Source organism: Oncorhynchus kisutch, unplaced genomic scaffold, assembly GCF_002021735.2.
Source record: "Oncorhynchus kisutch isolate 150728-3 unplaced genomic scaffold, Okis_V2 Okis03b-Okis08b_hom, whole genome shotgun sequence".
NCBI classification, from domain to species: Eukaryota; Metazoa; Chordata; class Actinopteri; order Salmoniformes; family Salmonidae; genus Oncorhynchus; species Oncorhynchus kisutch.
Window position 1 is genome coordinate 10,899,384 of NW_022261980.1, and position 144,179 is coordinate 11,043,562.

General features: G+C 42.8%; 6 protein-coding genes across 11 annotated transcripts; 3 read left to right on the forward strand and 3 right to left on the reverse strand.

Annotated features, from left to right (window-relative positions):
• Positions 1-2,091: 2,091 nt before the first annotated feature.
• On the forward strand, positions 2,092-41,401 carry LOC116359612 (transient receptor potential cation channel subfamily M member 5). The gene is made up of 26 exons (XM_031812560.1): positions 2,092-2,178; positions 6,513-6,580; positions 6,720-6,885; positions 9,564-9,744; positions 9,903-10,069; positions 10,259-10,436; positions 10,828-10,892; positions 11,198-11,383; positions 11,855-11,954; positions 12,253-12,371; positions 12,649-12,999; positions 13,882-14,031; positions 15,534-15,657; positions 16,061-16,206; positions 17,656-17,768; positions 18,097-18,198; positions 19,873-20,137; positions 21,318-21,436; positions 26,258-26,390; positions 26,779-26,953; positions 28,498-28,666; positions 29,761-29,939; positions 37,382-37,514; positions 37,888-37,960; positions 38,121-38,211; positions 41,102-41,401. Exons 1-26 carry the CDS (start codon positions 2,152-2,154, stop codon positions 41,257-41,259), a joined length of 3,738 nt encoding a protein of 1,245 aa, XP_031668420.1. The 5' UTR covers positions 2,092-2,151; the 3' UTR covers positions 41,260-41,401.
• A 3,251-nt stretch (positions 41,402-44,652) lies between these two features.
• LOC109877755 (TNF receptor-associated factor 6) lies at positions 44,653-62,147 on the reverse strand. The gene is made up of 8 exons (XM_020469954.2): positions 62,036-62,147; positions 60,908-61,221; positions 58,094-58,244; positions 57,824-57,982; positions 57,486-57,557; positions 50,324-50,401; positions 49,752-50,036; positions 44,653-49,637 (listed from the first exon to the last, which is right to left on the reverse strand). Exons 2-8 carry the CDS (start codon positions 61,219-61,221, stop codon positions 49,041-49,043), a joined length of 1,656 nt encoding a protein of 551 aa, XP_020325543.2. The 5' UTR covers positions 62,036-62,147; the 3' UTR covers positions 44,653-49,040.
• A 67-nt stretch (positions 62,148-62,214) lies between these two features.
• LOC109877749 (uncharacterized) lies at positions 62,215-71,993 on the reverse strand. 2 transcript variants are annotated; one of them, XM_031812298.1, is made up of 11 exons: positions 71,703-71,993; positions 69,464-69,668; positions 69,269-69,301; positions 69,090-69,145; positions 68,881-68,980; positions 68,606-68,641; positions 66,198-66,257; positions 64,151-64,384; positions 63,859-63,962; positions 62,869-63,037; positions 62,215-62,700 (listed from the first exon to the last, which is right to left on the reverse strand). In XM_031812298.1, the coding sequence occupies exons 1-11, from the start codon at positions 71,792-71,794 to the stop codon at positions 62,473-62,475; spliced, it is 1,317 nt and encodes a 438-aa protein (XP_031668158.1). In that variant the 5' UTR covers positions 71,795-71,993; the 3' UTR covers positions 62,215-62,472. The 2 variants fall into 2 exon arrangements, with proteins under 2 accessions (XP_031668158.1, XP_031668159.1); XM_031812299.1 differs by having other exon boundaries at positions 68,881-68,977; positions 71,703-71,992.
• A 4,792-nt stretch (positions 71,994-76,785) lies between these two features.
• LOC109877757 (uncharacterized) lies at positions 76,786-82,108 on the reverse strand. Of its 3 annotated transcripts, XM_031812302.1 has the most exons (10): positions 81,957-82,104; positions 81,124-81,321; positions 80,927-80,967; positions 80,080-80,196; positions 79,949-79,984; positions 79,512-79,571; positions 78,651-78,884; positions 78,008-78,111; positions 77,446-77,614; positions 76,786-77,268 (listed from the first exon to the last, which is right to left on the reverse strand). In XM_031812302.1, exons 2-10 carry the CDS (start codon positions 81,170-81,172, stop codon positions 77,041-77,043), a joined length of 1,038 nt encoding a protein of 345 aa, XP_031668162.1. In that variant the 5' UTR covers positions 81,173-81,321; positions 81,957-82,104; the 3' UTR covers positions 76,786-77,040. The 3 variants fall into 3 exon arrangements, 2 of the variants coding, with proteins under 2 accessions (XP_031668162.1, XP_031668161.1); XR_004206694.1 differs by having other exon boundaries at positions 77,446-78,111; positions 80,927-80,965; positions 81,123-81,321; positions 81,957-82,108; XM_031812301.1 differs by having other exon boundaries at positions 80,927-80,965; positions 81,123-82,100.
• A 44-nt stretch (positions 82,109-82,152) lies between these two features.
• ttc17 (tetratricopeptide repeat domain 17) lies at positions 82,153-104,067 on the forward strand. Of its 3 annotated transcripts, none has more exons than XM_031812296.1 (24): positions 82,153-82,353; positions 83,311-83,400; positions 83,727-83,893; positions 85,540-85,651; positions 85,739-85,870; positions 86,077-86,186; positions 86,436-86,583; positions 88,071-88,210; positions 88,914-89,074; positions 91,426-91,685; positions 91,808-91,923; positions 92,137-92,290; positions 92,531-92,602; positions 92,769-92,993; positions 94,890-95,076; positions 96,145-96,294; positions 96,528-96,775; positions 97,737-97,893; positions 98,169-98,289; positions 99,519-99,678; positions 99,978-100,061; positions 100,198-100,317; positions 100,472-100,615; positions 101,253-104,067. In XM_031812296.1, exons 1-24 carry the CDS (start codon positions 82,186-82,188, stop codon positions 101,382-101,384), a joined length of 3,558 nt encoding a protein of 1,185 aa, XP_031668156.1. In that variant the 5' UTR covers positions 82,153-82,185; the 3' UTR covers positions 101,385-104,067. The 3 variants fall into 3 exon arrangements, with proteins under 3 accessions (XP_031668156.1, XP_031668157.1, XP_031668155.1); XM_031812297.1 differs by having other exon boundaries at positions 83,730-83,893; XM_031812295.1 differs by having other exon boundaries at positions 82,154-82,353; positions 83,724-83,893.
• LOC116359572 (histidine-rich protein PFHRP-II-like) lies at positions 101,668-104,078 on the forward strand. The gene is made up of 3 exons (XM_031812406.1): positions 101,668-101,676; positions 102,187-102,446; positions 102,708-104,078. The coding sequence occupies exons 1-3, from the start codon at positions 101,668-101,670 to the stop codon at positions 103,366-103,368; spliced, it is 930 nt and encodes a 309-aa protein (XP_031668266.1). The 3' UTR covers positions 103,369-104,078.
• The last annotated feature ends 40,101 nt before the right edge of the window (positions 104,079-144,179 follow it).

Consider the following 144,179-nt stretch of genomic DNA (forward strand, 5'->3'; position numbering starts at 1 on the left):
TGTCAGCTCGGGGATTACGAACTTGCAACCTTTCGGTTCCTAGTCCAACGCTCTAACCACTAGGCTACCCTGCCTCTTGGACCTAGACTTGGCGATCCGGTACGCTTGCCGTGCGGTAGCAGAGAGAACAGTCTATGACTAGGGTGGCTGGAGTCTTTGACCATTTTTAGGGCCTTCCTCTGATACCGCCTGATATAGAGGTCTTAGATGGCAGGAAGCTTTGCCCCAGTGATGTACTGGGCCGTATGCACTACCCTCTGTAATGCCTTGAGGTCGGAGCCCGAGTAGTTGCCATATCCGGAAGTGATGCAACCACAATGCTCACGATTGTGCAGCTGTAAAACCTTTTTGAGGATCTGAGGACCCATGCCAAATCTTTTCAGTCTCCTAAGGGGGAAAAGGTTTTGTCGTTCCCTCTTCACAACTGTCTTGGTGTCTTTGGACCATGTTAGTTTGTTGGTGATGTGGAACTTGAAGCTCTCAACCTGTTCCACTACAACCCTGTCGGTGAGAATGGGGGCGTGCTTGGTCCTCCTTTTCCTGTAGTCCACAATCATCTCCTTTGTCTTGATCAGTTATCAGTTATTGTATTATATCAGTTATCAGTTATTGTATTATATCAGTTATTGTATTATATCAGTTATCAGTTATTGTATTATATCAGTTATCAGTTATTGTATTATATCAGTTATTGTATTATATCAGTTATCAGTTATTGTATTATATCAGTTATCAGTTATTGTATTATATCAGTTATCAGTTATTGTATTATATCAGTTATTGTATTATATCAGTTATCAGTTGCTGTATTATATCAGTTATCAGTTGTTGTATTATATCAGTTATTGTATTATATCAGTTATTGTATTATATCAGTTATTGTATTATATCAGTTATTGTATTATATCAGTTATTGTATTATATCAGTTATCAGTTGTTGTATTATATCAGTTATCAGTTGTTGTATTATATCAGTTATCAGTTGTTGTATTATATCAGTTATTCTATTATATCAGTTATCAGTTATTGTATTATATCAGTTATCAGTTATTGTATTATATCAGTTATCAGTTATTGTATCATTTCAGTTATCCGTTATTGTATTATATCAGTTATCAGTTGTTGTATTATATCAGTTATCAGTTGTTGTATTATATCAGTTATTGTATTATATCAGTTATCAGTTATTGTATTATATCAGTTATCAGTTATTGTATTATATCAGTTATTGTATTATATCAGTTATCAGTTATTGTATTATATCAGTTATTGTATTATATCAATTATTGTATTATATCAGTTATCAGTTATTGTATTATATCAGTTATCAGTTATTGTATTATATCAGTTATCAGTTATTGTATTATATCAGTTATCAGTTATTGTATTATATCAGTTATTGTATTATATCAGTTATCAATTATTGTATTATATCAGTTATCAGTTATTGTATTATATCAGTTATCAATTATTGTATTATATCAGTTATCAGTTATTGTATTATATCAGTTATCAGTTATTGTATTATATCAGTTATTGTATTATATCAGTTATCAATTATTGTATTATATCAGTTATCAGTTATTGTATTATATCAGCTATCAATTATTGTATTATATCAGTTATCAGTTATTGTATTATATCAGTTATCAGTTATTGTATTATATCAGTTATTGTATTATATCAGTTATCAATTATTGTATTATATCAGTTATCAGTTATTGTATTATATCAGCTATCAATTATTGTATTATATCAGTTATCAGTTATTGTATTATATCAGTTATCAGTTATTGTATTATATCAGTTATTGTATTATATCAGTTATCAATTATTGTATTATATCAGTTATCAGTTATTGTATTATTTCAGTTATCAGTTGCTGTATTCTAGCCCATTGAATAATTCCCTGTAGTGTAGCCATGTGTATTACATTGTTCTGATTGGACTCCTGTACAGGTGCACTGGTGGTGCAGATAATGACGCAAAGATAATGGAGCTCATTGGGGACTGTGATTGGTCAGAGGAAGGCCAGGGCGTGGCTTACCTACCTGCTGCTTCCTGGAGTCTCCAAGGGCTCACCTGGTGTCACTTTCCCCAGGACAGAGATCGCTGACTGGAGTGAAGCTGACTGCACATTAGACCACAGCGATGCCAGAGAGACAAGACACGCCTCTGGTAAGTAACTATGTTAGCGACTGTAAGGGGATCCCATTTTATGGTTGACCAATCTCTCCCACGTGTCTGTTGATTTGTCATCATTTTTGTATGTATCTTTTCCATTTGAGTGTGCAGGCACTATTCTATATGTATGTCTGTGATAAAGTGCTCATCTTTTAAGAATCACTTCCTCTGACATTTATTTGGTTCTTGGAAATATTATTTCACAACCTGTGAGAGAGATGGAAAATTATAAATGTTTACAGTTTGGATGCACAACAGCATTCTTCTTTGTGATTTGTAGACATGTAATCATATGATTCATGTAATGTGGCTCTCGTCTAGTGGAATGTCACTACGGATATTATCTGTAGTATAGAATCATAGAATATAATCAAGTGCTATATTTACTTTTGAAAAGGTCTTGAAATGCCACTTGGAATATTGTTCCTGTCAGTGGACCCAGTCTGATGGTAAACACATCTTACCGTGTGGCTTTCATTCCTGTTGGGGGGTTTAAACAGTGATACTCAAATAGCTGTGGGACAAATTCAGGTTTAATTCAACATTGCCCGTGGGCCTTAACATAAAGGACTAGTTTTAAAAGGAAAGTCAACAGTACTCTACCTTACCTTCCAAATATGTTTCATTATTAAAGTAGTAGAACACTTGAGCTCATAGAAAAATCAGCATTCATTTGTAAACATGTTATGACGTAGTGTGTATCATACTTCCTGAGACTGTAGAGTTGGTTGAAGTTACCTCGTCAAACTATTGGCCCGTGACCTCATTATTTGAGTGATAACAGCCCACTAATCTAGTGGAGCAGAAATCACAATATAGGACACAGGAAGCAGGCACACTGACTCAAGCCTGCATGCCTCTATACCGAGGAGCATACCGTACACATATACAAACAGGCACCCACGTATTCCCCCCCTCCACCTCACACACACCCTCTTCACTTGTTGTCACTTGAACTCTTCCTGACCTTGCATGCAAATGTTATGTTTGCATGGACAATGGTCCTTTCCCCTCACACAATCCCTCCTGCCCCACATTCAAATAAGAGCCGTCGAGACCAGACTCACTTTTACATAAAAAAGCGATTGTGACAAACTGCACGCCATCAGTACGTCTTAATCCTCTACTGCACATCGGTGCCCTCAGACAACACAACACAACACCGTTTGGTAGCTTACTTTGTGTTGCCTAGGGCAACGTTGTGCCATACCTCTACTTTGTTGTGTTGCCTAGGGCAACGTTGTCAGTTTGGCTACTTTTCAGGGCAATATCATGCTCAATGAAAGATTTGATGTAAAATGATGGGCTTGGTCAATATCATACATAACCTCTGATAGTGAGGACAGTGACCGAGAGGAAGACTGGACCCCAGAATCAGGTTTGAGAAGCAGTGAAATACTAGTTTGAAATATTTTTGAGGTGAAAAACCTAAATGTTTACAGTAGAGGATTAAATGAGTTGGGGGGGGTTGGATCTTTGCCCATAACCTGTACAAACTATTGGCCATGATCCAATACATTTTACTGAGTGGTCAGTGAGGCCAAATACAGTAACAAGCTGAAGCTGCTTGTTTTTGCTGTGCAGGCATGGGCCTCGAATCTCTTCCCATTTCTGATGATCATCTTTTACCAGGCATCCCAGGCAAATGAGCACCGTCAAGTAATGTTGACTCAGATGCAAATTCTTAATCGCTGCCAGTAGGAGACAAATCTTTTATGGTTCTTTTCCAGCAGTCTAGTCTCATCTGACAGCCAACCCTCAGCTCAGTCTAGGGAAGAATATAGGTTAAATGCAGCAGTCTAATCTCATTTTACAGCCAACCCTCAGCCCTGAGCTGAGTGGCATCCATCGATTGAGAAGAAAAATAAAAGCCAACTACTCCTTTCAGTTACATGGAGCAACTTTTCTGGTATCCAACATTGCACCCAATGAGGTTGTTACGTGCCTCCTAAGAGGAGGGAGGTGCAGGAGTCATGAGCAGGAGAGCAAGGAAGTCCCAGTAGCACAATCGTTTATTAGAAGTCCCAACTCAACGACAACAGGTGGAGGAACACGCCCAAACGAAGTCGCCACACACAGGGAATAAACGCAACACACGGAGGAGAAATCGCTACTCCTAATTACAGTCCAAAACGGTACAACGACCCTTAGAAAGAAAACCCCGTGGCGCAAACACGCACCTCTAACAGAGCAAACACGCACCCCTAACAGAGCAAACACGCACCCCTAACAGAGCAAACACGCACCCCTAACAGAGCAAACACGCACCCCTAACAGAGCAAACACGCACCCCTAACAGAGCAAACACGCACCCCTAACAGAGCAAACACGCACCCCTAACAGAGCAAACACGCACCCCTAACAGAGCAAACACGCACCCCTAACAGAGCAAACACGCACCCCTAACAGAGCAACAACAGCGAATAATCCCTCACAAAGACTAGCAGGCAGCGGAGGTTAATAAACCCACTGAATTAAACTAATAGGACACTGGTGTAAAGAAAAACCAGACAGACACAAACGAAAAGGAACAATGGATGGGTGGCAGCTAGTAGGCCGGCGACGACGACCGCTGAGCTCCGCCCGAACAGGGGGAGGAGCCACCTTCTAGTAGGCCGGCGACGACGACCGCTGAGCTCCGCCCGAACAGGGGGAGGAGCCACCTTCTAGTAGGCCGGCGACGACGACCGCTGAGCTCCGCCCGAACAGGGGGAGGAGCCACCTTCTAGTAGGCCGGCGACGACGACCGCTGAGCTCCGCCCGAACAGGGGGAGGAGCCACCTTCTAGTAGGCCGGCGACGACGACCGCTGAGCTCAGCCCGAACAGGGGGAGGAGCCACCTTCTAGTAGGCCGGCGACGACGACCGCTGAGCTCCGCCCGAACAGGGGGAGGAGCCACAGAGGTTAACCTCTCCTCCTCTCCCTGTCCATCTAACTCCCTCTGATAACATCCTGTCTCATTTCATTCACATCCTTATAAGAGCTGTCCTATTAAGGTACATAGTGCAGCAGATACATTTGCCTTTGATGATAGTTGGTAGTACTGTGTATTAAGGGGTGATGACAGTGTGATATAGTTGGTAGTACTGTGTATTAAGGGGTGATGACAGTGTGATATAGTTGGTAGTACTGTGTATTAAGGGGTGATGACAGTGTGATATAGTTGGTAGTACTGTGTATTAAGGGGTGATGACAGTGTGATATAGTTGGTAGTACTGTGTATTAAGGGGTGATGACAGTGTGATATAGTTGGTAGTACTGTGTATTAAGGGGTGATGACAGTGTGATATAGTTGGTAGTACTGTGTATTAAGGGGTGATGACAGTGTGATATAGTTGGTAGTACTGTGTATTAAGGGGTGATGACAGTGTGATATAGTTGGTAGTACTGTGTATTAAGGGGTGATGACAGTGTGATATAGTTGGTAGTACTGTGTATTAAGGGGTGATGACAGTGTGATATAGTTGGTAGTACTGTGTATTAAGGGGTGATGACAGTGTGATATAGTTGGTAGTACTGTGTATTAAGGGGTGATGACAGTGTGATATAGTTGGTAGTACTGTGTATTAAGGGGTGATGACAGTGTGATATAGTTGGTAGTACTGTGTATTAAGGGGTGATGACAGTGTGATATAGTTGGTAGTACTGTGTATTAAGGGGTGATGACAGTGTGATATAGTTGGTAGTACTGTATATTAAGGGGTGATGACAGTGTGATATAGTTGGTAGTACTGTGTATTAAGGGGTGATGACAGTGTGATATAGTTGGTAGTACTGTGTATTAAGGGGTGATGACAGTGTGATATAGTTGGTAGTACTGTGTATTAAGGGGTGATGACAGTGTGATTATAGTTGGTAGTACTGTGTATTAAGGGGTGATGACAGTGTGATATAGTTGGTACAAATGTAAAATAAATATATTTGGATTCGTTTAACACTTTTTTGGTTACTACATGATTCCATATGTGTTATTTCATAGTTTTGATGTCTTCACTATTATTCTACAATGTAGAAAATAGTAAAAAATAAAGAAAAACCCTTCAATGAGTAGGTGTGTCCAAACTTTTGACTGGTACTGTAGGTCTAAGCTCTTGGAGATGCCTCACACCTGTCATCAGCAGCAGAGTGACTGGTACTGTAGGTCTAAGCTCTTGGAGATGCCTCACACCTGTCATCAGCAGCAGAGTGACTGGTACTGTAGGTCTAAGCTCTTGGAGATGCCTCACACCTGTCATCAGCAGCAGAGTGACTGGTGAATGATTCTGGGTTAGATTTACCTGGATGTTGGGTAAAAGTCATGTAGTGCACTATGGGTGCTGTGTCTATAGGGGGCGCTACCGCTGCAGAGACGATGCCCACGATGCGGGGATGTACTGGAGTGGTCACGGGAGCAAAGGTAGGAGTGGTTTGTGTTTGTTTGTTTGTCATAGTGGATTGTGAATGACCGGACTGTAAATACTACTGTATGTGATGTACATTGTTTCTATGTGTATAATGTGTATTCTGTATGTATTAATGTGTCTGTGCTGTGGCAGTGCTCTGTTGGCCTGCCGTTGCTACTCTCAGCTGGACGAGGCCGTGGAGAGTGTGGCTGAAGGCCGAGGCCGGGGTGCTAGCAGAGGGGACAAGGAGAGGGGTCACTGGGCTGCAGGACGAGTGGGGGACATTGACTTCACTGGCACCAGTAGGACAAGGGGAAAGGTAACACTGCTACAACCACAAGGTAACACTGCTACAACCACAAGGTAACACTATTACAACCACAAAGTTACACTGCTACAACCACAAGGTAACACTGTTACAACCACAAGGTAACACTGCTACAACCAGAAGGTGCTACAACCACAAGGTAACACTGTTACAACCACAAGGCAACACTGCTACAACCACAAGGTGCTACAACCACAAGGTAACACTGTTACAACCACAAGGTAACACTGCTACAACCACAAGGCAACACTATTACAACCACAAGGTGCTATAACCACAAGGCAACACTGTTACAACCCCAAGGTAACACTATTACAACCACAAGGTGCTATAACCACAAGGCAACACTGTTACAACCACAAGGCAACACTATTACAACCACAAGGTAACACTGCTACAACCACAAGGCAACACTATTACAACCACAAGGTGCTATAACCACAAGGCAACACTGTTACAACCACAAGGTAACACTGTTACAACCACAAGGCAACACTGTTACAACCACAAGGTGCTATGACCAGATGGCAACACTGTTACAACCACAAGGTAACACTGTTAAAACCACAAGGCAACACTGTTACAACCACAAGGTGTTACAACCAGATGGTAACACTGTTACAACCACAAGGTAACACTGTTACAACCACAAGGCAACACTGTTACAACCACAAGGTGCTATAACCAGATGGTAACACTGTTACAACCACAAGGCAACACTGTTACAACCACAAGGTAACACTGTTACAACCACAAGGTAACACTGTTACAACCACAAGGTGCTATAACCACAAGGCAACACTGTTACAACCACAAGGTAACACTATTACAACCACAAGGTAACACTGTTACAACCACAAGGTGCTATAACCACAAGGCAACACTGTTACAACCACAAGGTAACACTATTACAACCACAAGGTAACACTGTTACAACCACAAGGTAACACTGTTACAACCACAAGGTGCTATAACCACAAGGCAACACTGTTACAACCACAAGGTAACACTATTACAACCACAAGGCAACACTGTTACAACCACAAGGTGCTATGACCAGATGGCAACACTGTTACAACCACAAGGTAACACTGTTACAACCACAATGCAACACTGTTACAACCACAAGGTGTTACAACCAGATGGTAACACTGTTACAACCACAAGGTAACACTGTTACAACCACAAGGCAACACTGTTACAACCACAAGGTGCTATGACCAGATGGCAACACTGTTACAACCACAAGGTAACAATGTTACAACCACAAGGCAACACTGTTACAACCACAAGGTAACACTGTTACAACCACAAGGTGCTATAACCAGATGGCAACACTGTTACAACCACAAGGTAACACTGTTACAACCACAAGGCAACACTGTTACAACCACAAGGTAACACTGTTACAACCACAAGGCAACACTGTTACAACCACAAGGTGCTATGACCAGATGGCAACACTGTTACAACCACAGTTGGAAATGGTTCCGTACCACCATCCATATTGGTCCTATCTAAGAGACAGTTCAGTGATCACAAACTGTGGTCCTGGAGAGATACATTTCAGTATGTGCAGGACTGTGTTCCATTTCAGTATGTGCAGGACTGTGTTCCATTTCAGTATGTGCAGGACTGTGTTCCATTTCAGTATGTGCAGGACTGTGTTCCATTTTAGTATGTGCAGGACTGTGTTCCATTTCAGTATGTGCAGGACTGTGTTCCATTTCAGTATGTGCAGGACTGTGTTCCATTTCAGTATGTGCAGGACTGTGTTCCATTTCAGTATGTGCAGGACTGTGTTCCATTTTAGTATGTGCAGGACTGTGTTCCATTTCAGTATGTGCAGGACTGTGTTCCATTTCAGTATGTGCAGGACTGTGTTCCATTTCAGTATGTGCAGGACTGTGTTCCATTTCAGTATGTGCAGGACTGTGTTACATTTCAGTATGTGCAGGACCGTGTTCCATTTCAGTATGTGCAGGACTGTGTTCCATTTCAGTATGTGCAGGACTGTGTTCCATTTCAGTATGTGCAGGACTGTGTTCCATTTCAGTATGTGCAGGACTGTGTTCCATTTTAGTATGTGCAGGACTGTGTTCCATTTCAGTATGTGCAGGACTGTGTTACATTTCAGTATGTGCAGGACTGTGTTCCATTTCAGTATGTGCAGGACTGTGTTCCATTTCAGTATGTGCAGGACTGTGTTCCATTTCAATATGTGCAGGACTGTGTTCCATTTCAGTATGTGCAGGACTGTGTTCCATTTCAATATGTGCAGGACTGTGTTCCATTTCAGTATGTGCAGGACTGTGTTCCATTTCAGTATGTGCAGGACTGTGTTCCATTTCAGTATGTGCAGGGCTGTGTTCCATTTCAGTATGTGCAGGACTGTGTTCCATTTCAGTATGTGCAGGACTGTGTTCCATTCCAGTATGTGCAGGACTGTGTTCCATTTCAGCACTAACATGGCCTGAATTATCAAAACAATGCAGATTGATAATTAATGCATATTCTCATTCAGTCATTTCAGCTTAAGTTATCCATGTTTCTCATCATTTTACAAAACTATTTCAAGTCAAGAAAGAGATTAAAGAAATATGAAAGAGGACCTGTTCCTTGACCATGTACATCTCTCAGTAAATACCACACTGTGCTTCTCTGTCCAGTTTGTGAGGGTTCACAGCTCCACAGATCCAGTGTTAATCTACCAGATGCTGACAGAGCAGTGGGGACTATCCCCTCCACACCTGGTGGTGGCTCTGGTGGGGGGAGACGAGCTGGCTCAGATGAAACCCTGGCTCAGGGACACCGTGAGGAAAGGACTGGTCAAGGCTGCTCAGAGCACAGGTGGGACACGCGCACACACGCATACACACACACACACACACACACACATTCACTTTTGTTTTTACTAAGATCACCGTGGGCAGCCAATGGGCCACGTTGAGTTCCCTGCTCTAAAGTGAGCATGTTGGACAAAGTGAGATGATGTCTCTACCTCACAGGTGCCTGGATCCTGACCAACGGGCTTCGCTTCGGCATCACCAAGCACCTGGGCCAGGCTGTCCGTGACCACTCTCTGGCCAGCACCTCCTCTAAGGTCAAGGTGGTGGCCATCGGCATCGCTCCCTGGAACATGATCCACAACAGAGACGCTCTGCTTGCTGCTCAGGTCTCCATACACATCCATGCAGAAGATCATATGAGTTCAGAGTAGATGTTGATTACATTTAACATGTGATTAGACGAGACAACGAGGTCCCAGTAAAACGTCTATATGTGTGTCTGTGTGCGAGTTGCTGAGTTGTTGTTACGCGCTCCTCTGAAATGTGTTCTCTGACCGACGTGTGTCCTCCTGCAGCCAGACCAGCCTGCCGTGGTGGAGCCCCAGGACCTGTCCCATGGGGCGGTGTACTCCCTGGACTGCAACCACTCCCACTTTGTCCTGGTTGAGGAGGACCCTCAGCGCCCCGGGGCCACCAGCGAAATGAGGGTCAAGCTGCTCAAGCATATCTCCCTGCAGCGCACCGGATATGGAGGTGAACCTACTTCAACTTAAACATACTTACTCTTTTGTAAACCTTTATCTAACTAGACAAGTCAGTTAAGAACAAATTCGTATTTACAATGACTGTCTACCAGGGAGCAGTGGGTTAACTGCCTTGTTCAGGGGCAGACATTTTTTACCTTGTCAGCTCGGGGATTAGATCCAGCAACCTTTTGGTTACTGGCCCAACGCTCCAACCACTAGGCTACCTGCCTCCCCCCCCCCCCCCCCCCCCCCAACTTATTTGAAGGTTGTTAATGTTTACTGTGCGTCATATTCGACACAGCACACTTGTATTTCTTCAGGAAGAATGCTTCTTTTTGACTTGGGAGTGGTTTTAAGGAATCAACCAGGGCCCTTGTTGACATTCTGCATCGCTACAGGTGCAGGCAGCTTTGAGATCCCAGTGCTGTGTCTCCTGGTGCATGGAGAACCTCGGATCCTACAGGTTTCTCACATTTTTGGAAAATATTAGTTTTCCATTAATTCAACTTTTCAGTATAATGTGTTATTATATTCCTTGTCATAGCATGTATGAGGCCTATTATATATTATGTTGCCATAGCAACATTTCAATTGATCCAAAGTGCCTATTTAGTCAGAATCATTTGGAGACAGTAATTAAAACATTCCAAATCTTACAGTGAATTATCAGCACATCATACTGCGTTATACTGTAGCTGTGTTACCATAGTTTCTATATTGCTGTGTGTGCTGTTTGGGTAAGCAGTCTTCCTCTGTCTCTGTGTACAGAGGATGTATAAGGGCATAGGGAACGCCATGCCCTGGCTGATACTGGCGGGGTCGGGGGGCGTGGCCCACATCCTGGTCACGCTGATGAACCGGGGCTGCTGGGACATGGACAGCGTGCAGGAGCTCCTGCTAGACACCTTTCCCAGCGTGCACCACAGCACTGACATCACTAACTGGACCAAGCTGGTAAGGAGCAGAGAGAGAGAGAGCAGAGAGAGAGAGCAGAGTGAGAGAGCAGAGAGAGAGAGCAGAGAGAGAGCAGAGAGAGCAGAGAGAGAGAGCAGAGCGAGAGAGCAGAGTGAGAGAGCAGAGAGTGAGAGCAGAGAGAGAGCAGAGTGAGAGAGCAGAGTGAGAGAGCAGAGTGAGAGAGCAGAGTGAGAGAGCAGAGAGAGAGAGCAGAGTGAGATAGCAGAGAGAGAGAGCAGAGAGAGAGAGCAGAGAGAGAGCAGAGAGTGAGAGAGTAGAGAGTGAGAGAGCAGAGAGCAGAGAGAGAGAGCAGAGAGTGAGAGAGTAGAGAGTGAGAGAGCAGAGAGTAGAGAGAGAGAGCAGAGAGAGAGAGCAGAGAGAGAGAGCAGAGAGAGAGAGCAAAGTGAGAGAGTCAGAGCAGAGAGAGAGAGCAGAGAGAGGTTGAATGACTGACTTCCTCCTGATCTTTAGATCCAGAAGATACTGGACAACGGCCACCTCCTGACAGTTCATGACCCCGAGCAGGAGAGCTCTGAGCTGGACACAGTCATCCTCAAAGCTTTGGTCAAAGGTACTGGATGGAATGCTTCTACTGCGGCTGACAGCACTTACTGTATATCAATCCTAAAAAGGGCTTGAAAAGAAGCAGATGAAAGATATCCATTATAAGATCAATACTTCTACAATTATGCTCCATATAAAGAGGTTTGGGGAGTTACTGGAAGCCATCCGTCAACATAGAAAAGAAATACGCTCATTTTGTTTTTGATGGATATGAACTTTCTTTCTGAACGGGTCATAACCTTTGACCCCTAACATCTAACCTTTGACCCCTAACATCTAACCTTTGCCCTGTGTGTGTCATGCAGCCTGTAAGAGCCAGAGTCAGGAAGCTCAGGACTTCCTGGATGAGCTGAAGTTGGCGGTGGCCTGGAACCGGGTGGACATCGCTAAGAGCCACATCTTCAATGGGGACGTGGAGTGGACGGTGAGAATGAAAGACAGCATGAGATGTCCCTCCTTCATTCATTCTCTCTCTCCTATTGGTCCTGAACGTTGTACTGCTAGTGCTGATTATTGTTTATGTAATATATTTGCTGCCACATCAAGGATCATTAAAAAACGTATCTTACCTTAGTATAATAATGGAATGTAAAAAGCCTATATGCAGGATAAATATTGCTTAGTAAAACAGAATATTGGAATTGTATTGGTAGTTTACTACAAAGTTAGTAATATATAGCACTTTCTACTGACCCTCGCAGGCAGGTGACCTGGAGGAGGTGATGATGGACGCGCTGGTCAATGATAAGCCCGACTTTGTGCGTCTATTTGTGGACAACGGCGTGTGTCTGGGTGAGTTCCTGACCTACGGCCGCCTGCAGGAGCTCTACTGCTCCGTGTCAGAGAAGAGCCTCCTTCATCTCCTCCTCCTGAAGAAGCACCAGGAGAAACAGCTCCTACTGAAGTCTACACGGACCCCTGGACCCCCCCACGACCACCACAAGGCCGAGTCCGGGGACCGGAAGGCCCGCTTCACCCTGCATGAGGTGTCCAAAGTGCTGAAAGATTTCCTGCACGACTCGTGTAAAGGCTTCTATCAGAAGCTGCCCACGGTGGGTACTGGGTAGGCTCTTCCTGAGGTAACGCAGAGTGAGTTTATCACATCATGAATCACAGATAGTTCCTCATGGACCACAGATAGTTCATCATGGACCACAGATAGTTCCTCATGAATCACAGATAGTTCCTCATGGATAGTTCCTCATGGATCACAGATAGTTCCTCATGAATCACAGATAGTTCCTCATGGATAGTTCCTCATGGATCACAGATAGTTCCTCGTGGACCACAGATAGTTCCTCATGGATCACAGATAGTTCCTCGTGGATCACAGATAGTTCCTCATGGATCACAGATAGTTCCTCATGGATCACAGATAGTTCATCATGGATCACAGATAGTTCCTCATGGATCACAGATAGTTCCTCATGGATCACAGATAGTTCATCATGGATCACAGATAGTTCCTCATGGACCACAGATAGTTCCTCATGGATCACAGATAGTTCATCATGGATCACAGATAGTTCCTCATGGATCACAGATACCACAGATAGTTCCTCATGGACCACAGATAGTTCCTCATGGACCACAGATAGTTCCTCATGGACCACAGATAGTTCCTCATGGACCACAGATAGTTCCTCGTGGACCACAGATAGTTCCTCATGGACCACAGATAGTTCCTCATGGATCACAGATAGTTCCTCATGAATCACAGATAGTTCCTCGTGGATCACAGCTGAACACAGAATTGTGGCTTGAGAAAAGAAACCCTCACAGATTCCAAGGCTTTTCTGAAGAAGAGATTGCAACCATGTCAAGATGTCCAGCAGAGACACATTTTTCTCTGCATTTCTATGTGTCTGTCAGAGTTCACTCTTCTTCATCCTTAAGTGTGTGTGTCTCACTGTGTGTGTGTGTGTTGTCTCCAGGAGAAGACAGGCAAGAAGGCAGGGCGTCTCTTTAACAACCAGAAGAGCCTTGCTGAGTTGGAGGAGCGCTGTGAGCACCCCTGGAGGGACCTGTTCCTCTGGGCTGTTCTCCAGAACCGGCAGCAGATGGCTAACTACTTCTGGGCCATGGTCAGTCCCCTCCCTCCCAGAGAGTTAGTTCTGATCTCCAGGAGGATTATTCAAATGAAGGTCAAGCCCAGTAGTTAGTGCAGGTTTTATTGCTGGCCAGTGTCAATACAGGCAGTTTAAAAGATAATGTAGATATCATCAGTATGGTGTTGAGCAGGGTGGTGGTGAGAGGGAGTTTAGTACCAAACATACACACTTACTGCACATTAAGACATTTACAGCCAGACAGACACACACACGCACACACTGACTCTCTCTCTCTCTCTCTCTCTCTCTCTCTCTCTCTCTCAATTCAAAGGGCTTTATTGGCATGGGAAACATGTTTACATTGCCAAAGCAAATGGCATAGACAATAAACAAAAGGGAAATGAACAATGGAAACATTAGTGAACATTACACTCACAAAAGGATGGTCAGTCTCTCTCTCTCTCTCTCAATTTCAATACAAATCAAAGGGCTTTATTGGGATGAGAAACATACAGTTTAAATCGGAAGTTTACATACACTTAGGTTAGAGCCATTAAAACTCGTTTTACAACCACTCCACAAATATCTTGTTTACAAACCATTGTTTTGGCAAGTCGGTTAGGTTACATCTACTGTTTTATGGCTTTAGAAGCTTCTGGTAGGCTAATTGACATAATTTGAGTCAATTGGAGGTGTACCTGTGGATGTATTTCAAGGTACAAAAGTATCTATCCACAGTAAAACCAGTCCTATATCGACATAACCTGAAAGGCTGCTCAGCAAGGAAGAAGCCACTGCTCCAAAACCGCCATAAAAAAGCCAGACTACTGTTTGCAACTGCACATGGGGACAAAGATTGTACTTTTTGGAAAATGTCCTCTAGTCTGATGAAACAAAAATAGAACTGTTTGGCCATAATGACCATCATTATGTTTGGAGGAAAAAGAGCGATTTTCTTAGGTTGTTCTTAGATTTGATAGGGAAGCTGAGCGGTCAAATATACTGTTTAGGTTTTCTACTGCCAAGTTTACACTTTCACTATTACAGCGAATTTTTTTCCCCCAGGATGTTATCTAAAAGGGATTGAATTTGTTGTTGCCTAATTGTTTTTTGGTAGGTTTCCACAATACCTTCCTTCCATCTGTAGCATTTCTTAATATTATTCAGTTCCTTTAGCTCTGATGCCTCATGATTGAGTATTGCTCTGTTCAAGTATTGCTCTCTCTCTGTTTCTCTCCCTCTCTGTCTCTCTGTCTGTCTCTCTCTCTCTCTCTCTGTCTCGCTCTCTCTCTCTCTGACTGTCTCTCTCTCTCTCTCTCTCTCTCTCTCTCTCTGTCTCTGTCTCGCTCACTCTCTCTCTGACTGTCTCGCTCTCTCTCTCTCTGACTGTCTCTCTCTCTCTCTTTCTCTCTCTCTCTCTCTCTCTCTCTGTCTCTGTGTGTGTCTCTCTCTCTGTCTCTGTCTCTCTCTCTCTCTGTCTCTCTCTCTCTCTCTCTCTCTCTCTCTCTCTCTCTCTCTCTCTCTCTGTGGTCCAGGGTCCTGAAGCTGTAGCTGCGGCTCTAGCTGGTTGTAAGATCCTGAAAGAGATGTCTGGCCTGGAGTCAGAGGCAGAGTCAGCACGCAGCATGAAGGAGGCCAAGTATGAGCAGTTTGCCCTAGGTGAGAGACACGAGGAGCGTGTAGGCACATGCACCACACATACACACACACACACACACATACAAACACACACACACACACACACACACACACACACACACACACACACACACACACACACACACACACACACACACACACACACACACACACACACACACACACACACACACACTGGATATAACATGCAGCGTCACACTCTGCGATGACATAATGCTCTGGGATCACAAACCATCACTTAGTTGAAATATACCACAAAGACAAAGATGTTCCCTGAAAATTTCCTAGGAAATTCTCCTAGGGTTAAAATTCACAGTGAGATCATCACAACAGACAAAAGCCTGATTTGAACGGTGTCTTGGTAAGTGTGTTGAGTGTGTTGTGTGTGTGTATGGGTTGCCAGATCTGTTTGGGGAATGCTACTCTAACAGTGAAGACAGGGCCTATGCTCTTCTGGTGAGAAGGACCCGCTGCTGGAATCAATCCACCGTCCTCAACCTGGCAACCGAGGCTGACGCCAAGTGCTTCTTCGCCCACAATGGAGTTCAGGTAGGCTACGGTAACACGTGCAGGCACACAGACACACTGAAACAGACATGTGGCCTCCTTACTTTTAATCTCTGTGTTCCATAAACAAATTATACATTAGATATATTTGACTGTGTACACAGACAATGTTCACAGAGTCCTCTTGGTGTGTGACTGTGTACACAGACAATATTCACAGAGTCCTCTTGGTGTGTGACTGTGTACACAGACAATATTCACAGAGTCCTCTTGGTGTGTGACTGTGTACACAGACAATATTCACAGAGTCCTCTTGGTGTGTGACTGTGTACACAGACAATATTCACAGAGTCCTTTTGGTGTGTGACTGTGTACACAGACAATATTCACAGAGTCCTCTTGGTGTGGGACTGTGTGTTGATAGGTGTGTTTTATGGGGTGATGTGCCCTCTGCTGGTTTCAGTGTTGATAGGTGTGTTTTATGGGTTGATGTGCCCTCTGCTGGTTTCAGTGTTGATTGGTGTGTTTTATGGGGTGATGTGCCCTCTGATGGTTTCAGTGATGATAGGTGTGTTTTATGGGGTGATGTGCTCTCTGATGGTTTCAGTGTTGATAGGTGTGTTTATGGGGTGATGTGCCCTCTGCTGGTTTCAGTGTTGATTGGTGTGTTTTATGGGGTGATGTGCCCTCTGATGGTTTCAGTGTTGATAGGTGTGTTTTATGGGTTGATGTGCCCTCTGCTGGTTTCAGTGTTGATTGGTGTGTTTTATGGGGTGATGTGCCCTCTGCTGGTTTCAGTGTTGATTGGTGTGTTTTATGGGTTGATGTGCCCTCTGCTGGTTTCAGTGTTGATTGGTGTGTTTTATGGGGTGATGTGCCCTCTGATGGTTTCAGTGTTGCTAGGTGTGTTTTATGGGTTGATGTGCCCTCTGCTGGTTTCAGTGTTGATTGGTGTGTTTTATGGGGTGATGTGCCCTCTGATGGTTTCTGTGTGTCCTACACTTTTACAGTAGTAAGGCCATACACATTTAATTAAATGGTTGCCCTTTAAAAACATTTTTTTTGCAGGATTATAGCAAAATAATGTCCTCAATTTTACAGTAAAACAATTCACAACATCCTCTTAGATTACGACTGAACTACCTCTTTTAACCTCCCCAAGAGACTAAACTGTGCTCGCCTCACTTGAAAAAAATATATATGTTAAACATGCAATACAATTAGTATGACCTATGTAATACAATTAGTATGACCTATGTAATACAATTAGTATGACCTATGTAATACAGTTAGTATGACCTATGTAATACAGTTAGTATGACCTAATTAATACAATTAGTATGACCTATGTAATACAATTAGTATGACCTATGTAATACAATTAGTATGACCTATGTAATACAGTTAGTATGGCCTATGTAATATAATTAGTATGGCCTAAGATAAGGTAAGGTGTGGTAGGTTGGTAACAGTGATCATGGTTTGTCCCAGGGGTTCCTCACTAAGATCTGGTGGGGGGCGATGACTACAGACACAGCCATCTCCAAACTGGTGCTGTCTTTCTTCTGTCCCCCTCTCATCTGGACCAACCTCATCAAGTTCAGGTCACCACATGAATCTAGCTTCATATTGTCAATGTTGTCACAGTCATTTCCACAGCACGGTAGGAACCGTAAAGAACGTATGTCTGTTGTTGAAGCACAGAGTTGTGGGTACTCGTTTCAGTGTCTGCATCTACGTGCTAGAGTGCTTGGGTCAAAATGTTCATGTGTATGCCACTATCACTATGTGTGTGTGCGTGTGTGTGTGTGTTTATGCGTCCGTGTGTGTGTGTGTGTGTATGTGTGTGCCCGTGTGTGTGTGTGTGTGTGCGTACATCGGCCCTGTCCTCGTGTGTGTAGTCATGTTGTCTCTATGTGTGTAATGATGCAGTGATGAGGAACTAGACAGTCGTGGTGGAGGAGAGGAGCAGTATGTGGAACTAGACAGTCTGGACACAGAAAAGGCCCTGCTACTAACAGACAATGACCCTTTGTGAGTTATAAAACCATTTATAAAACCATTTATTCTACTATACCTGCTGTTTATAAAGGGACATCAAGTGTCGTCAACTTTGTTCTAAGGGCAGAAAGAATCTGATTGGTTTAGGGCAGAACAAATCTGATTGGTTTCTAGAAGGTCAATGGGTGGAGTTTAACAGATGCACAACCTTTGAAAACATGGCAGAGGTTTGAACTGAGAATATTTTAAATAAAATGGGGATGGACAGTTATGGTAGCCTAGTGGTTAGAGGGGAGGCAGGTAGCCTAGTGGTTAGAGGGGAGGCAGGTAGCCTAGTGGTTAGAGGGGAGGCAGGTAGCCTAGTGGTTAGAGGGGAGGCAGGTAGCCTAGTGGTTAGAGGGGAGGCAGGTAGCCTAGTGGTTAGAGGGGAGGCAGGTAGCCTAGTGGTTAGAGGGGAGGCAGGTAGCCTAGTGGTTAGAGGGGAGGCAGGTAGCCTAGTGGTTAGAGGGGAGGCAGGTAGCCTAGTGGTTAGAGCGTTGGGCCAGTAACCGAGCTGACAAGGTAAAAATCTGTCGTTCTGCCTCTGAACAAGGCAGTTAACCCACTGTTCCCCTGAACAAGGCAGTTAACCCACTGTTCCCCTGAACAAGGCAGTTAACCCACTGTTTCCCTGAACAAGGCAGTTAACCCACTGTTCCCCTGAACAAGGCAGTTAACCCACTGTTCCCCTGAACAAGGCAGTTAACCCACTGTTCCCCAGGCACCGAAGACGTTGATGTTGATTAAGGCAGCCCCCCTCACCTCTCTGATTCAGAGGGGTTGAGTTAAATGCGGAAGACACATTTCAGTTGAATGCATTCAGTTGTACAACTGACTAGGTATCCCCCTTTCCCTTAATGCAGCCCTGGGGGTAGCTGTCACATGGGATGACGCCGGAGAGACGAAGCAAGTACGGGGAGTCAAACGTTTAATATGAAACGAGACAGGAACAGGAACAGGAACAGCAAATGAGTAACACAAACAAAAACAATGAAAGCAGCACCAGGGAACAGAGCTGGGGAACTGACAAATAGTGGGGAGGAAATTAACAGGTGATGAGTGAGTCCAGGTGGGTCCAATATCGCTGGGGGGGGGGAGCGGGAGCAGACGTGACAGTAGCAACGTAAAATGCTAAGCTATCCTTTAGTAATGTTGAAACATAGAATAGAGCTAGCTAGCTTGGTCTCAAATATACCAGTAAATCAGCTCCCACTTTCTTTATCAAAATATTTCGTTTTATAAGCTATATAAACTTAACAATTGGAATGGACAGTTATGTTTCCCTGGGGGCAGAAACATAAAATGTTAAACTATATGTATCTTAGCTGAGCAGTGCACTACTTCCTACTAAGGTTGAATTATATAATCGATTTAGCTAGCAAGCTAGGTCAAAAATCTGCCAATAGGTCAGTTAACATTTGTTTTTTAAAGGTTTAGTTGAATAAGCTATATAAACAATTGTTCTGCCCTAAACCAATCAGATTAGTTATGCCCTTAGAACAAAGTTGACGACACTTCATGTCAACCTGCCTTTTAGCAGCCTTGTGAGCCATCCAGTCTGGTAATACGAGGCTAGAATCTTTGTGGACTGTTGAAGAATACTGTATATATAAAACAATTATAATCAAGTACAATTCCCAATTTTCAATGTGTTGTATGGTGTTCCAGAGACTCGGGGGGTCCTCCTGGTGGCGTGGAGGGCCAGAGCAGCGCCGCCGTGTGGTGGCGTTTCCTGCTGCGTCGCTGGCGTCGCTTCTGGAGTGCCCCGGTCACTGTGTTTCTAGGCAACGTCATCATGTACTTTGCCTTCCTCATCCTGTTCACCTACGTGCTCCTGCTGGACTTTCGTCCACCGCCCCCGGCGGGCCCTGGGGCCCCGGAGATCATGCTCTACTTCTGGGTCTTCACCCTGGTGCTGGAGGAGCTGAGACAGGTATGTTGACGTCACGGGCTGGATCTGAACTCGGGTCTCCCACGAGAGAAACCAACGTCTTAATTGTTATACCGAGAGGAAATGTCCTTGTATGGGCTGAGGGTGACACCTGGTAGGGCTGAGGGTGACACCTGGTAGGGCTGAGGGTGACACCTGGTAGGGCTGAGGGTGACACCTGGTAGGGCTGAGGGAGACACCTGGTAGGGCTGAGGGAGACACCTGGTAGGGCTGAGGGTGACACCTGGTAGGGCTGAGGGAGACACTGGCAGAGCTGAGGGTGACACCTGGTAGGGCTGAGGGAGACACCTGGTAGGGCTGAGGGAGACACTGGCAGAGCTGAGGGAGACACTGGCAGAGCTACCTAGGGAGACCATGAGCCCAACTCATGTCATCATCATTGACATCACTTCCCATGGGTTTTGAGTTGTCAACTAACTTGAATTCAATGTGAAAATAAAATGTTAAAAATCCCCATGTCATTGGATTTAGGTTAAAAGTTGGGGCAAAAAAAAATTCACGTCATTTTTTGTTGTTGAAATGACGTGGCCACAACGTTAATTCAACTAGTTTTTCTCCAGTGGGCTCCCGAGTGGCGCAGCGGTCTAAGGCACTGCATCTCAGTGCAAGAGGCGTCACTACAGTCCCTGTTTTGAATCCAGGCTCTATCACATCCTGCTGTGATTGGCAGTCCCATAGGGTGGCACACAATTGTCCCAGCGTCGTCTGGGTTTAGGGTTTGGCCCGGGGGGTAGGACGTCATTGTAAAGTAGCATTTGTTCTTAACTGACTTGTCCAGTTAAATAAAGGTTCCATAACACATTATCTGTGTCTGAAATGGCACCTTATTCCCTCCATACTGAACTACTTTCGACAAGGGCCCTGTTCAAAACACTACGTAGTGGACTAAGGAATAGGGTTCCATTTCAGTGCTTCTCAACTCTGTTCCTCAGGTACTCTTATCAGCTGTTGTTAAGTTGCATCCGGTGTGCGGCTAGACAGAATATGTGCAGCGTTGAGGATACTCGAGGACTGTTGTTGAGGATAAATGTATTTTTAGCCTGGGGGGAAATTTGACATAAATTACTCAAATGACCTCGAAAATATACACAACTAGAATTATACTGCTAATTGTGATGTTCTAACAGAGTGAACTAACACTTTATTGACCTGGGTGATGCAGAGTTTCTTCACAGACGAAGACATGAGCATCCTGAAGAAATTCAAGCTGTACGTGGAGGACAACTGGAACAAGTGTGACATGGTGGCCATCTCACTCTTCGTTATCGGTGTGTCCTGCAGGTGAGCAGAGTCCTTCCTCTCTGACATCCAATTTCCTCTCTTGCCACCAACAACGTTACATCTACATGCAGATGAAACAGTTGTATATTCATGTGCTCCTTCTCTGGTTCAGGCTGTTGAAGAGCTCCACACTGCTTTTCAGTCACTGCAGGCCTCACTTTATGGTCTCAAACTGGTCTTGAATATACAATAAAAAAAACTAGATTCATGACCTTTACCAGAGCTAGAACTCTGCCAGAGAAGGTTAGCATTGTCACATCTGATGGCTTAGCCATTGAAAAAAGTGTAATCCTACAAATACCTAGGTATTTGGTTGGATGACAAGTTGTCCTTTAAAGTTCATGTGGATAATCTTGTGACAAAGATTACATTGAAATTGGGTTTTTCTTTTCGTAATAAGGCTTCCCGCTTATTGCTAGGAAGAAGCTTGTTGTTCAGGCCACTTTTTTCTCTGTAATGGATTATGGTGACTTGTTGTATTTGCATGCAGCCTCCTCTGTCTTACAGAGACTGGACTCTGTTTATCATGCAGCCTCCTCTGTCTTACAGAGACTGGACTCTGTTTATCATGCAGCCTCCTCTGTCTTACAGAGACTGGACTCTGTTTATCATGCAGCCTCCTCTGTCCTACAGAGACTGGACTCTGTTTATCATGCAGCCTCCTCTGTCCTACAGAGACTGGACTCTGTTTATCATGCAGCCTCCTCTGTCTTACAGAGACTGGACTCTGTTTATCATGCAGCCTCCTCTGTCTTACAGAGACTGGACTCTGTTTATCATGCAGCCTCCTCTGTCTTACAGAGACTGGACTCTGTTTATCATGCAGCCTCCTCTGTCCTACAGAGACTGGACTCTGTTTATCATGCAGCCTCCTCTGTCCTACAGAGACTGGACTCTGTTTATCATGCAGCCTCCTCTGTCTTACAGAGACTGGACTCTGTTTATCATGCAGCCTCCTCTGTCTTACAGAGACTGGACTCTGTTTATCATGCAGCCTCCTCTGTCTTACAGAGACTGGACTCTGTTTATCATGCAGCCTCCTCTGTCTTACAGAGACTGGACTCTGTTTATCATGCAGCCTCCTCTGTCTTACAGAGACTGGACTCTGTTTATCATGCAGACTCCTCTGTCTAACAGAGACTGGACTCTGTTTATCATGCAGCCTCCTCTGTCTTACAGAGACTGGACTCTGTTTATCATGCAGCCTCCTCTGTCTTACAGAGACTGGACTCTGTTTATCATGCAGCCTCCTCTGTCTTACAGAGACTGGACTCTGTTTATCATGCAGCCTCCTCTGTCTTACAGAGACTGGACTCTGTTTATCATGCAGCCTCCTCTGTCCTACAGAGACTGGACTCTGTTTATCATGCAGACTCCTCTGTCTAACAGAGACTGGACTCTGTTTATCATGCAGCCTCCTCTGTCTTACAGAGACTGGACTCTGTTTATCATGCAGCCGCCTCTGTCTTACAGAGACTGGACTCTGTTTATCATGCAGCCTCCTCTGTCTTACAGAGACTGGACTCTGTTTATCATGCAGCCTCCTCTGTCCTACAGAGACTGGACTCTGTTTATCATGCAGCCTCCTCTGTCCTACAGAGACTGGACTCTGTTTATCATGCAGCCTCCTCTGTCCTACAGAGACTGGACTCTGTTTATCATGCAGCCTCCTCTGTCCTACAGAGACTGGACTCTGTTTATCATGCAGCCTCCTCTGTCCTACAGAGACTGGACTCTGTTCATCATGCAGCCTCCTCTGTCCTACAGAGACTGGACTCTGTTTATCATGCAGCCTCCTCTGTCCTACAGAGACTGGACTCTGTTTATCATGCAGCCTCCTCTGTCTTACAGAGACTGGACTCTGTTTATCATGCAGTCTCCTCTGTCCTACAGAGACTGGACTGTGTTTATCATGCAGCCTCCTCTGTCTTACAGAGACTGGACTCTGTTTATCATGCATCCTCCTCTGTCTAACAGAGACTGGACTCTGTTTATCATGCAGCCTCCTCTGTCTTACAGAGACCGGACTCTGTTTATCATGCAGCCTCCTCTGTCTTACAGAGACTGGACTCTGTTTATCATGCAGCCTCCTCTGTCTTACAGAGACTGGACTCTGTTTATCATGCAGACTCCTCTGTCTAACAGAGACTGGACTCTGTTTATCATGCAGCCTCCTCTGTCTTACAGAGACTGGACTCTGTTTATCATGCAGCCGCCTCTGTCTTACAGAGACTGGACTCTGTTTATCATGCAGCCTCCTCTGTCTTACAGAGACTGGACTCTGTTTATCATGCAGCCTCCTCTGTCCTACAGAGACTGGACTCTGTTTATCATGCAGCCTCCTCTGTCCTACAGAGACTGGACTCTGTTTATCATGCAGCCTCCTCTGTCCTACAGAGACTGGACTCTGTTTATCATGCAGCCTCCTCTGTCTTACAGAGACTGGACTCTGTTTATCATGCAGCCTCCTCTGTCTTACAGAGACTGGACTCTGTTTATCATGCAGACTCCTCTGTCTAACAGAGACTGGACTCTGTTTATCATGCAGCCTCCTCTGTCTTACAGAGACTGGACTCTGTTTATCATGCAGCCGCCTCTGTCTTACAGAGACTGGACTCTGTTTATCATGCAGCCTCCTCTGTCTTACAGAGACTGGACTCTGTTTATCATGCAGCCTCCTCTGTCCTACAGAGACTGGACTCTGTTTATCATGCAGCCTCCTCTGTCCTACAGAGACTGGACTCTGTTCATCATGCAGCCTCCTCTGTCCTACAGAGACTGGACTCTGTTTATCATGCAGCCTCCTCTGTCCTACAGAGACTGGACTCTGTTTATCATGCAGCCTCCTCTGTCTTACAGAGACTGGACTCTGTTTATCATGCAGCCTCCTCTGTCTTACAGAGACTGGACTGTGTTTATCATGCAGCCTCCTCTGTCTTACAGAGACTGGACTCTGTTTATCATGCATCCTCCTCTGTCTAACAGAGACTGGACTCTGTTTATCATGCAGCCTCCTCTGTCTTACAGAGACCGGACTCTGTTTATCATGCAGCCTCCTCTGTCTTACAGAGACTGGACTCTGTTTATCATGCATCCTCCTCTGTCTAACAGAGACTGGACTCTGTTTATCATGCAGCCTCCTCTGTCTTACAGAGATTGGACTCTGTTTATCATACAGCCTCCGCTGTCTTACAGAGACTGGACTCTGTTTATCATGCAGCCTCCTCTGTCTTACAGAGACTGGACTATGTTTATCATGCAGCCTCCTCTGTCTTACAGAGACCGGACTCTGTTTATCATGCAGCCTCCTCTGTCTTACAGAGACTGGACTCTGTTTATCATGCATCCTCCTCTGTCTAACAGAGACTGGACTCTGTTTATCATGCAGCCTCCTCTGTCTTACAGAGATTGGACTCTGTTTATCATACAGCCTCCGCTGTCTTACAGAGACTGGACTCTGTTTATCATGCAGCCTCCTCTGTCTTACAGAGACTGGACTATGTTTATCATGCAGCCTCCTCTGTCTTACATAGACTGGACTCTGTTTATCATGCAGCCTCCTCTGTCTGACAGAGACTGGACTCTGTTTATCATGCAGCCTCCTCTGTCTTACAGAGACTGGACTCTGTTTATCATGCATCCTTGCGCTCTATTGCAAATGCCAAGTCACTCACCCACCATTGCACATTGTACCAAATGGTAGGTTGGACCTCACTTTATATGCGCAGAAAGATACATTTGTATGTGTTCATCTACAAAGCCCTTTTGGGTAAACTCCCTCTTTCCCTCTGTAGTCTGGTCTCCTTCACCACCAGCAGTTACCAGACCCGGTCTGCTAGGTGGTTGCTACTTAAAGTCCCCAGGACATTCACAGATTAGACAAGACTGCCTCCTCTTCTTGTGCATCAGACACATGGAATACTCTACAGTACATTCTTCATCTAGATATGTTAGTGCCACTGAATGGAATACTCTACAGTACATTCTTCATCTGGATATGTTAGTGCCACTGAATGGAATACTCTACAGTACATTCTTCATCTAGATATGTTAGTGCCACTGAATGGAATACTCTACAGTACATTCTTCATCTGGATATGTTAGTGCCACTGAATGGAATACTCTACAGTACATTCTTCATCTAGATATGTTAGTGCCACTGAATGAATTTGAAATATTGATGGGAGATTTACGGAGGAGTGTAAATGTTTTTTATTAGGCTGGATCATGTTGTTGTATTGTTGTATGTTTAAATGATGTAATGTATTGATCGTTGCTGCCTTCTTGGCCAGGTCTTCCTTGAGAAAGAGGCTCTGGGTCTCAATGGGCTTTTCCTGGTTAAATACATTTAAAAAATACAAATATACATGTGTAGGATCTTAATTTGACCGGTTTCGTCGCAAGAGTAAAATAACCCTGCAGCAGGAGGATTAGATTTTTTTTTAAGTGATGATTTCTAACAATAAATGAGTTTTGATAGGCTACAGTAGGTAGGCTATATGATAGACTACAGTAGGTTATAGTTGTGGTGTGATATCTAGTGATAGAAAGAGAACTGCTGATTTTCAGTCAATTTACTGTGTGAAGTGACATTGGTCATGACATGAACTCCGTACAGCTGGGGTATTCAAATCTGACCCTACTGACCCTACTGATAATTCATTGTATCCACCTGGTGTCCCAGGTCTTAATCAGTTCCTGATTAGGGGGAGGAGAATTTGAAACAATGTACAAAAATCAGTGGAACTGGCTTCGAGGTCCAGATTTGAATTTAAGGGCCATAGTTGAATACAGGTCTAATATAGGATGTAATTCTGACAGGATGATGAAAGACACGTATGAGGCGGGACGAACAGTTCTGGCGCTGGACTTCATGGTGTTCACACTGCGTCTCATCCACATCTTCGCCATCCACAAGCAGCTGGGGCCCAAGATCATCATTGTGGAGAGGATGGTAACGTAGAGAACTGTTTAAAAGACAAACATGTATGACAAATGTACCAGGTTTATGACCCATAAATACAACGTAGCCCCACTAAAACACATTTAGAAAACTTTGATGTATTTGTGTATCAGGGTTGAGGTCAGTTCCATTTCAATTCCAGTCAATTCAGAAAGTAAACCAAAAATAGAAAAATTAAATAAAAACATTTGTCATTGATTATAATTATTTCCATTGTATTTGTAATTCCAGTGTACTTCCTGAATTGACTGTAATTGACCCCAACCCTGTTGTGTATAAATGGAATTGTGGTTCTAAGCTTACTTTATAACCTGGTACATTTGTAGTGTATGTCAGAGGAGGATTATAGGTCATGTTTGTACTCTGTTCTTCCTGACAGATGAAGGATGTGTTCTTCTTCCTGTTCTTCCTGAGTGTGTGGCTCATAGCGTACGGCGTGGCTACTCAGGCCCTTCTCCACCCCAACGACCCGCGCCTAGACTGGGTGTTTCGCAGGGTCCTGTATCGACCCTACCTGCACATCTTCGGCCAGATCCCATTGGAGGAGATTGACGGTGAGATAGAATGTTTTCTGTTTTTCTAGCAATGCCTCTGCTCTGTTATAGTCATGTACATGTAGTTCACATGTAGTTCACATGTTGTTCACATGTTGTTCAGTTCACATGTAGTTCACATGTTGTTCAGTTTACATGTAGTTCACATGTTGTTCAGGTTACATGTAGTTTACATGTTGTTCAGTTTACATGTAGTTCACATGTTGTTCAGTTTACATGTAGTTCACATGTTGTTCAGTTTACATGTAGTTCACATGTAGGTCAGTTTACATGTAGTTTACATGTAGTTCACATGTTGTTCAGTTTACATGTAGTTCACATGTTGTTCAGTTTACATGTAGTTCACATGTAGGTCAGTTTACATGTAGTTCACATGTTGTTCAGTTTACATGTACATCACAGGAGGTTGGTAGCACCTTAATTAGGGAGGAGGAGCTCATGGTCATGTCTGGACGGAGTGGAATGGTATCAAATCCATCAAACACATGGTTTATATGGATCCATATTCTCCATTCCAGCCATTATCATGATCCATCCTCCCCTCAGCAGCCTCCACTGGTGCACATGTAGTTTACATGTAGTTCCGTTTACATGTAGATTACACTTAGTTTACATGTACTTCCGTTTACATGTAGTTTACATTTAGTTTACACTAAGTTTACATGTAGTCAGTTTATATGTAGTTTACATGTAGTCAGTTTACATGTAGTTTACACTGAGTTTACATGTAGTTTACACTTAGTTTACATGTACTTCCGTTTACACTTAGTTTACATGTAGTTTACATTTAGCCAGTTTACATGTAGTTTACATGTAGTTCAGTTTATATGTAGTTTACATGTACTTATGTTTATATGTAGTTTACATGAAGATCTGTTTTCATGTCATTTACATGTGGTTCCATTTACATGTAGTTTTCATGTTGTTCACTTTACATGTAGTTTACGAGTAGTTCAGTTTCATTGTAGTTTATGATAGGTTGTATGATGAACAGAGTCCAGTCTCTGTAAGACAGAGGAGGCTACATGATGAACAGAGTAGTCTCTGTAAGACAGAGGAGGTTGTATGATAAACAGAGTCCAGTCTCTGTAAGACAGAGGAGGCTGCATGATAAACAGAGTCCAGTCTCTGTAAGACAGAGGAGGTTGTATGATAAACAGAGTCCAGTCTCTGTAAGACAGAGGAGGCTGCATGATAAACAGAGTCCAGTCTCTGTAAGACAGAGGAGGTTGTATGATAAACAGAGTCCAGTCTCTGTAAGACAGAGGAGGCTGCATGATAAACAGAGTCCAGAGACCTGCGGGCGACCTGTGGGCGACCTCAGCGGGCGACCTCAGCGGGCGACCTGCGGGCGACCTCAGCGGGCGACCTGCGGGCGACCTGCGGGCGACCTCAGCGGGCGACCTCAGCGGGCGACCTGCGGGCGACCTGCGGGCGACCTGCGGGCGACCTGCGTCTGTGTTACGCAGTGCATTTTCTTGTTCTTAAAGGCAAATATCTGTGAACAACTGATAGTGAAGAACTATCTAATGTAATCTTTCCAGTGGCACGGATGCCCGAGACCAACTGTACCACGGTGATAGAGGAGATCATCATGGGAACTCTGCCCCCTTGTCCCAACATCTACGCCAACTGGCTGGTCATCCTACTGCTGGTCATCTTCTTACTGGTTACCAACGTTCTGCTGCTCAACCTCCTCATCGCCATGTTCAGGTCAGACTCAATGCACACGCTACTCTGCAGCTCAGTTGGTAGAACATGGGGCTTGACGACTACAGGATAGTGGGTTAAATTCTCAGGAAACCACCCGTATGTAAAATGAAAACATCTGCTAAATGGCAAATATGTACAAGGTCAGACTTAACACACACACACGTGTTTCTCAGCCCACAGTCATCACCCAGGAAAGAATAGTTTACTCTGATGAGGGAGACTCCAAAAACAAATCAAATCAAATGTATTTATATAGCCCTTCGTACATCAGCTGATATCTCAAAGTGCTGTACAGAAACCCAGCCTAAAACCCCAAACAGCAAGCAATGCAGAGCTTTTAATGGCTGACAGGAAGAGTCTGGCCTGAACTGTGACTGTCTCACACAACCATCTGATAGGATTATTATTAATAATAATAATGATTAAGGTTGTATATTTCACAGACATACACAATTCAACTGTCTCTCTACCTTTGGATTACTACAGAAAAAAGATTAATACTTACTCACATGTATCTCATTGATAGGTGAGAATTGTCTGTTAATTGAATGATTTGAATATTCCGCCCTGAAACATATAATTGTATGGAATTGATTAGAATGTATGAAATCATAGTCAATAAATGTGTAGTTCTAGTCAGGATTAGGGTAAAACAACATGCCTTTATGGTATTTTAAACACAGACTGTCTGAGCTTGGTGCCGACCTGACTAGAGATTTGGGAGAGAACGGGGAGTACGTCTCAAGGACAAGGTCACTATCTCTGTCGGCTGGGTAGTGAGACAGACAGTGTGTGCGTAGCAGGACATGTGTGTGTGTGTATGGTTGTGTGAATGTGTGTGTGTATGTGTGGGCGTGAGAAGTCAGTATAAAATGAATTGATTTGTATTCTTGACTTCAGAACGTCCCGTGAATAAACCTTTTTGACTATTTTAGCTGGCCTCCGTCTGTTTCATTCGACCAGGATCTTACACATTCTGGTTTACAGACTGAGTGATATAATTAAATTGGGTGATGTTCCTGGAGAACATAATTCTCCTAACACTCATGCAGTGTGTTCTCGCTGTGATCTTTCCTCCACCTGCGTGCCTACAGCTACACATTCCAGGTGGTGCAGGGAAACACAGACATCTTCTGGAAGTTCCAGAGGTACAACCTGATCGTGGAGTACCACAGCCGGCCAGCCTTGGCCCCGCCCTTCATCATCATCAGCCACTGTTCCCAGCTCCTCCTCAGCCTGGTCAAGAGTCCTGAGCCCAAACTGGAGCAACTAGGTAAGGCCAGAAACATACGTATTTTACATCACATTCATACGGACATGTATAGTTATGTAGGTATATAATTACACATACGCATTCACACATTCATACACAGTACATGTGTTTGTATACGCTGTCGGTTGCAGCAGCCCTACTGCACATCGTAGTGTGAACATACACAATGCAATTCAGTTTAATATGAAACATAACACACATGGACAGTATAGGTCCTTAAACCGTGGTGTTGGTGCTAGTATATAGATACTAACAGAGTGGTGTTGGTGCTAGTACATAGATACTAACAGAGTGGTGTTGGTGCTAGTATATAGATACTAACAGAGTGGTGTTGGTGCTAGTATATAGATACTAACAGAGTGGTGTTGGTGCTAGTATATAGATACTAACAGAGTGGTGTTGGTGCTAGTATATAGATACTAACAGAGTGGTGTTGGTGCTAGTATATAGATACTAACAGAGTGGTGTTGGTGATAGTACATAGATACTAACAGAGTGGTGTTGGTGCTAGTATATAGATACTAACAGAGTGGTGTTGGTGCTAGTACATAGATACTAACAGAGTGGTGTTGGTGCTAGTATATAGATACTAACAGAGTGGTGTTGGTGCTAGTATATAGATATGTACAGAGTGGTGTTGGTGCTAGTACAGTATATAGATACTAACAGAGTGGTGTTGGTGCTAGTATATAGATACTAACAGAGTGGTGTTGGTGCTAGTATATAGATACTAACAGAGTGATGTTGGTGCTAGTATATAGATACTAACAGAGTGGTGTTGGTGCTAGTATATAGATACTAACAGAGTGGTGTTGGTGCTAGTATATAGATACTAACAGAGTGGTGTTGGTGCTAGTATATAGATACTAACAGAGTGGTGTTGGTGCTAGTATATAGATACTAACAGAGTGGTGTTGGTGCTAGTATATAGATACTAACAGAGTGGTGTTGGTGATAGTACAGTATATAGATACTAACAGAGTGGTGTTGGTGCTAGTACAGTATATAGATACTAACAGAGTGGTGTTGGTGCTAGTACATAGATACTAACAGAGTGGTGTTGGTGCTAGTATATAGATACTAACAGAGTGGTGTTGGTGCTAGTATATAGATATGTACAGAGTGGTGTTGGTGCTAGTACAGTATATAGATACTAACAGAGTGGTGTTGGTGCTAGTACATAGATACTAACAGAGTGGTGTTGGTGCTAGTATATAGATACTAACAGAGTGGTGTTGGTGCTAGTATATAGATATGTACAGAGTGGTGTTGGTGCTAGTACAGTATATAGATACTAACAGAGTGGTGTTGGTGCTAGTATATAGATACTAACAGAGTGGTGTTGGTGCTAGTATATAGATACTAACAGAGTGGTGTTGGTGCTAGTATATAGATACTAACAGAGTGGTGTTGGTGCTAGTATATAGATACTAACAGAGTGGTGTTGGTGCTAGTATATAGATACTAACAGAGTGGTGTTGGTGCTAGTATATAGATACTAACAGAGTGGTGTTGGTGCTAGTATATAGATACTAACAGAGTGGTGTTGGTGCTAGTATATAGATACTAACAGAGTGGTGTTGGTGATAGTACAGTATATAGATACTAACAGAGTGGTGTTGGTGATAGTACAGTATATAGATACTAACAGAGTGGTGTTGGTGCTAGTATATAGATACTAACAGAGTGGTGTTGGTGCTAGTATACAGATACTAACAGAGTGGTGTTGGTGGTAGTTAATAGATACTAACAGAGTGGTGTTGGTGCTAGTATATAGATACTAACAGAGTGGTGTTGGTGCTAGTATATAGATACTAACAGAGTGGTGTTGGTGCTAGTATATAGATACTAACAGAGTGGTGTTGGTGCTAGTATACAGATACTAACAGAGTGGTGTTGGTGCTAGTATATAGATACTAACAGAGTGGTGTTGGTGCTAGTATACAGATACTAACAGAGTGGTGTTGGTGGTAGTTAATAGATACTAACAGAGTGGTGTTGGTGCTAGTATATAGATACTAACAGAGTGGTGTTGGTGCTAGTATATAGATACTAACAGAGTGGTGTTGGTGCTAGTATATAGATACTAACAGAGTGGTGTTGGTGCTAGTACAGTACATAGATACTAACAGAGTGGTGTTGGTGCTAGTATATAGATACTAACAGAGTGGTGTTGGTGCTAGTATATAGATACTAACAGAGTGGTGTTGGTGCTAGTACAGTACATAGATACTAACAGAGTGGTGTTGGTGATAGTATATAGATACTAACAGAGTGGTGTTGGTGCTAATACATAGATACTAACAGAGTGGTGTTGGTGATAGTACATAGATACTAACAGAGTGGTGTTGGTGATAGTACATAGATACTAACAGAGTGGTGTTGGTGATAGTACATAGATACTAACAGAGTGGTGTTGGTGATAGTACATAGATACTAACAGAGTGGTGTTGGTGATAGTATATAGATACTAACAGAGTGGTGTTGGTGCTAGTATATAGATACTAACAGAGTGGTGTTGGTGATAGTACATAGATACTAACAGAGTGGTGTTGGTGCTAGTACATAGATACTAACAGAGTGGTGTTGGTGCTAGTATATAGATACTAACAGAGTGGTGTTGGTGCTAGTACAGTACATAGATACTAACAGAGTGGTTTTGGTGCTAGTATACAGATACTAACAGAGTGGTGTTGGTGCTAGTATACAGATACTAACAGAGTGGTGTTGGTGATAGTATATAGATACTTACAGAGTGGTGTTGGTGTTAGTATACAGATACTAACAGAGTGGTGTTGGTGCTAGTATATAGATACTAACAGAGTGGTGTTAGTGATAGTACATAGATACTAACAGAGTGGTGTTGGTGATAGTACATATATACTAACAGAGTGGTGTTGGTGATAGTACATAGATACTAACAGAGTGGTGTTGGTGCTAGTATATAGATACTAACAGAGTGGTGTTGGTGCTAGTATATAGATACTAACAGAGTGGTGTTGGTGCTAGTATATAGATACTAACAGAGTGGTGTTGGTGATAGTATATAGATACTAACAGAGTGGTGTTGATACTAGTATATAGATACTAACAGAGTGGTGTTGGTGCTAGTATATAGATACTAACAGAGTGGTGTTGGTGCTAGTATATAGATACTAAGAGTGGTGTTGGTGCTAGTATATAGATACTAACAGAGTGGTGTTGGTGCTAGTATATAGATATGTACAGAGTGGTGTTGGTGCTAGTACAGTATATAGATACTAACAGAGTGGTGTTGGTGCTAGTATATAGATACTAACAGAGTGGTGTTGGTGCTAGTATATAGATACTAACAGAGTGGTGTTGGTGCTAGTATATAGATACTAACAGAGTGGTGTTGGTGCTAGTATATAGATACTAACAGAGTGGTGTTGGTGCTAGTATATAGATACTAACAGAGTGGTGTTGGTGCTAGTATATAGATACTAACAGAGTGGTGTTGGTGCTAGTATATAGATACTAACAGAGTGGTGTTGGTGCTAGTATATAGATACTAACAGAGTGGTGTTGGTGATAGTACAGTATATAGATACTAACAGAGTGGTGTTGGTGCTAGTATATAGATACTAACAGAGTGGTGTTGGTGCTAGTATATAGATACTAACAGAGTGGTGTTGGTGCTAGTATATAGATACTAACAGAGTGGTGTTGGTGCTAGTATATAGATACTAACAGAGTGGTGTTGGTGCTAGTATACAGATACTAACAGAGTGGTGTTGGTGGTAGTTAATAGATACTAACAGAGTGGTGTTGGTGCTAGTATATAGATACTAACAGAGTGGTGTTGGTGCTAGTATATAGATACTAACAGAGTGGTGTTGGTGCTAGTATATAGATACTAACAGAGTGGTGTTGGTGATAGTACAGTATATAGATACTAACAGAGTGGTGTTGGTGCTAGTACAGTATATAGATACTAACAGAGTGGTGTTGGTGCTAGTATATAGATACTAACAGAGTGGTGTTGGTGCTAGTATATAGATACTAACAGAGTGGTGTTGGTGCTAGTATATAGATACTAACAGAGTGGTGTTGGTGCTAGTATACAGATACTAACAGAGTGGTGTTGGTGGTAGTTAATAGATACTAACAGAGTGGTGTTGGTGCTAGTATATAGATACTAACAGAGTGGTGTTGGTGCTAGTATATAGATACTAACAGAGTGGTGTTGGTGCTAGTATATAGATACTAACAGAGTGGTGTTGGTGCTAGTACAGTACATAGATACTAACAGAGTGGTGTTGGTGCTAGTATATAGATACTAACAGAGTGGTGTTGGTGATAGTATATAGATACTAACAGAGTGGTGTTGGTGCTAGTACATAGATACTAACAGAGTGGTGTTGGTGATAGTACATAGATACTAACAGAGTGGTGTTGGTGATAGTACATAGATACTAACAGAGTGGTGTTGGTGATAGTACATAGATACTAACAGAGTGGTGTTGGTGATAGTACATAGATACTAACAGAGTGGTGTTGGTGATAGTATATAGATACTAACAGAGTGGTGTTGGTGATAGTATATAGATACTAACAGAGTGGTGTTGGTGATAGTACATAGATACTAACAGAGTGGTGTTGGTGCTAGTGTATAGATACTAACAGAGTGGTGTTGGTGCTAGTATATAGATACTAACAGAGTGGTGTTGGTGCTAGTATATAGATACTAACAGAGTGGTGTTGGTGATAGTACATAGATACTAACAGAGTGGTGTTGGTGCTAGTACATAGATACTAACAGAGTGGTGTTGGTGCTAGTATATAGATACTAACAGAGTGGTGTTGGTGCTAGTACAGTACATAGATACTAACAGAGTGGTTTTGGTGCTAGTATACAGATACTAACAGAGTGGTGTTGGTGCTAGTATACAGATACTAACAGAGTGGTGTTGGTGATAGTATATAGATACTTACAGAGTGGTGTTGGTGTTAGTATACAGATACTAACAGAGTGGTGTTGGTGCTAGTATATAGATACTAACAGAGTGGTGTTAGTGATAGTACATAGATACTAACAGAGTGGTGTTGGTGATAGTACATATATACTAACAGAGTGGTGTTGGTGATAGTACATAGATACTAACAGAGTGGTGTTGGTGCTAGTATATAGATACTAACAGAGTGGTGTTGGTGCTAGTATATAGATACTAACAGAGTGGTGTTGGTGCTAGTATATAGATACTAACAGAGTGGTGTTGGTGATAGTATATAGATACTAACAGAGTGGTGTTGATACTAGTATATAGATACTAACAGAGTGGTGTTGGTGATAGTATATAGATACTAACAGAGTGGTGTTGGTGCTAGTATATAGATACTAAGAGTGGTGTTGGTGCTAGTATATAGATACTAACAGAGTGGTGTTGGTGCTAGTATATAGATACTAACAGAGTGGTGTTGGTGCTAGTATATAGATACTAACAGAGTGGTGTTGGTGCTAGTATATAGATACTAACAGAGTGGTGTTGGTGATAGTATATAGATACTAACAGAGTGGTGTTGATACTAGTATATAGATACTAACAGAGTGGTGTTGGTGATAGTATATAGATACTAACAGAGTGGTGTTGGTGCTAGTATATAGATACTAAGAGTGGTGTTGGTGCTAGTATATAGATACTAACAGAGTGGTGTTGGTGATAGTACATAGATACTAACAGAGTGGTGTTGGTGATAGTACATAGATACTAACAGAGTGGTGTTGGTGCTCGTACATAGATACTAACAGAGTGGTGTTGGTGCTAGTATACAGATACTAACAGAGTGGTGTTGGTGTTAGTATACAGATACTAACAGAGTGGTGTTGGTGCTTTTACATAGATACTAACAGAGTGGTGTTGGTGATAGTACATAGATACTAACAGAGTGGTGTTGGTGATAGTACATAGATACTAACAGAGTGGTGTTGGTGATAGTATATAGATACTAACAGAGTGGTGTTGGTGATAGTACATAGATACTAACAGAGTGGTGTTGGTGATAGTATATAGATACTAACAGAGTGGTGTTGGTGCTAGTATATAGATACTAACAGAGTGGTGTTGGTGCTAGTATATAGATACTAACAGAGTGGTGTTGGTGATAGTACATAGATACTAACAGAGTGGTGTTGGTGCTAGTACATAGATACTAACAGAGTGGTGTTGGTGCTAGTATATAGATACTAACAGAGTGGTGTTAGTAATAGTACATAGATACTAACAGAGTGGTGTTGGTGATAGTACATAGATACTAGCAGAGTGGTGTTGGTGCTAGTACAGTACATAGATACTAACAGAGTGGTTTTGGTGCTAGTATACAGATACTAACAGAGTGGTGTTGGTGCTAGTATACAGATACTAACAGAGTGGTGTTGGTGATAGTATATAGATACTTACAGAGTGGTGTTGGTGTTAGTATACAGATACTAACAGAGTGGTGTTGGTGCTAGTATATAGATACTAACAGAGTGGTGTTGGTGCTAGTATATAGATACTAACAGAGTGGTGTTAGTGATAGTACATAGATACTAACAGAGTGGTGTTGGTGATAGTACATAGATACTAACAGAGTGGTGTTGGTGCTAGTATATAGATACTAACAGAGTGGTGTTGGTGCTAGTATATAGATACTAACAGAGTGGTGTTGGTGCTAGTATATAAATACTAACAGAGTGGTGTTAGTGATAGTACATAGATACTAACAGAGTGGTGTTGGTGATAGTACATAGATACTAACAGAGTGGTGTTGGTGATAGTATATAGATACTAACAGAGTGGTGTTGGTGATAGTATATAGATACTAACAGAGTGGTGTTGATACTAGTATATAGATACTAACAGAGTGGTGTTGGTGATAGTATATAGATACTAACAGAGTGGCGTTGGTGCTAGTATATAGATACTAACAGAGTGGTGTTGGTGCTAGTATATAGATACTAACAGAGTGGTGTTGGTGATAGTACATAGATACTAAGAGAATGGTGTTGGTGATAGTACATAGATACTAACAGAGTGGTGTTGGTGCTAGTACATAGATACTAACAAAGTGGTGTTGGTGCTCGTACATAGATACTAACAGAGTGGTTTTGGTGCTAGTATACAGATACTAACAGAGTGGTGTTGGTGCTAGTATACAGATACTAACAGAGTGGTGTTGGTGTTAGTATACAGATACTAACAGAGTGGTGTTGGTGCTAGTATATAGATATGTACAGAGTGGTGTTGGTGCTAGTACAGTATATAGATACTAACAGAGTGGTGTTGGTGCTAGTACATAGATACTAACAGAGTGGTGTTGGTGCTAGTACATAGATACTAACAGAGTGGTGTTGGTGCTAGTATACAGTATAGATACTTACAGAGTGGTATTGATGATAGTATATAAATGCTTACAGAGTGGTGTTGGTGTTGTGTGTTCAGAGAGGGAGCTGCCTGCAGGTCTGGACCAGAGGTTGATGACCTGGGAGACAGTACAGAAGGAGAACTATCTGGCCAAACTGGAACGGCAGCATCTGGAGAGCAGTGAGGAGAGACTGAAGAGCACCTCTTCCAAGTAACTATTTGACAATGCTTTGTTTTGTAAATGGTATTGATCCATTTCCACCACGTTGTGTGTGCTGTATATTTCTAATTCTTATGACAGGGTAGCCTAGTGGTTAGCGTGTTGGACTAGTAACCGGAAGGTTGCAAGTTCATATCCCCGAGTTGACAAAGTATAAATCTGTTGTTCTGCCCCTGAACAGGCAGTTTACCCACTGTTCCTAGGCCATCATTGAAAATAAGAATTTGTTCTTAACTGACTTGCCTAGCTAAATAAACGTTTAAAATGTTTTTTTAAATACTACCTTTAAGACAGGAGTCTGTATCCTTCAATTATGTCTTTGATATTCAATGTGTTTTTCAAATGTTTTTCTTTGTGACAAAAGGGTTCAGAGCTTATTGAAGATTGTTGGAGGATTCAAGGAGCAAGAGAAGCGAATGTCATCCATGGAAGCTCAGGTACAAAAATAGAGAGACATTGATTTATTATGCCTGGCATAATGGAAACAATAGAGTAGTCCCAAAAGTGGAAACTCGGCCGGACAACACTAGTGATGGTACATGTGTGTGTATTATCAAAGGTGTGTAAAAGGTTTGCCTCTGTCTGTCCCACCCCCAGGTGAAGTACTGTGGGGAGGTGCTGTCCTGGATCGCTGAGTGCTTTTCCCAGAGTACACTCAAGTGTGAGAGAGAGGCCCCCAGAGTTCCATGTGAGTGATGATGCTAACGATGATCATGATGATGCTAGTGATGATACTAGTGATGATGCTAGTGATGATGATAATGATGATCATGACGATACTAGTGATGATGATGATGATAATGATGATGCTAGTGAGAATACTAGTGATGATGATACTAGTGATGATTCTAGTGACGATGATCATGATGATAGTAGTGATGATACTAGTGATGATGCTAGTGATGCTGCTAATGATGATCATGATGATACTAGTGATGATGCTAGTGAGGATACTAGTGATGATGATACTACTGATGATACTAGTGATGATTCTAGTGACGATGATCATGATGATAGTAGTGATGATACTAGTGATGATGCTAGTGAGAATACTAGGGATGATGCTAGTGATGATGATCATGATAATACTAGTGATGACACTTATAATGATACTAGTGATGATGCTAGTGATTATGCTAGTGATGATACTAGTGATGATGCTAGTGATGCTGCTAATGATGATCATGATGATACTAGTGATGATGCTAGTGATGATGCTAGTGAGGATACTAGTGATGATGATACTACTGATGATACTAGTGATGATTCTAGTGACGATGATCATGATGATAGTAGTGATGATACTAGTGATGATGCTAGTGAGAATACTAGGGATGATGCTAGTGATGATGATCATGATAATACTAGTGATGACACTTATAATGATACTAGTGATGATGCTAGTGATTATGCTAGTGATGATACTAGTGATTATGCTAGTGATTATGCTAGTGATGATACTAGTGATGATGCTAGTGATGATGCTAGCGATTATGATCATGATAGTGATGATACTAGTGATGATGCTATTGATGATGCTAGTGTCGTGTCTTTGGCTATGCCGGATTAATTGCTAAGACATGCTATTCTATAAAATAATTTCTCCGTAATTAATATCACCTGATTGAGCTAATCATGTAAATGTAATTAACTAGAGAGTCGGGGCACCACGAAATAATATTTATAGAGCTGTTATCTTCCGAATAAACTCTTAAAGATCTAGTAATATCTTTCATCAATCGTCATCTTACTTCAGTCTCATAATCTGAAAGTTGTAAATTCTTGGTTATCTGCAAGAACCCTGGCTAACAATTTGAATCAGCAATACAAAATTGGGTTTAATTATTTTTTTACTAAATACCTAACCAATCACTCAGAACTACATATACAAAGAATGAATTATACCTGGATAATGATGATCGTCATAAAGGAAAACGTCCCTAGTGGGTCGGAACAGATATGACAGCTTGTTACACAAAGGAAAAGGGTCTGGGTTGAGTGAAAGAGCGGGAAGACAGGAACAAAGGCGAAGCTGTGCTATCGTACAGTATCTTATGCATTCTAAATTACTGCCCATTTGGAAAAGGAAAATGCAATAAATATTTACTCTTAGCTGCACTTCAGTAGGTTGGTGGTAGATGGAAGACCGTGTTGCCAAACCGAGTCCTTTGTCCTTTGAAGAATGTCTCTGGTGGTCACTTGGATAAGTTGTAGTAACGTCGTTGTTTGGTAGATGGGATATTCTGTCTGTTCCTTCCTAACCAGCGTTTGCAGCTGCGGTCGCTAACTCAACGGCTAGGAGGTATCACTTCTGTCGTGAATAAGAGTTCAAAGTTCATACCATTCTCAACCAAAGCTCATGCTGATGTTGGCTTCGTTCGGTAGTTTTATCTGAACCATTCTGACATAGGATCGTCATCCTACCTCATTGGAACAGGAGGTTATATTGTCGTCAAGGCTTTATATAGGAAGGAAGAGTAGGGCTTGTTTGAAAAGTTTTATAGCCCTTGTCCCTTCACAGGGGAGGGCCACTGAATGAGCAGCCCTATCTTATGAAAATCCAAATCTCACATTTTAGATGCTAAAATCACATTTCATCCCATCATAAATAATTTCATATTCAAACATTTAATTTGAACAACAATTCCATGTGAATCCGATAACTCTGATGTGTAGACTTTCCACTGTAGAGTTTATGTCATCTTATCATTGATGAGAATGTCTCAGATGACAACCGAACTGACATCATATTCATTAAGTACCACCGCATATGTTCAATTGTTCGGAACACCAGAATATAGTTCATTTCCCCCCACATTCTGACGTTCCCAGAATCTCTGTGTTAACCAAGTTTTTTTTAAATGTAACCTCAGTAGGTTAGAGAGAGGAAAAAGGGGGGAAGAGGTATTTATGACTGTCATAAACCTAACCCCCAGGCCAACGTCATGACACTAGTGCTGATACTAGTGAGGAGGCTAGTGAGGATACTAATAATGATGCTAGTGAGGATACTAGTAATGATAATAGTGATGATACTAGTGATGATGATCATGATGATACTAGTTATGGTACTAGTGATGATGATCATGATGACACTAGTGGTGATGTAGGGATGCTACTAGTGATGATACTCGTGGTGATAGTGGTGATGTAGGGATGATACTAGTGATGATACTCGTGGTGATAGTGGTGATGTAGGGATGATACTAGTGATGATACTCGTGGTGATGTAGGGATGATACTAGTGATGATACTCGTGGTGATAGTGGTGATGTAGGGATGATACTAGTGATGATACTCGTGGTGATAGTGGTGATGTAGGGATGATCATGATCATACTAGAGGTTTTTTACAACAATATACCATAGATGCTAGTGGTTACAATGACTGGTGATGAAGTCAATTCATAGTATAGAAGGTGTGAACTTGTGATTTGTTGCTGTTGTTAACCTAGTGGTTATAAGTGATTTGCAGGTATGAAGCATTGTTGACAAAGTGGGTGTGTGTTCTGGGTGGGTTGTACAGAGAGGAACTGTCTGTTTAAAACAGCATAGTCTAAATGTCAATATTTCTTATAGCTGTCAAGGCTACTGGTGTCACAGCTGTGAAGGCCGGCGCTTCCAGAGATCCCCCTCAGAATGTGTCAGACAAGGAGGTCGAGCCAGAGAGGATAGAGGCTAAACTAGGCCCCTCGGGATACGGAGCCAACAAGAGGTTTCCTTACATCGACCAATAACATCCACATCAAAAGTAGTGTTTTTGGAATGTGAATCCCAGCCTGGAAATCGAAGCACTAATTTTCTAAATGTTTTTAGTTTTCTAGTTGAGACATGACTGAATCTGAATCCCAAGTGCCTTATTAAAATGAAGAGCCTTGATCCAAATGTGTCTGACTGTGATTTGTGATGTACCCATGTTTCTACTCAAAAGTGCCACCACCAAATACATTAACAAATATCTCAGTACCAATAATAATTTACAAGTGACAAATACAAATTAATTTGATTTGGATTTATTGTTAAGACCCTTTGCAACCACTTATTTAAAAGAGACAAAGGAACGGATGCTTTTTTCTTCTCTAGAAAAACCATATATTTTTCCCCCACTAATTATTATTTTTTTTTAACGTTTTTTTTTCTTCAATTTTCTCCCCAATTTCGTGGTATCCAATTGTTTAGTAGCTATTATCTTGTCTCATCGCTACAACTCCCGTACGGGCTCGGTAGAGACGAAGGTTGAAAGTCATGAGTCCTCCGATACACAACCCAACCAAGCCGCACTGCTTCTTAACACAGCGCCATCCAACCCGGCAGCCAGCCGTACCAATGTGTCGGAAGAAACCTGGCAACCGGCAACCGTATATAGCCATGTTAGTTTCTACTTCCTGTATATAGCCATGTTAGTTTCTACTTCCTGTATATAGCCATGTTAGTTTTTACTTCCTGTATATAGCCATGTTAGTTTCTACTTCCTGTATATAGCCATGTTAGTTTCTACTCCCTGTATATAGCCATGTTAGTTTCTACTCCCTGTATATAGCCATGTTAGTTTCTACTTCCTGTATATAGCCATGTTAGTTTTTACTTCCTGTATATGGCCATGTTAGTTTCTACTTCCTGTATATAGCCATGTTAGTTTCTACTTCCTGTATATAGCCATGTTAGTTTCTACTTCCTGTATATAGCCATGTTAGTTTCTACTTCCTGTATATAGCCATGTTAGTTTCTACTCCCTGTATATAGCCATGTTAGTTTCTACTTCCTGTATATAGCCATGTTAGTTTCTACTCCCTGTATATAGCCATGTTAGTTTCTACTCCCTGTATATAGCCATGTTAGTTTCTACTCCCTGTATATAGCCCTGTTAGTTTCTACTCCCTGTATATAGCCATGTTAGTTTCTACTTCCTGTATATAGCCATGTTAGTTTCTACTTCCTGTATATAGCCATGTTAGTTTCTACTCCCTGTATATAGCCATGTTTGTTTCTACTTCCTGTATATGGCCATGTTTGTTTCTACTCCCTGTATATAGCCATGTTAGTTTCTACTCCCTGTATATGGCCATGTTAGTTTCTACTCCCTGTATATAGCCATGTTAGTTTCTACTTCCTGTATATAGCCATGTTTGTTTCTACTTCCTGTATATAGCCATGTTAGTTTCTACTCCCTGTATATAGCCATGTTAGTTTCTACTCCCTGTATATAGCCATGTTAGTTTCTACTCCCTGTATATGGCCATGTTAGTTTCTACTCCCTGTATATAGCCATGTTAGTTTCTACTTCCTGTATATAGCCATGTTAGTTTCTACTTCCTGTATATAGCCATGTTAGTTTCTACTCCCTGTATATAGCCATGTTTGTTTTTACTTCCTGTATATGGCCATGTTAGTTTCTACTCCCTGTATATAGCCATGTTAGTTTCTACTCCCTGTATATGGCCATGTTAGTTTCTACTCCCTGTATATAGCCCTGTTAGTTTCTACTCCCTGTATATAGCCATGTTAGTTTCTACTTCCTGTATATAGCCATGTTTGTTTCTACTTCCTGTATATAGCCATGTTAGTTTCTACTTCCTGTATATAGCCATGTTAGTTTCTACTCCCTGTATATAGCCATGTTTGTTTTTACTTCCTGTATATGGCCATGTTAGTTTCTACTCCCTGTATATAGCCATGTTAGTTTCTACTTCCTGTATATAGCCATGTTAGTTTCTACTTCCTGTATATAGCCATGTTAGTTTCTACTCCCTGTATATAGCCATGTTTGTTTTTACTTCCTGTATATGGCCATGTTAGTTTCTACTCCCTGTATATAGCCATGTTAGTTTCTACTCCCTGTATATGGCCATGTTAGTTTCTACTCCCTGTATATAGCCCTGTTAGTTTCTACTCCCTGTATATAGCCATGTTAGTTTCTACTTCCTGTATATAGCCATGTTTGTTTCTACTTCCTGTATATAGCCATGTTTGTTTCTACTTCCTGTATATAGCCATGTTTGTTTCTACTTCCTGTATATGGCCATGTTAGTTTCTACTCCCTGTATATAGCCATGTTTGTTTCTACTTCCTGTATATAGCCATGTTTGTTTCTACTCCCTGTATATAGCCATGTTTGTTTCTACTTCCTGTATATAGCCATGTTTGTTTCTACTTCCTGTATATAGCCATGTTTGTTTCTACTTCCTGTATATAGCCATGTTAGTTTCTACTCCCTGTATATGGCCATGTTAGTTTCTACTCCCTGTATATAGCCCTGTTAGTTTCTACTCCCTGTATATAGCCATGTTAGTTTCTACTTCCTGTATATAGCCATGTTTGTTTCTACTTCCTGTATATAGCCATGTTAGTTTCTACTTCCTGTATATAGCCATGTTTGTTTCTACTTCCTGTATACAGCCATGTTAGTTTCTACTCCCTGTATATAGCCATGTTTGTTTCTACTTCCTGTATACAGCCATGTTAGTTTCTACTCCCTGTATATAGCCATGTTTGTTTCTACTTCCTGTATATAGCCATGTTAGTTTCTACTTCCTGTATATAGCCATGTTTGTTTCTACTTCCTGTATACAGCCATGTTAGTTTCTACTCCCTGTATATAGCCATGTTTGTTTCTACTTCCTGTATATAGCCATGTTAGTTTCTACTCCCTGTATATAGCCATGTTTGTTTCTACTTCCTGTATACAGCCATGTTAGTTTCTACTCCCTGTATATAGCCATGTTTGTTTCTACTTCCTGTATATAGCCATGTTAGTTTCTACTCCCTGTATATAGCCATGTTTGTTTCTACTTCCTGTATACAGCCATGTTAGTTTCTACTCCCTGTATATAGCCATGTTTGTTTCTACTTCCTGTATACAGCCATGTTAGTTTCTACTTCCTGTATATAGCCATGTTTGTTTCTACTCCCTGTATATAGCCATGTTTGTTTCTACTTCCTGTATACAGCCATGTTATTGTTATTCACCGTGTATTTATTCCTCATGTTGCTATTTCTATTTAATCCTTTATCTTTATCTTTGCGGTGTTGGTAAAGGACCAGGCAGGAAGCATTTCACTCTTAGTCTACATCTGTTGTTTACAAAGCATGTGACAAATACACTTTTATTTGGTTAGTGCATTGCAACTCAGTATGAATCTCATTTGCTAGATTTATTTATTTAACCTTTATTTAACTTGGCAAGTCAGTTAAGAACAAATTCTTATTTACAATGACGGCCTACCAAAAGACAAAAGGCTTCCTGCGGTGACGGGTGCTGTGATTAAAAATACTAAATATAGGACAAAACAAACATCATGACAAGAGAGACAAGACTACATAAAGAGAGACCTAAGACAACAGCACGGCAGCAACACAACATAACACAGTATGGTAGCAACACAAATTGACAACATGGTAGCAACACAACATGGCACCATCACAACATGGTAGCAGCACAAAACATGGTACAAACATTATTGGGCACAGACAACAGCACAAAGGGCAAGAAGGTAGAGACAACCATACATCGCGCAAGTGTCCATGTTGTTGGACATTGGACATTGATGTTGGACATTCATTCCTTCTCAGAGAAAGGCACCCATAGATCCTGCTACAGCCTAGCATATTTCAGACAGGACAACATACAGGACCTTCAGAAAGTATTCACACCCCGTGACTTTTTCCACATTTTGTTGTGTTACAGCCTGAATTTAAAATGGATTAAAATGAGATGTTTTTGTCACTGGCCTACACACAATAATGTCAAAGTGGGATTACATACAAGATACATGCGTCGTTCCTAACTCAGCTGCTGGGGAGGAAGGAAACCACTCAGGGATTTCACCATGAGGCCAACGGTGACTTTAAAACAGTTACAGAGTTGAATGGCTGTGATAGGAGAAAACAACATTGTAGGTACGCAACAATACTAACCTAAATGACAGAGTGAAAAGAAGGAAATCTGTTCAGAATAAGAAAATATTCCAAAACTTACATCCTGTTTGCAACACGGCACTAATGTCATACTGCAACATGTGGCAAAGCAAAACAACACAGTAAGGCATATATGTCCACACAAATATATTCAACTTATTCCACAAGAAACAATCAAAAGTCCAGTGGGATTGAACGTATGAGAGTAAGTTATCCATTCTGGTGAGTGAGGATGTCTCCATAGCTCCATAGCCTCATCAAGCTATCCATCAACATGATTTAGCTTTCAGCCTTTTTGCAGATGTCTTCAATACTATTGTGGATAATCATGCTCCCTTCAAAAAAATGAAGAGTTAAAGGTAGATGGAATGCCTGGTACACTCCAGAATGATCAGAAGTCATTTATAAAAGAGACGATGCTTGGGTCAAGACCAGGAACACAGGCTCAGGCCCGGCAAGCTTTAAGCAACTGAGGAACTATTGTGCAAGACAAATCAGCAAGGCTAAATGGGATTATGCAACTGCTCTTTGGGATTGTAATGGGAACCCGGGTAAATTCTGAAAAACTGTCAAATCCTGATTTTGGGACCTGTTCTATTCACTATTTACATTAACACCATTGGTCAATCTGTTAACTTCATTTCAATGTGGATGATACTATTATGTACACTATTGCCCCGACTAGTTTTTTAAAATTTAACTAGGCCAGTCAGTTAAGAACAAATTCTTTTTTACAATGACGGCCTAGGAACAGTGGGTTAACTGCCTTGTTCAAGGGCAGAACAACAGATTTTTACCTTGTCAGCTCAGGGATTCGATCTAGAAACCTTCCAGTTACTAGTCCAACGCTCTAACCACTAGGCTACCTGCCGTCCCTATTGATCTGGCTGTGTCAAAACTAGTCCGATTTTATAGCTATGTAGGAATCCCTAGCTGATTTAAAACGTGTGCTTAATATGGACAAAACTAAATACATGTTTTTAAACTCTCGTAAGAACGTTTCAGATGAACTACATGTTCACTCATTAGATGGTTCTCTAATCGAACGTGTTCCGGCATATAAACAATAAGGCATTTGGATTGATATGGATTTGACGTTTTAAATTAACATAGATGAGCTGGTTAAGAAGCTAAGCGGTCTTTTTTTCTACAGAAAGCGATGGGGCCTTTCTCTCAGCAGTAGGAAGCAGATCATTCAGTCAACCTTTTTATCTGTTCTTGATTATGGTGATTATTTATCCAAATACAGTTGCTACTAGTCTTAAAGCTATGGATTCCATCTACCACGTTGCCCTTCGTTGTTATGGGCGACAGATTTGATACTCATCACAACACTGCATCCTGTATCAAAAGGTTGTCTGGACTTCGCTAAAGACTCGTAGGTCTCTACATCACAACCTTTTTGTTTACAAGGTCCTGCTTCATAAACTTCCGTCTTATCGAACTTTTCTTTTGAAGTATAGACACCCGAGTTGCCTAACCCGTTACTCGACGTTCCTAGGGTCTCCACCGAACTAGGTAAATCTGATTTTAGCTTAAATGCACCATATTGCCCCCAAAAATATAAATACATTTCATTTTGATGTTCTGGTGCTGTTTGAGGCAATTTAATGTATTGATTGGGGACTTGTGGAGGAATGTAACTTTTTCTGAATGATTTGTGATGTTTTAATAGTGCTTAACATGACTGCGTTTTGTATTGTAATATATTGTGTATAATGTGTATATTTATATTGTATTTTACAGGGCACATCTGGAAAAGAAACCTAGGCCTCAATTTCTTCCCAGTTAAAATAAAAGGTAAAAAAAAAAAGATAGGTGCATGATTAGCCCATATTGCTGTCCTGCCTGAGCATTTCCAAATGTAACAAGTACATTTGTGTGTCAGGGAAAATGTATGGAGTAAAATGTACATTATTTTCTTTAGAAATGTAGTGGAGTAAAAGTTGTCAAAAATATAAATAGTAAAGTACAGATACCACCAAAAGAAAAACACAAGTAGTACTTAAGTACTTTACACCACTGTGTATACCAACTCATTCATATGTCACTGCTTATTGTATGTCCTAACGCACAGCCATTGTTCAGGAAATCTCTTCTCCAGAAGACGTCTTAATGCACAGCTCTTTTGTCTGGGAAAAGGTCTTAAGACCCAGGTTAGGACGTTGCCCCATCTTGATCCTCCAACCAGAAGACCAGGTTAGGACCGTTGCCCCATCTTTCCTGTATGATCCTCCAACCAGAAGACCAGGTTAGGACGTTGCCCCATCTTCCCTGTATGATCCTCCAACCAGAAGACCAGATAGGACGTTGCCCCATCTTCCCTGTATGATCCTCCAACCAGAAGACCAGGTTAGGACGTTGCCCCATCTTCCCTGTATGATCCTCCAACCAGAAGACCAGGTTAGGACGTTGCCCCATCTTCCCTGTATGATCCTCCAACCAGAAGACCAGGTTAGGACGTTGCCCCATCTTTCCTGTATGATCCTCCAACCAGAAGACCAGGTTAGGACGTTGCCCCATCTTCCCTGTATGATCCTCCAACCAGAAGACCAGGTTAGGACGTTGCCCCATCTTCCCTGTATGATCCTCCAACCAGAAGACCAGGGAAATGCCAGTGATCCTAACTCTCGTCATCCAGGATGTACAATAAGTTGATAGGTAGTTCTGCGTGTGGTCATCTCCTGCCTACAGATGGTCCTGCCCCTGCCCTCGCTGTGTTTTGTAGAAAGCGCTAAAAGGGATTCATTTGATTGAGTATCTCTCTGTCCTACATCACTCTCTGTCCCCTTCCTAATCTCCAACAGAAATACACTTCTATTAACATCTTATTTGAATTTGCTTCTTTTATGCCAACATAAAGTTGTAATAAACATGACTTTGAGCTTGACATAAATATCATAAACTGTAATAGCATGTTATGATAATTAACGAGACTTTGTCGGTCTCCACTACAAAGCTGTCACAAAGAACGATGCACTGAAACCAAAGTCATGTTTATTACAACCTAATGTAGGCACCATAAGACATTTTGAAATCCTATCTATGTAGAGCAGTACAGTAGCCTGCGACACATTGCTGGATCAGTGATGGAACACAGAGCTTGGGACTAGAACGTTCTGTCTGCAAATAGATGATTGTGAGATCGGCTTTAAAGTTCTGAACCCTCATTGGTTTAAATGGTGTCAGCCATTTTTTTTGTTGATCTTATATTCTTTTGAACTTAACATGAATTGGGGGTATTTAGAGGAATATATAGGTAGAGAACATTGAACAGAATAAGGCTAATGTCAATAACTCAATTTTGACAAAAATGCAGATAAAACCCATACAGCCCCAAGCTCTCGACTTGTTGCAGGAAACCTTGGTGTTCATCGCCACCAACATCCAGTCCATCACTCAACAGCTACAGCAAAGAAAAGCCTTTTGGAGTTGGAGATAAAACCCACAACTGAGCCGTACACTTTCCCATGATGTTGGTCATGACTGAACCCAATGCAATGATCCTGTGTGATACAACAACTCAGGGAAATGGCAAACTGATACTTTGTACTGATAACGTTGGTGGCGATTGACCTCGTCACTTGGAACGTTAAAAGTGTCCTCACAGCGAGGCCTCGGGCCCTCTGGGCTGCAAGGCCGCTCCCTCGCGCCTTAGGGCAGTGTCGAAGCGCGGCGTCACCTCGCAGCGCACCAGCAGCGTGTCGTCGTGCACAAACCCCCGCTGTGGTAGCTCCATCAAGTGCAGAAAGGTGACGTAGCCAAAGCCCTTGGGGTTCCTCTGGATGGTGGGCCTCTGGAATGCCTGCAGGTCGGGCTTGGTCTCCATCACCTCCACATGGTGCTGGCCCTCAGGCCCCTGGTCCAGCACGGCCAGCCGGATGGTGCCTTGGAAGGGCCACGACAGCTGCCCATCAAATTCACCCTGCATGGTGTGAACGAACAGTGAGATGTAGTTGGAGCAGCGCTGTGCCGAGGGCGTTTGGAGGTGGAGGCGCAGACACAGCTTGTAGCCCGGCCGGCCCGTGTAGAAGCCCGGGCTATGCACCACAACAGGCTGTCCGGCAGCCTGGGTACGTAGGTAGCCCGAGAAGCCCTCCAAGGGCCACACGTACACACCCTGGCACTGCTTGGCCTCCAGCTCCTTTAGGTTCTCCTCCAGCGAGGTGACCTTGCGACGGAGCTCCGCCACCAGCCCCGCCTGGGGGAATAATGATAATAGAAAACAAAATGGTTGTTTAGTTGTAGACGTTTTTCATTCAAACAAGTGAATTCAACGTCACAAATGAGAGAACGAATTTGTTATCTGTTCCACCTGAATGCTCAGCTCACGTAGCTGGTGGTCCTGCCGTACTAGTCGTCCCTCCAGCTGCTGGGTGGTCTCCCGCATGGTCTGCAGTTCCCCGCAGCACTGGCAGGGGGCGCCACTGCTGCTAGCTCCTGGGTGTGCCCCCAGCTCTGCGGCGGCAGCCCCTCGGTCCTCAGAAGAAGGTGGCTGGGTGTACCCGGTAAGGCTGTGCCTGTGCAGGTACTCAGCCATGCAGCGCATGTGCATCTGAGTGAACTCCTGCATGTGCTGCGCCAGGTCATTGCGCTGCATCTGGAATAGCACATAAAGACTTGAAAAAAGAGCCACTGTGTTGAACCAAGGTGGTAAGTGGAAGCCTTGTCCGGTTTAAAAACCCTCTTTGTTAGACCTGAAAGTATCGGCTGGACGGGAGTAGATGTGGAAACTCTACCTAGTCCTGCCAGAGGCCACGAGAAGTGGATCTTTGCTATCTCGGCCTTGGGTAATGGGGTTTGTTTTTGACAAGGCAAAGTAGTCACAGAACATAGGTGGTAAATGACTCAGAAAGTGTTGAGGTTGACTCTAACTCAGTGACCTACCATCTCTCGACATCCAAAAGTGCTGAAGGTACAGGCAATCGGAGCCTTCGGACAGTCTGTGTCATAGTGAGATTCCAACTGAAACAAAAACACCACCGAGTCAGATCCTACATCGCTTGACCTGTGTAGAAGCTTGTTACAAAGAGATACTTTTTCCAGAGGAAAGGTAGGCAACCTATCTGTGTCCAAGGGCTAGCATTGCGGTCCATTGCCGCCCAGCAAAGTTTAGCAGTCCAATATCATTCATGAAAGATTGAGTTAAACATAGGTTTGTGTGGGCCGCAAGCAGATGTGAACTGGACCAAAATCTGCCCGTGAGCCACACGTTGGAGACTCCTGCTTTACACCATCATCATTTCATAGGTTTAGTAATCAGGACTACTGCTCTACACCACCATCATCTCATAGGTTTAGTAATCAGGACTATTGCTCGACACCATCATCATCTCCTAGGTTTAGTAATCAGGACTACTGCTCTACACCACCATCATCATCTCATAGGTTTAGTAATCAGGACTACTGCTCTACACCATCATCTCATAGGTTTAGTAATCAGGACTACTGCTCTACACCATCATCATCTCATAGGTTTAGTAATCAGGACTACTGCTCTACACCATCATCTCATAGGTTTAGTAATCAGGACTACTGCTCTACACCATCATCTCATAGGTTTAGTAATCAGGACTACTGCTCTACACCACCACCACCATCATCATCTCATAGGTTTAGTAATCAGGACTACTGCTCTACACCACCACCATCATCATCTCATAGGTTTAGTAATCAGGACTACTGCTCTACACCACCACCATCATCATCTCATAGGTTTAGTAATCAGGACTACTGCTCTACACCATCATCATCTCATAGGTTTAGTAATCAGGACTACTGCTCTACACCTCCATCATCATCTCATAGGTTTAGTAATCAGGACTACTGCTCTACACCTCCATCATCATCTCATAGGTTTAGTAATCAGGACTACTGCTCTACACCTCCATCATCATCTCATAGGTTTAGTAATCAGGACTACTGCTCTACACCTCCATCATCATCTCATAGGTTTAGTAATCAGGACTACTGCTCTACACCTCCATCATCATCTCATAGGTTTAGTAATCAGGACTACTGCTCTACACCTCCATCATCATCTCATAGGTTTAGTAATCAGGACTACTGCTCTACACCTCCATCATCATCTCATAGGTTTAGTAATCAGGACTACTGCTCTACACCTCCATCATCATCTCATAGGTTTAGTAATCAGGACTACTGCTCTACACCTCCATCATCATCTCATAGGTTTAGTAATCAGGACTACTGCTCTACACCTCCATCATCATCTCATAGGTTTAGTAATCAGGACTACTGCTCTACACCTCCATCATCATCTCATAGGTTTAGTAATCAGGACTACTGCTCTACACCTCCATCATCATCTCATAGGTTTAGTAATCAGGACTACTGCTCTACACCTCCATCATCATCTCATAGGTTTAGTAATCAGGACTACTGCTCTACACCTCCATCATCATCTCATAGGTTTAGTAATCAGGACTACTGCTCTACACCACCACCACCATCATCATCTCATAGGTTTAGTAATCAGGACTACTGCTCTACACCACCACCATCATCATCTCATAGGTTTAGTAATCAGGACTACTGCTCTACACCACCACCATCATCATCTCATAGGTTTAGTAATCAGGACTACTGCTCTACACCATCATCATCATCTCATAGGTTTAGTAATCAGGACTACTGCTCTACACCTCCATCATCATCTCATAGGTTTAGTAATCAGGACTACTGCTCTACACCTCCATCATCATCTCATAGGTTTAGTAATCAGGACTACTGCTCTACACCTCCATCATCATCTCATAGGTTTAGTAATCAGGACTACTGCTCTACACCATCATCATCTCATAGGTTTAGTAATCAGGACTACTGCTCTACACCTCCATCATCATCTCATAGGTTTAGTAATCAGGACTACTGCTCTACACCTCCATCATCATCTCATAGGTTTAGTAATCAGGACTACTGCTCTACACCTCCATCATCATCTCATAGGTTTAGTAATCAGGACTACTGCTCTACACCATCATCATCTCATAGGTTTAGTAATCAGGACTACTGCTCTACACCTCCATCATCATCTCATAGGTTTAGTAATCAGGACTACTGCTCTACACCTCCATCATCATCTCATAGGTTTAGTAATCAGGACTACTGCTCTACACCTCCATCATCATCTCATAGGTTTAGTAATCAGGACTACTGCTCTACACCACCATCATCATCTCATAGGTTTAGTAATCAGGACTACTGCTCTACACCATCATCTCATAGGTTTAGTAATCAGGACTACTGCTCTACACCATCATCTCATAGGTTTAGTAATCAGGACTACTGCTCTACACCATCATCTCATAGGTTTAGTAATCAGGACTACTGCTCTACACCACCATCATCATCTCATAGGTTTAGTAATCAGGACTACTGCTCTACACCTCCATCATCATCTCATAGGTTTAGTAATCAGGACTACTGCTCTACACCTCCATCATCATCTCATAGGTTTAGTAATCAGGACTACTGCTCTACACCTCCATCATCATCTCATAGGTTTAGTAATCAGGACTACTGCTCTACACCACCATCATCATCTCATAGGTTTAGTAATCAGGACTACTGCTCTACACCACCATCATCATCATCTCATAGGTTTAGTAATCAGGACTACTGCTCTACACCTCCATCATCATCTCATAGGTTTAGTAATCAGGACTACTGCTCTACACCACCATCATCATCTCATAGGTTTAGTAATCAGGACTACTGCTCTACACCTCCATCATCATCTCATAGGTTTAGTAATCAGGACTACTGCTCTACACCACCATCATCATCTCATAGGTTTAGTAATCAGGACTACTGCTCTACACCATCATCTCATAGGTTTAGTAATCAGGACTACTGCTCTACACCATCATCTCATAGGTTTAGTAATCAGGACTACTGCTCTACACCTCCATCATCATCTCATAGGTTTAGTAATCAGGACTACTGCTCTACACCATCATCTCATAGGTTTAGTAATCAGGACTACTGCTCTACACCATCATCATCTCATAGGTTTAGTAATCAGGACTACTGCTCTACACCATCATCTCATAGGTTTAGTAATCAGGACTACTGCTCTACACCATCATCTCATAGGTTTAGTAATCAGGACTACTGCTCTACACCACCACCACCATCATCATCTCATAGGTTTAGTAATCAGGACTACTGCTCTACACCACCACCATCATCATCTCATAGGTTTAGTAATCAGGACTACTGCTCTACACCACCACCATCATCATCTCATAGGTTTAGTAATCAGGACTACTGCTCTACACCATCATCATCTCATAGGTTTAGTAATCAGGACTACTGCTCTACACCTCCATCATCATCTCATAGGTTTAGTAATCAGGACTACTGCTCTACACCTCCATCATCATCTCATAGGTTTAGTAATCAGGACTACTGCTCTACACCTCCATCATCATCTCATAGGTTTAGTAATCAGGACTACTGCTCTACACCTCCATCATCATCTCATAGGTTTAGTAATCAGGACTACTGCTCTACACCTCCATCATCATCTCATAGGTTTAGTAATCAGGACTACTGCTCTACACCTCCATCATCATCTCATAGGTTTAGTAATCAGGACTACTGCTCTACACCTCCATCATCATCTCATAGGTTTAGTAATCAGGACTACTGCTCTACACCTCCATCATCATCTCATAGGTTTAGTAATCAGGACTACTGCTCTACACCTCCATCATCATCTCATAGGTTTAGTAATCAGGACTACTGCTCTACACCTCCATCATCATCTCATAGGTTTAGTAATCAGGACTACTGCTCTACACCTCCATCATCATCTCATAGGTTTAGTAATCAGGACTACTGCTCTACACCTCCATCATCATCTCATAGGTTTAGTAATCAGGACTACTGCTCTACACCACCACCACCATCATCATCTCATAGGTTTAGTAATCAGGACTACTGCTCTACACCTCCATCATCATCTCATAGGTTTAGTAATCAGGACTACTGCTCTACACCTCCATCATCATCTCATAGGTTTAGTAATCAGGACTACTGCTCTACACCACCACCACCATCATCATCTCATAGGTTTAGTAATCAGGACTACTGCTCTACACCACCACCATCATCATCTCATAGGTTTAGTAATCAGGACTACTGCTCTACACCACCACCATCATCATCTCATAGGTTTAGTAATCAGGACTACTGCTCTACACCATCATCATCATCTCATAGGTTTAGTAATCAGGACTACTGCTCTACACCTCCATCATCATCTCATAGGTTTAGTAATCAGGACTACTGCTCTACACCTCCATCATCATCTCATAGGTTTAGTAATCAGGACTACTGCTCTACACCTCCATCATCATCTCATAGGTTTAGTAATCAGGACTACTGCTCTACACCTCCATCATCATCTCATAGGTTTAGTAATCAGGACTACTGCTCTACACCTCCATCATCATCTCATAGGTTTAGTAATCAGGACTACTGCTCTACACCTCCATCATCATCTCATAGGTTTAGTAATCAGGACTACTGCTCTACACCTCCATCATCATCTCATAGGTTTAGTAATCAGGACTACTGCTCTACACCTCCATCATCATCTCATAGGTTTAGTAATCAGGACTACTGCTCTACACCTCCATCATCATCTCATAGGTTTAGTAATCAGGACTACTGCTCTACACCTCCATCATCATCTCATAGGTTTAGTAATCAGGACTACTGCTCTACACCTCCATCATCATCTCATAGGTTTAGTAATCAGGACTACTGCTCTACACCACCATCATCATCTCATAGGTTTAGTAATCAGGACTACTGCTCTACACCATCATCTCATAGGTTTAGTAATCAGGACTACTGCTCTACACCATCATCTCATAGGTTTAGTAATCAGGACTACTGCTCTACACCATCATCTCATAGGTTTAGTAATCAGGACTACTGCTCTACACCATCATCTCATAGGTTTAGTAATCAGGACTACTGCTCTACACCACCATCATCATCTCATAGGTTTAGTAATCAGGACTACTGCTCTACACCTCCATCATCATCTCATAGGTTTAGTAATCAGGACTACTGCTCTACACCTCCATCATCATCTCATAGGTTTAGTAATCAGGACTACTGCTCTACACCTCCATCATCATCTCATAGGTTTAGTAATCAGGACTACTGCTCTACACCACCATCATCATCTCATAGGTTTAGTAATCAGGACTACTGCTCTACACCACCATCATCATCATCTCATAGGTTTAGTAATCAGGACTACTGCTCTACACCTCCATCATCATCTCATAGGTTTAGTAATCAGGACTACTGCTCTACACCACCATCATCATCTCATAGGTTTAGTAATCAGGACTACTGCTCTACACCTCCATCATCATCTCATAGGTTTAGTAATCAGGACTACTGCTCTACACCACCATCATCATCTCATAGGTTTAGTAATCAGGACTACTGCTCTACACCATCATCTCATAGGTTTAGTAATCAGGACTACTGCTCTACACCATCATCTCATAGGTTTAGTAATCAGGACTACTGCTCTACACCTCCATCATCATCTCATAGGTTTAGTAATCAGGACTACTGCTCTACACCACCATCATCATCTCATAGGTTTAGTAATCAGGACTACTGCTCTACACCATCATCTCATAGGTTTAGTATTCAGGACTACTGCTCTACACCACCATCATCATCTCATAGGTTTAGTAATCAGGACTACTGCTCTACACCATCATCTCATAGGTTTAGTAATCAGGACTACTGCTCTACACCACCATCATCATCTCATAGGTTTAGTAATCAGGACTACTGCTCTACACCACCATCATCATCTCATAGGTTTAGTAATCAGGACTACTGCTCTACACCATCATCTCATAGGTTTAGTAATCAGGACTACTGCTCTACACCACCATCATCATCTCATAGGTTTAGTAATCAGGACTACTGCTCTACACCACCATCATCATCTCATAGGTTTAGTAATCAGGACTACTGCTCTACACCACCATCATCATCTCATAGGTTTAGTAATCAGGACTACTGCTCTACACCATCATCTCATAGGTTTAGTAATCAGGACTACTGCTCTACACCACCATCATCATCTCATAGGTTTAGTAATCAGGACTACTGCTCTACACCATCATCATCTCATAGGTTTAGTAATCAGGACTACTGCTCTACACCACCATCATCATCTCATAGGTTTAGTAATCAGGACTACTGCTCTACACCTCCATCATCATCTCATAGGTTTAGTAATCAGGACTACTGCTCTACACCTCCATCATCATCTCATAGGTTTAGTAATCAGGACTACTGCTCTACACCACCATCATCATCTCATAGGTTTAGTAATCAGGACTACTGCTCTACACCATCATCTCATAGGTTTAGTAATCAGGACTACTGCTCTACACCACCATCATCATCTCATAGGTTTAGTAATCAGGACTACTGCTCTACACCACCATCATCATCTCATAGGTTTAGTAATCAGGACTACTGCTCTACACCATCATCTCATAGGTTTAGTAATCAGGACTACTGCTCTACACCATCATCTCATAGGTTTAGTAATCAGGACTACTGCTCTACACCATCATCTCATAGGTTTAGTAATCAGGACTACTGCTCTACACCATCATCTCATAGGTTTAGTAATCAGGACTACTGCTCTACACCATCATCTCATAGGTTTAGTAATCAGGACTACTGCTCTACACCATCATCTCATAGGTTTAGTAATCAGGACTACTGCTCTACATCATCATCTCATAGGTTTAGTAATCAGGACTACTGCTCTACACCATCATCTCATAGGTTTAGTAATCAGGACTACTGCTCTACACCATCATCTCATAGGTTTAGTAATCAGGACTACTGCTCTACACCATCATCTCATAGGTTTAGTAATCAGGACTACTGCTCTACACCATCATCTCATAGGTTTAGTAATCAGCTAAATCTAAAACGGCAGCCATCAGGTCTCCATCCCCACCTGGTCTCTGATGAGCTCCATACCGCAGTACTGACACACCACGTTGGCAAAGGGACACAGCGACTCATGAATCTGAGGACACAACAAAAACAATGTTCAAAAGGCTGTCTGTCACATGACCAGCTTCAGAAATAACAGTCTATCCACTTTTTTCAGTGAACATTAAAGGGGAGCTCAAATGGAGAACGAACACAGTTTCTTACTGACTGAGACTTATGGTCACGTTTTCTTCTGCTGTGCTGCTAGCTAAGCTAACTGAGGCGGTGCACCCGGTAGTCAATCCAATCAATCTTTATTCAGGATAGTGCCCTCAGCATGAATAAGTTGGTGATGCTTACCTTGCTGTCCTCATAAACAAAGCTCTCTACACAGTCGGGACAGGACACAGGTCTCCGCTGGCAGTGTTGGCTTTGGTGCATCTCCAGCTGGCTCTTCCACACCGCGTCCTGGCACAGCGGACAAGGCACGGTGGCAAACTCACATTTCGTAACATGGCCCTGGCAGGGTGAGATGGCAGAGTGAGCTAATCATTTGGTTTCAACATGGCAACACGGTTGAAGTGATATGAACTAAGGTGTCAGCCATTGTCTGCGGAGAAGGATGCCTACATCCAGGCGGCGAAGCTCCATTTTGTCAGTGCAGCCTACGTTGGTGCAGCGCACCGTTAGGGAGAGGATCTCCCGCTTGGCAAAGTTATCTGGAAACAGCTGGTCTTCCCGTAGTACCTCGTTATCCACTGGACACCTCTGCCCTGTATCACTGGGGGGGAAAGAAAGAAAGAGTTCAGTATGATGCTTGGGACCAGGGTTTCATTCATTAATCAACAGGAGAAACCATTTTAAAATGGAGGTAGGCCCTACTACCTGAACTTGTCCAATGAGAAGGCTCCTTTTTGAGATCACTTACAACCATTATCTTTTGAGGACTTATTCATTTGAAAAAAACTGTCCATGTATTCATCATCATCATCTCGTGAAAAGGGACACACAAATACGTGTCATTCAGCAAATTCAGAAAAGAGCACCAATGAAAAACCCAGAATACAAACATCACAACAGTGCTGCAATAACGATGGTAGCTTGGTACTGTAATTGTGGGGAAGTGAAGGTAGTGACAGAGCAAATAGTCCAGAATATGACCAATCATTTATCCAGTAAGTCAGTAACCCAAGAGGCTGTCATTGCCCACCAAATCAGTGAATGATTGACAGTCATTGATAATCCCAACTGTTATATCATCTACAAGACCCTGCTAGGTAAAGTCCCCCCTTATCTCAGCTCGCTGGTCACCATAGCATCTCCCACCTGTAGCACACGCTCCAGCAGGTATATCTCTCTAGTCACCCCCAAAACCAATTATTTCTTTGGCCGCCTCTCCTTCCAGTTCTCTGCTGCCAATGACTGGAACGAACTACAAAAATCTCTGAAACTGGAAACACTTATCTCCCTCACTAGCTTTAAGCACCAACTGTCAGAGCAGCTCACAGATTACTGCATATGTACATAGCCCACCTATAATTAAGCCCAAACAACTACCTCTTTCCCAACTGTATTTAATTAATTTTGCTCCTTTGCACCCCATTATTTTTATTTCTACTTTGCACATTCTTCCATTGCAAAACTACCATTCCAGTATTTTACTTGCTATATTGTATTTACTTTGCCATCATGGCCTTTACCTCCCTTCTCACCTCATTTGCTCACATTGTATATAGACTTGTTTATACTGTATTATTGACTGTATGTTTGTTTTACTCCATGTGTAACTCTGTGTCGTTGTATCTGTCGAACTGCTTTGCTTTATCTTGGCCAGGTCGCAATTGTAAATGAGAACTTGTTCTCAACTTGCCTACCTGGTTAAATAAAGGTGAAATAAAATAAATAAAAATGTCACGTGGCTGTTGTAATGCACTGCTATATGATGTATAGAGATGTTCTGCAATTATTGAATCACCTGCATTGCCCATCTTATCTGGTGGCCGACAAAAATGATTATAGAGTTGAATATTTACAGGCACACGACTATGACCTCTCCAGGAGTCAAAGCAAAAACTTGAGTCCATCTCAGACTGGCGCAAAAACATCTGGCTCCAGCGCCACATGGGGATTTTGAAACTCTATGGAGGGCCACACAGATCTTTCCATGACCGATTTGATTGTCAAAATCGATACGAGGGCCAGAAAAAGGGCATTTATATGAAAATAGGTCTATTGTTATTTCTACATACTCTCTCGTTTTAGATGTTCCTGTGACCTGCAGGGTTAGTTTTTTTTAACCCAAAATAAACCTCATGCGTCATCCCTATGACAGAAATGCAGCGTGGCGACAGATAACCATTGGCTAACCCCGGCACATTGACATGGATGTTGTACCGCTGTAATAGTATGGTTGATTCATGAAATAAATGACCTTTAACCCCTGCGTCTCTCATTAGAGGAGCTGTGATTATAAAACGCCCCGTAGTTCAGTTCTCTGTCCTCAACAACTTGAATGTTGACAATAAACATGCAGAGATAATTGTGGGTGCAGGGGTAAAGGGGTATCCTTCCTGTTTGGCCCTGTCCGGGGGTGTCCTCGGATGGGGCCACAGTGTCTCCTGACCCCTCCTGTCTCAGCCTCCAGTATTTATGCTGCAGTAGTTTATGTGTCGGGGGGCTGGGGTCAGTTTGTTATATCTGGAGTACTTCTCCTGTCCTATTCGGTGTCCTGTGTGAATCTAAGTGTGCGTTCTCTAATTCTCTCCTTCTCTCTTTCTTTCTCTCTCTCGGAGGACCTGAGCCCTAGGACCATGCCCCAGGACTACCTGACATGATGACTCCTTGCTGTCCCCAGTCCACCTGGCCATGCTGCTGTTCCAGTTTCAACTGACCTGAGCCCTAGGACCATGCCCCAGGACTACCTGACATGATGACTCCTTGCTGTCCCCAGTCTACCTGGCCATGCTGCTGCTCCAGTTTCAACTTCCACCTGACTGTGCTGCTGCTCTAGTTTCAACTGTTCTGCCTTATTATTATTCGACCATGCTGGTCATTTATGAACATTGAACATCTTGACCATGTTCTGTTATAATCTCCACCCGGCACAGCCAGAAGAGGACTGGCCACCCCACATAGCCTGGTTCCTCTCTAGGTTTCTTCCTAGGTATTGGCCTTTCTAGGGAGTTTTTCCTAGCCACCGTGCTTCTCCACCTGCATTGCTTGCTGTTTGGGGTTTTAGGCTGGGTTTCTGTACAGCACTTTGAGATATCAGCTGATGTACGAAGGGCTATATAAATAAATTTGATTTGATTTGATTTAAAGGAATAAGCAAATATTGTTATTTAAATCCTGGAGGGTATTTTCCCAAAGCAGGATACAGAAAGTTAGATAACTAACATGTAAATGTATCATTATCCTGTAAGTATGGGTACCGGGGAGGCTTACCGGATGGACTTCTCAATGCAGCTACGGCAGAAGCGATGGCCGCACGGCGTCTGCACGGCTGCCCTCAGGGCCATGAGGCAGATGGGGCACTCGTACTTGCTCTCCAGCGGAGGGTCGAACTCCACGTCGTAGCCTTGCAGTGGGGCGCCGCCCTGTAGGCTGGTGGGGGTACTCTCCGTGGGGCTCAGCGCAGAGTCGCTGCTCTCTTTCTCCAGCATGGCCAGCGCACAGTTGGACAGCTGTGACGCGGCCGCCCCACCACAACACGCTTCATCATTCTCCAGGCTGCTCTTATCACTCTCAAAGCAGGACATCTACACAGTGCGGAGAGAAACGTGGAGAAAGAGAGATACGAACCATTACCCCTCCACAAGTATTCACAAAGTGTTTAATTACACTGAAAAATATGCCTTCTGTGGAAATCACTGGGCTATGTTTCTCTCTCAGACGGTTGGAATGTTTCCTTCTTGAAATGTGTGTCATCAGTTCCACTTGGACTCAACTGTCTCCTGAGCTCTGTTCTCAGATCAGCCCGAGATAAGAAACTTCATAATGACTGTACATGACTCAGGGGACCAAAGGTACGGACATGCCACAAAGGAGACAACACCTAGCGAACATCCTCAATTCAATGCCTTTTGCGTTAGCCAATTGACATGGTGGTTACAGTCTGAAACTACAGTAATTTACCTATATAGGGCTAGAAATTATCTTGCGAGCTTAGAAACCAGCAATCTGGGTTGCTAGCTTGTCAGGTCAGGGGCACAATAGGCGGGGGAATCTCAGTTCCTCATGCAAGCTAATATTTCAGATAGTATGTCAATATCTGTAAACAACAAAACCTGTCTGACCTCGTGGTAACATAAGTGGTTAGCTGTTCAATATCCGAAGCTAAAATATGAGAAGACAAGTTCAAAAGCAAGTAATAATCACAAATCATTGCACAACAAGTTAACGTTAGCTGGCTAGCGGTGTGGTAGCGATGATGCTGACACGGAACTTCGAAGTGCTTGAGATGACATTTCAACAAACTAACAAAACTAAACACTGTAATAAACACATGTATGCATGATTCGTGTATTAGTCTATGGTGTTGGAATATTTGACAATATGCGTGTTAATGCTTACCGTAGCCTTGAAAGTACATCAGTTTTCTTGACTGACTCTCCTTAGCTAATTAATTACTTCCTGCATTTTCATCATCCTTCTTCTCTGCCTCATTGGTGGTTTATGCCGGGTGGCAAAGGAATAAGTAGGACCTTACCGCCACTGACTGGACGGGGTGAAAATAAAAACAACGGTTCTAATTTTATTCAGAAACACATTCTACAGTTTTTATTTCATTAAAGAAACACAATCAAGATGTAATTTAAACACTTTATACCGTTGTTTTTAATGATAAAAGGGTCATCAGAGCAACTTTACAAATACATACACATGTACTTCTTCCCCTAGGAACCTTTTTTCACTCCTACATCAATATCTTCCTTCACCACCACTTGGTTTCCAACGTCCTTATTACATCCTCCATATTTTCAGTCCTTGTTTGAAAACATCCTTGTCTGCTAACCCCTCATGACCTCCAGGGCCACCCTACAGCTCATGGCCACTCTGCAGCTCACACAGGTGTGGGTGTAGTCCTCATCCCCAAGTTTCATCTCCTCATATCTCTTCAGCTCAGAGTCCTGAGTGACCAACAACCATTCCAAGCACTGACTGCACTGCGCACAGACTTCCTTTGTAGGTGGTTGGGCTTCTAGTATGACAAAGGTTCTTCCTTTAATCCCATTGTACTGCAATGCAAACAGAGTGATCAAAGCCCAAGTCAGTTTAAAAGCTAAAATAAAAAATATACAATATTATTCAGTCTTTAAAAATACCTATTCCTATGATATTTAATTCATTCATTGGTGATTTTAGTTGTGACCTGTGAGTCTAAACACGGTCAGTCTCCAACTTACAGGCAGCTTTCTTGGTGAGGTGGAGACAGACTGAGTCCCTCCGCAGCGCAGCAGAGACAGCGGTATTTGTCTGGTGGTGGGGTGCTCTTTGCAGCAGAAGCTGAACACACTGGCAGCCAAGTAAACATCCCAGTGATCAGGATGTTCTTTCACCAAATCTGACACCAACCTGTCCAGGTATATGATAAAACATGTGTGAAACAAAACACATGCCTATTATAACATCAGCTGGGATAGCATGTGATGTGTTTGGATTCAGTAAACTGACAAAAGACTATTGCAATCATTACCCAGTTCTATTTAGCACCGATGCGCTTCTTGAATAATTATTTAAAAGTTAAGCAATGTCTGGGTTGCAAAGTGCTGGTAACAGCACGTGTTTGTTCCAATCAAGTGTCAAATGTGTTTCCGTTGAGTAAATTCTTCCAATCTTGCGACTAACTCACTGAACTGTCTTGCAATGATAGAAGGCAATCAACCTGCCACATAGTGCTCTATCCACGCAGCCTCTTCCCAGTCAGGAGACTGAAACGATCAAGGTCAAGGTCCAAAAGGCTTGTTAACAGATTCCACCCCCCAAGCCATAAGACTCCTGAACAGCTAATCAAAGGGCTATCCAGACCCCTCTTTTACACTGCTGCTACTCTCTGTTTATAATCTATGCATAGTCACTTTAACGCTACCTACATGTACATATTACCTCAGCTAACCGGTGTCCCCGCACATTGACTCTGTACCGGTACCCCCCTGTATATAGTCTAGCTATTGTTATTTTACTGCTGCTATTTAATTATTTGTTACATTTACTTTTTTTTAACTTATCTTTTACTTAACACTTATTTTTATTAGGTAAGCATTTCACTGTAAGGTCTACAGTGTTGTCACCTGTTGTATTCAGCACGTAACAAATCAAATTTGATTTGATTTGACAAGCAACAAACTATCCATAAGATTTTCAAATCTAGTATCAAGGTACATTGGAGGACAAACCGGTCTACAAGGGACTTTGTTACTGGATCCAGTGACACTCCTAGAGGACGGTAGAATATGAGTTGGCCTGTCAGTTTCTTCAGATCCCCCAAAGCCGAGTTGATCTGTAAAATAAAAAAAATAGGAGGGGTACTTAATATTCATGAGATCATTTGGTGCAACATACACAACCAATACAAGTGATTTTGTTTTCAGGTGGTGGTACAGTAACGCTAGCATAAATACATGCTGCACATACTGTATAAGAAACTACACAATACCATCTCTATAAACTAACCACAGTATCTCTTACCTCTACAGTCAGCATTACACCCAAACAACACAGGATTCCAACAGGGAAGCCGAAGCGAGAGATGAGGTCAGAGATGATTTTGGCAATCTCTTTACTGGTGCACGTCTTCATGGGGTAGGCTTCCACCCATTTGGAGTAGTAGTCCATTACAGTTAGTACAAATCTGTGTCCAATTTGGGTCTCTGGAAATGGCCCCTTCACTTCCATTGTCAGCCATTCCCATTTCTCCTTGATCTGGTTCAAATATCATAAAATGTAAGATATAAAAATAATACAAAATGTAATAACCTTGTTCAAATCCAATTGTATTAGTCACATGAGCCATATACAACAGGTGTAATAGACCTTACAGTGAAATGCTTACTTACAAGCCCTTAACCAACAATGCAGTTTAAAAAGAGAAAGAAATAATAAGAAAATACATTCACCAGTAATCAAAGAGCAGCAGTAAAATAACAATAGCAAGACTATATACAGCAGGGTACCAGTACAGAGTCAATGTGGAGACTATATACAGCAGGGTACCAGTACAGAGTCAATGTGGAGACTATATACAGCAGGGTACCAGTACAGAGTCAATGTGGAGACTATATACAGCAGGGTACCAGTACAGAGTCAATGTGGAGACTATATACAGCAGGGTACCAGTACAGAGTCAATGTGGAGACTATATACAGCAGGGTACCAGTACAGAGTCAATGTGGAGACTATATACAGCAGGGTACCAGTACAGAGTCAATGTGGAGACTATATACAGCAGGGTACCAGTACAGAGTCAATGTGGAGACTATATACAGCAGGGTACCAGTACAGAGTCAATGTGGAGACTATATACAGCAGGGTACCAGTACAGAGTCAATGTGGAGACTATATACAGCGGGGTACCAGTACAGAGTCAATGTGGAGACTATATGCAGCAGGGGTACCAGTACAGAGTCAATGTGGAGACTATATACAGTGAAGTACCAGTACAGAGTCAATGTGGAGACTATATACAGCAGGGTATCAGTACAGAGTCAATGTGGAGACTATATACAGCAGGGTACCAGTACAGAGTCAATGTGGAGACTATATACAGCAGGGTATCAGTACAGAGTCAATGTGGAGACTATATACAGCAGGGTACCAGTACAGAGTCAATGTGGAGACTATATACAGCAGGGTACCAGTACAGAGTCAATGTGGAGACTATATACAGCAGGGTACCAGTACAGAGTCAATGTGGAGACTATATACAGCAGGGTATCAGTACAGAGTCAATGTGGAGACTATATACAGCAGGGTACCAGTACAGAGTCAATGTGGAGACTATATACAGCAGGGTACCAGTACAGAGTCAATGTGGAGACTATATACAGCGAAGTACCAGTACAGAGTCAATGTGGAGACTATATACAGCAGGGTACCAGTACAGAGTCAATGTGGAGACTATATACAGCGGGGTACCAGTACAGAGTCAATGTGGAGACTATATACAGCGGGTTACCAGTACAGAGTCAATGTGGAGACTATATACAGCGGGGTACCAGTACAGAGTCAATGTGGAGACTATATACAGCGGGGTACCAGTACAGAGTCAATGTGGAGACTATATACAGCGAAGTACCAGTACAGAGTCAATGTGCGGGGGCAACGGTTAGTCGAGGTAACTGAGGTAATATGTACATGTAGGTAAAGTTATTAAAGTGACTATGCATAGATAACAGAGAGTAGCAGTGGTGTCAAAGAGAGAGGTTGGGGGGGGTGCAAATAGTCTGGGTGGCCATTTAATTAGATGTTCAGGAGTCTTATGGCTTGGGGGTAGAGGCTGTTTAGGAGCCTCTTGGACCTAGACTTGGCGCTCCGGTACCGTTTTTCGTGCGGTAGCAGAGAGAACAGTCTATGACTAGGGTGGCTGGAGTCTGACAATTTTTAGGGCCTTCCTCTGACACTGCCTGGTATAGAGGTCCTGAATGGCAGGAAGTTTAGCCCCAGTGATGTACTGGGCCGTACGCACTACTGCCTGTTTTCTGTTTTCCAGAATAAACCCGTATGTTAGAAATCTTACCCTGATTGCGAGCTTGGGGATGAAGATCAGCCCTTGCTTTTGTAAAGCTGAAGGTGGGACCTGAAATTGTCAGGAGAGTTCAGTGATTAAAGCAGGAAATAAAGGGTTAGGGTTATATAAAGCCTTTATACAATGTGGTTGATCATACACACAACTAGCCGTATAAGCCCGTACACACTGTATACACACAACTAGCCGTATTAGCCCGTACACACTGTATACACACAACTAGCCGTATTAGCCCGTACACACTGTATACACACAACTAGCCGTATAAACCCATACACACTGTATACACACAACTAGCCGTATAAGCCCGTACACACTGTATACACACAACTAGCCGTATAAGCCCGTACACACTGTATACACACAACTAGCCGTATTAGCCCGTACACACTGTATACACACAACTAGCCGTATTAGCCCGTACACACTGTATACACACAACTAGCCGTATTAGCCCGTACACACTGTATACACACAACTAGCCGTATAAACCCATACACACTGTATACACACAACTAGCCGTATTAGCCCGTACACACTGTATCCACACAACTAGCCGTATAAGCCCGTACACACTGTATACACACAACTAGCCGTATTAGCCCGTTACACACTGTATACACACAACTAGCCGTATAAGCCCATACACACTGTATACACACTGTATACACACAACTAGCCGTATAAGCCCGTACACACTGTATACACACAACTAGCCGTATAAGCCCGTACACACTGTATACACACAACTAGCCGTATTAGCCCGTACACACTGTATACACACAACTAGCCGTATTAGCCCGTACACACTGTATACACACAACTAGCCGTATTAGCCCGTACACACTGTATACACACAACTAGCCGTATTAGCCCGTACACACTGTATACACACAACTAGCCGTATAAGCCCATACACACTGTATACACACTGTATACACACAACTAGCCGTATAAGCCCGTACACACTGTATACACACAACTAGCCGTATTAGCCCGTACACACTGTATACACACAACTAGCCGTATTAGCCCGTACACACTGTATACACACAACTAGCCGTATAAGCCCGTACACACTGTATACACACAACTAGCCGTATAAGCCCGTACACACTGTATACACACAACTAGCCGTATTAGCCCGTACACACTGTATACACACAACTAGCCGTATTAGCCCGTACACACTGTATACACACAACTAGCCGTATAAGCCCGTACACACTGTATACACACAACTAGCCGTATTAGCCCGTACACACTGTATACACACAACTAGCCGTATAAGCCCGTACACACTGTATACACACAACTAGCCGTATTAGCCCGTACACACTGTATACACACAACTAGCCGTATAAGCCCGTACACACTGTATACACACAACTAGCCGTATAAGCCCGTACACACTGTATACACACAACTAGCCGTATTAGCCCGTACACACTGTATACACACAACTAGCCGTATAAGCCCGTACACACTGTATACACACAACTAGCCGTATTAGCCCGTACACACTGTATACACACAACTAGCCGTATAAGCCCGTACACACTGTATACACACAACTAGCCGTATTAGCCCGTACACACTGTATACACACAACTAGCCGTATTAGCCCGTACACACTGTATACACACAACTAGCCGTATTAGCCCGTACACACTGTATACACACAACCAGCCGTATTAGCCCGTACACACTGTATACACACAACTAGCCGTATTAGCCCGTACACACTGTATACACACAACTAGCCGTATTAGCCCGTACACACTGTATACACACAACTAGCCGTATTAGCCCGTACACACTGTATACACACAACTAGCCGTATTAGCCCGTACACACTGTATACACACAACTAGCCGTATTAGCCCGTACACACTGTATACACACAACTAGCCGTATTAGCCCGTACACACTGTATACACACAACTAGCCGTATAAGCCCGTACACACTGTATACACACAACTAGCCGTATAAACCCATACACACAACTAGCCGTATTAGCCAATACACACTGTATACACACTGTATACACACAACTAGCCGTATTAGCCCGTACACACTGTATACACACAACTAGCCGTATAAACCCATACACACTGTATACACACAACTAGCCGTATTAGCCCGTACACACTGTATACACACAACTATCCGTATAAACCCATACACACTGTATACACACAACTAGCCGTATTAGCCCGTACACACTGTATATACACAACTAGCAGTATAAGCCCGTACACACTGTATACACACAACTAGCCGTATATGGGTTTCAACGTAGCCCTCGTTTGAGCCAATCAGGATTGTTTGGTTGCGAGATTGGCACAATCGATCGATTCTGATTGGCCCAATCAGCCTCATAAGAGCTACCACTTACTTCATTTGGTTTATCTTTCACAGCCCAGTCAATACTCTGCAAAAAAACACAAAAAAGGATACATGAAATATCACCAGAAAATCTCCAGATAAGAGCAGACCTGTGTCAAATACTCAAACACGAGGTGCGCTTCATTTAGCTTACCTGGCAGGCTGGAAACACAGTGTTCCATTGGTTATTGTACCTGGGCGAGCTAAATCAAGCACACCTCCAGTTTTTTAACATGGCATGTATTTGACGATTCAAGGTCTGGATGTGTGATATGTACTTTGTACCTGTGGTATACAGTAGTCGTCATGGAAATGACTTGGGTGCCATATACTGTGGTTTAAGTAACTGGGAGTCTTCTTCAACCGTGTTGATACTGCAGAACTAATGTTTCATTACAAGAAGAATCAAGAGAGGGAAATAATGAATTGCTTAATTTATTCACAACATTGGCTCATAACCTATAGCTCCTACAAACTGTATTGGGTTTGAGTACCACTTTGGCTCAGCTTGTATTGATGACACATCCTCAGGAACACGATCCTCAGGAAACTGAAATCACAAGTAGAGGTTAATACATTTCCTTTGTGAAAGATTGAGAATAAAGTGTGCATCCTAGCCATATCAAAAACAATACAAATGGAAAACTAGTAGGACTAGTTGTTTTTATCTCACCAAGGTTACTCTTTTCCTCGTTCCAGCTGTTTTCTAAAACAATAAGAAGTCAACAATAAAAACACGCTGCTCAAAAGTTCAAACCAACAAATAATTCAGGATTTTATCAGATGCATCAAAATAATAACCATTTTGAAAAAGACCCAGTCAAAAACCTTCAACAGAAGAATACACCTGCATCAATTCACAAATTACCTTTTTTTGGAACTGACTAGGAAAGGAAAATATAGTTGGAATGGCATCATTACGTAAACGAATACCGCGCCCAGTTGAGGGTGTTATCAGGTACTTCTCCTGGAAATGCTCGGAACACAGTCTGGAGCTTTTGGTTGGCTTCCAGGCTTTCAGTCTCGTCTGGTGGATCCACTTTTTTAGTCTTTTGGTGTCGCTCAGTGGAAATCTGATGGCATGAGACAAAGTCAAAAAGAAATAAGTAAAAAGTAACAACTTCACAACTTCACAGGGCTCCCGAGTAGCACAGTGTTTTAAAGCACTGTATCTCAGTACCAGTGGCGTCACTACAAACCCGGGTTCGACTCCAGGCTGTATCAGAGGCGGCCATGATTGGGAGTCCCATTGGGCGGCGCACAATTGGCCCAGCGTCGTCAGGTTAGGGTTTGGCTGTCATTGTAAATAAGACTGACTTGCCTACAGTTCATTCAGATAAAATAGCTAATAATGATCAACAGAGATGAGAGGTCCAATGCAGCTGTTTTTATCTCAATACCAAAATCATTTCTGGGTAACAATTAAGTATCTTACTTCAAATAAAATGGTCAAAAATAAACTAAAATAGCTCCTTAGCAAAGAGTCATTTCCCAAGCAAGAATTTAGCAAGGACTGTCTGAAAGGGGACTGAGTGGGGAGGAGACTGAGTGGGGAGGGGACTGAGTGGGGAGGGGACTGAGTGGGGAGGAGACTGAGTGGGGAGGGGACTGAGTGGGGAGGAGGGGACTGAGTGGGGAGGAGGGGACTGAGTGGGGAGGAGGGGACTGAGTGGGGAGGGGACTGAGTGGGGAGGAGACTGAGTGGGGAGGGGACTGAGTGGGGAGGGGACTGAGTGGGGAGGAGGGGACTGAGTGGGGAGGAGACTGAGTGGGGAGGGGAAAACTGAAAAATAGGTTTGGATTCTCTTTCTTATTGGTCTATCAACTAATTTAGTGCCTGGTGACATCACCAGGCAGGCCAAAACTCCATCCCAGCAAAACATTCCAGGCAGTCTTTTTAAACAGCTCTTACACTAATAGGTTAATATCATCATTTTCACAATATTATTCCAACCTTAGAGTGTGAAAATATATATATAAACACAGGAAATCACGTTTGTGATAGTGCTGGACCAATTAAAGCTAATTCAGAGAAAACAGATGTCCTTGACACTTGTTTTGGTATACAGCTTAGGGATGGGGCTATAAGGAAATGTAACCCCGTAGTGCTCTAGATGCAAGGGATGACAGTCCAGGACTCCCTAAAAACATGCTAAATTTGATACATGTGACTTTTCGTAGCAGGTTAGGAAAGCATTCTCCTAACTTGCTACATTAATTATCCTAATCTGCTAAGGAAAAAAAATCATAGCTGTATCGAAGTGGCATGTTTTTAGGTAATCTCATGACAGTCCATGACATCAGGGGTGTAATCATTAGACATGCTGTTTTACAACTACAACCACCGTTTCTCTAGTACATCTACTGGTAGGTCCCTCTCCTTTTCGTTCCGTTTAAGAACGTTTTGCAAAGGAAACCGTTTACTCCACACGGGAAACGGTTCGCAAAGGGAAAAAAGAGAGTTTCTATTGGTCAAATTCAGGTGGTCCCTCCCCGTTTCGTTTGCTTATGTTTGGTTCCTAGTGAATACACCCCACGACGGGCTGAAACATATTTTGAAGACCTGTGTTGTTTGTTTACATCATTGTTATGTAAAACAATGGAGTAATAAAACCTTATATTTTGGGTATGATATAGAAAAACAGTTATGGCTAGCCTAAATATCGACAATAGCCGAATTTTAAAAAGCATTGCATTGGGCATATTCCCAGATCTCTTCACAACAGCAGGACTTGCTTGTTTAGCTTTAAGACAAAAACGAATGTAGTAATAACGTTAGCTAGCTAACTAGTTTGTTATGATAAGTTATAATACGACATGATCTATAACCTCGAAATGACCGTGAATCTGTCAGCTAGCCTCACAAGATAACGTTAGCTGCTAACTAACTTTTTTTTAAAACTTTTTTTGTGTGAATTTTTACCCCTTTTTCTCCCCAATTTCGTGGTATCCAATTGTTGTAGTAGCTACTATCTTGTCTCATCGCTACAACTCCCGTACGGGCTCGGGAGAGACGAAGGTTGAAAGTCATGCTTGTTGGCTAACCAGTTGCTCACACTACGTTGTTAGCTAATAGCGTGTTGTTAGTCAAATGCTGCAAGCCTTACCTGTGAAGCCTAACTTTTTTAGCACGCAACTGATTATTTTTATCATATGTATCATGTCCTCTATTCTTACAGCTGTAAGCTGAACATGACATTTCTGATTTACAAATTGTTGATATTTTCCTTCTTCGTGTGAATTTCCGGCAGACCTAGACGTTGTGTTATGTATTGCTGCCTTTCGAAGGTCTGGGGGGCGTATTGCACATTTGGTCACCCAAAAATAAAAGGGAAAGGTGGAATGGGAAAATCTTAAATTGCACCAGGTCGAAACCCTGCATCAAAGCTCAACAAGACAGACAGAGCTTGATATTTTTTTCTTCCTCATTAGTGGTTTTATGACTTGTGGCAAATGAAAAGGTTGTGCAACACCGCCACCAACTGGACAGGGTGGAAAAAAGGAAAATAACACCATGTAAAATACCAAGTATGGGTAGCTGCAGCCCAATATGGTGACTAGGGTATGAGCGAGTGGGTGTGTCGAAATGCAGAGTTGCAGTTTTAAAGCCAATTTCCTGCAAATATACACATTTTATAATAGGGGGTCCTCCAGATAGCATATGATAGCAAAATGTGTAGATTTGCAGGAAATTAGCTTTAAACCTGCACATTTTATCTCAGCCTTATGGAAAAATAGGAACAAAATAATGAAATGAGCTATAAAAACAGCCCATGGCAACAAGTGTAGAATTGGTGGAAATTAGCTTTAAAACTGCAACATTTTCTCTTGGCCTCATGACAAAATCTGTAATATAGAATTATAAAACTGCAAATGTTTCCCTCTGCACCATGGCAAAATGTGTTAAAATGCAGTAAGTTAGCTGTTTTCCCGGGCCCCAAATGCAGTAGATCGAGTAGGTGTGTTTTGTATCAGGAGAAAGTTGATTGCATTCATTTTGGGACAGGGCTGCCTCCTGTTCAAATCCCACGGTGAAGTCGGCTCAAAACAAAAGTGACGTAATTAGGCACATGGAGTAATGAATAGGGTTCTGTGTTTAAACTATCTATAACGTAGGCTATTTAGCCAACACTTTTATCTACTTCATTAAGTCAGCATTTCCTCACCTCCCACCCTCTATCGTAATCGCTCCTCTTTCACACCAGCTGCCGAACTAACCCTGGTTCAGATGACCATTCTACCCATGCTAGATTACGGAGACGTAATTTATAGATCGGCAGGTAAGGGTGCTCTCGAGCGGCTAGATGTGCTTTACCATTCAGCCATCAGATTTGCCACCAATGCTTCTTATAGGACACATCACTACACTCTATACTCCTCTGTAAACTGGTCATCTCTATGTACCCGTCACAAGACCCACTGGTTGATGCTTATTTATAAAACCCTCTTAGGCCTCACTCCCCCCTATCTGAGATATCTACTGCAGCCCTCATCTTCCACATACAACACCCGTTCTGCCAGTCACATTCTGTTAAAAGTCCTCAAAGCACACACATCCCTGGGTCGCTCCTCTTTTCAGTTCGCTGGAGCTGGTGACTGGAACGAGCTGCAACAAAACACTCAAACTGGACAGTTTTATCTCCATCTCTTCATTCAAAGACTCAATCATGGACACTCTTACTGACAGTTGTGGCTGCTTTGCATTATGTATTTTTGTCTCTACCTTCTTGCCCTTTGTGCTGCTGTCTGTGCCCAATAGGGTTTTGATAAGAGAAGTATGTTCTCAAGGTACATCACCCAATGTAATTATATTACTCTGTCTGCAAACCAGAATGTGTAAGATCCTGGTCGAATGAAACAGACGGAGCCCAGCTAAATGGTCAAAAAGGTTTATTCACGGGAACGTTCTGAAGACAAGAATACAAATCAATTCATTTTATACTGACTTCTCACGCCCACACATACACACAAACAGACGCACACACTGTCTCACTACCCAGCCGACAGAGATTAGGGAAACCTTGAGCCGTACTCCTCGTTCTCTCCCAAATCTCTGGTCAGGTCGGCGCGAATTTTGCTCAGACAGTCTGTCTTTAAAATACCATAAAAACAAACATTAGCTATATTGTTTTACCCTAATTTTGACTAGAACTACACATTTATTGATTATAATTGTATACATTCTAATCAATTCCATACAATTATATGGTTTCAGGGTGGAATATTCTAATCATTCAATTAACAGATAAATCCCATTAACATGTTTGTACCATGATTTGTGCTGCTGCCATGTTGTGTTGCTACCATGTTGTGTTGTCATGTGTTGCTGCCATGCTGTCTTAGGTCTGTCTTTATGTAGTGTAGTGGTGTCTCTCTCTTGTCATGATGTGTGTTATGTCCTATATTGTTATTTTAACCCCAGGCCCCGCCCCCCGCAGGCCTTTTGTCTTTTGGTAGGCCGTCATTGTAAATAAGAATTTGTTCTTAACTGACTTGCCTAGTTAAATACAATGATCCAAAAGAAACGTAGTCATGTGTGCATATATTTAATGTATGGGTGTTCCGAGCAGGAATGGAACTCAAGCCTAGCATATATTTAATGTATGGGTGTTCCGAGCAGGAATGGAACTCAAGCCTAGCATATATTTAATGTATGGGTGTTCCGAGCAGGAATGGAACTCAAGCCTAGCATATATTTAATGTATGGGTGTTCCGAGCAGGAATGGAACTCAAGCCTAGCGTATATTTAATGTATGGGTGTTCCGAGCAGGAATGGAACTCAAGCCTAGCATATATTTAATGTATGGGTGTTCCGAGCAGGAATGGAACTCAAGCCTAGCGTATATTTAATGTATGGGTGTTCCGAGCAGGAATGGAACTCAAGCCTAGCGTATATTTAATGTATGGGTGTTCCGAGCAGGAATGGAACTCAAGCCTAGCGTATATTTAATGTATGGGTGTTCCGAGCAGGAATGGAACTCAAGCCTAGCGTATATTTAATGTATGGGTGTTCCGAGCAGGAATGGAACTCAAGCCTAGCATATATTTAATGTATGGGTGTTCCGAGCAGGAATGGAACTCAAGCCTAGCATATATTTAATGTATGGGTGTTCCGAGCAGGAATGGAACTCAAGCCTAGCATATATTTAATGTATGGGTGTTCCGAGCAGGAATGGAACTCAAGCCTAGCATATATTTAATGTATGGGTGTTCCGAGCAGGAATGGAACTCAAGCCTAGCATATATTTAATGTATGGGTGTTCCGAGCAGGAATGGAACTCAAGCCTAGCGTATATTTAATGTATGGGTGTTCCGAGCAGGAATGGAACTCAAGCCTAGCGTATATTTAATGTATGGGTGTTCCGAGCAGGAATGGAACTCAAGCCTAGCGTATATTTAATGTATGGGTGTTCCGAGCAGGAATGGAACTCAAGCCTAGCGTATATTTAATGTATGGGTGTTCCGAGCAGGAATGGAACTCAAGCCTAGCATATATTTAATGTATGGGTGTTCCGAGCAGGAATGGAACTCAAGCCTAGCATATATTTAATGTATGGGTGTTCCGAGCAGGAATGGAACTCAAGCCTAGCATATATTTAATGTATGGGTGTTCCGAGCAGGAATGGAACTCAAGCCTAGCATATATTTAATGTATGGGTGTTCCGAGCAGGAATGGAACTCAAGCCTAGCATATATTTAATGTATGGGTGTTCCGAGCAGGAATGGAACTCAAGCCTAGCATATATTTAATGTATGGGTGTTCCGAGCAGGAATGGAACTCAAGCCTAGCATATATTTAATGTATGGGTGTTCCGAGCAGGAATGGAACTCAAGCCTAGCATATATTTAATGTATGGGTGTTCCGAGCAGGAATGGAACTCAAGCCTAGCATATATTTAATGTATGGGTGTTCCGAGCAGGAATGGAACTCAAGCCTAGCGTATATTTAATGTATGGGTGTTCCGAGCAGGAATGGAACTCAAGCCTAGCATATATTTAATGTATGGGTGTTCCGAGCAGGAATGGAACTCAAGCCTAGCATATATTTAATGTATGGGTGTTCCGAGCAGGAATGGAACTCAAGCCTAGCGTATATTTAATGTATGGGTGTTCCGAGCAGGAATGGAACTCAAGCCTAGCGTATATTTAATGTATGGGTGTTCCGAGCAGGAATGGAACTCAAGCCTAGCATATATTTAATGTATGGGTGTTCCGAGCAGGAATGGAACTCAAGCCTAGCATATATTTAATGTATGGGTGTTCCGAGCAGGAATGGAACTCAAGCCTAGCATATATTTAATGTATGGGTGTTCCGAGCAGGAATGGAACTCAAGCCTAGCATATATTTAATGTATGGGTGTTCCGAGCAGGAATGGAACTCAAGCCTAGCATATATTTAATGTATGGGTGTTCCGAGCAGGAATGGAACTCAAGCCTAGCATATATTTAATGTATGGGTGTTCCGAGCAGGAATGGAACTCAAGCCTAGCATATATTTAATGTATGGGTGTTCCGAGCAGGAATGGAACTCAAGCCTAGCATATATTTAATGTATGGGTGTTCCGAGCAGGAATGGAACTCAAGCCTAGCGTATATTTAATGTATGGGTGTTCCGAGCAGGAATGGAACTCAAGCCTAGCGTTACAAGCACCATGCTCTACCAACTACAGAGGACCATATATGCCATCCCAAATGGAAACTAGTTTAATTTAAATGTGTATTTTATGAAAAAGAGATGTATGTTTCTAGACGATGCACAATGCTGCCTTGTTGACATGACCCAGCGGCACAGATTACTGTTCCATTTGAGAAGGGCGCTCCTCCCTCCCCGCTTTGGCCCTTTCAAATCACGGGCCATAGACCGTTGCCCCCCCAGTTCAGCATAATCAAATGTCTCTGTCTACTATCCCCCAACAGAGTGGGAAGTAGCTGCCTAGTAGCCAACATCAAGGTGATAGTCACAGTAAGCAACAGTCTAACTAACCTATAGCAGAGCTCCTTTCAACACGCCCACTCCTCTCCTTTCAACACACCCACTCTCCCATACTCTGGTTCCCATAATGGACTGCAACTACCCCATTCTCTAAAATACCCCAAATCAGAGAGGAATAGATGAAGCACTGAAGCAGTATATAGATGTCTGCCCAAATGCATTATTAAACAACAATCCACTGTTTGAGCACACACAACTTGAAAACAACACTATCTGTTTTTATTTCATTCCAAAAACGTGTATGACTGAGAAACGTATAAGTATATACACATTATAAACTCCTATTGTTCAAACTCCTTCCCCTAGGAACCTTAGGAACCTTTTTTCACCCCTACATCAATATCTTCCTTCACCACCACTTGGTTTCCAACGTCCTTATTATATCCTCCATCTTTTCAGTCCTTGTTTGAAAAGCTTTCTCATTTACATCCAGTTCTTCATGTCCTTGTCTCCTAACCCCTCATGACCTCCAGGGCCACCCTGCAGCTCATGGCCACCCTGCAGCTCACACAGGTGTGGGTGTAGTCCTCATCCCCAAGTTTCATCTCCTCATATCTCTTCAGCTCTGAGTCCTGGCTGACCGTGCTCCATTGACTGCACTGATTGCACTCCACACGGACTTCCCTTTGAGGTGGCTGGGCATCTAGTATGACAAAGGTCCTTCCTTTTATCCCATTATCCTTCAATGCAAACAGGTTGGTCAAAGCACAAGTCAGTATAAACGCTCAACTAAAATATCATATAATTCAAACCTATTTCTATGTGCATTTTCTTCATTCATTCAATGGGAATCAATAATATGAGTATGTTCTGTTGTAGGAGTGGGACAGTCTAAACACGGGCAGTCTCCAACTTACAGGCAGCTTTCTTGGTGAGGTGGAGACAGACTGAGTCCCTCCGCAGCGCAGCAGAGACAGCGGTATTTGTCTGGTGGTGGGGTGCTCTTTGCAGCAGAAGCTGAACACACTGGCAGCCAGGTAAATATCCCAACGATCAGGATGTTCTTTCACCAAATCTGACACCAACCTGTCCAGGTATATGATGAAAAATGTATTAAAACAAAACACATGCATATTATAACGGGGCGGCAGGGTAGCCTAGTGGTTAGAGCGTTGGACTAGTAACCGAAAGGTTGCAAGTTCATATCCCCGAGCTGACAAGGTACAATCTGTCGTTCTGCCCCTGAACAGGCAGTTAACCCACTGTTCCTAGGCCGTCATTGAAAATAAGAATGTGTTTTTAACTGACTTGCCTAGTTAAATAACAAGACAGCAAGTCAGTTGGGCTAGCATGTGTTTGGATTCAGTAAACTGCCAAAAGATGATTGCAATCATCCCAATTCTATTTAGTAGACTATTATCCATAGTATAAGCTTTTAGAATCAGGTGGCTGTGTAGCAAGGTACATTGGAGGACAAACCGGTCTACAAGGGACTTTGTTACTGGATCCAGTGACACTCCCAGAGGACGGTAGAATATGAGTTGGCATGTCAGTTTCTTCAGATCACCCAAAGCCAAGTTGATCTGTAAAATTTAAAAAGAAAAGGGGAACTTAACAGGGGTTTGAACCAGTTCAGGGAACTGGACCAGAAAACAATAACATTTTTGGAGGAACAGAATCAGAACAGGGAACAAAAGTTGTTCCGGAACAGAACCGTTGTTTGAAAACCATGGGTACCGGTTAATAAAGTAATTTTACTTTCCAGGCCCACAAAAAATTGCTACAAAGCGCCTATGCAAAGCCCTCACTCTGTCACTCAGAAACGTATTCCAGTGCCTGCCTGCTGAACATCAAATCAAATTTGATTGTCACATATGCTGAATACAACAGGTGTAGTAGACCTTACAGTGAAACTTTATTTTGCTGGTCAGAACAGTGGAATGGAACTACACAAATGATGGTTTTGTTCAGAGCGAAACAATTGGAAAATAATTTTGGTTCCACCCCCGGTACTTAATATTCATGAGATAACTTAGTGCAAAACTTAATTTCCCCCCAAAACATTTTATTTAGGGCAGTACAGTAACACTTACATCCATACATGCATGCATGCATCTCTTACCTCTAAAATGTGTGCTCGAGTCAAACAAGACAGGATTCCAACAGGGAAGCCAAAGCGAGAGATGAGGTCAGAGATGATTTTGGCAATCTCTTTACTGTTGTTGGTCTTCATGGGGTAGGCTTCCATCCATTTGGAGTAGTAGTCCATTACAGTTAGTACAAACTTGTGTCTACTTTTGGTCTCTGGAAATGGTCCCTTCACATCCATTGTCAGCCAATCCCATTTCTCCTTGATCTGGTTCAGATAAAGTAATTTGCAGTTATAATATGTAGTTATATGTGTAGTTATAATGTGTAGTTATATGTGTAGTTATAATGTGTAGTTATAATGTGTAGTTATAATGTGTAGTTATATGTGTAGTTATAATGTGTAGTTATAATGTGTAGTTATATGTGTAGTTATAATGTGTAGTTATAATGTGTAGTTATATGTGTAGTTATAATGTGTAGTTATATGTGTAGTTATATGTGTAGTTATAATGTGTAGTTATATCTGTAGTTATATGTGTAGTTATATGTGTAGTTATATGTGTAGTTATAATGTGTAGTTATATCTGTAGTTATATGTGTAGTTATATGTGTAGTTATATGTGTAGTTATAATGTGTAGTTATATCTGTAGTTATATCTGTAGTTATATGTGTAGTTATATGTGTAGTTATAATGTGTAGTTATATCTGTAGTTATATGTGTAGTTATATGTGTAGTTATATGTGTAGTTATAATGTGTAGTTATATGCACATCCATTAACATGAGGTAATGGGCTGAGGAATACACGCAACAGTAACCCTTTAAGTTGACATGGGTCAAAATAATGTTGTTGCCCGCTGTCCAGAATACAATGGTCTGTCAGAAACCTTACCTTGATTGCGTGCTTGGGGATAAAGATCAGACCTTGCTTTTCTAAAGTTGCAGATGAGATCTGAAATTATCAGGAGTTCAGTTATTAAGGCACGTGTATGGAAAGGTTTAAGGTTATAGAAGACCTTTATAGGATGCTGTAATCATACACGCAACTGGCCCTAGAAGTCTGGGCCTCATCAACATCGTTTTGGTTGGGAGTAACAGTGACACTACTTTTCAACACGCTCCTCCCTGGGATTTTTGAGCAGGTACTGTGCATTAAGCTGCTTGGATGAAAACATTTGGAATATTTGGCAAAAGATACATACATGGTTGTTCTGTAAGGTCTGTAAGGAATTAGGGGAACCCTTCCCAACCAACAATTTTGATGAGCTCAATCAGCTTCATAATGAGGAGCTCAATTAGCTTCATAATGAGGGCTAACTCACAACTTACTTCTTTAGGCATGTCTTTTACAGCCCAGTCAATACTCTGAAAAACAAATAATTACTAAATAAATAAACATGAATTAAATATTTGAATTTTTTTTTTTTTAAATCTAGATAAGAGTGATATGTACTTTGTACCTGTGGAACACAGTAGTCGTCATGGAAACGACTTGGGTGCCATATACTGTGGTTTAAGTAGGTGGGTGGAGACTTCTCCCGTTGTGTCGACTCCTCAGGAACAGGATCCTCTGGAAACTGAAATCACCAGTAGAGGCAAAATACACTTTTATTTGTGAAATCAAAAAGGGAAATACATATGTGGCATATCCTTTAGTGTAAACAGCAACACCAATGGAAAACTGGTATTACAGTTTACATATCCTTTAGTGTAAACAGCAACACCAATGGAAAACTGGTAGTACAGTTTACATATCCTTTAGTGTAAACAGCAACACCAATGGAAAACCGGTAGTACAGTTTACATATCCTTTAGTGTAAACAGCAACACCAATGGAAAACTGGTAGTACAGTTTACATATCCTTTAGTGTAAACAGCAACACCAATGGAAAACTGGTAGTACAGTTTACATATCCTTTAGTGTAAACAGCAACACCAATGGAAAACTGGTATTACAGTTTACATATCCTTTAGTGTAAACAGCAACACCAATGGAAAACTGGTAGTACAGTTTACATATCCTTTAGTGTAAACAGCAACACAAATGGAAAACCGGTATTACAGTTTACATATCCTTTAGTGTAAACAGCAACACCAATGGAAAACCGGTATTACAGTTTACATATCCTTTAGTGTAAACAGCAACACCAATGGAAAACCGGTACTACAGTTTACATATCCTTTAGTGTAAACAGCAACACAAATGGAAAACTGGTAGTACAGTTTACATATCCTTTAGTGTAAACATAAACACCAATGGAAAACCGGTAGTACAGTATTACATTTTTTAAATGTTGCATTTCTCACCAAGGTTACTCTTTTCCTCCTTCCGGCTGTTTTCTGAAACTACAAGAACTCAACAATAAAACACAAAGTTCAACTCAACCAACAAAGCCAAAGCATGTTTCAAGAATCCCTCATATGTTAAATTCACAACCGCCAGACTCAGTTAGGTCTAATAGTTTAAATGAAAACAACACACCTGCCTCAATTGACTAAATACCTTTTTTTGTAGGTGACTAGGAAAGGCAAAGATAGTTGGTATTGCATCATCACGTAAACGCACTGTCTGCCCAGTTCTATCCATGCACCTCTCCTCAAAATGCTCTGAGCACAGTAAGGAATGAGGGGTTGGCTGCCAGTCTTTCCATTTCATCTGACCCACCCACTCTTTTATTCGTTTAGGATCACGCTTTGGAAAGCTGTTAACATAGGAAAAATGTTAAAAGAACCAAATGTAAACAACAGGGCAATCTGTGATTGTAACATCAATTTTTGAACTTTTAAATGAATTATATATAACCATTGATTCTTGATTAATATAACTTATAAATGCACCATGAGCTTAGTTCAACTGTCATACCCCATCAGAACCCAACATATAAGAGTGTAATTGTAAACAAACACTTTATAGCCTCACAACATTGCTGAAACTATAATTTTGACATCATGGATGGTCACTCTTGTCAGTCCTTGCATTCATAGCTATGTCTATGAATTTGACAGTAGTAGTACATTTCTCCAGCCCCATCCCTCATCTATTTACCAAAATTAGTGGCGAGGCTTTGTTATTGTTTGAAATGCAAATGTAAAAAGACAGGGATGAAACAGCGAGCACTTAGGCCGGGGTACTAAGGGGTGTTCATTTGTTTAGAAGTTACACGTTCTTTATGACAAGGTAACTAACATTTATGTCACTTTCGTCTAAATCAAGGTATAGCCGATGTATTACTGGAAATCGTAAGTTAGCTACACAAGCTAACCAAGCACTGTAGCTAACGTAAGCTGACTAGCTAGCTGGCCAAATGTCGACGTTAATCAGATGCTGAAAGCCTACCTGTGAAATGTAACCTTGTTTGTTTTATGTTTAACATTTTTAAACGTATTCCTACAGTTGAAAGCTGAACAACGCCCTGGCATTTTTGCTCGGTAGCTAGTTTTAGCTAACAACTATTAGACCAGGGAATATTAAAAAAATAAACAAGGAAGTGACACACAGGAAGTTAACTTTTTTTAGGCTTCTTCTTCTTCTTCTGCCACAACACATCTGTAAAGAAGACAGAAAAATGGCGGACCTCAGGAAAATCAGTTCTGGGTCTCTGCCCTATGTAAACGTTTCCCGAAAAGTGTCAGTTCAAGGGAAGATTTTTATCTTACTCTGTATAATATTGGCCGAACCCGGAGGAGCTACCACCCACTGGGTTGTCACTGAAGATGGAAAAATTCAACAGCAAGTACGTTAACGGCCCGTGTTTATAACCGTATGTTGCTAGCTAGCTAACGATTTTATCACATATAGGTAGAACCCGTTTCTTTGACTTTACTGTTGCTAACATTTGCTAACACGGCTGAAGGCTCATACTAGCTTGTCAACCATCGATTGCCAATTAACTACTTATAAGTTCCTCTCTGGGACTTTTGCTAGCACAGTAATGCAGCAATGCTGACCCCCAGATAAATAACGTTAGCTAAGTTAGTTAGAGAACGGGGTCTCTGAGTAAGCCAGAATTAACTTACATATTATCTAGCTCTAACTAGCTAAAGGCATCCAATCATCCTAGAAAATCTGAAATAACGCAAACTAGTGATAGGTGATTGGTAGGTAGTAGGTTGGCAAGCTAGCTAATTAGCTACTGGACTCAAAGATAATGGGCACAACAGAGCTGACAGACTCAGACTCGGCACATCCAGCTAACTAGTAGTTTTGATGCAACCAATAGTTTTGACATCCAGCACAATGTCAAAACTCTTGGTTGCATCGAAGCTAAGTGAATTGAATGTAAAATTGTGCTTCAGGCTTGATGTAAGCCCATAAATAAAATGGGTTTAAATAAAGTAATATTTGATGTAACCTTTGTAGCTATACACAACTAATCTAATGTATCCACTTACAAGTGACGTTTAGAAGGACATTAAATGTTCAGACTATTTAGCCATTGACATTCTGTTCAGCTGTGGCCAAACTATCTAAAATGGATGGATTGGGGGAAAAAACAAAGATGACCAACTACGTAATTACGGTGTCAAATCAGCCAGGTTCCTCTGCTTCAATTCTGTTTTGGTGTTGTCTCACTTCACGTGTACTGTGGTCAGCGGACTCAGAGGTCTTTAGTCTTTGGGGTCGAGTCATAGAGTGGAAACAAGTACTATCACTGTTTATTTTAAAACTAACATTTTCAGTTTTTTTGCAGGTTGACTCTCCTTTAAATCTTAAACATCCACATGACCTTGTCATCTTCATGCGACAGGAGACCCGTGTCAACTACCTGAAGAAGTTAGAGGTGATGATCATCTTTTAATGACTACCTCACTGTGCTCATAGCCTATTGCTCTACTTCCTGGTTTTACAATGTTAGTCCAAGGCCACTGTGTTAAACATCTATACTGCTGTGCTCTCCCTTACTTGAAAGATGCAATATCTCCAATAGTCACAGCTGTTCAATAGTCATTTAATACTCATTGATTATTGAAGAATATATTGGATCACATCAGATGGGGCAACCTGTCTTCCTTTCTTCATGTCCCAGTGAGATATAGCATTGCTTCCAAATCAAGCCACACTGAAAGGTCTGAATCTCATGTCTCTGACCCCTGCTTTGTTCAGAAGCAGCTTGTCGCTCAGAAGATTCACATTGAGGAGAATGAGGACAGGGACACGGGCTTGGAGCAGAGGCACTATAAAGAGGATACCGACTGTGTCATGGCTAAAGTACCCCTGGGAGACTTGGATCTCTACGATGGTACCTACATCTCCCTGGAGAGTAAAGACATCAGGTAAGCCCAGGCTGTGCACTCTTGACCAATCATTTGGTTGTTACTAATGTGCCCTCACATAACTTATTATCATGGGGAAGCACTGATAAGGGATGTTGACATATGTCATCTGGGCCGTGTAACGAATCCATTGGTCGCGCTCCAAAACGGCTTCATCTTATCATTGACATTGACCGATGACATGTCACTTTTTGGGAGATTTTCAACAACATACAATATACACGCATTGGATGATCACGTCACGTATGTCATGACACTACAGCACAAAACAAAATCTACTTTTATACAAACAAATATATATTTGTTTTAATTTAACATTTATTTAACTACGCAAGTCAGTTAAGAACAAATTCTTATTTACAATGACGGCCTAGGAACAGTGGGTTAGCTGCCTTGTTCAGGGGCAGAACAACGTCTTTTTAGCTTGTCAGCTCGGGGATTCGATCTAGCAACATTTCGGTTACTGGCCCATCGCTCTAACCACTAGGCTACTTGCTGGTTACTGGCCCATCGCTCTAACCACTAGGCTACTTGCTGGTTACTGGGCCATCGCTCTAACCACTAGGCTACTTGCTGGTTACTGGCCCTAGTCTCTAACCACTAGGCTACTTGCTGGTTACTGGCCCATCACTCTAACCACTAGGCTACTTGCTGGTTACTGGCCCATCACTCTAACCACTAGGCTACTTGCTGGTTACTGGCCCATCGCGCTAACCACTAGGCTGGTTACTGGCCCAAGACTCTAACCACTAGGCTACTTGCTGGTTACTGGCCCATCGCTCTAACCACTAGGCTACTTGCTGGTTACTGGCCCATCGCTCTAACCACTAGGCTACTTGCTGGTTACTGGCCCATCGCTCTAACCACTAGGCTACTTGCTGGTTACTGGCCCAAGTCTCTAACCACTAGGCTACTTGCTGGTTACTGGCCCATCGCTCTAACCACTAGGCTACTTGCTGGTTACTGGCCCATCGCTCTAACCACTAGGCTACTTGCTGGTTACTGGCCCATCGCTCTAACCACTAGGCTACTTGCTGGTTACTGGCCCATCGCTCTAACCACTAGGCTACTTGCTGGTTACTGGCCCAAGTCTCTAACCACTAGGCTACTTGCTGGTTACTGGCCCATCGCTCTAACCACTAGGCTACTTGCTGGTTACTGGCCCATCGCTCTAACCACTAGGCTACTTGCTGGTTACTGGCCCATCGCTCTAACCACTAGGCTACTTGCTGGTTACTGGCCCATCGCTCTAACCACTAGGCTACCTGCTGGTTACTGGCCCATCGCTCTAACCACTAGGCTACCTGCCGCCCACAAATAAACAATGGAAGTATTTGCATACTGTCAGAAGTCATTATTAGAACACACAAAGTGATATTCGAACATTGGAGAACGTAGGTTGTTTACAAGAGAACAAGTATTCTTGATGACACCCTGGTGATGAGAAATCAACAAAGATTTCTGATAGAATAAACCATGATGGCTTGTCTTTCACATCTAGATCAACATGTCCTACATCAACAGGCATTTTAAACAGCTACATGATACAAGTCAACCACTGGTTACCTTTTCTGCTCTTGTTCCCCCTCTTCTGCTGGACACTACACTAATGCTCCCTGGACCTTGACTATGGATGTTTCTTTCAGCCCTGAGGATTACGTAGATTTTAGGTCCCCTCTACCCCCGGATCTGGAGAAGCCTGACTGTGCCAGAGTATTTGAGCTCCCATATAGTATCCACGGTTTCCAGCATCTCCGGGTGAGTTGAAGGGGAAAGTAAACCCGCTTGTTAATGCGATTGCACATACTTGTCTGGATCTGTGCCATATATGTCTATGTTTTCCAGGGCGTGCAGGAACAGGTGAACCTCACATCTCCTCTGCTCTCTAAAGAGGACCCCATTTTTGGCTCACTGTCCCACAAACTGGGCCGCAACATGGATGAGGTGGGCCATCGCATCCAGCAGGGCCTACTGAGGGTACGTTGTGCTCTATCGCCACTCTTCACACTCACCAACACTGTCTGGTCTGTTTTTATTGGTTTACATATAGCCGCATGGGATTACTTTGAACTTTTATGCATTGATTTGTTCAATGGTATAAATGGACAGTCACTTTTGTAATAGTGTTCTGGTTTGACTTTCATATAGTTCCCTTCTGATGACCTGTTTGTTGTGTTGTCCAGAACTCCTCATCCTGGGTGCTGTATAACCTGGCGTCGTTCTACTGGAGGATAAAGAATGAGCCCAGGCGGGCGGTGGACTGTGTGATCCGGGCCCTGCACTTCTCACCCAGGTACGAACAAAGGAAAACTCAGCCCCTGGCTTCAGCTTGTCAGGCATTAGGGTCATGTTCATTAGGACACACGATGTAAAGCACTTTGCAATGGAAAACTAAATGAACCTTTCTTATTGGACAAGTCCTAGTATTCCATAATGTTGTCTGCCCTTTGGTGGCCAATGAACATGTCCCAGCTATGGTTATTCAACATTCAAACAGTGAATCATATAACAGTTTTAAGTCCCATTCTCGTTGTGTATCCAGGCAGCACAAGGACCTGGCCCTGGTGAACATGGCCAACATCCTGCACAGGGCCCACTTCTCTGCTGACGCTGCCATCGTGGCTCACACTGCCCTGGATTTGACCTCTGACCTTCTCACCAGCCACTATACCCTGGGCAACATCTACGCAGTGAGTTACAGCACCACTAGTAGATGCACTGAATACAAGCCAAGAGATAACACGTTAAAGAGATTCCACTTGTTTCCAAGTTGGTTCCTGATGGAATACACACAAGACAGACAAAACCACAGAAAGCTAGCTGTACGACATCATCATCTGGTTTCATCAACAGTTGCAGCTCTTATCATTCCCATTGAGGCACCATTCTACATCATGTGTAGTGAAACGGTACTAGCATCTATCAAGAGAACAGCAGGGGTCCAAGCACTGACCCTTGAGGAACACCCAAAGTCAGTTTTTATGGATGTCTAATGACGATAAAGAAAGCAGGCATTAGGTGATTTAAACCAAACGTAGACTTAAATAGAACACGTGGTTCTGCAACATTTGTTTCCACTACGTTTTAACATTTCTGGAGGGACGTTGACATAGAGTTGTGTTGGTTTATGTTCACATACTGTCTGCTTTTAATGTTTTCACTACATCGACACATACAGTAGGATGATACACTGACAGTAGGATGATACACGAGGCTGATACACTGACACGAGGCTGATACACTGACACGAGGCTGATACACTGACACGAGGCTGATACACTGACACGAGGCTGATACACTGACACGAGGCTGATACACTGACACGAGGCTGATACACTGACACGAGGCTGATACACTGACACGAGGCTGATACACTAGGATGATACACTAGGATGATACACTGACACTAGGCTGATACACTGCCACTAGGCTGATACACTAGGCTGATACACTGACACGAGGCTGATACACTGACACTAGGAGGATACACTAGGCTGATACACTGACACTAGGCTGATACACTGACACTAGGCTGATACACTGACACTAGGCTGATACACGAGGCTGATACACTGACACTAGGATGATATCATGACACTAGGATGATACACTAGGATGATACACTGACACGAGGCTGATACACTGACACGAGGCTGATACACTGACACGAGGCTGATACACTGACACTAGGATGATACACTGACACTAGGAGGATACACTAGGCTGATACACCAGGATGATACACTGACACGAGGCTGATACACTGACACTAGGATGATACACTAGGCTGATACACTGACACGAGGCTGATACACTGACACGAGGCTGATGCACTAGGCTGATACACTGACACTAGGATGATACACTAGGCTGACACACTGACACTAGGATGATACACTAGGATGATACACTGACACTAGGATTTTTTACAAAACTGGAGTAAAGCAATAATTTATCCAACAGTTATGCAGTGAATATGGATGTAGGATGTTACTGCAGTGCTTGTTGGCATGGATTTCTCCAGGTGCTCAGGAAGTGTTTTCCTGCTGATTTATTGTCAATGTTACTGGCCCTGACCTTCAGTTCTCTCTCCATTTTATACTAGACGAGTGAATCATCTCTAATAGATTATTTATCTCTGTCTCTACCTCCTGTCCTCTATCCTCTTTGTCTTTAGATGCTGGGGGAGTATAACCACTCAGTGCTGTGCTATGAGCAGGCTCTCCAGGCCCAGCCGGGCTTTGAGCAGGCCCTGAGGAGGAAGCACGCCGTCCTCTGTCAGCAGAAACTGGAGCAGCGCCTTGAGGCCCAACACAGGTAAAGGCACAGTGCCTCACTGCTCAGGGTGTGGTTAGGTTCATAGAGAGTGAGGAACCATTTTGAAGGGGATTTGATGGGAAGGGAAGTATTGTTGTGGACACAGACTTCCTCTTTATATGGCACAGGTTACAATGCTGAAAATACCCTGAGTCGACAAAACATTATGAACACCTGCTCTTTCCATGACAGACCGACCAGGGGAATCCAGGTGAAAGCTGTGATCCCTTATTGACATCACTTGTTAAATCCACTTCAATCAGTGTAGATGAAGGAGAGGAGACGGGTTAAAAGAAGGATTTTTAAGCCTTGTGACAGTTCCGACATGGATTGTGTCTGTGTGCCATTGAGGGTAAAGACAAAAGATTGAAGTGCCTTTGTGTCAAGAACTGCAATGCTGCTGTGTTTTTCATGCCCAACAGTTTCCTGTGTGTATACAGAATGGTCCACCACCCAAAGGACATCCAGCCAACTTGACACAACTGTGGGAAGCATTGGAGTCAACATGGGTCAGCATCCCTGTGGAACGCTTTCAACACCTTGTAGAGTCCATGCCCCGACGAATTGAGTCTGTTCTGAGGGCAACGGGAGCCACTCGATATTAGGAAGGTGTTCTTAATGTTTTGTACACTCGGTGTGTAACAGCACAGTGACCTGTCAGTAGGCCTCGGGCTAGCTATATGTGATCTGTCACACCCCCCAGGTCTCTGCAGCGCACGCTGAACGAGCTGAAGGAATACCAGAAACAGCATGACCACTACCTGCGTCAGCAGGAGGCCCTGGACAAATACAAGCTGCTGCAGGAAGAGCAGATCCTCCGCAACATCATCCACGAGACCCAGATGGCCAAGGAGGCACAGCTGGGTGAGATGCTATACACACACACACAAACACTCGCACGCAATATATACACACACTCGCACGCAATATATACACACACTCGCACGCAATATATACACACACTCGCACGCAATATATACACACACTCGCACGCTATATACACACACACACTCGCACGCTATATACACACACACACACACTTGCACGCAATACACACACACACACACACACACACTCACATGCAATATACACACACAAGGGTAATACACACACACTCATACGCAATACACACTCACAGATACACACACACACACAAATACACACAGTGTATATGGATGAGCAGCCATCGTTCATCCATATACTTACATGAACATATTCTCATTCACCCCTTTAGATTGTGTGTATTAGGTAGTTGTTGGGGGGGATTGTTAGATGACCTGTTAGATATTACTGCACTGTCGGAACTAGAACCTCAAGCATTTCGCTACACTCGCAATAACATCTGCTAACCATGTGTATGTGACCAATAACATCTACTAACCATGTGTATGTGACCAATAACATCTGCTAACCATGTGTATGTGACCAATAACATCTGCTAGCCATGTGTATGTGACAATAACATCTGCTAACCATGTGTATGTGACCAATAACATCTGCTAACCATGTGTATGTGACCAATAACATCTGCTAACCATGTGTATGTGACCAATAACATCTACTAACCATGTGTATGTGACCAATAACATCTACTAACCATGTGTATGTGACCAATAACATCTACTAACCATGTGTATGTGACCAATAACATCTGCTAACCATGTGTATGTGACCAATAACATCTGCTAGCCATGTGTATGTGACAATAACATCTGCTAACCATGTGTATGTGACCAATAACATCTGCTAACCATGTGTATGTGACCAATAACATCTGCTAACCATGTGTATGTGACCAATAACATCTGCTAACCATGTGTATGTGACCAATAACATCTACTAACCATGTGTATGTGACCAATAACATCTACTAACCATGTGTATGTGACCAATAACATCTACTAACCATGTGTATGTGACCAATAACATCTGCTAACCATGTGTATGTGACCAATAACATCTGCTAGCCATGTGTATGTGACAATAACATCTGCTAACCATGTGTATGTGACCAATAACATCTGCTAACCATGTGTATGTGACCAATAACATCTGCTAACCATGTGTATGTGACCAATAACATCTGCTAACCATGTGTATGTGACCAATAACATCTGCTAACCATGTGTGTGACCAATAACATCTGCTAACCATGTGTATGTGACCAATAACATCTGCTAACCATGTGTATGTGACCAATAACATCTGCTAACCATGTGTATGTGACCAATAACATCTGCTAGCCATGTGTATGTGACAATAACATCTGCTAACCATGTGTATGTGACCAATAACATCTGCTAACCATGTGTATGTGACCAATAACATCTGCTAACCATGTGTATGTGACCAATAACATCTGCTAACCATGTGTATGTGACCAATAACATCTGCTAACCATGTGTATGTGACCAATAACATCTGTTAACCATGTGTATGTGACCAATAACATCTGCTAGCCATGTGTATGTGACCAATAACATCTGCTAACCATGTGTATGTGACCAATAACATCTGCTAACCATGTGTATGTGACCAATAACATCTGCTAACCATGTGTATGTGACCAATAACATCTGCTAACCATGTGTATGTGACCAATAACATCTGCTAACCATGTGTATGTGACCAATAACATCTGCTAGCCATGTGTATGTGACCAATAACATCTGCTAACCATGTGTATGTGACCAATAACATCTGCTAACCATGTGTATGTGACCAATAACATCTGCTAACCATGTGTATGTGACCAATAACATCTGTTAACCATGTGTATGTGACCAATAACATCTGCTAGCCATGTGTATGTGACCAATAACATCTGTTAACCATGTGTATGTGACCAATAACATCTGCTAACCATGTGTATGTGACCAATAACATCTGCTAACCATGTGTATGTGACCAATAACATCTGCTAACCATGTGTATGTGACCAATAACATCTGCTAGCCATGTGTATGTGACAATAACATCTGCTAGCCATGTGTATGTGACCAATAACATCTGCTAGCCATGTGTATGTGACCAATAACATCTGCTAGCCATGTGTATGTGACCAATAACATCTGCTAGCCATGTGTATGTGACCAATAACATCTGATTTGAGTTTTATATAAATGAATATGTCCATTTAGAGATGGTCAGTTAATTCTGTCTATTCACCTTGGTAAACATAAAATAGTGCATCAATAATGAGTTGTTTTGTTCAGGCAACCACCAGATGTGTCGTCTGGGCCAACAACAGAGCAGCCTGTTCTGCCCCTTGGACCTGCCGGTGCGTTATCACCGTGGAGACCTGTTTGAGCACGTCCACCACATCCAGTTTGGAGAGGAGGTCTCTGTGGCGGGCAGCGTTGCTCTGGTGTCGGAGCCAAGCACCAACCAGACCAACAGCTCACACCTCCACCCCTCTGTGTCCGGAGACCCTGAGCCTGCAGCCCTCTGGGGCCACCAGGCCTCCCCCACTGAAGTGAGTTCAGACTGTGTGTGTTTGGCAGGATGTATTAGTGTGTGTGGATAGTGGGCTTTGTGCTGTGTTGGCAGGACAGTCTAAAGGTTCTGTGGAACTGACTGCGTGTGTTTTGTCTGTAGGACATTCAGAGGCTGCTGTGGCCTCGGAGGACAGACTGTGCTGATGAGTTTCCTGTCATCCCCCCCGCCCACCTACTACCCACCTTCTACCTCCCACCTGAGACACAGGGCCCCAGGTTAGTGTGTTAGACACAGGGCCCCGGGTTAGCGTGTTAGACACTGGGCCCCGGGTTAGCGTGTTAGACACTGGGCCCCGGGTTAGCGTGTTAGACACTGGGCCCAGTGCGATTGTGTTGACTCCTAGAGCCTCTTCCTCAGCATGGTTTGTGTAACATGTGATGTATGATATGACATTCATGTATTTGCTGACCTCACTGATGTGTGTTCAGCCTCCAGACGGTGCTGTACGGTACCGGACCCCCTCCCTCCACCCTGGCTTCTCCAGACTGTGGCCCTGTGCTCCAGCCCCCTACAGCTGACCTGCCTGCCTCTGTGGGCTGGACCTTGGAGGACAAGGAGCTGCCAGACCCCCACGCCACCCAGGTCAGTGCGTGTGTTGGATAGGTGGTCTGTAACATCAACATATTTTAGAGACTGGGCTTTGGATTCAATACAATACCATCTTTATTAATCCATTATACAGAGACAACAGAAATGTGTTTTCTGTCACAGTACCCATCTGCACCACTGGGAGCACCACTGAGTCAGCCACAGAGCAGCCCCACTGGAGCAGGGTTGAAGTGTGTCACTGTGCTGATCCTGTGTGTGTGTGTGTGGGTGCAGGTACTGCTGTCTCGCAGCAGAGGCTGGAGTTTGGAGCAGGCTGGTGCCAGCATAGCCCGAGCCATGAAGAAGGTGAGCGCCGTAGAACAGAGAAACATCGTTTCATATCAGAAATATCCTCCACTACTGTCCTGAGAAATGCGATGGCTTTGGGCTGTTCTGTCAGAATAAACAGCCTTCCACAGTTGTAATAGGAAATGATCCGTCTTCAGACCGTGTACATCCTCCTCTCCTCCAGGATAGCGCCCCTGGCTGGTTGCTCCAGAACGAGGCGGCGTTGTTCTGGCGGGCGAAGGGTAATGGTACCAGCTCGCTGCAGTGTCTGCGCCACTCCCTGGCCTCTGCTCCGTCCACCCAGCGCCACCTGCCCCTCGTCAACGCTGCCAATCTGCTTCTGCGCCACGGCCTCAGCGCCCACGCACACACTCTGCTGGAGGACGCCCTGGCACTCAACGCCTCTGAGGTACACACACTTTTAAATACTTTATTTAAATCCACAAATCACATTACATTCGAGAAGGATTGAAACATTTCAAGGATACACTTAAGGATACAGAAAGCACCTTGTTCTCCAGACAGCCAGGCGACCCCTAACAGCTGTCAATGAGCAGTTCCTAGCCCTCTGCTTTGCTCCAGTCTTAGGCAGGCCTGCAGGCCACGCACTGTTAGGTGTTGTACCTGGCTGAGACTGCCAAATATCAGGACTACTAACCGCTTGCAGCTATATCTGAGGCTGTTCTAGTAGGATACGATGGACTGGTATTTCAGCAATGGTCTGCTCCACGTAACAATCAAATCACACACTGCTGGAGGACACCCTGGTTCTCAACACCTCTGAGGTGTACACACACACACACACACACACACACACACACACACTCCTTTTCTTACATTCATATTCCTGTTCTTGCATGACACATATCCCGAGTGGCGCAGCGGTCTAAGGCACTGCGTCTCGGCGCAAAAGGCGTCACTACAGTCCCTGGTTCGAATCCAGGCTGTATCACATCCGGCCGTGATTGGGAGTCCCATAGGGTGGCACAATTGGCCCAGCGTCTTCCGGGTTTGGTCGTGGTAGACAGTCATTGTAAATAAGAATTTGTTCTTAATTGACTTGCCTCTTTAAATAAAGGTTCAATTAAACCCGTTTTAAAGTGTCATGCAGCACCTTTAGGAGTTGTCCACAGTGTTCTCTAATGGGATGTTATGTAATGATATCCACAGTGTTCTCTAATGGGATGTTATGTAATGATATCCACAGTGTTCTCTAATGGGATGTTATGTAATGATATCCACAGTGTTCTCTAATGGGATGTTATGTAATGATATCCACAGTGTTCTCTAATGGGATGTTATGTAATGATGTCCACAGTGTTCTCTAATGGGATGTTATGTAATGATATCCACAGTGTTCTCTAATGGGATGTTATGTAATGATATCCACAGTGTTCTCTAATGGGATGTTATGTAATGATATCCACAGTGTTCTCTAATGGGATGTTATATAAGGATATCCACAGTGTTCTCTAATGGGATGTTATGTAATGATATCCACAGTGTTCTCTAATGGGATGTTATGTAATGATATCCACAGTGTTCTCTAATGGGATGTTATGTAATGATATCCACAGTGTTCTCTAATGGGATGTTATGTAATGATATCCACAGTGTTCTCTAATGGGATGTTATGTAATGATATCCACAGTGTTCTCTAATGGGATGTTATGTAATGATATCCACAGTGTTCTCTAATGGGATGTTATGTAATGATATCCACAGTGTTCTCTAATGGGATGTTATGTAATGATATCCACAGTGTTCTCTAATGGGATGTTATGTAATGATATCCACAGTGTTCTCTAATGGGATGTTATGTAATGATATCCACAGTGTTCTCTAATGGGATGTTATATAAGGATATCCACAGTGTTCTCTAATGGGATGTTATATAAGGATATCCACAGTGTTCTCTAATGGGATGTTATATAAGGATATCCACAGTGTTCTCTAATGGGATGTTATGTAATGATATCCACAGTATGGTCCTAATCCACAGTATGTTCCCAAAGGGATGTTATGTAATGATATCCACAGTATGGTCCTAATGGGATGTTATATAATGATATCCACAGTATGGTCCCAATGGGATGTTATATAATCCACAGTATGGTCCCAATGGGATGTTTATATAATGATATCCACAGTATGGTCCCAATGGGATGTTATGTAATGATATCCACAGAATGGTCCCAATGGGATATTATATAAGGATATCCACAGTATGGTCCCAATGAGATGTTATATAATGATATCCATTCTAATGACTCTGTTTCCCTGCTCTCCTCTGGTCCCCTGGCAGCCCCACACTCTCCTGAGCCTGGTGAGTGTGAATCTGGCCCAGGGCAACGTGACGGGCGCCCTGGACCTGTTCCGCCAGACCCTGGCTCTCTCTGCCAGTTGTGCCCAGTGCCGTGCCAGCCTGCCCCTTCTGCGATGCCTGCAGTTCTACCCCTTCCTGTACAACCTGCAGCGCTCGCCATGTCCGCGTGAGTGCCCCAGTTCACCTCTCATGCCATACTTTATTGTCCATTGTTGTGGAAATTAATTTGGGAGGCCTGGAATAAGTGGTACTTGGCTTATTTTATTGTCAGTACCAACCTTCCCCTTTTGACCTTTGTCTGAATTTACAACACTGTCACCCCTTACACAAGACAAACTTTGACCTCTGTCTGAATTTACAACACTGTCACCCCTTACACAAGACAAACTTTGACCTCTGTCTGAATTTACAACACTGTCACCCCTTACACAAGACAAACTTTGACCTCTGTCTGAATTTACAACACTGTCACCCCTTACACAAGACAAACTTTGACCTCTGTCTGAATTTACAACACTGTCACCCCTTACACAAGACAAACTTTGACCTCTGTCTGACTATCTTGTCTAAAGGCTTTAATATGAATCAGGTGATCAGCTGTAGTATTAGAGATAGACCTGGAATCTATCTGCAGTCCGCCCTCTGATTTTCGCTCTCTCTCTCTGTCTGTCTGTCTGTCTGTCTGTCTCTTTCTCTCTCTTTCTGTGTCTCTCTCTTTTTCTCTCTTTCTGTGTCTCTCGCTTTCTGTCTGTCTGTCTCTCTGTCTCTCTCTTTCTGTCTCTCTCTTTCTGTCTCTCTCTCTCTCTTTCTGTCTCTCTCTCTCTCTTTCTGTCTCTCTCTTTCTGTGGTGTCTCTCTCTCTCTCTCTCTCTCTCTCTCTCTCTCTTTCTGTCTCTTTCTCTCTCTCTCTCGAATGTAGAGAAAAGAGGAAAGTGTTTTAAGTGGAGAAATGTTCCTCTCAATAATTGAAGCTGTTAAAAATAGTCCAGCTGCTGCTGCTTTTTAAAAAGTCTATATTTGCCAATCAGACGCCAACCCTCTCACCATGTTTAGAACCTCCACACACACACTTTCTATGTAGAGGGTTACAAGAGAGACCCGTCTCCACTAGGAGGTCCAGTTCTGGTTTCTGTATCTGTTGCTTGAACGCCATGCACATGGTTGGAAGGCCAGTGTAGTGGAGAAAGTGTGTGTGTGTGTGCTGATGGCTTTAGTGTGTGTGTGTGTGTCAACAGAGGGTGCTTTGTGTGTCGGTGAGGAGGATGTGACTCTACATCTAGATGAATGGGAGGCTGGCAGTAGACAGAAGCAGCAGGAGGACCCCACCACCACGGCTTCCCAGGCTCTGCCTGTCTCCACAGTGGAGGAAGCCCTCCTGTTTGAGAGTAAGACCCTTGTGATTTGGACTATGACTGTATGAAATCAAATGAACAGAACTGTTCATGGAGTAATGCACACTCAGATTCTCAAACATCTGGGTCCTGTTCATTAGGGTACTGTAGCAACACGTTTTGAAACGGAAAAACTACAAATGTCATGTTAAACCCTCCCTGTTTCTGTCCGTTTTCTTCCTGTTTGGTACCTAATGAACAGGACCCTGCCTTTCTGTTTGTAACAGAGGTGGTGCTGGACAGTAACGGCTCTGGAGAGGCAAGCCAACAGCCTGGAGGAGGAGAGAGGGATGAGGAGGAGTGGCAGCTGAAGGAGGAGCTGATGGGGGCCTTCGAGGGGGCCCTGGACGTGGGGGGCAAGCGGGGCGACCTGAGGGGCATCCGCGTGCTGAAGAACGACCGTGTGATGGGAGCGGGCCGGAGCGGAGGAGGGCCCTGCTTCGGGAACTGTGAGGATGACGAGGGGGCTGAGTGGGTAGGTGTCCTGTCCTGAGTAACTACCATGATGTAATATAGAGACAGACAGGGGGCTGAGTGGTACATGTCCTGTCCTGAGTAACTACCATGATGTAATATAGAGACAGACAGGGGGCTGAGTGGTACATGTCCTGTCCTGAGTAACTACCATGATGTAATATAGAGAGAGACAGGGGGCTGAGTGGTACATGTCCTGTCCTGAGTAACTACCATGATGTAATATAGAGACAGACAGGGGGCTGAGTGGTACATGTCCTGTCCTGAGTAACTACCATGATGTAATATAGAGAGAGACAGGGGGCTGAGTGGTACATGTCCTGTCCTGAGTAACTACCATGATGTAATATAGAGACAGACAGGGGGCTGAGTGGTACATGTCCTGTCCTGAGTAACTACCATGATGTAATATAGAGACAGACAGGGGGCTGAGTGGTACATGTCCTGTCCTGAGTAACTACCATGATGTAATATAGAGACAGACAGGGGGCTGAGTGGTACATGTACTGAGTAACTACCATGATGTAATATAGAGACAGACAGGGGGCTGAGTGGTACATGTCCTGTCCTGAGTAACTACCATGATGTAATATAGAGACAGACAGGGGGCTGAGTGGTACATGTACTGAGTAACTACCATGATGTAATATAGAGACAGACAGGGGGCTGAGTGGTACATGTCCTGTCCTGAGTAACTACCATGATGTAATATAGAGACAGACAGGGGGCTGAGTGGTACATGTACTGAGTAACTACCATGATGTAATATAGAGACAGACAGGGGGCTGAGTGGTACATGTCCTGTCCTGAGTAACTACCATGCTGTAATATAGAGACAGACAGGGGGCTGAGTGGTACATGTACTGAGTAACTACCATGATGTATATAAAGTTCTGTCCAATCAGTAGCCAGGCCCCAGCCCAACATCCCCCCCCCCCATCTGTGTTCCTGGTCCTCCACAGATCACATTCCAGGTGAAGCGTGTGAGGAAGCCCAAGGCGGACAGCCCTGAGGTCTGGGGCAGTGCTGAGGGCACCCTGCAGGGGGAGACACTGCTCCCTGGAGGCCACTCTGTTCTGGAGATCAGCGGCCCCACCATCCCGTCCCCCGGGCCCTCAGGTAATAAACAGCCTGCATGCTCACAGACAAACTCACACTGACAGTCTCAATTGTATTTACTTGACTCCTCGTGTCCTCTCGCCGCCTCCTCAAAACCCATTGGAGAAGAAGGCCAGTTGGGAGGGACCTCTGACTTTAACATCCAATGGGTTCTGAGAAGGATGCGAGGAATCAAGGAAATACAATTTGAGATTCTCACATAAAGACAGTTATTTTAGATCTTCATCATTGAACCATACTAAGAACGTGTGTGTGTGTGTGTGTGTGTCGCGCAGGGCGATGGAGGGACTATACCGGTCTGGGCTGGCCGGGGCCAGAGGAGTGCCAGAGAACACGCAGGGTAGACCTCACCACCGTGGCCAGTACCTGGCTGGCCGTGTCTGCCAAGAACATCGAGTCAGTACCAATCTTCCCCTTTGACCTCTGTCTGTCTTGTGTAAGGGGTTAGGACAGTTGTAAATTCAACCTTTGAACTCTGTCTGGTTATCTCATAGATAACTATATATAGTGTGTGTGTGACAGTGGTTTCCCAACCCTCCCCTGGGGAATCTACCTCCCGGTCCACATTGTTCCAACCCTCCCCTGGGGAATCTACCTCCCGGTCTACATTGTTCCAACCCTGCCCTGGGGAATCTACCTCCCAGTCTACATTGTTCCAACCCTCCCCTGGGGAATCTACCTCCCGGTCCACATTGTTCCAACCCTCCCCTGGGGAATCTACCTCCCGGTCCACATTGTTCCAACCCTCCCCTGGGGAATCTACCTCCCGGTCCACATTGTTCCAACCCTCCCCTGGGGAATCTACCTCCCGGTCCACATTGTTCCAACCCTCCCCTGGGGAATCTACCTCCCGGTCCACATTGTTCCAACCCTCCCCTGGGGAATCTACCTCCCGGTCCACATTGTTCCAACCCTCCCCTGGGGAATCTACCTCTCGGTCCACATTGTTCCAACCCTCCCCTGGGGAATCTACCTCCCGGTCCACATTGTTCCAACCCTCCCCTGGGGAATCTACCTCCCGGTCCACATTGTTCCAACCCAGCTGATTCAACTAACTAATAAACTAGTAAAATGTTGACTGCCACTGAAGTCAGTTGGGATTCACTTTATTAAGACTTAAAGGGATAGTTGGAGATTTTAAACTCTTCAAAAATATATATATTTACACTGTTAAGATGAACTCTTGGATACCATTTGTATGTCTCTGTGCCGTATGAAGCACGGTCGTGTCCGGAGCCATTGCTCACTAGCCCAGTGACAGGAAGTCTACTGTAGCAACTAGCATAAAACTGCCTTCAACTTCCTTCAAACTGTACACATAACATTGGTAACCATGACTTCATCTGACTCTGGGGAAGGAGATAGTTCAACATTTTGGCAAAATAAATATATTCTTAACATCCAAAGCCACTTTTTAATTAGAAAAATTTCTAAAGTTCTATTCCCCCCTCCCCCGCTGTTCTCTCATTTCCCCCCCTCCCTCGCTGTTCTCTCGTTTCCCCCCCTCCCTCGCTGTTCTCTCGTTTCCCCCCCCCCCTCGCTGTTCTCTCGTTTCCCCCCTCCCTCGCTGTTCTCTCGTTTCCACCCTCCCTCGCTGTTCTCTCGTTTCCACCCTCCCTCCGCAGCATCACGGAACACATAGACTTCACCACTCCACTCCAGGAGCCTGCGGTGGAGCCATTGTGCAACGCCAACCTGGCTGCCAGCATGCACACCCTGGACCACCTGGCTGGCGTGGCCAACCGCGCCGCCATCCACTACACCGGAGAGAGTCAACTCAGAGAGGTAGGGGACAGAGAGAGTCTACTCTGAGAGGTAGGGGACAGAGAGAGTCTACTCTGAGAGGTAGGGGACAGAGAGAGTCTACTCTGAGAGGTAGGGGACAGAGAGAGTCTACTCTGAGAGGTAGGGGACAGAGAGAGTCTACTCTGAGAGGTAGGGGACAGAGGGAGTCTACTCTGAGAGGTAGGGGACAGAGGGAGTCTACTCTGAGAGGTAGGGGACAGAGTTTCTCACATCTCACCAGTCTTTATCATTTCACTGTTCTGCCATGATCCTCAACCGGATTTCCGTTTGTCATTCAGGTTCTACAGAATCTGGGCAAAGATAAGTTCTCCCCTCAGTCCTTTGAGCAGGTGGGCACGCGCATCGCCAAGGTCTTGGAGAAGGTAGGTGTTTGTGGAGGTGGCAGCTGCCCTTCAGGCTATTCTACAACCCTGTTTCACCCAAATCACAGCATCTTCCGGCAGTATAAAGATCAATAAAATCCTGCAGACTAATGAAAGTCTCTCTTCTCCTGAGCAGAACCAGACATCGTGGGTCTTGTCCAGCATGTCTGCTCTCTACTGGAGGGTGAAGGGTCAGGGCAAGAGGGCCATCGACTGCCTACGCCAAGCCCTCCACTACGCCCCACACCACATGAAGGTAACATGGACTGAGACTTGCCCAATAATAACACACACGTTTGTTTTCCTTTGCAAAACGTCTTTCTACTGTGTGAACTGCTGAACATGACCCTGTGCTTTAGGGCTGTGTGATAATTCAGTATCTCTCTCTCCTTCCCCGCCCTCCCTCTCAGGATGTACCTCTGATCAGCCTGGCCAACATCTTCCAGAACGCACGGCTGTGGGAGGACGCTCTGACCGTGGCCCGCATGGCTGTGGAGATCGCCCCGCACTTCGTTGTCAACCACTTCACCCTCGCCAACGTCTACATCGCCATGGTGAGCCCACCACCATGGGAACGGACCAGCATTGTTGTCATGGCCTGGCCATGAGTCGTCTGGTTCAGGGTCTGTCGTCTGGTTCGTGGTTCAGGGCCTGTCGTCTGGTTCGTGGTTCAGGGCCTGTCGTCTGGTTCGTGGTTCAGGGCCTGTCGTCTGGTTCGTGGTTCAGGGCCTGTCGTCTGGTTCGTGGTTCGGGGCCTGTCGTCTGGTTCGGGGCCTGTCGTCTGGTTCGGGGCCTGTCGTCTGGTTCGGGGCCTGTCGTCTGGTTCGGGGCCTGTCGTCTGGTTCGGGGCCTGTCGTCTGGTTCGGGGCCTGTCGTCTGGTTCGGGGCCTGTCGTCTGGTTCGGGGCCTGTCGTCTGGTTCGGGGCCTGTCGTCTGGTTTATGTGCTTAATTCCCTTCAAGTGTCAGTGGTTGTGAAGCAGGTTATTTATGCTGGTATTGTTAAGTGTGTGTGAAATCTTATGCTGGTTGCGTGTCAGGTGGGTGTGTTGAAGAATGCTTATGCTGCTGTGTCAAATGATGACATGAGTATGAATTGTGGTAATTTGTGTAAATACTGATCAGTTGTATTTATTATTCTTTGTTCACTGGTGTGTGTGTGTGTGTGTGTGTGTGTGTGTGTGTGTGTCCAGGAGGAGTTTGAGAAGGCCATGCGCTGGTATGAGTCCACTCTGGAGCTGCAGCCAGAGTTTGCCCCTGCCAAGGACCGCCTGAGAACCATCCAGTGTTACCTGCTAACCAAGAAGGAGCGCCGTCTACCCTGAGACAACTCCACAGAAGCCCTCGGCACACACACACACCATACACACATACAAAAACATAACTTACAGTAGTTACTCACAACAAATCGGTTTTTGGTTGTTTTTGTTTTTTTAAGTCATTGCCATATAATTTATGTCCAAAGGAATTCGGGGGTTCCATTCACTGTGACCTCAGACTCTGGTCGTAGGGGGTAAAACCAACCACTTCCATTCGCTGTGACCTCAGACTGGTCGTAGGGGGTAAAACCAACCACTTCCATTCGAAATTCTATTAGGAAGCTTTGGGATGTATCCCGTCATTCAGCCTCCCTGTCCCATAGACTACAGTATATAGAGCCCAGCATAGTCTCATCATTCAGCCTCAATGTCCCATAGATTACAGTATAGAGTCCCATCACTCAGCCTCCCTGTCCCGTAGACTACAGTATATAGAGCCCAGCATAGTCTCATCATTCAGCCTCCCTGTCCCATAGACTACAGTATATAGAGCCCAGCATAGTCTCATCATTCAGCCTCAATGTCCCATAGATTACAGTATAGAGTCCCATCACTCAGCCTCCCTGTCCCGTAGACTACAGTATATAGAGCCCAGCATAGTCTCATCATTCAGCCTCCCTGTCCCATAGACTACAGTATATAGAGCCCAGCATAGTCTCATCATTCAGCCTCAATGTCCCATAGATTACAGTATAGAGTCCCATCACTCAGCCTCCCTGTCCCGTAGACTACAGTATAAAGAGCCCAGCATAGTCTCATCATTCAGCCTCCCTGTCCCATAGACTACAGTATATAGAGCCCAGCATAGTCTCATCATTCAGCCTCCCTGTCCCATAGACTACAGTATATAGAGTCCCATCACTCAGCCTCCCTGTCCCGTAGACTACAGTATATAGAGTCCCATCACTCAGCCTCCCTGTCCCGTAGACTACAGTATATAGAGTCCCATAGGCTACAGTATATAGAGTCCCATAGGCTACACTATATAGAGTCCCATAGGCTACAGTATATAGAGTCCCATCACTCAGCCTCCCTGTCCCATAGGCTACAGTATATAGAGTCCCATAGGCTACAGTATATAGAGTCCCATAGGCTACAGTATATAGAGTCCCATAGGCTACAGTATATAGAGTCCCATAGGCTACAGTATATAGAGTCCCATAGGCTACAGTATATAGAGTCCCATAGGCTACAGTATATAGAGTCCCATAGGCTACAGTATATAGAGTCCCATAGGCTACAGTATATAGAGTCCCATAGGCTACAGTATATAGAGTCCCATAGACTACAGTATATAGAGTCCCATCATTCAGCCTCCCTGTCCCATAGACTACAGTATATAGAGTCCCATCACTCAGCCTCCCTGTCCCATAGGCTACAGTATATAGAGTCCCATAGACTACAGTATATAGAGTCCCATCACTCAGCCTCCCTGTCCCATAGACTACAGTATATAGAGTCCCATCACTCAGCCTCCCTGTCCCGTAGACTACAGTATATAGAGTCCCATCACTCAGCCTCCCTGTCCCGTAGACTACAGTATATAGAGTCCCATCACTCAGCCTCCCTGTCCCGTAGACTACAGTATATAGAGTCCCATCACTCAGCCTCCCTGTCCCGTAGACTACAGTATATAGAGTCCCATCACTCAGCCTCCCTGTCCCGTAGACTACAGTATATAGAGTCCCATCACTCAGCCTCCCTGTCCCGTAGACTACAGTATATAGAGTCCCATCACTCAGCCTCCCTGTCCCGTAGACTACAGTATAAAGAGCCAGAAGGCTGCTGTTCTTTGTTCTGTCTTCAGTGGAGTTGGACTAGGAAGTACAGACAGGACATTGTTTTATTTCATGAATTCATACACATCCTTCCCTCTGTCCTTCATTCCTCAAGGTGTTCACTGAAGAAACTATATGATGTAACTGGAAACCTGCCCAATTCAGTCACAGTATTGAAGGAAGGAAATCTGCTTTTATTTTATGTGTTGTAAGTGGGGCCCCTACGATTCATCTTTTCGTTAAGGGCTGAGAGTCGTTTAGTTTTTCTGGGGGTGGTGAAACACACCGAAGGGAAGAGTTTATTTGGTTAGGAATCGATCAAGAAGGACAATGCAGTAGTTGATTTACCAGACAGATATAATCCCATAGATGGTGCTGTTTTTTACATTTCTTTTAATTGGTGGTTTTAATTGGAAGAACAGTTGTCATCACACAGTCATTTCTTATGATTAAGAAAAGGTTTGGTAAAGAGACAGAAATGGCTGCTGGTTTGTAACTTGCTAACTAAACGCAGGTTTACCGGGTCGTGGATCTCAAAACCTTTTACAATTCTGGCTGCTTAACAAAATAATATTGATTATCTTGTTTTGCCCTTTTTTTTTATCATTCCTATTTATGTGGGGACCTACAATGAATAAATGAACATGTATTTTTCTGAAAGGAACGTTAATGCATAGCAACAACAACAAAAAGTTAACTGTAATGTGTTTACGTTTTGCTCTTTTATTTATAGAAATGATTTGTCAGGGCCAAGAGAACTTTTTCAAACTGTAAATCTAACTGTTGTGTACAGTATTAAGGCAGTGGGACATAGAAGTTGATCGGCTCATCGTTTGAATGTATCCATTGTCTTCTGACGAACTTCAGACCTCTCTGGGAAATAAAAAGCGAGACGTTTTGATGCCTTGAAACTTAAGTTGAATGGAGGTGGGTTTTGGATTCAGTTTTCTGGGGTCTACTTCAGAGTGCATTTAAACAGAGGTAGTGGTGTGACTGAACCCCATGTGACTGAAACCCCTGTCTGAGGGTGTGGTGGGGAGACTGAAACCCCTGTCTGAGGGTGTGGTGGGGAGACTGAAACCCATGCCCGAGGCAGCCGTGTGGCGGGGTGACTGAAACCCATGCCCGAGGCAGCCGTGTGGTGGGGTGACTGAAACCCATGTGACTGAAACCCATGCCCGAGGCAGCCGTGTGGTGGGGTGATTGAAACCCATGCCCGAGGCAGCTGTGTTGTGGGGAGACTGAAACCCATGCCTGAGGCAGCCGTGTGGTGGGGAGAAATAATTATGTAAATGGTAGACGGAGAGGTCTTTGCAACTCCTCTGACTGACAGCACAGCCCTAGGCCCTCCCCCAACCCACTGCTCCCATTAAAAAACATTTGAGTTGCTGTGTTATAAAGCATAGCTCAGTTAGGGTCCTGAGTGGATGAAGACCTACGTAACACTACACTTCTGGTTTTGTCATATTCCTAGAATTGCCCTTTTTAAAATGCACCCCTTGTGGCTCTGTGATCATATTCCAAATGAATGGCAGTATTTCACCTTGCTTTTGGCCTGAGGAAAATGATATGGTTTCCTCAGTACTATACTAGGTGCAGATTGATGCTGTCCAGGTGTCGTCCCCCTCCCCAACCAGGACATGTTGCTCAAATCCAAAAGTGCCAGTGACAATGAGTGTGTTTGCAGAAGTAACAAGATGACTTGCAGGACTGTCCCCTTCCTGATACAATGGATCTTATATGACAGGATCTGTAGCCTCAAGCATCACCCCATGTTTTCATGTTACCTTTATTTAACCAGGCAAAATCTTATTTTCAATGACGGCCTAGGAACAGTGGGTTAACTGCCTGTTCAGGGGCAGAATGACAAATATTTACCTTGTCAGCTCGGGGATTCAATCTTGTAACCATTCGGATACTAGTCCAACACTCTAACCACTAGGCTACCTGCCGCCCCACTAGGCTACCTGGCAACCCAGAAGGCACTGCCAAATCAAGGGTAGAAGATGGTGGAACTATATCAGGTTGGGAACTAACACACTCAGAGGCGTTGTTTAACCCACTCATATACAGTTCAGTCATTATCAATGACCCGTTAGTCTACATGGGCTATGACTTGCCCGTAGCCAGAGCCGCAAGTTCTGCAGAGACCATGTTGTTTTGTCTGCAAGTGCTGGAAATAGTGCAAGCACAGTGCGGCCTGCTATTTTTAGCAGCCTGTGAGGGAACATGTCAGTTGCAGAGAGGCTGGCACACATGCACAGACTGCTATAAATATGAAGTAAACACTGGAGGATTCATATTGCACAGCACCTTGGAGAGCAACCTCATCACTAATGGTTGTTTAGTCTATTATTGTCCTCAGCACCGACCCCTTTTTAGAATGTTTCTCAGTTCATATTTAACTCGGGTGGTATTTCTGAACCCACACGTCTTGGGTACAGTGTATAAATAACTTGTGTGCAACAAAGTGTGTGAATTTGTCAGTGGGGTGAGAGGAGGACTGGGTGCTCAGTTATGTAATAGACATGTGATGTGAGTGACCAGCACACACACGAACTCACACACACACACACACACACTGCTTTGAATGGAGCTGTGTGACGCTCTGCACCCATTGAGGCTGTAAGAGTGAGATCAGCCAATGGGATGGGGTAGCAGGCAGGCAGGCCTATGGCTCAGCTGAGAATGTATTGGCTCGCTGTGTTTTGGTGTGTAAGACATCAGATTATATAACTTTGTTTATAGTCCTTGTTGAAAAAGTAAGTATACAAATAGACTGAGCCTACAAATAGAAACCGCAAAAAAACATCTCGGGACATTTGAACACATGATTAGCAGAGGTTAGGCAGCCTAGTGGTTTGAGTGTTGGGCCAGTAACCGGAAGGTTGCTGGATCGAATCCCCTAGCTGACGAGGTAAAAATCTGTTCTGCCCCTGAGCAAGGCAGGGCACTGAAGACATCGATTAAGGCTGCCCCCCGCACCTCTCTGATTCAGAGGGGTTGGGTAAAATGCTGAAGACACATTTCAGTTAAATACATTCAGCTGGACAAGTGAGTAGGTATCCCCTTTTCTCTTTAAAATGTCTATAGATTCACAGAGGATCTGGTAGGTAACCTGTGGTGTCTATATATCTATTTAGATAAGAGCACAGCACTATCACCATAGTCTGTTCTATTGTCCTGGTCTGTTCTATCGTCCTGGTCTGTTCTATCGTCCTGGTCTGTTCTATTGTCCTGGTCTGTTCTATTGTCCTGGTCTGTTCTATCACCATGGTCTGTTATATCGTCCTGGTCTGTTCTATCGTCCTGGTCTGTTCTATCATCCTGGTCTGTTCTATTGCATGTTAAGCGGATTGAGAACCATGGACAGCGACAAAGCGAGACCTGGGCTACGTTATGTTGCCTAATGTCACAGCCCTGTAGCAGACCATTTTCACCCTGGAAATAACGTCCAAATATTTTACAATTCACATGGTCCAATGCATTGTCTTTTGTGGTGACCAAGAGACGCAGGCATTTTCAGCAGCCCGTATTCTTTCCAACCGCCCCGCCCTCCTTTCTCGCAAGTTGAATTCATTTGATCCTATTTTTGAAGCTCTGTGTTTCTAAGGGATACCTAATGACGCAATGACGTCAATGCGGGTCAGTAGCACACTGGCATTCTGGGGGTTGAGACGGTAGAGACGGTAGTGTTCAGGAAACGAGCTTTATCAATGAGAGCCTATAAAGCCATGCTCGTTGTAATTAAAGCAAAGAAGTATAGTTCAATTGTAAAAATACGACATTATTTGGTTGCATATGAAAATAATGTATTAATATTGTGAACTTTAACACACCAAGAGGGTAGCAGCGATCTTTTACATATTTGTCTGGTGCGTAATCTTTAACCACAAATGCGCACCCTGACACGGACAGCCTCATGTGTGTCCTCCTAAAACCCCACTCAACAAACACGCACACACACACACAGTGAACGTCTTCGTCTAGATGCGAGGTGATCTATATAGCTATAGGCTAATGTAGGCTACATTCCTCCTTTGATCAACTCTTCCCACAAGGAACTTACCATAGTCACGGAGCCACTGGTTGCGCAGTGAATTAGAGTTGTGCCATTTGAGAAGGTATGTGATTTCTCCGTTAAAAGGTGGGACGTTCTCTTTGTTGTGATACTTCAAACCACAGTTTAAATTAGTACATTAATGGTGCCTTTTCCAAAAATATATTATCCTTCATGTGTGGGAGATATGTACCGGTGAGGAGATACGAGGAATACGGTGATTTGTGAACGCAAACAGACAAGGTATCGGACACAGAAAACAGAGAACCGTGCAGGCTGGACTATTTGTGAAGACGCTGGAATTCCTATATTTTCAGTTTCAGTGTCTGCTCCGTTTCACTGATAGCTGCAGGGCTTCATACGGGTAAAAGCAATGCATAGGTAACCTGCATCTAATAAACAGTAAACTGCTGTGCACATAATATGGAAGTTTACTGTTTTCACTTTTAGTCAACTTCCCCTCATTGCCATTCAATCATTCATTTGTTCTATATGATTCGGCCCAGTTGCCGCCCTTCTCAGTCACGACCGTCACACACGTAGCTGTGTATAGCTTGTATTTTAGTTTTATGGGCATGTTGTATTGTATGCTTTAAACGAGGTATTTTGGCCTGTAACTATCTACACATTCGCTATGCCCAATGGACAATAAGCAGAGACATTTCTACATTTAAACTGTCACATGTGCGGTAATAGCTGATCTGGAGAATAAGGGATAGTGTTGAATTATTATTATTTTTTCGATGTCTTTTTCATGTGGCAACAGGACAGAGACATTTTGTATGGTGTGTTGTCCTAGGTTATCCTTACAGTTTGGTACGTTTTACCTATGAAGTCAAATTTTGAGGTCCACGGTGCTGCTGGTGTGGTCCTTTTTTCACCTATATTGATGTCATTGATTGACCGTGGAATCACGTGGTATCCCAGATGAAGGATGAAAAACATGCCTTGTGGTCCACGAGGCCCGGATTTACTCAGTTCTATTGCATGGGAAGCAGTTCAGAACCAGACCGTTCCTGTTGCACAGGAAGGAGTTTCAGAACCATGGGCAGCGCCCGTTATACACCAAGATGGTTCAGAACCATGGACAGCTCATGTTGTACACAAAGTTGTTTCAGAACCATGGATAGTGCCTGCTGTACACGAATGATTATCAGAACCATGGACAGTGCCTACTGTACACGAATGATTTTCAGAACCATGGACAATGCCTGCTGTACACGAATGATTATCAGAACGATGGACAGTACCTGCTGTACACGAATGATTTTCAGAACCATGGACAGTACCTGCTGTACACGGAAGTGTTTTCAGAAACTATTGGCTGTATTTACACAGGCAGCCCAATTATGATATTTTTCCACTAATTGGTATTTTGACCAATCAAAACTGCTTTTTTGACAATAATTGGTATAAGCCTGTGTAAAGGCAGCCTTAGACAGCAACAAGACAACGCCATTTACCGTTTAGATATAGCGATCAACGTTGACATAGAAATGTATAATCAACATTCTAGAACCTCTCTGATCATTCAGTTCTATACATTACATGTATATCTGTCGACCTCTACAAGAGTCAACATTGTTTCTAGCCTTATCATTAGAGAAAGGCAGTGGCACCAAGGTATAGACCTCTCTGATCAGAACTATTGCTTTTACACCTGCATCACGTTTCTCTTACAATTCCACATATATGCATATAAATCTGACCTACGACCGTACCAGACCTTAAATGTAAGTTGCAGCTAGGACATTACCGGATGTTGGACATTACAGCACACAATCAATATTAACCCAAAATATACAGTGCCTTGCGAAAGTATTCGGCCCCCTTGAACTTTGAGACCTTTTGCCACATTTCAGGCTTCAAACATAAAGATATAAAACTGTATTTTTTTGTGAAGAATCAACAACAAGTGGGACACAATCATGAAGTGGAACGACATTTATTGGATATTTCAAACTTTTTTAACAAATCAAAAACTGAAAAATTGGTCGTGCAAAATTATTCAGCCCCTTTACTTTCAGTGCAGCAAACTCTCCAGAAGTTCAGTGAGGATCTCTGAATGATCCAATGTTGACCTAAATGACTAATGATGATAAATACAATCCACCTGTGTGTAATCAAGTCTCCGTATAAATGCACCTGCACTGTGATAGTCTCAGAGGTCCGTTAAAAGCGCAGAGAGCCTCATGAAGAACAAGGAACACACCAGGCAGGTCCGAGATACTGTTGTGAAGAAGTTTAAAGCCGGATTTGGATACAAAAAGATTTCCCAAGCTTTAAACATCCCAAGGAGCACTGTGCAAGCGATAATATTGAAATGGAAGGAGTATCAGACCACTGCAAATCGACCAAGACCTGGCCGTCCCTCTAAACTTTCAGCTCATACAAGGAGAAGACTGATCAGAGATGCAGCCAAGAGGCCCATGATCACTCTGGATAAACTGCAGAGATCTACAGCTGAGGTGGGAGACTCTGTCCATAGGACAACAATCAGTCGTATATTGCACAAATCTGGCCTTTATGGAAGAGTGGCAAGAAGAAAGCCATTTCTTAAAGATATCCATAAAAAGTGTCGTTTAAAGTTTGCCACAAGCCACCTGGGAGACACACCAAACATGTGGAAGAAGGTGCTCTGGTCAGATGAAACCAAAATTGAACTTTTTGGCAACAATGCAAAACGTTATGTTTGGCGTAAAAGCAACACAGCTCATCACCCTCCTCACTGTCAAACATGGTGGTGGCAGCATCATGGTTTGGGCCTGCTTTTCTTCAGCAGGGACAGGGAAGATGGTTAAAATTGATGGGAAGATGGATGGAGCCAAATACAGGACCATTCTGGAAGAAAACCTGATGGAGTCTGCAAAAGACCTGAGACTGGGACGGAGATTTGTCTTCCAACAAGACAATGATCCAAAACATAAAGCAAAATCTACAATGGAATGGTTCAAAAATAAACATATCCAGGTGTTAGAATGGCCAAGTCAAAGTCCAGACCTGAATCCAATCGAGAATCTGTGGAAAGAACTGAAAACTGCTGTTCACAAATGCTCTCCATCCAACCTTACTGAGCTCGAGCTGTTTTGCAAGGAGGAATGGGAAAACATTTCAGTCTCTCGATGTGCTAAACTGATAGAGACATACCCCAAGCGACTTACAGCTGCAATCGCAGCTATAAGTATTAACTTAAGGGGGCTGAATAATTTTGCACGCCCAATTTTTCAGTTTTTGATTTGTTAAAAAAGTTTGAAATATCCAATAAATGTCGTTCCACTTCATGATTGTGTCCCACTTGTTGTTGATTCTTCACAAAAAAATACAGTTTTATATCTTTATGTTTGAAGCCTAAAATGTGGCAAAAGGTCGCAAAGTTCAAGGGGGCCGAATACTTTCGCAAGGCACTGTATATTGCACTGCATACAGGCTATATGTTCATTCCAAATCGACCCCAGGTCTCCATACGGACGTCATGTAGCCCTCAGATGTGGAAAGGTCAGGTAGGCCTTTACGTGGTGGCAATTGTTCGATTAACTCCGCAAGCCATCATCCATGAATAAGCAAAAACAAAACTAAACAGTAGGCTATAGAATGCCCATACCACAGTAGGCTGAGAATGCCCATACCACAGTAGGCTGTAGAATGATCATACCACAGTAGGCTGTAGAATGCCCATACCACAGTAGACTGTCGAATGCCCATACCACAGTAGACTGTAGAATGCCCATACCACAGTAGACTGTAGAATGCACACACCACAGTAGACTGTAGAATGCCCATACCACAGTAGGCTGTAGAATGCCCACACCACAGTAGGCTGTAGAATGCCCACACCACAGTAGGCTGTAGAATGCCCACACCACAGTAGGCTGTAGAATGCCCACACCACAGTAGTCTGTAGAATTCCCATACCACAGTAGGCTGTAGAATTCCCATACCACAGTAGGCTGTAGAATGCCCATACCACAGTAGGCTGTAGAATGCCCATACCACAGTAGGCTGTAGAATGCCCATACCACAGTAGGCTGTAGAATGCCCATACCACAGTAGGCTGTAGAATGCCCATACCACAGTAGGCTGTAGAATGCCCATACCACAGTAGGCTGTAGAATGCCCATACCACAGTAGGCTGTAGAATGCCCATACCACAGTAGGCTGTAGAATGCCCATACCACAGTAGGCTGTAGAATGCCCATACCACAGTAGGCTGTAGAATGCCCATACCACAGTAGGCTGTAGAATGCCCACACCACAGTAGGCTGTAGAATGCCCACACCACAGTAGGCTGTAGAATGCCCATACCACAGTATTGATGTTAGTGCAGCCTAAGAATGGGAGACGCTGGTTTCTCTGTAAGGATGCATATCTGTGTTACTGGCAGCAATCAATGCGATCATAACTGACAATTCAAGGCAATGTATAGGCTTATATGCTTCAATAAACAAATGTCAGTTTTTGTCCGTTATGGTTCCTCAGGCTTAGTCTCCCATGAAGTGCAGTCCACAAGGCAGAGGTCCCTGTTCTTTTCAGCTCCAGCAGCTTTCCATCATGTACAATTGTGGCCTCCTCTCCTCCGGGATTTAAAACTGGTTAGCTAATATACTGTAAATGAGGGATGCCTGGTTGATCTGGCTTCTGGATGTCTTGAGTGTCAGTGCAGGAAACCAGGACAGGACACTGCATTAGACAATTGAGATGGCTACCTACTGATAAACAAACCTAAGTATCAAGCAGGTAAAAAGCTTAGCTGGACAGTATGCATCATTTCCTAAATGTGGGGCATGACCTAAAATATATATATAGAACAACATTTCGAGAGCTTGGGACTATAACGTTCTATCTGCAAAAAGATGATTCTGAGATAATTGCCGTTAAAGTTCCCGAACACTCATTGGTTTGAAAGGTGTCAGCAATTTTTTTACTTGTATTCTTTCTTTGGAACAAGTATACCGGTAGAACCTAGTAATCCCAACCTCTCGACTTGGCTGTGTATTTACACTTATTTTTGTCTCGTTTTTCGAACATCGAGAAGCAATTATTCCACTAATAAGTGAAAGGACTTTACAAGTTTCCACCATATTTCGTTTTGCTCATTTCCTGCCAAATCTGAGCAAAGGACAGAAACAAAGGAAGCTGTCGGACTATTGAGACACATCGATTCATTCAATTATACAGTCAGCCTATGAACCATTGTAATAATGAACCAACCACACAATTACACCTTTAATATTGAACCATGTAAAAAATAATGAGCAAACAAACCTACATTTCATAGAATTATTATTTTGTGCATATTTTTTAGTCTATAGGCATAACTGTAACATTCTTCACGTATACCTTGGTCTCGCATGACTGTCTATAATCTATGCTGTATTTATGTTTTGGAGCGTACATCAGAAAGAGAGAAACCCGCAGCGCCAAGCATATTGAGCATGTGAGCTAAAAATAGCATCATCGGACGGCCCCGCGCCGCTCCGTTACCACGGCGTTTCAGTATTCTGCTCCGTTAAAAGAAGAAAAGGGAAACATCTCGCAAGCTATATTAAGACGGTAATATAGGCTACCATTGTTGTCACTGAGGAATATATTTGGAAAGCTATCTACCATCAGAGAAAGTGGGCGTTTGTTTTGTGCTTGTGTGTATTCGTGTCCAGTGTCTGTGTGAGTGCGCGTGTTTGTGTAGGCGCGCGTGCGTGCGTGAGAATCTGTTGCGTGGGCTGTAGCTTCCACTAACATGAAAGGAAGAAGGGGAGACTAAACGAATAGAGAGAAAGGTAAAGAGAACTGTGGAGAGAGTTGAGTTAGAGAGGAGAGAGTTGAGTTAGAGAGGAGAGAGTTGAGTTAGAGAGGAGAGAGTTGAGTTAGAGAGGAGGGGGGGGGGCATTTTGAAATGCTTGGAGACATGATTTCGCATACCGTACATTTATAGTCACTGAACAAAGCGACAATTTTAACCCCAATATTGTGTATTTTACATTCACTTGCATGTGGTCAATTCTGAACCAGCGGTTCAACAGCAAATTCAACGGCTGTGTCTTTCTATCAGCAGCCATGGGCTGCCAAGTGGGAGAATCTTAACGTGACGTCAATGCCTAGTAACTGACGCAGCTCTCACGAGGAAAAATATATGCATTTATTTATTTTCTCCCTCTATAGCGTTAATTTAGTTTGATCTGAAATTCACATAGAGGAGAAATTATACAACATTGAATGAATTTAGCTGTATACCATTCTACTAAGAGAGAGAGAGAGAGAGGGCGCATGAAAAGTAAAACAAAAAAAGTGTTGGATAAATTAGACTACATTGGCAAGAATCTCTGCATTGTCATGCAATGAACGCAATAATGCAATGAACGCAATAAGGCCGTCGTGTCACGTGCACCACTTTATTATAGTGGTTTAAAACGACACGGGAACGCGCACGTATCCAGTGTGTGCTGGGCGAAGGGAAATATGAACGCGCATGTTTCAGCCCTACGCTTGAAATTCCTCCGAGGAACCTCTGTGAGGTTTTCTTTTTTTTTTCTCTCAATGCGAGCTAAAAATAGCAACGGGGTTGGCTCGTGATCCAGAAATAGATAGGGGGCATCACTCGTATAAAAGGCATACCATTCAAGAGTACAGTGTGAACACTTAGTGTAGGAATCAAGAACAGCAGCTGATCTTGCGCTGTTATAAATATATTTTTCTGTTGTTTTGTGACACTTGAAAAATAATGTTAGTGAAACGCATTTCCCCTTTCAGCGAGGGGCTCGCGCATTGGTGAGTGATCGGTGCATGTATTTGTTCAGTTAAAAGAGCCTTTAATACGCTCGACTGTTGGTTAGCGTTGTCATGCAAAAGGTCCGTAGGTTATGTATAGGCTACCTGGTGTGTTGTAAGCAATGATGCCTTTGGAATAATGGTCAGAGGTATTTGGTGTGAAATGTGAGCGCTAGATATATGCTTGATGAAAATCAAACCAGCCTTTCTTTTCAGTCGGAGAATCATGCAGTGTGTAAATCGGCGCTGTTGAGCTCACACATATGGTTGAAATGTCTCTTTCCGCGAGGACTTCTGAATGTATGTCAACCTCTGGGACGAAGGAAATGTATCCCAATTAGGATACTTAATTATTTTTGGGGGACCAGAATAGGAAAGAGTCAAATGCGTTTCAGCTGCACATAACTAAAGTGAAGGCTGTCGGGTGCAGTCCACTCCGGGTGCTGCTGAAATGTTCAGAACTCAAAGCGCGACCAATCGCATACAGAAATTCTACTCAGTTTGAAAGAAGAAAGTTTCCAGGCTGACATTATGGGTGTGGAGTTAGACCACATTTAATAGAACAATATTCAGTTCTTGTTTGGAATTCTGTTGCTCTCACGTCTGGTCTGTATAGCGCCATCCTCTTAGATTCAGATAGCAGTTGGCGTAAGTCTGCTATGTCCCGGTCACATTATAGGCTACATTCATTTGTGGTTTAGGCTACACCTTAAATGAATTACGTCCATGTCTCCAATGACAAATTTATTCGGATTCTTGTTACATAAATAATTTGATTTGTGTGGTTGAACCATCGTTAAGTAGGCATAGGCTATAGCCTAAAGCTATGCATGCAACCGCTGACTGATGATGTCATTAGGCCATGTTTGAATTATGCTTAGAATGGATATGGGTCCAACACTGAGGGTTCATCTTGAAATGTTCAATTGTTTTCAAATCTGCGGCTGACAGTTCAGTGTAACATTCCTATGCTATAGTGGGGAATGAAGACATTGTGCCCCACGAATGTTATCGTCATTTTGTGTTTTGACTGTGGAACAAAAACACAGGCATGGCTCTACGTTACATCAACGTTAGCTCTGTGGACCATTTTGGCCAAAGATGGGCAGAGCTGAGGTGTACCGCCCTCCGTAATTACATTCTGGCGTTTGGTTTTCAGTGGAAAGAGCGACCCTTCTCGAGTCGTGACTGCTAAAGTGAGTAGCGCGCGTACTGCGTCAGAGGCGGCAGCCACCCGGTGCTCGAGACAGAAAGAAGGAATCGTGACCGATTGGAGGCGGCCACAAATTAAAGTCCCGGCCAATCAAATCGGCGCAAGAGCGGGCCTGAAGAGTTCGGGAACTTTTGGGGTTCCAATGGATCTAATTTATTGAATTTTTTCTTTTCGTGCCACCGACTGTCGACCTTCTCCTACTTGCATAGGCTACTGCAGGCTATACAGGATGTATATTTGGGTGCGGTATAAAAAGGGGGTAGCCAATGGGTTATCCTAATGTCGTGCCCTGTTGTCTCCCTAGTCCACCAGTGTAGATATTGGCACCTTCAGGATTCAATCCCATCGCGCTTTGTAGACAACGCAGCTTTTTAAAGGCAATATTAGCGCGGTCGTTGAGATCGCATTCAAGGTAAACACTGCAGATGCCGGCTCCTTTAAAATGTCAAGCGCGCTATGAAGTGGATACCGCGGATCAGGATGAATCCCAGCCTTGGTCTAAATATGGATGATCATTGGAATCTGTAATGTTAGACCTATAAGTAAGTGTTGGTTCCATCACTGCGGGCTGTCCAGTGATGGTTCATGTTGTTGATGGTTGAGTAAATGTTTGGTTAGGGGAAGTTTACGTGCGGCATTGTGGGGTGAATAGTAGGCTTTGCTGTCAGATGTCATCATCTATTATCAACATTAGGGATATGTTTCCCACCATCAAACATTTGGTTGGATCAGATTAATTTTGATTGTACTTGTTTGTTTCAGAAGCTCCCCATTTTCGCACACATTTATTTGGGCTTTGGCAAGGCGTAAAGGCTACTGTGTGGACAATGGTTTGTCCCGTTACTTTTTTCACAGCGGGGAAACCAGTTTGTTTTCCTTCTCGTCTTTTTTTTTTGGATAATGGGGGTCCCTATAAAGATTGATTGCGATTGGTAGATGACGAGTTCTGTACTCTCAAATGAAAGCCTTCGCTGCTCTCTATTTACGGTATGGAGCAGAGCAGCGTTCTTCCTCGTGCACAGCTATCGGCAGACAACTGGAGATCAGCTCTCCATCAGGCGACATTGCGAATAAGAGGATGTACGCACACACACCGCGATTACTGCTGGTATAGAAATAAGACAGTGTTTTCTGTAGCCTAACGTGAATTGATATGTTTAGACGAATGTGGTTACAATGTCGGATTCCACATGCAAGAACCTTGCGCGCAAGGATAGATTGTGAGTCTTGTACCAATTGCTGGACTGATGCACTTTGTGTGGATGAGAGACAGTGGAAGACTCTTTTTACGGCAGTAGTTCGTGGAGTGATGTGGATCTGGACCCATAGATTGTCCGTCACGAATCTTTTTGCGGTCTGGGCTTGCTGTTCATAAATATCAGTCTGGGAAGCCCTTACCCCAAAAAGCATTTGTGGAGGACTCAGTCGCCGAATTGAATGTATTGTATTTATTGACGAGTGATATTATTATTGTCATATTATTGCAGATTTTAATTGTTGTTGTTGTCGTCAAATATCTCCCGACTCGGGGATTCAAAATCTGCATGCATTGTTGTGATTTCATAACCATGTGTGGTATAGGCCTATAGTTCAGGACAATAGGAAATACACCTGTTAGTCCTTTTTAGAGGACACACGGGAGTTGGATGACTTTCCTACCATTGTGGATGCTTATCTTGAACTGTCTATATGAAATCTATAGAAGACTGAACTGTGTGTGTTTGTAAGATCACAGGTTACAGGTATATTATCGATTGGGTTGGAAGCAGAAGTAGGGAATGTATGTAGTGTACACAACAGCAAAGTAGGAAACTGTGTAGCAGTGACACGTACAGGTTACCTGGGAGGAGAAACTCCACAACAACCACCTTTTTAATAGTGTTATTTCCACTTCAGACAACTGGTTTCTTCCAGGCATTTGTCACATTATAAACATTAATGGCTTTCAATATGACATTCATTTTACTGGACATGTTACGCATGTTATCTTTTAATACCTTTTATTTTGACAGGGAGTCATGCTGAGCCCAAGGTGTGTTTTACAGAAGAGCCCTGTCATTACAGACACATACACATCCATACAATACAGAACACAGAGAGACTCGTGTGTTTAATGTTGTAATATTTGATTGCGGTTCAATTTTATCTGTCACCTTTTGTACATGAGTTCCGTATTTCTCAAAACACAATTATGTTGGATAATTGTATGCGTTTGCTGTTTGAATAAAATGTTGATTTATGAAATGGGTGTTTTCTGGTCTATTCTTTGTGTTTTGTAATATAGGAACTGTGTAGAAATAGAAAGAGGCTAGCGCTCCCTTGGTTAGTTAATACCTGACTTAGATGGAGCAGATCATTTAGATGTTGGTTAAATATCCTAACAGCTCACACCTAGGACATGTATTCCACAAGGTAGGACACGTCACTCTGGTCCTGGGTGTGCAGGCTTTTGTTTCACCACAGCACTAACACACCTGTTTCCACTAATCAATTGATTACAGTCATCCGAGTTGGAGACAGTTACGTTTTTATTTAATTACATTGTTTATTAGTAGTGGTTGTGGTTAGTGTTTGTGCAGGGTAAGATGACTGCTACATTGTTTATTAGTAGTGGTAGTGGTTAGTGTTTGTGCAGGGTAAGATGGCTGCTACATTGTTTATTAGTAGTGGTAGTGGTTAGTGTTTGTGCAGGGTAAGATGGTTGCTACATTGTTTATTAGTAGTGGTAGTGGTTAGTGTTTGTGCAGGGTAAGATGGTTGCTACATTGTTTATTAGTAGTGGTAGTGGTTAGTGTTTGTGCAGGGTAAGATGGCTGCTACATTGTTTATTAGTAGTGGTAGTGGTTAGTGTTTGTGCAGGGTAAGATGGCTGCTACATTGTTTATTAGTAGTGGTAGTGGTTAGTGTTTGTGCAGGGTAAGATGGCTGCTACATTGTTTATTAGTAGTGGTTAGTGTTTGTGCAGGGTAAGATGGCTGCTACATTGTTTATTAGTAGTGGTAGTGGTTAGTGTTTGTGCAGGGTAAGATGGCTGCTACATTGTTTATTAGTAGTGGTAGTGGTTAGTGTTTGTGCAGGGTAAGATGGTTGCTACATTGTTTATTAGTAGTGGTAGTGGTTAGTGTTTGTGCAGGGTAAGATGGTTGCTACATTGTTTATTAGTAGTGGTAGTGGTTAGTGTTTGTGCAGGGTAAGATGACTGCTACATTGTTTATTAGTAGTGGTAGTGGTTAGTGTTTGTGCAGGGTAAGATGGCTGCTACATTGTTTATTAGTAGTGGTAGTGGTTAGTGTTTGTGCAGGGTAAGATGGCTGCTACATTGTTTATTAGTAGTGGTAGTGGTTAGTGTTTGTGCAGGGTAAGATGGCTGCTACATTGTTTATTAGTAGTGGTAGTGGTTAGTGTTTGTGCAGGGTAAGATGGCTGCTACATTGTTTATTAGTAGTGGTAGTGGTTAGTGTTTGTGCAGGGTAAGATGGTTGCTACATTGTTTATTAGTAGGGGTAGTGGTTAGTGTTTGTGCAGGGTAAGATGACTGCTACATTGTTTATTAGTAGTGGTAGTGGTTAGTGTTTGTGCAGGGTAAGATGGCTGCTACATTGTTTATTAGTAGTGGTAGTGGTTAGTGTTTGTGCAGGGTAAGATGGCTGCTACATTGTTTATTAGTAGTGGTAGTGGTTAGTGTTTGTGCAGGGTAAGATGACTGCTACATTGTTTATTAGTAGTGGTAGTGGTTAGTGTTTGTGCAGGGTAAGATGGTTGCTACATTGTTTATTAGTAGTGGTAGTGGTTAGTGTTTGTGCAGGGTAAGATGGTTGCTACATTGTTTATTAGTAGTGGTAGTGGTTAGTGTTTGTGCAGGGTAAGATGGCTGCTACATTGTTTATTAGTAGTGGTAGTGGTTAGTGTTTGTGCAGGGTAAGATGGTTGCTACATTGTTTATTAGTAGTGGTAGTGGTTAGTGTTTGTGCAGGGTAAGATGGCTGCTACATTGTTTATTAGTAGTGGTAGTGGTTAGTGTTTGTGCAGGGTAAGATGACTGCTACATTGTTTATTAGTAGTGGTAGTGGTTAGTGTTTGTGCAGGGTAAGATGGTTGCTACATTGTTTATTAGTAGTGGTAGTGGTTAGTGTTTGTGCAGGGTAAGATGACTGCTACATTGTTTATTAGTAGTGGTAGTGGTTAGTGTTTGTGCAGGGTAAGATGGTTGCTACATTGTTTATTAGTAGTGGTAGTGGTTAGTGTTTGTGCAGGGTAAGATGGTTGCTACATTGTTTATTAGTAGTGGTAGTGGTTAGTGTTTGTGCAGGGTAAGATGGCTGCTACATTGTTTATTAGTAGTGGTAGTGGTTAGTGTTTGTGCAGGGTAAGATGGTTGCTACATTGTTTATTAGTAGTGGTTGTGGTTAGTGTTTGTGCAGGGTAAGATGGTTGCTACATTGTTTATTAGTAGTGGTAGTGGTTAGTGTTTGTGCAGGGTAAGATGACTGCTACATTGTTTATTAGTAGTGGTAGTGGTTAGTGTTTGTGCAGGGTAAGATGGTTGCTACATTGTTTATTAGTAGGGGTAGTGGTAGTGGTTAGTGTTTGTGCAGGGTAAGATGGTTGCTACATTGTTTATTAGTAGTGGTAGTGGTTAGTGTTTGTGCAGGGTAAGATGACTGCTACATTGTTTATTAGTAGTGGTAGTGGTTAGTGTTTGTGCAGGGTAAGATGGTTGCTACATTGTTTATTAGTAGTGGTTAGTGTTTGTGCAGGGTAAGATGGCTGCTACATTGTTTATTAGTAGTGGTAGTGGTTAGTGTTTGTGCAGGGTAAGATGGCTGCTACATTGTTTATTAGTAGTGGTTGTGGTTAGTGTTTGTGCAGGGTAAGATGACTGCTACATTGTTTATTAGTAGTGGTAGTGGTTAGTGTTTGTGCAGGGTAAGATGGTTGCTACATTGTTTATTAGTAGTGGTAGTGGTTAGTGTTTGTGCAGGGTAAGATGACTGCTACATTGTTTATTAGTAGTGGTAGTGGTTAGTGTTTGTGCAGGGTAAGATGGCTGCTACATTGTTTATTAGTAGTGGTTAGTGTTTGTGCAGGGTAAGATGACTGCTACATTGTTTATTAGTAGTGGTAGTGGTTAGTGTTTGTGCAGGGTAAGATGGCTGCTACATTGTTTATTAGTAGTGGTAGTGGTTAGTGTTTGTGCAGGGTAAGATGGCTGCTACATTGTTTATTAGTAGTGGTAGTGGTTAGTGTTTGTGCAGGGTAAGATGACTGCTACATTGTTTATTAGTAGTGGTAGTGGTTAGTGTTTGTGCAGGGTAAGATGACTGCTACATTGTTTATTAGTAGTGGTAGTGGTTAGTGTTTGTGCAGGGTAAGATGGCTGCTACATTGTTTATTAGTAGTGGTAGTGGTTAGTGTTTGTGCAGGGTAAGATGGCTGCTACATTGTTTATTAGTAGTGGTAGTGGTTAGTGTTTGTGCAGGGTAAGATGGCTGCTACATTGTTTATTAGTAGGGGTAGTGGTTAGTGTTTGTGCAGGGTAAGATGACTGCTACATTGTTTATTAGTAGTGGTAGTGGTTAGTGTTTGTGCAGGGTAAGATGGTTGCTACATTGTTTATTAGTAGTGGTAGTGGTTAGTGTTTGTGCAGGGTAAGATGACTGCTACATTGTTTATTAGTAGTGGTAGTGGTTAGTGTTTGTGCAGGGTAAGATGGTTGCTACATTGTTTATTAGTAGTGGTAGTGGTTAGTGTTTGTGCAGGGTAAGATGGTTGCTACATTGTTTATTAGTAGTGGTAGTGGTTAGTGTTTGTGCAGGGTAAGATGACTGCTACATTGTTTATTAGTAGTGGTAGTGGTTAGTGTTTGTGCAGGGTAAGATGGTTGCTACATTGTTTATTAGTAGTGGTAGTGGTTAGTGTTTGTGCAGGGTAAGATGGTTGCTACATTGTTTATTAGTAGTGGTAGTGGTTAGTGTTTGTGCAGGGTAAGATGGCTGCTACATTGTTTATTAGTAGTGGTAGTGGTTAGTGTTTGTGCAGGGTAAGATGGTTGCTACATTGTTTATTAGTAGTGGTTGTGGTTAGTGTTTGTGCAGGGTAAGATGGTTGCTACATTGTTTATTAGTAGTGGTAGTGGTTAGTGTTTGTGCAGGGTAAGATGACTGCTACATTGTTTATTAGTAGTGGTAGTGGTTAGTGTTTGTGCAGGGTAAGATGGTTGCTACATTGTTTATTAGTAGGGGTAGTGGTAGTGGTTAGTGTTTGTGCAGGGTAAGATGGTTGCTACATTGTTTATTAGTAGTGGTAGTGGTTAGTGTTTGTGCAGGGTAAGATGACTGCTACATTGTTTATTAGTAGTGGTAGTGGTTAGTGTTTGTGCAGGGTAAGATGGTTGCTACATTGTTTATTAGTAGTGGTTAGTGTTTGTGCAGGGTAAGATGGCTGCTACATTGTTTATTAGTAGTGGTAGTGGTTAGTGTTTGTGCAGGGTAAGATGGCTGCTACATTGTTTATTAGTAGTGGTAGTGGTTAGTGTTTGTGCAGGGTAAGATGGTTGCTACATTGTTTATTAGTAGTGGTAGTGGTTAGTGTTTGTGCAGGGTAAGATGGCTGCTACATTGTTTATTAGTAGTGGTTGTGGTTAGTGTTTGTGCAGGGTAAGATGACTGCTACATTGTTTATTAGTAGTGGTAGTGGTTAGTGTTTGTGCAGGGTAAGATGGTTGCTACATTGTTTATTAGTAGTGGTAGTGGTTAGTGTTTGTGCAGGGTAAGATGACTGCTACATTGTTTATTAGTAGTGGTAGTGGTTAGTGTTTGTGCAGGGTAAGATGGCTGCTACATTGTTTATTAGTAGTGGTTAGTGTTTGTGCAGGGTAAGATGACTGCTACATTGTTTATTAGTAGTGGTAGTGGTTAGTGTTTGTGCAGGGTAAGATGGCTGCTACATTGTTTATTAGTAGTGGTAGTGGTTAGTGTTTGTGCAGGGTAAGATGGCTGCTACATTGTTTATTAGTAGTGGTAGTGGTTAGTGTTTGTGCAGGGTAAGATGACTGCTACATTGTTTATTAGTAGTGGTAGTGGTTAGTGTTTGTGCAGGGTAAGATGACTGCTACATTGTTTATTAGTAGTGGTAGTGGTTAGTGTTTGTGCAGGGTAAGATGGCTGCTACATTGTTTATTAGTAGTGGTAGTGGTTAGTGTTTGTGCAGGGTAAGATGGCTGCTACATTGTTTATTAGTAGTGGTAGTGGTTAGTGTTTGTGCAGGGTAAGATGGCTGCTACATTGTTTATTAGTAGGGGTAGTGGTTAGTGTTTGTGCAGGGTAAGATGACTGCTACATTGTTTATTAGTAGTGGTAGTGGTTAGTGTTTGTGCAGGGTAAGATGACTGCTACATTGTTTATTAGTAGTGGTAGTGGTTAGTGTTTGTGCAGGGTAAGATGACTGCTACATTGTTTATTAGTAGTGGTTGTGGTTAGTGTTTGTGCAGGGTAAGATGGCTGCTACATTGTTTATTAGTAGTGGTAGTGGTTAGTGTTTGTGCAGGGTAAGATGGCTGCTACATTGTTTATTAGTAGTGGTAGTGGTTAGTGTTTGTGCAGGGTAAGATGACTGCTACATTGTTTATTAGTAGTGGTAGTGGTTAGTGTTTGTGCAGGGTAAGATGGCTGCTACATTGTTTATTAGTAGTGGTAGTGGTTAGTGTTTGTGCAGGGTAAGATGACTGCTACATTGTTTATTAGTAGGGGTAGTGGTTAGTGTTTGTGCAGGGTAAGATGACTGCTACATTGTTTATTAGTAGGGGTAGTGGTTAGTGTTTGTGCAGGGTAAGATGGCTGCTACATTGTTTATTAGTAGTGGTAGTGGTTAGTGTTTGTGCAGGGTAAGATGACTGCTACATTGTTTATTAGTAGTGGTAGTGGTTAGTGTTTGTGCAGGGTAAGATGGTTGCTACATTGTTTATTAGTAGTGGTAGTGGTTAGTGTTTGTGCAGGGTAAGATGGTTGCTACATTGTTTATTAGTAGTGGTAGTGGTTAGTGTTTGTGCAGGGTAAGATGACTGCTACATTGTTTATTAGTAGTGGTAGTGGTTAGTGTTTGTGCAGGGTAAGATGGTTGCTACATTGTTTATTAGTAGTGGTTGTGGTTAGTGTTTGTGCAGGGTAAGATGGCTGCTACATTGTTTTAACGGTTTCCTCAAGTCCTGAGCAAATGAACCCCTTCTCAATCTATAAGGAATCATATGCATGCCACAAGGTATTGTGGGATCTTTTGAGACCCCCGTCACACCCCTACTGAACCGCCTCTTCACCCCTCCCTATCTAACCTGGTCCTATATGAATGTGCTGCAACCCACTGGGAGTCTTTGACTTGCATATCACTTGTCTTTATGATCTTCTGTCAGGTGTCCTGAGCGTCACCAATGTGTTCTATGAAGAGTGTATGACCACGATGAAAATGCTCTCATGAGTCTTGCTCCACTTAAAGTGGAATTGACAGCGTTTTAACTTACTCTGCAGATATGAAACAAACAGACAATCATAATATCAGTCAAAGAATATAGAATTCCCAGTTTATGCTACAAAGCCAACTGTATAAGAGGTTTTTAAAAAATAGGTTCTATTTGACTCAGAATTCCATGACGTACAGTAAGGCATTACTGGCAGAAAAGCTCAAGTTCAATGCATGATTCATATAATTCACCAATACATTTCTTGGTTGTCCAAAACATATTGCTATCAGGTTGTATATCAGAGCTGGGCTGGTACATTGTTTACTGCCTCCACCCTTTCAGGGAGTTTCAATCACTCAATATTTGGAACAAGAAAGGAGGAATGTAACTAAGGCATGTACATACAACCAAACTAGCAAGGACAATGATCACAAGTCAGTCATAAAGTGGCTAATAGACTAGCGTATCCTATTTATGTATCTATTTATTTAGCAAGCTAAAAACACAGAGCCTAACGTTAGCTAGCTAGCTTCTGGGAAGTGCTGGGAGGATGTCATGGCTTCACTTGACCGCAGTCATGCTATTGGAGGAGTGGCTGAGTGGCCAAATCTTTCCCCTCCTATCGTTTATGCGTGGCTACAGAGATGCAGGAGTCATTTGGTTAGCTAGTAAGACATGTGAATCACTTTGCTAGCTAGCTATACTGAACTTGAACAACTGTTATCCAGTTAGCATATCTCTTGCGCTTGTAAATTCACTCTGGCTATCTACTCTGATTTCAGAGCACTCTCGTCTGAGCGTACCAGAGTGCAGAATAATTGATGAATTTACTAACGCGCAACACCTGCTGAATATGACCGGGCAGTAAAGTACTTAAAATCTTGCCAGCAGCACAGTCAGTCACTAACACTCTAGATAACATTTATTTTTTATTTTTTATTTTTTTATTTCACCTTTATTTAACCAGGTAGGCTAGTTGAGAACACCTTTATTTAACCAGGTAGGCTAGTTGAGAACACCTTTATTGAACCAGGTAGGCTAGTTGAGAACAAGTTCTCATTTGCAACTGCGACCTGGCCAAGATAAAGCATAGCAGTGTGAGCAGACAACAAAGAGTTACACATGGAGTAAACAATTAACAAGTCAATAACACAGTAGAAACCAAAGGGGGAGTCTATATACAATGTGTGCAAAAGGCATGAGGAGGTAGGCAAATAATTACAATTTTGCAGATTAACACTGGAGTGATGAATGATCAGATGGTCATGTACAGGTAGAGATATTGGTGTGCAAAAGAGCAGAAAAGTAAATAAATAAAAACAGTATGGGGATGAGGTAGGTGAAAAAGGGTGGGCTATTTACCAATAGACTATGTACAGCTGCAGCGATCGGTTAGCTGCTCAGATAGCTGATGTTTGAAGTTGGTGAGGGAGATAAAAGTCTCCAACTTCAGCGATTTTTGCAATTCGTTCCAGTCACAGGTAGCAGAGTACTGGAACGAAAGGCGGCCAAATGAGGTGTTGGCTTTAGGGATGATCAGTGAGATACACCTGCTGCAGCTTTGCTAAGGTGAGGAAAACTGTCACAGTGAGGTGTGGTCAGAATGTTCTCTCATTTGTGTCTGGAAGTAGCTAGCAAGCTATCCAACTTTAGCCAGTTAGCTTGGATGCTTGACTGCCATTGTGAGGAATGCTAGGATCAACCCTACTCCTCGGCCAGAGCATCCAGACCAGTGTCAATAGTGCAGTGTGTGTTCTGAACACCCGGAAAGCGAAACACACTGAATTTACAGGCAATCTGAATTTATGAACATTCTGAATTTATGAACATTCTGAATTTACGAACATTCTGAATTTACGAACATTCTGAATTTACGAACGAACATTCTGAATTTACGAACATTCTGAATTTACGAACGAACATTCTGAATTTACGAACGAACATTCTGAATTTATGAACATTCTGAATTTACGAACATTCTGAATTTACGAACATTCTGAATTTATGAACATTCTGAATTTACGAACGAACATTCTGAATTTACGAACATTCTGAATTTACGAACATTCTGAATTTACGAACATTCTGAATTTACGAACGAACATTCTGAATTTACGAACGAACATTCTGAATTTACGAACGAACATTCTGAATTTACGAACGAACATTCTGAATTTACGAACGAACATTCTGAATTTACGAACGAACATTCTGAATTTACGAACGAACATTCTGAATTTACGGACGAACATTCTGAATTTACGAACGAACATTCTGAATTTACGAACGAACATTCTGAATTTACGAACGAACATTCTGAATTTACGAACGAACATTCTGAATTTACGAACGAACATTCTGAATTTACGAACGAACATTCTGAATTTACGAACATTCTGAATTTACGAACATTCTGAATATACGAACATTCTGAATTTATGAACATTCTGAATTTATGAACATTCTGAATTTACGAACGAACATTCTGAATTTACGAACGAACATTCTGAATTTACGAACGAACATTCTGAATTTACGAACGAACATTCTGAATTTACGAACGAACATTCTGAATTTACGAACAGACATTCTGAATTTACGGACAGACATTCTGAATTTACGAACAGACATTCTGAATTTACGAACAGACATTCTGAATTTACGAACAGACATTCTGAATTTACGAACAGACATTCTGAATTTACGAACAGACATTCTGAATTTACGAACAGACATTCTGAATTTACGAACAGACATTCTGAATTTACGAACAGACATTCTGAATTTACGAACAGACATTCTGAATTTACGAACAGACAATCTGAATTTACGAACAGACAATCTGAATTTACGAACAGACAATCTGAACAGACGAACAACTCAGACCCTACTCTGACACACTGAAGGCAATTTAACAACTCACCCTTAGTTGTAAATCAAATGTATTTGGCATCGATTAAATGGTTTAAGTTCCCATTCAGTTGTCAAAACCTGGGTTGGGACAAGCATGCATTGGCAGGCAGGCTGCAGAACAGTGAGCAGGCTACTATTCCCCATTGTTTCTCAGTGCAATTTTTCAAAGATTTTAGGCCATCCCCTTTGGCTATCAATAGTTGTTGATCTTGTTGTTGTTGATGTGCATATGCAACTGAGGGAGAGAGAGCCTACCTTTTTCATGGTTGTTTGATCAAAAGGATTGTAAAGATCCCAAATGTAAGAGGACTCCCGTGGTATTTACATATTTGCAGAAATCCTTTCAGGTGTATTTTGTGGCTTTTGGCGAATGCGTTCTGATGAGCTAAAGTCACGCTGTTACTACTGCCTGTAAACACACAGTCCAGTTCAAAGTGAATGATGACAGGCCCTACTGCCTGTAAACACACAGTCCAGTTCAAAGTGAATGATGACAGGCCCAACTGCCTGTAAACACACAGTCCAGTTCAAAGTGAATGATGGCAGGCCCTACTGCCTGTAAACACACAGTCCAGTTCATAGTGAATGATGTCAGGCCCTACTGCCTGTAAACACACAGTCCAGTTCAAAGTGAATGATGGCAGGCCCTACTGCCTGTAAACACACAGTCCAGTTCAAAGTGAATGATGGCAGGCCCTACTGCCTGTAAACACACAGTCCAGTTCAAAGTGAATGATGGCAGGCCCTACTGCCTGTAAACACACAGTCCAGTTCAAAGTGAATGATGGCAGGCCCTACTGCCTGTAAACACACAGTCCAGTTCAAAGTGAATGATGGCAGGCCCTACTGCCTGTAAACACACAGTCCAGTTCAAAGTGAATGATGACAGGCCCATGTGGAAAATGGCTTATTTGCATAAAGGCCTACTGTAGCTCTGATTGGTTATCGCGCACCGGTCCTGGACGAGACAGATGTTTTTATTAGGTTTTATTTACTTCTGTTGTCCAAACGCACAGAAGCTTTCCTACTCTATTTTGCTATAGAACTTTCACATATGCCTTACTCTACATAATTCACAAACATTATATGAATTTGTGAAAATGGTCATATCTAAGTGCTCGCTTGTCAGAAAATGTACAAAAAAGGTGTCATATTCGCCCTGGGGGCCTATATGAACAGATTTGAATAAGATTTCAAAATGCTGTCAGTTCCACTTGAAGGTTTCTGCCCTCTTTGTGTCTTGCCATTATCATCACGTGTTTACCGTTCACACAGTCTTAGGATAACAGTTTGAACTGGGTTCTGTTTACTTGAACATTCATGCCCCCATATCATGTTGTATCCTGTTTTTCTGCAAAGGGACCAGGACGACTGATCCGTGTAAAGGAAAGAATGAATGGGGCCGTGTATCGTGAGATTTTGAGTGAAAACCTCCGTCCATCAGCAAGGGCATTGAGGATGAAACGTGGCTGGGTCTTTCAGCATGACAATGATCCCAAACACACTGTCCGGGCAACGAAGGAGTGGCTTCGTAAGAAGCATTTCAAGGTCCTGGAGTGGCCTAGCCAGTCTCCAGATCTCAACCCCATAGAAAATCTTTGTAGGGAGATGAAAGTCCGTGTTGCCCAGCAACAGCCCCAAAACATCACTGCTCTAGAGGAGATCTGCATGGGGGAATGGGCCAAAATACCAGCAACAGTGTGTGAAAAACTTGTGAAGACTTACAGAAAACGTTTGACCTCTGTCATTGCCAACAAAGGGTATATAACAAAGTATTGAGATAAACTTTTGTTATTGACCAAATACTTATTTTCCACCATAATTTGCAAATAAATTCATTACAAATACTACAATGTGATTTTCTGGATTTTTTTCTTCTCATTTTGTCTGTCATAGTTGAAGTGTACCTATAATGAAAATTACAGGCCTCTCATCTTTTTAAGTGGGAGAACTTGCACAATTGGTGGCTGACTAAATACTTTTTTGCCCCACTATATGTGCATTAAAGTAGTAAAAAGGCAAGTATTTGGTCCCATATTCATAGTGCGCAATGGCTACATCCAGCCTGTGACTCCACAAATGTGTTGGAGGCATTTTCTGTTTGTTTTGGAGAGGTGAGAGGTGAGAGGTGAGCATGTCTTTGGTGTATGATATTTCTGCATCTGTAACTCTTTCACTCATTGAGGATGATCTGTAACCATGGTAACATCCACATTAATGTAGAAGTGTTTAGAATCATATCCTATTCTTATTTATAATAAAAGTGACTCCAAAATGACACAATACATTATTTACCATTCATTTCTCTTGGGCACAACATCATCTGAAACACAACCAAAACTAACAGCAAATTACATCCAACAAATGTGTAGAGTCACACACTTGATGTAGTCATTGTGTGCTATGAATATGGGACCAAATCCTTTTTACTACTTGAATACACATAAATGAATTTGTCCCAATACTTTTGGTCTCCTAAAATGGGCCGACTATGTACTGAAAGGGCTGTAATTTCTAAACGCTTCACCCAAATATATATGAAATAGCCTCAAATTAAAGCTGCCAGTCTGCACTTTAAACTCCAAAGTCATCCAACTTTCCCACATCGTTCTGGGAATGGTGCAGGATAGTTGTGTGGCTTTGGAACATTCTCAGCACATTTAAGAAATTCTTCTGTGGGAATTTCAGTTATTCAGCTAAAATGTTTTCTGCAGGTTTCCTCATGGTTCTATTTCAAGTCCTGTTCTCAGAACATTAAGAAAATGTTCCATTAAAAACCCCAAGAAAACATTCATAAGGTTCTAAGAATTTTATTTAACAACATATACATTCTGTTCTCCGGGTCAACAAAACTCTCTCTCCTCGATCTTGTTAAGTGTGTTCAGGTGTGTTGGCCGCACCCACTAATTGGCCACAGCTGATCTTAATGAGTGCTTGTTTCCATTGAAATGAGAGCTGGTTGAGTAAACTACAATGAACAGCTTTGTATGAGTTTTTTAAAAACATGGGTTTGTAGCTCCATCCTGGTGGGCAATGGACTAAGTCCATGGATAGACAACTAGTAGATCATAGGTTCAAATCTCACTGACGCTGTGCTACAATAAAAAGAGATGTGTTTGCATGATTAATACCTAAGCAAAGGTATCTCCAATGTATCCTATCTGTACTGAGAGTTCAGAACAGTTGACCTAAGCTGGCAGTGTTATTAAAAGTCTTGATGCAATATTCAGTGAGTTTTTAGGAAGATACTTAAAAAATCTCCAAATAACCTTTACATTTATTCAAAACATTCACAACATTTAGAGAATGTTCTCAGAACGTACATATATATATACATACAGAGAGAGAGAGAGAGGGAGGACAGAAAGAGAGAGGGAGGGAGGACAGAGAGAGAGAGGACAGAAAGAGAGGGTGAGAGGTGGGGAGGACAGAGAGAGAGAGGTAGAGAGGAGAGAGAGGACAGAGAGCGAGTGTTCATTTTTATTGTTTATTTAACTTTTGTATATTATCTACTTCACTTGCTTTTCCAATGTTAACATGTGTTTACCATGCCAATAAAGCCCATTGAATTGAATTGAGAGAGGACAGAGAGAGAGAGCGGACAGAGAGAAGGAGAGAGGGAGAGAGAGAGAGGGAGACAGACACACACTGACATCTGCTCAACAGATCTCTACTCCCAATCTCAAAACACAAAACAAGGATGTGTCCTATTTTTAGGTCCAGACAGGTAAATTGAGTCTGTAAACAATTTTAATGGACCGAGTGTGGTTAGCCCTGTGTTTGTGTGTGTATCTCTCTCTCTCTCTGTGTGTGTGTGTGTGTGTGTGTGTGTGTGTGTGCCATCCACAGTAAACAAGTCTGGAATCAGACTGTGCTTGTGCCATTTGGTGTATTTGGCGCTATAATTATGGGCTCAGAGGGTTTAGTGCCATTGGACCTCATAGTGCACAGCCAAATAAATGAGAGAGAGAGAGTATAGTAATCTGCCCCATACCTGCTCAAACTGTCTGTCTGTGGAGTAGTATTGTTTTGACTGGAAAGAATACTAAGTGTTTGTTATTTAGTCATCAGGGCCATAACCAGGTTTGTTATTTAGTCATCAGGGCCATAACCAGGTTTGTTATTTAGTCATCAGGGCCATAACCAGGTTTGTTATTTAGTCATCAAGCCCATAACCAGGTTTGTTATTTAGTCAGCAGGGCCATAACCAGGTTTGTTATTTAGTCAGCAGGGCCATAACCATGTTATGGGAAGATAGGTCCTGTGGAGATGTTCACATAGAAACATACAGGGGTTGTATTTTAATGTCGGCCTCCATGGAAGATTGGTCCTGTGGAGATGTTCACATAGAAACATACAGGGGTTGTATTTTAATGTCGGCCTCCATGGAAGATTGGTCCTGTGGAGATGTTGACATAGAAACATACAGGGGTTGTATTTTAATGTCGGCCTCCATGGAAGATTGGTCCTGTGGAGATGTTCACATAGAAACATACAGGGGTTGTATTTTAATGTCGGCCTCCATGGAAGATTGGTCCTGTGGAGATGTTCACATAGAAACATACAGGGGTTGTATTTTAATGTCTGCCTCCACGGAACAGGGGTTGTATTTTAATGTCGGCCTCCACGGAAGATAGGTCCTGTGGAGTTGTTCAAATAGAAACATACAGGGGTTGTATTTTAATGTCGGCCTCCAGGGAAGATTGGTCCTGTGGAGATGTTCACATAGAAACATACAGGGGTTGTATTTTAATGTTGGCCTCCAGGGAAGATAGGTCCTGTGGATATGTTCAAAATTAAAACATACAGGGGTTGTATTTTAATGTTTGCCTCCAGGGAAGATAGGTCCTGTGGAGATCACATTGAAACATACAGGGGTTGTATTTTAATGTCGTCCTCCAGGGAAGATAGGTACTGTGGAGATGTTTAAAATTAAAACATACAGGGGTTGTATTTTAATGTTGGCCTCCAGGGAAGATAGGTCCTGTGGAGATGTTCACATAGAAACATACAGGGGTTGTATTTTAATGTCGGCCTCCAGGGAAGATAGGTCCTGTGGAGATGTTCAAAATTAAAACATACAGGGGTTGTATTTTAATGTCGGCCTCCAGGGAAGATAGGTCCTGTGGAGATGTTCAAAATTAAAACATACAGGGGTTGTATTTTAATGTCGCCCTCCAGGGAAGATAGGTCCTGTGGAGATGTTCAAAATTAAAACATACAGGGGTTGTATTTTAATGTTGGCCTCCAGGGAAGATAGGTCCTGTGGAGATGTTCAAAATTAAAACATACAGGGGTTGTATTTTAATGTTGGCCTCCAGGGAAGATAGGTCCTGTGGAGATGCTCACATAGAAACATACAGGGGTTGTATTTTAATGTCGTCCTCCAGGGAAGATAGGTCCTGTGGAGATGTTCACATAGAAACATACAGGGGTTGTATTTTAATGTCGTCCTCCAGGGAAGATAGGTCCTGTGGAGATGTTCACATTGAAACATACAGGGGTTGTATTTTAATGTTGGTCTCCCCGGGGAAGATGGGTCCTGTGGAGATGTTCACATAGAAACATACAGGGGTTGTATTTTAATGTCGGCCTCCAGGGAAGATAGGTCCTGTGGAGATCATATTGAAACATATCTTCTTTTTTAGTTCCTAAATTGTTTGATAAGATTAGTTCAGATTTTCTCAGGGGACCCCACATGGGGCCCCTACCCCAAGTTTCCTCGCTCTCTCTGTCTCCTCTGCTTCCTCCTGTATGCATTGCAGCCTGCCTCAGCCTCACCACTGAGTGCCACACCACTGTCTGTCTCAGTAGCTTGCTCTCTGTAAAGCAAAGTTACAATGATAACTTAGTAGAGTATTTTTTTATCCTGCTGAGGTAGGCTCCTTTTAACATTCTCACTTCATCCTTCTAGCTGGCTAAGTAACACTAGCCAGAGCCCTTCAACCACACTGCAATATAACTATACCCACCTGACTGACATACCTATAAGCAAATACTTAGCAGTTGTGCACTTCAGTTTTTGTTTGTTTGGGGGATGTCTGTAGACAAGGCGGGACTGTTATAATTAGCTTTTTGTCCGGCTTCTCCTAAACCCACTGTCAGCAGAGCCTACTGCGAACTGGGGTAGTTCGTTGTGCGGCAAGAGGGCGGGGGTTAGCGGTTTGGAAGAGCGGTGAATGTGCTGCTAAAAAGGCAAATCCGGGTGACGCAGACGAACAAAACAAAATATCAATGTTCATGATTCCACGCCTTCGCAAAAAGGACGGTGCGAATATAACTCAGTCAGATCAAGACTATAATCGTTCGACGCTGGGAGCAATATTTAAATGACCTGTAGGCTAATTGATTTTATTTGTGTACAAAATACATATTTTTTTATTATTATTTTTCTTAAAATTAGAAGAAACGATCGACCTCCGGACCTCAGTGTCCTCATATGTAGTTACAGTTATGTTTGTCAGTACAGACAAAACACAATTACTGATTCATGCAAGGTCTTTTTTGTTGTTGTACTTTTTGTGTCACACAAAATGCAGATAGGCCATCAACCATGCACGCTTGAGTAGAAACTTGGCACCGTGTGTGCAGAATGTACGGAGTAATGTATCAGTTTAGTTCTGGATAAAGGGCTCTTTCTTATCTGTGGTGGAATGTGATTGCTTTCATGTGTTTATGACTTTATGTAAGTTACTGTATGTTAGTTTTCCGTTGTGACTGATTTATATATTGCTTTAGAGGGAGATGTACATGTATTTTGTATAATACACGTCACACGTGTTTGTCTTGTAGATTTGTAGAAAGTTGCAATAAAATATTAAAATACAACATCGTGCACCTCTTTTGTCAAACAAGCAGTTTTCAGAACGTGTAAAAGTTGTTATCTTATTAGCCTACTTTTGAAAAAGCATGGAATTGATCTATAAAATATATCTATAATTTTAGAGAATATTCACCTAATCTATTACTTTTGTATATAAGTGTTTGCACTTGGTAGCCTCTAATTATGTCTGAAATACTAAGACATTCGGCATAAAGCGCTGATAAAAGATGTTGAGGAGTTGGATAACAATCTGAAAATGATGTAGGCTTGTAATTTAAGGCTTTTATTGGGTGATATCAATACAAGTGGTATTGTCTTGAAGTTAAATAATATTAAAATAAACATAGACGATCTCCAACAAACAGCTCGGATGTCCCCCCCTGTATTAGACCGAATAACGCAGCCAAGAAATACATTATGTGGTGTGAGTCTATGTGCTTTTGAAATTTTAAGTAGATGATATTTCACGTCAATCAACGGTGTTTGTAGTGGAGATAAAATAACATATATTCCACCCACCTAGATTTGACTTTACTGACGGTCATGTCTGTTGGCAGTGTTTAGAGGGAGTTAAAGTTCGGATATCGGCTATAACCTTAATTAAGCGACGTGATGTATTTAAAATCAGATATACAGTGCCTTGCGAAAGTATTCGGCCCCCTTGAACTTTGCGACTTTTTGCCACATTTCAGGCTTCAAACATAAAGATATAAAACTGTATTTTTTTGTGAAGAATCAACAACAAGTGGGACACAATCATGAAGTGGAACGACATTTATTGGATATTTCAAACTTTTTTAACAAATCAAAAACTTAAAAATTGGGCGTGCACAATTATTCAGCCCCCTTAAGTTAATACTTTGTAGTGCCACCTTTTGCTGCGATTACAGCTGTAAGTCGCTTGGGGTATGTCTCTATCAGTTTTGCACATCGAGAGACCGACATTTTTTCCCATTCCTCCTTGCAAAACAGCTCGAGCTCAGTGAGGTTGGATGGAGAGCATTTGTGAACAGCAGTTTTCAGTTCTTTCCACAGATTCTCGATTGGATTCAGGTCTGGACTTTGACTTGGCCATTCTAACACCTGGATATGTTTATTTTTGAACCATTCCATTGTAGATTTTGCTTTATGTTTTGGATCATTGTCTTGTTGGAAGACAAATCTCCGTCCCAGTCTCAGGTCTTTTGCAGACTCCATCAGGTTTTCTTCCAGAATGGTCCTGTATTTGGCTCCATCCATCTTCCCATCAATTTTAACCATCTTCCCTGTCCCTGCTGAAGAAAAGCAGGCCCAAACCATGATGCTGCCACCACCATGTTTGACAGTGGGGATGGTGTGTTCAGGGTTCAGAGCTGTGTTGCTTTTATGCCAAACATAACGTTTTGCATTGTTGCCAAAAAGTTCAATTTTGGTTTCATCTGACCAGAGCACCTTCTTCCACATGTTTGGTGTGTCTCCCTGGTGGCTTGTGGAAAACTTTAAACAACACTTTTTATGGATATCTTTAAGAAATGGCTTTCTTCTTGCCACTCTTCCATAAAGGCCAGATTTGTGCAATATACGACTGATTGTTGTCCTATGGACAGAGTCTCCCACCTCAGCTGTAGATCTCTGCAGTTCATCCAGAGTGATCATGGGCCTCTTGGCTGCATCTCTGATCAGTCTTCTCCTTGTATGAGCTGAAAGTTTAGAGGGACGGCCAGGTCTTGGTAGATTTGCAGTGGTCTGATACTCCTTCCATTTCAATATTATCGCTTGCACAGTGCTCCTTGGGATGTTTAAAGCTTGGGAGATCTTTTTGTATCCAAATCCGGCTTTAAACTTCTTCACAACAGTATCTCGGACCTGCCTGGTGTGTTCCTTGTTCTTCATGAGGTGCATTTATACGGAGACTTGATTACACACAGGTGGATTGTATTTATCATCATTAGTCATTTAGGTCAACATTGGATCATTCAGAGATCCTCACTGAACTTCTGGAGAGAGTTTGCTGCACTGAAAGTAAAGGGGCTGAATAATTTTGCACGCCCAATTTTTCAGTTTTAATTTGTTAAAAAAGTTTGAAATATCCAATAAATGTCGTTCCACTTCATGATTGTGTCCCACTTGTTGTTGATTCTTCACAAAAAAATACAGTTTTATATCTTTATGTTTGAAGCCTGAAATGTGGCAAAAGGTCGCAAAGTTCAAGGGGGCCGAATACTTTCGCAAGGCACTGTAGGTGAGAGTAGTATCACAACAACTCACTACAAGGGAGCTGTCGGGTAAGATGTGGTGCTGAAGTCATATATATATATTTATCTTAATTTTGGGTTGAAACTAAAGACAAACAAAGAGGCTTTATTCTGCAGATCTAGTCCCTTGTCACATTCAATTGTTCAAAAGAAAACGTATATTAAAGTATAAAGTATATGATATATTTATGAATATATTAGGATTCAGGGCAGGTAAATCAACAGGAGACATTCCAGAGAGCTGCAACAACACATGACAAGTGATCTTTATACATGTATAATGCTAAGCCTTTGTATTCGTTTTATGATTCAACCTGTGCTTCTTAGATGGTCAGGCAGCGTGATCCCCCCCCTCCCTCCCCCTCCCACAAACACACTGAGATTTAAACTGAGATTCGTTTCTAGTACTTCAATCTTTAAGTAGCCTACTGCCTACCCTGTATCTATAAAACCTTCCAAGGATCATGTTTATATTATATTTATCAAATGAAGCAGTCTTATAGTGTGCTCTCATGTAAAATTCAGCTCAGAGGCTTTGAAAACTCACGGACAATATAGTTCACGGTTGACTTTTTTTTAAAGCTTTGAAAACATTTAAAATCAGGAACTAGGCCTGGCTCTACTATCTGTTGTCAATATTATATTGACCTATTTATCTAGGAATTCTACATATTGAAGTATTTTCCCCCTCATGGTTGAGTCATTTATGAATGGTTTTAAATCAAATCAACGTTTATTGGTTGCCAAGACAATTGAGCAGATCTTATAGTGGGTGCAGCGAAATGCTTATGTCACTAGTTCCTAACAACGCAGTAAAATGTCAAACACAGAAATTATCCATTTTAAAAACAACAAAAAAGAAAGAAAATAAATAAATTGAGAAAGTTTGGGAATGAATCCAATTAACAACCCAACAGCACTGTAACAGTAACCCCAGAGCAATCTATACATATATACACCGGATGATACGGCACAATGTATACGAACAATGATACGTACAGCAGTAGAAATATTAGTGAGCTATGTCAATAATCCAGTATGTAAATAAATACGCGGTGTGTTAAAACAGTCTAACTAAAATGTAATGTAGAGTAGTATAAATATTAGAATGAGCTATGTCGAAATTACAGTATTTAAATACACAGTACAAAACCCCATAGTAAAAGGACCTGTCCAGAATACAGTATTTAAATACACAGTACAAAACCCCATAGTAAAAGGACCTGTCCAGAATACAGTATTTAAATACACAGTACAAAACCCCATAGTAAAAGGACCTGTCCAGAATACAGTATTTAAACACACAATACAAAACCCCATAGTAAAAGGACCTGTCCAGAATACAGTATTTAAATACACAATACAAAACCCCATAGTAAAAGGACCTGTCCAGAATACAGTATTTAAATACACAGTACAAAACCCCATAGTAAAAGGACCTGTCCAGAATACAGTATTTAAATACACAATACAAAACCCCATAACAATAAGAGTCCAGAATCTAAATCCTATTCAGCAACGTCAAAAAGTTTTAGGCAGGTCTGAAAAAATGCTGTAAAGTAAGAATGTTTTCAAAAATAGACACGTTAATAGATTATATTTATCAATTAACTAAATGAAAAGTGAGTGAACAGAGAAAAATCTACATCAAATCCATATTTGGTGTGACCACCCTTGGCCTTCAAAACAGCAGCGGATCTTCTAGGTACACTTGAACAAAGTCAGGGATTTTAGTCAGGTGTATGATTAAACAATTATACCAAACAGGTCCTAATGATCATCAATTCAATATGTAGTTTGAAACAAAATTATTAACTGAAACAGAAACAGCTGTGTAGGAGGAATAAAACTGGGTGAGGAACAGACAAACTCAGCTGACAAGGTGAGGTTACTGAAGACAGTTTACAATCAAAAGTCATACACCATGGCAAGACTGAGCACAGCAACAAGACACAAGGTACTGCATTAGCAAGTTCTCTCCCAGGCAGACATGTCAAGACTGAGCACAGCAACAAGACACAAGGTACTGCATTAGCAAGTTCTCTCCCAGGCAGACATGTCAAGACTGAGCACAGCAACAAGACACAAGGTAGTGTATCAGTAAGGTCTCTCCCAGGCAGACATGTCAAGACTGAGCACAGCAACAAGACACAAGGTACTGCATTAGCAAGGTCTCTCCCAGGCAGACATGTCAAGACTGAGCACAGCAACAAGACACAAGGTACTGCATTAGCAAGTTCTCTCCCAGGCAGACATGGCAAGAATGAGTTTAGCAACAAGACACAAGGTACTGTATCAGTAAGGTCTCTCCCAGGCAGACATGTCAAGACTGAGCACAGCAACAAGACACAAGGTACTGCATTAGCAAGGTCTCTCCCAGGCAGACATGTCAAGACTGAGCACAGCAACAAGACACAAGGTACTGCATTAGCAAGTTCTCTCCCAGGCAGACATGGCAAGAATGAGTTTAGCAACAAGACACAAGGTACTGTATCAGTAAGGTCTCTCCCAGGCAGACATGTCAAGACTGAGAACAGCAACAAGACACAAGGTAGTTATACTGTATCAGCAAGGTCTCTCCCAGGCAGACATGTCAAGACTGAGCACAGCAACAAGACACAAGGTACTGTATCAGCAAGGTCTCTCCCAGGCAGACATGTCAAGACTGAGCACAGCAACAAGACACAAGGTACTGCATCAGCAAGGTCTCTCTCAGGCAGACATGTCAAGACTGAGCACAGAAACAAGACACAATGTAGTTATACTGTATCAGCAAGGTCTCTCCCAGGCAGACATGTCAAGACTGAGAACAGCAACAAGACACAAGGTAGTTATACTGTATCAGCAAGGTCTCTCCCAGGCAGACATGTCAAGACTGAGCACAGCAACAAGACACAAGGTAATTATACTGTATCAGCAAGGTCTCTCCCAGGCAGACATGGTAAGACTGAGCACAGCAACAAGACACAAGGTAGTTATACTGTATCAGCAAGGTCTCTCCCAGGCAGACATGCCAAGACTGAGCACAGCAACAAGACACAAGGTACTGCATCAGCAAGGTCTCTCTCAGGCAGACATGTCAAGACTGAGCACAGAAACAAGACACAATGTAGTTATACTGTATCAGCAAGGTCTCTCCCAGGCAGACATGTCAAGACTGAGAACAGCAACAAGACACAAGGTAGTTATACTGTATCAGCAAGGTCTCTCCCAGGCAGACATGTCAAGACTGAGCACAGCAACAAGACACAAGGTAGTTTATACTGCATCAGCAAGGTCTCTCCCAGGCTGACATGTCAAGACTGAGCACAGCAACAAGAGACAAGGTACTGCATCAGCAAGGTCTCTCCCAGGCAGACATGTCAAGACTGAGCACAGCAACAAGACACAAGGTAATTATACTGTATCAGCAAGGTCTCTCCCAGGCAGACATGGTAAGACTGAGCACAGCAACAAGACACAAGGTAGTTATACTGTATCAGCAAGGTCTCTCCCAGGCAGACATGCCAAGACTGAGCACAGCAACAAGACACAAGGTACTGTATCAGTAAGGTCTCTCCCAGGCAGACATGTCAAGACTGAGCACAGCAACAAGACACAAGGTACTGTATCAGTAAGGTCTCTCCCAGGCAGACATGTCAAGACTGAGCACAGCAACAAGACACAAGGTAGTGTATCAGTAAGGTCTCTCCCAGGCAGACATGTCAAGACTGAGCACAGCAACAAGACACAAGGTACTGTATCAGTAAGGTCTCTCCCAGGCAGACATGTCAAGACTGAGCACAGCAACAAGACACAAGGTAGTGTATCAGTAAGGTCTCTCCCAGGCAGACATGTCAAGACTGAGCACAGCAACAAGACACAAGGTACTGTATCAGTAAGGTCTCTCCCAGGCAGACATGTCAAGACTGAGCACAGCAACAAGACACAAGGTAGTGTATCAGTAAGGTCTCTCCCAGGCAGACATGTCAAGACTGAGCACAGCAACAAGACACAAGGTAGTGTATCAGTAAGGTCTCTCCCAGGCAGACATGTCAAGACTGAGCACAGCAACAAGACACAAGGTAGTGTATCAGTAAGGTCTCTCCCAGGCAGACATGTCAAGACTGAGCACAGCAACAAGACACAAGGTAGTGTATCAGTAAGGTCTCTCCCAGGCAGACATGTCAAGACTGAGCACAGCAACAAGACACAAGGTAGTGTATCAGTAAGGTCTCTCCCAGGCAGACATGTCAAGACTGAGCACAGCAACAAGACACAAGGTAGTGTATCAGTAAGGTCTCTCCCAGGCAGACATGTCAAGACTGAGCACAGCAACAAGACACAAGGTACTGCATCAGTAAGGTCTCTCCCAGGCAGACATGTCAAGACTGAGCACAGCAACAAGACACAAGGTAGTGTATCAGTAAGGTCTCTCCCAGGCAGACATGTCAAGACTGAGCACAGCAACAAGACACAAGGTAGTGTATCAGTAAGGTCTCTCCCAGGCAGACATGTCAAGACTGAGCACAGCAACAAGACACAAGGTAGTGTATCAGTAAGGTCTCTCCCAGGCAGACATTAAGGCAGACAGGGGTTTCCAGATGTGCTGTAAAGCTCCTGTGAAACGGGTAACGTTAAAGAACTGAGGTGCTGGGAAATGGCAGCAGGCGCTCTGGACTAATGAGTCAGAATTAGAAATATTTGGCTGTAGCAGAAGGCAGTTTGTTTGCCGAAGGCCTGGAGAACGGAACACGAATGAGTGTCTGCAGGCAACAGTGAAGCATGGTGGAGGTTCCTTGCAAGTTTGGGGCTGCATTTCTGAAAATTCATTTGGTGATTTGGTCAGAATTAATGGTCTCCTCAATGCTGAGAAGTACCGGCAGATACTTGTCCATCATGCAATACCATCAGGGAGGCATCTGAATGGCCCCAAAAGCATTCTGCAGCATGACAACAACCCCAAACATACAGCGAATGTCATGAAGAACTTTCTCCAGTGTAAAGAAGAATAACGAGTCCTGGAAGTGATGGTAAGGCACCCACAGAGCCCTGATCTCAACCTCATCGAGTCTGTCTGGGATTACATGAACAGAGATAAGTACCTGAGGCTGCCTAAATCCACAGAAGATCTGTGGTTAGTTCTCCAAGATGTTTGGGCCAACCTACCTGCCGAGTTCCTTCAAAAACTGTGTGCAAGTGTAGCTCAAAGAATTGATGCTGTTCTGAAGCCAAAGGGTGGTCACACCAAATATTGATTTGATGTAGATTTTTCCTCAGTTCACTCACTTTGCATTTTGTTAATTGATAAATATAATCTTTTAATGTGTCTATTTTTGAAAGCATTCTTACTTTACAGCATTTTTTCACACCTGCCTAAAACGTTTGCTCAGTACTGTCCATGTATGTGAAGGGTTTGTATAGACAGTATGGACAGTGTGTGAATAGAGAAGGTGTATATAGCAGTAGTTATATAGGATGAGCCATGACTTCACTCTTAGATAAAAAGGTGCTAAGTAAGACCATACAGGGTTTTTCGGTTTGTCCCCCCTTTTTTGTTGCTGGGTAGAACCCTTTGCAGAGGCTTCATCTAGAACCCTCTATGTGGGGTACTTCAAAGAACCCACTGTATATGGTTCTACCTAGAACCGTCCATGAAGGGTTATACCAAAAGCCATTTGATCTTCTGAAGGTTCTTACTAGAACCGTCTATGAAGGGTTCAACCAGCCTTATTAGCCTTTACAATTGTATCATTTATGGAAATACATACAGTGCGTTCAGAAAGTATTCTGACCTCTCTAAAATGTTTTAATTGATTAAATTGTTTTTTTCCCCCCCGACCTCATCAATACCCCATAATAACAAAGCAATTTTTTGCAAATGTATAATTAAATAAAAATATCCCATTTCCATAAGTATTCAGACCCTTTACTCATTGCTTGGTTGAAACACCTTTGGCAACGATTACAGCCTTGAGTCTTCTTGGGTATGACACTAGAAGCTTGGCACATCTGTATTTGGGGAGTTTCTCCCATTCTTCTCTGCAGATCCTCTCAAGCTCTGTCAGGTTGGATGGGGAGCGACGCTGCACAGGTCTTTCCATAGATGTTTGATCGTGTTCAAGTCCGGGCTCTGTCTGGGCCACTCAAGGACATTCAGAGACCTGTCCCGAAGCCACTCCTGCGTTGTCTTGGCTGTGTGCTTCGGGTTGTTTAGGGTTTCCTGTTGTATGGTGAATCTCTGCCCAGTCTGAGGTCCTGAGCGCTCTGGAGCAGGTTCACATCAATGATCTCTCTATACTTTGCTCCATTCAATCCACACATCATGATGCTGCCACCACAATGCTTCACCGTAGGGATGGTGCCAGGTTTACTCCAGATGTGACACTTGGCATTCAGGCCAAACTTGGTTTCATCAGACCAGAGAATCTTGTTTCTCATGGTCTGAGAGTCCTTTAGGTGCCTTTTGGCACCTAAGTGGGCTGCCATGCCTTTTATTGAGATGAGGCTTCCGTCTGGCCACTCTACCATTAAGGTCTGATTGGCGGAGTGCTGCAGAGATGGCTGTCCTTCTGGAAGGTTCTCCCATCTCCACAGAGGAACTCTGGAGCTCTGTAAGAGTGACCATCAGGTTCTTGGTCACCTCCCTTCTCCCCCGATTGTTCAATTTGGCCGTGCGGCCAGCTCTAGGAAGAGTCTTGGTGGTTCCAAACTTCTTCACCTTAAGAATGATGGAGGCCACTGTGTTCTTGGGGACCTTCAATGCTGCATAATGTTTTTGGTGCCTTTCCCCAGATCTGTGCCTCAACACAATCCTCTCTTGGAGCTCTACGAACAATTCATTCGATCTCATGGCTTGGTTTTTGCTCTGACATGCACTGTCAACTGTGGGACCTTATAGACAGGTGTGTGCCTTTCCAAATCATGTCCAATCAATTGAATTTGCCACAGGTTGACTCAAACGAAGTTTTAGAAACATCTCAAGGATGATCAATGGAAACAGGATGCACCTCAACTCAATTTCAAATCTGAATAGCCAAGGGTCTGAATACTTATGTAAATAAGGTATTTCAGTTTTTTTTTTTTATAAATGAGCAAATATGTCTAAAAAACGGATTTTTCTTTGTCATTCTGAGGTTTTTTGTGTAGATTGGTGAGGGAAATAGTTTATTTAATCAATTCTAGAATAAGGCTGTAATGTAACAAAATCCATTGGAATCCAACCAGAGTTATGATATTGTTAATCACCCGCAACCTGCATTCAGAATGACTGCCAGGGTAGGCAGTCATTCAATCATCTCAACTGGAACAACCATCTCAGTAAAAGGTGCTATAAATCCGACAGTTCGGATTAGTTTAGAAAACTGTAGGTTATTTATCTTTGTGTAGCATAAAATATATTAACCAGTCAATGTACATGCAAAAACACAGATATTACAGTAAAACAAACCAATCTGAATGTCTTCCTGCAATAGAGCATGCTGGGAAATACTATGGTTCTATGTAGAACCCTTTTTTCTTTAAAAAGAATCCTTCTTGCCTTCCAAAAAATCCCCAAAGAACCCGTTCTTCTAAAAATGGTTCTTAGGATGTTAAAAGGTTCGAGATGAAACCCTTTGCCTTATAAAGCACCCCTCTCTTCCAAAAGGGTTCTTCTGATCAAAACGGTTCTTGGTAGAACCCTATCCCTCCGCAAAGAACCCTTTTGTAACCCTTTTTTCTAAGAGTGTTAGAATACAGTATATACATATGAAGCAGCTAAACAGTATGTAAACATTATTAAAGTGACCAGTGTTCAATGACTCTGTGTACATAGGGCAGCGGCCTCTTTAGGTGCAGGGTAGAGTATCAGGTGGTAGCCGGCTAGTGACAGTGTCTGAGGTTCCGGGCAGTGTACCCTCCGGAGACTTTTGCGTTTTGTGGACAATGCAATTGCTGTACCAGGCGATGATACAGCCTGACAGGATGCTCTCAATGGTGCATCTGTAAATGTTTGTGAGGTTCTTGGGGGCCAAGCCAAATTTCCTCAGCTTCCTTAGATTGAAGAGGTGCTGTTGTTTTTCACCACAGTGTGTGTGGGAAGGGACCATTTCAGGTCGTCAGTTACGTGCAAGCAGAAGAATTGGACTCCACTGCAGAGTCCAGTAATAATAATAATATATTAACACAATAACAGTCAAAAGTTTGGACACACCTACTCATTCCTGGGTTTTTCATTATTTTTACTATTTTCTACACTGTAGAATAATAGTGAAGACATCAAAATATGAAATAAACACATTTGGAATCATGTAGTAACCATAAAATGGTTAAACAAATCTAAATATATTTTATGATTTAGATTCTTCAAAGTAGCCACCCAAAGTAGCCACCCAAAGTAGCCACCCAAAGTAGCCACCCAAAGTAGCCACCCAAAGTAGCCACCCAAAGTAGCCACCCAAAGTAGCCACCCAAAGTAGCCACCCTTTGCCTTGACGACAGCTTCATGAGGTAGTCACCTGGAATACATTTCAATTAACAGGTGTGCCTGTTTATTTCCTTCTTAATGCGTTTGAGACAATCAGTTGTGTTGTGACAAGGTATGGGT

Coding starts and splice junctions, on each gene's coding strand:
- LOC116359572 (XM_031812406.1), top strand. Junction 102,447..102,707: donor CAGTATATAGAGTCCCATAG/GCTACAGTATAT, acceptor CCTGTCCCATAG/ACTACAGTATATAGAGTCCC.
- LOC109877757 (XM_031812301.1), bottom strand. CDS start 81,275: ATGAAATGGAAAGACTGGCAGCCAACCCCTCATTCCTTACTGTGCTCA. Junction 78,885..79,511: donor TCCCCAAGCACGCAATCAAG/GTAAGGTTTCTG, acceptor TATCTGAACCAG/ATCAAGGAGAAATGGGATTG. Junction 77,615..78,007: donor ACAAAGTCCCTTGTAGACCG/GTTTGTCCTCCA, acceptor ATACCTGGACAG/GTTGGTGTCAGATTTGGTGA.
- ttc17 (XM_031812295.1), top strand. CDS start 82,186: ATGGCGGACCTCAGGAAAATCAGTTCTGGGTCTCTGCCCTATGTAAAC. Junction 86,187..86,435: donor GCCCTGCACTTCTCACCCAG/GTACGAACAAAG, acceptor TTGTGTATCCAG/GCAGCACAAGGACCTGGCCC. Junction 100,318..100,471: donor ACGCCCCACACCACATGAAG/GTAACATGGACT, acceptor CCTCCCTCTCAG/GATGTACCTCTGATCAGCCT.
- LOC116359612 (XM_031812560.1), top strand. CDS start 2,152: ATGCCAGAGAGACAAGACACGCCTCTG. Junction 37,515..37,887: donor CTGAAGAGCACCTCTTCCAA/GTAACTATTTGA, acceptor TTGTGACAAAAG/GGTTCAGAGCTTATTGAAGA. Junction 38,212..41,101: donor AGAGGCCCCCAGAGTTCCAT/GTGAGTGATGAT, acceptor TATTTCTTATAG/CTGTCAAGGCTACTGGTGTC.
- LOC109877755 (XM_020469954.2), bottom strand. CDS start 61,221: ATGTCCTGCTTTGAGAGTGATAAGAGCAGCCTGGAGAATGATGAAGCG. Junction 57,558..57,823: donor TTGTTTATGAGGACAGCAAG/GTAAGCATCACC, acceptor TTGTGTCCTCAG/ATTCATGAGTCGCTGTGTCC. Junction 50,037..50,323: donor CTTTTGGATGTCGAGAGATG/GTAGGTCACTGA, acceptor GTGCTATTCCAG/ATGCAGCGCAATGACCTGGC.
- LOC109877749 (XM_031812298.1), bottom strand. CDS start 71,794: ATGTCATGTTCAGCTTACAGCTGTAAGAATAGAGGACATGATACATAT. Junction 69,669..71,702: donor AAAAAAGTTAGGCTTCACAG/GTAAGGCTTGCA, acceptor TCATGCCATCAG/ATTTCCACTGAGCGACACCA. Junction 63,963..64,150: donor GTGTAATGCTGACTGTAGAG/GTAAGAGATACT, acceptor TTTATTTTACAG/ATCAACTCGGCTTTGGGGGA.